Source organism: Glandiceps talaboti, chromosome 17 (assembly GCF_964340395.1).
Source record: "Glandiceps talaboti chromosome 17, keGlaTala1.1, whole genome shotgun sequence".
NCBI lineage: Eukaryota > Metazoa > Hemichordata > Enteropneusta > Spengelidae > Glandiceps > Glandiceps talaboti.
The window spans coordinates 21,190,140-21,334,318 of NC_135565.1; the positions used below are offsets into that span (position 1 = coordinate 21,190,140).

The window sequence follows — 144,179 nt, forward strand, 5'->3', positions numbered from 1 at the left end:
AGCAAACATAATATTAGTCTTGCTGCTAGACCCCTTTGACTATTGTGCTAATTTTGAAGGCAACCAAAGGTCGCTAATGAGGGCGATAGTTCCACCCTCATATCTATCAGAAGAAAGCCTGAGGTCTAGCATCTAGACTAACATAACATGAAACCTGCATACAACCAGATGTGTGTATGCTTACATATCGTGAGTGATAATGTAAACCACAGACAATGTAAACTGTGTGTATGAAATAATCAGTTTCAGATACTTTGGTATATCAATACTTTACAAGTTTACATATAAGTCAAGTTGCATAGTTTTGGTGATTATGTGGTCTAATTATGATCCCAGTTTATCATGAAGTGTGTCACATGCAGGGATGTCTGTGGAGGGGGGGGGGCACCTCCAGTATTCATAGTTCTAGTTAACAGGAACAGTGAAATGTATCAAACTTAAAAATTACAAGAGGAGTTTGTATCCTTGTTAACCTGTTCTTGGAGAAAACCTTGATTCTTTGATTGTGTAGTAATGCAAGAGTTTAAAACTGATTTTATAAATGTGTTTTTGTTTTACTGTATTTGCAGAAAACAGCAACTGCAGTAGCACATTGTAAGAGAGGAAATGGTTTGCTTAAAGTGAATGGACGTCTTCTTGACACAATTGAACCATCATCATTGAGATACAAGGTAAGTCAAACTGAGAAGAGAATGTAAATGATATGTATAGCTACCTTATTTAACTAAGGGATAATTGCACAATGTCACAAGCTCAATAAGCAAACCTTGTTCGTTTAGGGGGAAGGAGGGCTGGTGTCAATGTGATATGCTGAACTTCATTTTTGCACTTCTAATCAATTTCGAAAACTTTCACACCTTCAATGATAAAAGCTTCTGTATTTACTAAGTGAGATGTTGATAAGTTAATAAAAATTTACTTCTAAATCTAATGTGATATACAGTGCTGGATTTACGGTAGTATTTCGATATTTAGTATATACCATCATCTCAGTAAGCAGGTTCATAAGGTTGGAACTTCATGTTTGCCATCATGTTTTTACATTGCATCGATTGTAGTGGTGTGACTGCTACAGTTGTCGTCATAGTTTACATCATTTATAAACATGTGATGTAACACTTGTGAATGTTCGTTTAGGGGAGGGGGTTTTGTCCTAAACAAACAATGTTAGTTTATTGAGCTTGTGTGATATTCGATCGTCCCTAAAGTATACATTTATGGATATTAAAGATGTAGACTTAACATTTTGTATATTGCCTAAAAATGTCTTATTTATTGTCTCTTTGTAGCTTCAAGAACCAATACTTTTATTAGGAAAAGAAAGATTTTCTGGTGTTGACATCAGAGTTAGAGTGAAGGGTGGTGGACGAGTTGCACAGATTTATGGTAAGTGATAATCTCATGTAGTTCTATTAATCTGATGTTTATTAGCACTCATTATATTATAAAATATCTTTATTCAGGGTAAAACTCAATAAGCGTTACAAACAACGCAGAGCATTGCAGTGTCGGCTTCTTTCCATCGAGGCCCTCATACATCAAATCAACAATCACGCAAAAGTCCACTTTCAGATTCTAAAACACATTAGGACATAAAATATTGTGACATATAATTGTACAAGTCGAAGGGGACTATTGCATTGGGTTCTGTACATGTGTCAGTCCATGTGTGCATTGATCTGGTATCTGTTGTATGCATCAACTGATTTCAAACAAACCTAGTACAAAGGTCACATGTTACAATGTATGTGAGATATTGTGTTTTAGTCTATATAATTGCTCGAAACATTAATGTTAATTTGCAATATGAAAGACGAGTGTAATTCCTAAGAAAAGTCGAGAGGGTGTTTCTTTGAGTGACAGATTGGCATGGCAATGGTTACTATGGATGAACAATCTAAAACTTTGGCCCTCAGTAAATATTGTTTTCAATATGTATGCAGACGCAACATAATGGTGATAAATATCTAATATCCAACTATACTACAAGACTGGGTTGATATAATATCTGTGAATGATGTCACTAAAGAGATAAACAGAGCGTATAGTAGTTGCAATCTGAAACTGTAATGTTGAATTTTTGGATTGTCGGTGGCCAAGTGGTTAAACCACTTGCCTTTTACCACTGTGGTCGGGGTTAGAACCCCATTCAGAGTTCGATTAAATTTACCACACTGTTAGTAAGAAGAGTGTTGTTCAGTTTGACTTTACCAAACAACGCAGGTTTTCCCCGGGTACTCCGGTTTCCTCCTGCATTAACACTGAACCCATGAGGGATTGCCCTCACTGGACATCTTGGGAGACAAGTGTTTATATACTTGAAGAACTATCCAGTATAAATAAAGATTATTATTATTTTTCAAAAGGTTTACTCTCATTATTTAGAAAGAAAAAGTGAAAAAATGAGATTTATTTCCTGTAGTACTAATCAGTATAAAGTACATCTATGTAGAATTTCCAATCAATGAAACACTTCTAAAGCTTCACATTAACCCAAATTTTCCCAGTCAACAAACAACACTTTGTCTGAAATTCACGATTGTATTTCTGTGTTGAGTGTTGGTATGGAGTATAGCTTGAATGAGGAACAACCAAAGGGTTACACCTGGTCAAAGCAAGCAGTAGTTGTGAGAAGTTACTTTGGAAAACAGTATACATGTACACCTCATCTTGTATTACAGAAAATTGTCTGCTTAGAATGATATTAAAGTTTGTTTGTTTTCTCTCGGCAGCTATCCGTCAAGCCGTTTCAAAGTCATTGGTTGCCTACTATCAGAAATGTAAGTATGATAACATGTAGTTTTGTTCAGTGTGTGAAATTACAATGTATGTCATGTACAATGTAGTATGGCCTAAAAAAATAATTGTTTGTTTGTTTCCAGTTACCCAACCCCAGCTAGTTTTTCACTGCTGACCCTAAACTTTTTTCTTTTTTTTTACATCTTTGAGGGGAAAAAATCACAAAAATTGTGGTCTCACAAGAAATAGTAGATGCAGAAACTGACATCAACTTAAAAAGACAAAATAAAACTGTTCTTCCCCTCTGTAATAGCTGTACATTGATAGGAAGAAATAAACAACACAGAGACCATATGGTAAAAAGTGGTAAACCTGAACTAGACATTCACATGAAAAAAAAATATAAGAAAATAAAAAATAAAATCAGAACCACATAATTTTTTTAATTTGGCCTAAGTATTGTTTAATCACTGTTGTATCTGGTGTAGTGACCATAGAGTCATGAATAGTGAATTTGAACAAAAACACATGATTCTAGAATTCTGGTAAATTTATCTACATACCAGCCTAACTAATATAATTGCTAACATTTGATTGATTTATTGTCAATGTACACCAGGGCTTGAAATTAACAGTAGTCCCATGCCCACAGACTACCAATTCTGGTCATGGGGCTACCATAATTTGTAGCTGGTAGTCCACTCAGGCTACCACTGATTATGTGACAAGGATGGAAGATTTATGGACATGAAAGTATTTTAATAATACACATATTTCGAATAGAGGAAATCTGTTTTCAGTTCAGGAATATAGGACTACAGGTCACAATCCTTGGCCTACCAATTTCTGAAACTGTTAGCCCACTAGGACTACCATAGAAAAAAGGACAATTTCAAGCCCTGTACCAGTCTAACTAATATCATTGCTAAAATTTGATTGATTTATTTTCAGATGTTGATGAGGCTTCCAAGAAGGAAATTAAGGATATCCTAATCCAATACGACAGAACATTGTTGGTAGCAGATCCCAGAAGATGTGAACCTAAGAAGTTTGGTGGTCCAGGTCCCCGTGCTCGTTACCAGAAATCTTACCGTTAACTTCTTATGTTTCTATTGTATTTGTTTTTACAATGATGGAAAAAAGGAGCAAATAAAGTCAAACTGATTTCTGGACAATTTTGAGTTGGTACAGTACTGAATATATGATTTGTAGGGGGTTGATGATGAATGATTGTCATGTTGGCTGAGTTTCTGTAGTGCTACAGCAATGTCTGTGTGTGTGTGTGTGTGTGTGTGAATGAAAACTGGACTGATCACCAAAAAAATTTTTTTTTCCAAAACTACTGGGCAGATTGGGCTGAAATTTACTATGGATGCATTTGGGAATGTGTAGATGAAGTATTTACATGATGATCAGTGATGTGCAATTTATTAGGTCTAAGAATGTCAATTTTTGGTTTTAAAAAACTTATCTCAGAAACTACCCATTGAATGGGGCTGAAATTTTGTGGGGATGTTTCCGAAGGTGGTATTCTGCAGAAATTTTTTTTCAAAATAGTTGGGCACAATTGGCCCAAGCAACCTTGACCATTCCCTTAGTCGAATGGTGCATATTGCAAAACTAATGCGGATGGATAGGTATGTGGATAAACATTCAAAAAATGTATGCAGATATGCCTAGCAACAGCCAGATGATAGCAAAGGTAATGGATAGGTAGGCAAGTGAGTAATGATTCAAAAATGTATGGAAATATGCCTAGCAACAAGACCATGCCCATAGCAACAACCAAATGATGGTGTATATTACAAAGATAATAAGGATTAATGGACATTCCAAAAATGGACATGTATATACCTAACAACAAGTCCATGCCCATAACAACAGCCAAATGATGTATATTGCAAAGGGATTGATAAACATCGAAACAATGAATGCACATATGCCTAGCAACAAGACCATGCCCATAGCAACAATGAAATGGTGATGTATGTTGCAAAAATAACAACATGGATGGTTAGACAAGTGGATAAATTGTTATATTGACCAAGTAGTGACGATACTGCTCATACCAACAGTAAAATTATGGTATATATAAACATTTAAAAAATACCACAAATTATTCCACTGTGCTGCAATGCCATTGGCGATATTTTTAAAATCCATTTTAATGTCTGTTTATAGAGGGATGTAGTGACTATATTGGTAACAGAATCTTGTTTAAGTTTAGACAGGGGTCATTTATGACATGGTGAATCTGAGAACGAGGTGAATTTACTCAAAGTAAACATCTAGAAGTTTCAACCAGGCTACCTTCATACTACTCAGATCTAACAAATAATGGACATGGAAACGTAAGCTTAAGCATTTAAGTTGAATATACAACAATAAAATCAGCAAACGTTTCAAATAAATGACTTTTTTATGGCTAAACCAAGACATGCTATGGCCCTCCCTATTCTGTGTGTTGTAGTGAGTCTATGTCCTGTGTCTTTGGTCTTTGGTCTGTCTCAGATGAATGTCAGATCGGTCGTATTTTTTTCATATTTATTTTCGCATATTTATTGATTTCACCAGGAAATTAAAAAAAAACCCCATACATAACAAATAAATTAACAAAATATATAAATATTCAATCAAATACATCAATAATTACATGGACCTGGTGGGGGTTGTAGAAATAGTTCTACAGAAATAGTTCTATATTGCATACACAAAACTGTACTTCCATTGTGTACTGACATTTGAACTGCCACTAACTATACTGACATAATATTAGACTAACAACTATGTCAATTATTAAGTGTTGCAGGTAGAACGATTACTGTTGTAATTGCATGACAAAGTATTCTAGCCATGCGGGGGCGTCATACGTAAATGCATGTCAATCAGGTTGGTTTCGTCATGGCCTCGTCAACTTCAAGATAACATGTTTGTGTGCATGTATGATTGACACATAGACACATTTTCGTGTTAATATCCTTGGGTTCGTGTTGCATGCAGGATAAACAAATTACTGTGTATTATACCTCTTCACAGTCACTGGCTAGGAGGTAGAGTGGTTTTGACAATTAATGTAATCAACAGTTGTATCAGCTTGAGTGGCGCGGTGTAACTTAGAATGGAACTAAAGTGTTCGTCCCTGTAGAATAGTGTAACACTGCATGGTTGAATAGTTGTGGTATTAAGAATAAATTGCATAGCTTTGAAACTTTGATATATGTATGCTGCATGGTGGTATTGAGAACTAATCGTATAGTTTGAAACCTTGACACAAGTATTGCACTCATGTACACGAAATGCTGAGTTCACAAGACGTCATTTGAATAAATTAACCTAAAAAGCGATTTATGCAGTGGTAGAAAAAATATCAGGTAACGTGTTATATCAAATGACACATTATCGCAAATAATAGGCATTTAAGAAAAACAAGTTTCCTAGTATATCTGTTGACGTCACTCAAGAATTAAATCACAATGAAACCAGGGTGGCCGTGTTGTGATGTTATACACAATGTATTTTGAATAGCTTATATTTACTGAAACTGCAAAATTTATTCCAATATCATAATGTCTTGATTTGATATTCCTAGTAATATTGATACCGTGGGTGTTACAGATTGATTTTGTTAAACAAATGATGATATCGATCTTACGTTTAATGGACTAACGATCTGTAACGTCACGTGACGTGACGACTAAAATGTATCTTTTGCTTTATAGTATAATACATTCATCCGGGGTGTTTATTGTAAAAGTTAAATATTAAAACATGTGGAAACATTCCCAGGGTTTGGACATGTTATCTGTGTCTTATGGGTGGTAGCATTGTTTGTCTGTTGTTCAACCTAATGACCCTTTCACGAACCGCCATTTTTCTTGTTACAAAATACGAATCTATACATAGTATAATACATTGAAAACGAATCGTTATGGCATCTATGAATATCAACACATGGTCATATATTATTTTTGTTTTTTGTGTTGTTGGGTCGAAAGTACAGTCAGGCTTTTATTCCGGAACCTGTAAACTCATTTATGATAGACCTGTAAACGGGGTTTATACGATAAACCTGTAAATAACACATTTATACGATAAACCTTTAAACACGTTTATATGATAAACCTTTAAACACGTTTATATGATAAACCTTTAAACACGTTTATATGATAAACCTTTAAACACGTTTATATGATAAACCTTTAAACACGTTTATATGATAAACCTTTAAACACGTTTATATGATAAACCTTTAAACACGTTTATATGATAAACCTGCTAGTCAGTGCTGGTACTTCGTACACTTGCTTGATGTCCGTGTGTAAATAATAGTGAAAGCGGTACGGCCCATACACAGCATTGGTCATTTTGTAGACAGTAACACTTGGTTGACATTTTAATTGAATGTATTTTTGTTATCATGGTTCGTATTATTTTTAAAGTGAATTTAACAATTTTGTTGTTGTTGTTGTTGTTGTTGTTGTTGTTGTTGTTGTTGTTGTTGTTGTTGTAAATATATTGAATGTTAATCATGAGAATTTGATCACGTGGTAATCGTACAATCTTCAGCAAATACAGTGGTATATATAAGAAAACCAATCTAATCTAAAATGAAAACAATTCCAGTTACTGCAACTAGGGTTGTAGCTCTCTTAAAACTTGGAAGTCGTACAACAGTTCTGTCATTATCGATATAACTACTTGTCAAATTATCAATATCACATTATGTGATAAATAATGTCAGATTGTACAATAGCTATTAGCAACACAATATCATAGTTGTGCTCTTTCATCAATATCCATGGATATGCCACGTTACCATGGTGTTTGTTCCTTTACAAGTACTCCACCCACTCCAGGCATATGTCTTTTATTAGAAACAACTTAATTGATATATGTAGAATTATTATAATAACATTGTGTCGATTTCGAAGAGAATGCGTCATTTTGTGGCTTTTCCCCAATCAATCAGACCTTTAGAATAAGTGTAGTATGAGTATCACATTTTGTGACATATGGTGACTTTAAATTCTATGTAATAAATCCATGTTACCTTGCAACTAACATTAGTCGAATATGGTACAAATAATATATAATAAATTAACGGCATAAATTTAAAATCATTGTATCCACAATTGGTCGAGTATGGTACTCTCAAATTAAAAACAAATGGCCTTTACGCGAAATATTAATTAAAATTAATCGATCTCGTGCTAGACTTTCGACGTATAACTTTATTTTACTTCTCCTTGTTCCCCCAAAAACTAATTTGACACATGTACTTCCCACTAGCCATTTTACGCAAGACTAACTCATGCTCGTGAAGTGGTGACATCTTTACGGCAATATTAACTCATCGTCGTAACGTAATGGCCACTTTATGGCAACGCTAATTCATCGTCGTAAAGTAATGATTCATTTACGGCAACACTAATTCAACATAATACCGTATTCCAACACAAGGATATACAAAATCTATAATACTCTCTAAAATGTCAGTTTCATACTTTAGGTGCCCTATGAACTCTGTAAGTGTGTTACACTCATTTAGATCCGACCCCAATTTACGTGTATATACAGAGTACGTAAAGACACTCTTCAATCCTCTGGAGACACTGCACAGTTATTGACAAGTTAATGATTTATTCCAGATAATGATATTTTATGACGGATCTGTTATTAGCAATAACGACTCATGTATTCCTTGTGAGTGTAATATCAAGTTTTCTGTTTTTCTAATATTGAGTCTGGACTGGTACGTGATAATAGCAATATATATTGTATCTGAAACACATGTAAATTGTACAATTTCACTAATTAATATCAACCACGACACAAACACACGACCAATATTGATATATGTTTATTTGTACAGGAGTGTCGGTAACCAATCCCTGTCAATCCAAGTGAAAACTAAATATATCAATTTCCTCCGAAATTGAATTAAACGATCGTGTTGTAGCCATGTCAAATGAATTTCTTTAGAGTGTCTCTGATATTACCACGTCTAGAACTCAGTGGATCGTAAAGTGTTCAAACTCAAGATACTAGATAGTTTTCCTGGTAACACAAGAACAGATAACGGTGTTTTCATGTACCGTAGTAATGCAGTGTATTCTGGGAAGTATCTGATTACAAAACCAGTGCGGCCTCTCCCGGCTGAAACCATTTTTCAAATAGTCGTTTGATCTCTCCAGTAACGTCTGATATACATTACCGTTTGTACGAACTGAAGTTGGTTATTTAAAGCGTGATATCATTCAAGACCCTTTTCTGGAAACCAATAGCAGTGTGTGTATTTTTTGTTAAACGAATTGAATTTCTGATTACTCTCTAGGTCAAAATCACGTTCAATCTTCCCAATTTCCGAGCTGTCCAGCTGAGAGACATGTAACATGCTTTGCCGAACGTTGTTACCGATGTGGATTGTCTGGAGTGTTCCAATTTTGTTCACTATTGATGTCTGTGCAGGTGAGTAGGCTATCTGAGTATGTACTAGTTGTCATACTTTTTGGTTAGTAAGTGTTTGGATTTGGCGGGCTTAATCTTTTCAAAATAAAGCTTTTCCCTGCAAAACAATCTGAACGAATTGTTAAATACTAAAGGTGTATATTTGTTTCCAGTAAATTTTCACATCATTCTAATTTGATTTTAGATTTGGATCAAAGAATCAATTCATATCAATATAATTCAACCAAAATTTAAATCTCATTGACAAATAATGGAGCGTAAATTTCTTTGTTAGTAATGTTTCATGTTATGAAGGAGTTCATGAACTTTAGGTGAGATCCGTTAACCTGTGAAAAATAAACCTAACTAGACAATAGTTTTATTCAATTTCCTTTCAAGCAAATATAGTGACAGCTTAAGTATATTGATGTGTAAATAAATACATGTATCAGACACACAAAAACCCTTTACATTTACAAATTACATCTGGTAATTCAAAAACAAATTTTAGCAAATTTTGAAAATCCTGATTTGTATATGTATAAACCATGATGTATATATCACATACAGAATGAAAAACGACAAAAGCAAAACAATCTAGAACTTACAAATTTTATTTCAAATGGTTTTGATTTTGCACATTTGGTAATCAAGATTATTATAGTCTTGTAATATTTGTATATTTCTATCTTAGCCTTGATAACCTTCTCATTGTGATTAATGACGTCATCAGGACGTCAGTATAACCCCATAAAAATTGATATATTAAAATAAAGATAGATATATTATTACAAAGAACAGCTTGAACACACTCTGGTTTAATGTTGCCATATTATGAGGATTGGGTATTGTAACTAAAACATGGAAGGATCGCCGAACGACTGTGCCTATCATACACATTTTATGTTCCCCTAGAACAATTTAGTTAGATAAGAAACAGGCTTCCCGGATCCCACATACCAATTATTACAAATATAAACAACGCCATACTCCTGCCGACAAGCAGGCACTGTATGTGTACATACATATCACTTGTAACTTTGAATCAATGCACTTGTATGTGTCAAAATCTGAGCCTGCAATGCAATGACTTTCAATAGCTTGTTTGTTCCAAGGACGACGTGTGTACGTGTCTGTGTCTGTGTCTGTGTCTGTGTCTCAGTAGAGGTAGGATGATGTTGTTTATATTTGTAGTGAGTGGTCTGTGGGAAGCCTGTTTCTTACACGTATCTATCTAAATTGTTCTTAGGGAACATAAAATGTGTATGATACGCACAGTCGTTCGGAGATCCCTCGATATTTTGGATTGTTAATTTATATCATGACTTCCCACTTGTAAATTCAATGTGAAACAACATATACCAAGTCCTTGTTTGTAACTTAATAAATTGCAAAAGATTAATCAATATGTAAACGCTTTGTTATTGTACGTACAATAACAAACTTTTACACATTTTAAAAAAGCTATTTGTAATGTATTGAGTTACAAAGAAGGACTTGGCATATGTTGTTTCACATTGATATTTCAAGTAGGAAGCCATAATAAAATTATTTTATGAATTAAAAACCCAAATAAAATAAATAGAATACCCTTATTGTCATCCATATGACCACTTTAAACATTTACTGGCTATCAGTCTTATTACTACCGATGAAATTAGTTGTTGTAAGCATTGGAGAGACTAATCAGAATTTTAGGATTTAATACTTCTAAATCACTTTAGATTTATGTGGACATTAAAGTGGGCATATGGATGAGAATTGGATATTTATTTTGGATTTTTAATTTATAAAACACTTTTATCATGGCTTCCAGCTCGCACTTTAACAGATTCTACCAACTTTCATTGGCTGATGGCCATGGATTTTGTTTGAACTTCAAGAGATTATACCTTATGTATGCATGCTGCTACTGTTTATATCATTAACTAAATACAAAGCCCTACCTTTTTGGTGTCTATCTCAACATGAAACCTTGTGATCAGACTCACTGATCTTGATAGTTCATTTATTAGTTTTGACTCGGTTTGGGCAAAGCACTGTAATTGTATGATAGCCGTTGCTACACCGTCTATGACTGTATTCAACTACGTGAAGTCTTTGCAGACAATGACAAACACTCCATCGATAGTGCTTGGAAAAATTACAGTGGAGAGACTGTATATTTGTATTGAAGCTAGGGAGTTATATATCATTATTATTATCAAACACAAAGAAATGGTTGAAATCATACAATTCAAAGTCACATATACACAGGAATACACTGACTAAAAGACTACAGACATTAAGACTAAAATGTTTAAGAATGATTCCTAATGAAAGGTTACAAAGCTTAAGAAAGGTAAGACATAAAAATATACTGATTACTGTTAAAAAGGTCTATACAAGCTCGAAAACATTCCGTCAAGCCATCATTAGTAATTGTACAAAGCGTATGGTATGAAACAGTTTTTGATAAATGGGATAGGGATAGACTCCCTAGTATAAAGCTGATTTGTATCAACAGCAACTGATGACCACCGTTATGTATCCTGCCCCCCCCCCCTCATACTAATCATCGCAATAACGCTAAGCGTCTAATTGTATGATAGACATTGCTACAACGTCTATGCTTGTATTCAATTACGTCAAGTCTTTGCAGACAATGACAAACACTCCATCGATAGTGCAAAATTACAAAGACCCAGTTCCAATCTTCAGTAATTGAAAATGTCTTTTGGGAAGACAAATATGCACATTTGAATAAAGTGGTAATCAAAGTGAAGTCGTTTTAGAATTAATAGTATATTACTACTATTGCCTTGACTTAAAGCAATCTTTTATTGGAAATTCAATACTAGTTGTGTGGCATTGTTCAGTTTATTATGCAAGCTATTTAATATCAAAGGGTGGTACGTGAGAGCAATACTTTATTATGTTCTACATAATGAAAGTTTAAAATATGATTATGAAAACACACGGTTATGAATATCATTATATGGATTAATTTCACCTCAATTATCATTATGTTTATATTATTGGAGTAACATTTCTTTGAAAGGAAATTCAATTGAACGACATTAAAACTAATCTCTGTTGCATTAGTTTGAATAAATTAGCTGAAAATGATGTTTTGTGTAAGAGTTTGGTAAATAACTCAGATGTTCTTGATCGTTGTAATAATCACTATGTATGACTTAGAAGTCTAACTTGCAATTGGGGTATCATTTTCAATCCTAGCAATACTTGTAAACTACTATGGAAATCAAGACGCTATAGACAAACGAAGATAGACACCAACTAAAACTATTGTTGATATACTACTATGGAAATCAGGCTATAGGCAAACTAAGATAGACACAAAGAACTATTGTTGATATACTACTATGGAAATCAAGACGCTATAGACAAACTAAGATAGAAGCAAACTAAAACTATTGTTGATATACTACTATGGAAATCAAGACGCTATAGACAAACTAAGATAGACACAAACTAAAACTATTGTTGATATACTACTATGGAAATCAGGCTATAGGCAAACTAAGATAGACACAAAGAACTATTGTTGATATACTACTATGGAAATCAAGACGCTATAGACAAACTAAGATAGAAGCAAACTAAAACTATTGTTGATATACTACTATGGAAATCAAGACGCTATAGACAAACTAAGATAGACACAAACTAAAACTATTGTTGATATACTACTATGGAAATCAGGCTTAGACAAACTAAGATAGACACTAACTAAAACTGTTGTTGATATACTACTATGGAAATCAGGCTATAGGCAAACTAAGAGAGACAAGCTAAAAATAGAATGGAAATATTGCAACAATATTTTTATTTTGTATCTGAGCTTAGTTTGAATTGTCTATAGCTTGATTTCCCCAATAGCATTTCACATTGACATTTATGAGTACACCCATACATGATGTCACGTGATCGAAAAGTTAATTTAGTTTCTTTAATACAATATCATAGTTCTCCACCAGGTTCTAATAATAATTCAAAGTGTAAAAACAACAACATAAATAAACAAAAACATTTAAATCCTGGACTTTTTGTCGAAATTATGATGATGTGAATTGTAAAATTATAAGTCCATTTTTGTATGTTTGGAAAATAGCAAGTGTTGTGGATATTACCTGGGAAATAGAATACTTCCTGAAATGAGTAGGTTTTCAAAATACGTTAAATTCTGCTTTATTGGTGAAAAATCCCACAATACCCGTTTATGCACAACACAGCGTTCTTATTCTGTATGTATTACGTAGAATACTGCATAGCCATTAACAAAATGAAATTCTTACAGTCGATCATTCAAATTCTAAGTGGGTCATGATTTCCCTACAAAGACGACACCAGTATTACGGAAATGAGGTGCTGTATTGAAGGTAGGAAAGTGTAGGCGACACTGGACGACGTTTGTGTGTCGTATTCTCTGTCGATATAACATATTTGATGAATTGTATCCGTTGGCAATATAAATGAACTAACATAAAGCTGTAATTCAGTCTGAAATAACTGTACCATACTGTTGAAGTGAAAGCCTACCCTACTTCGTTAAATAATTCTCAATCAAAACATTAAGAAGTGGAAATGATACATCGATTAACAATTTTTATGTGAATGAATATTTGAACACTCAGAAAACCGAAACTTTTGAAATCATTGCGTTGATTATGACTAATTAATTAATTAATTGATTCTAACTAAGGAATGAAAGTGAGACTTGAAATCCTTGTGTTTGTTTGTGTGTTTGTGTGTTTGTTGGTTTGTGTCAGTGTGTCTGTCTGTCTGTCTGTCTGTCTGTCTGTCTGTGTGTGTATGTGTGTGTGTGTGTGTGTGTGTGTGTGTGTGTGTGTGTGTGTGTGTGTGTGTGTGTGTGAGTGAATGTGCATGCGCGCGTTTTAAAATTTTAATGGGAATTTTATCCATGAAATTTGGGATAGAAGACAATAAGCTATGTCGGGTATAACAAAACATAAATTGACCTCACTAGTTAGGTTGGTGAGAACTAGCAGGCGATCGTCCGATAGAACGAGTGCATAATTCTCAAATGATAAATATCTTTAGTTCCCTTCAAATTATTTAGATTAAATTTGTCAACTACCATGACAATATTAATGTGATACATCAGAGGAGAGTCACAGTGTTCAATTTTATGAGTGATCTCTATAATTTCAATACCAGCATATGGCAAGGAATTCAAAACAAGGTGTTCTATACTTGGTTACTGAAAGGTATTAAAATTAACAGATACCTAAATATGAAAAGTATTATATTAGTAGGAATTTGTGCGTTTTTCATTAAATACGACTTAAAATTCATTGTTATATAATTTAATTGATTTCATTATGAGTTGCAAAGGATAATACCATCTATTCATAGGCTGTAAAAGTACCCAATCTGATATGATTAAAATCTTATACAGGAATCGACTACATTTAACTGTCTTGTTTATCTCTAGTTCCTTCTTATACCGTGGTTTGTTGTGATGCTGATGTCCTCAGTAAAGCATCTTAGAATCATAATTACATGCATGCCTCCATGCTCAGTTTGCAATTGCTGAACGCAAAGGTCTGGTCATGAGCAACCCAGCAAGGCTGCGGTTTCAACAAGACATGCTGATCAAGAAATTCAACCTTAAAATCTACAATCCATGACTCCCCAAAACACTGCCCAACCTTCTGTAAAGACGTCATTCCGGTGATGACGTCACAGTGGGAATATCACAACATGTACAAAATGACAATCAATACATTAGAAACACTACGCTACTAATTTCAATTTTAGTATCGGTTCTTTAATTTGTATAAATTACAAAATCATCGACGTTTTATTGAATCAACTGAATGACTCATATAGCGGTCGATATTCTAGGACGAGACGCTAGGTCTGGAGTCGATCCAAACGATGTTACTTGTTGGTGCCTCACAGTCGAACAAACTTATATTAATTATTTCTGATGTTTACAAAATCCCACATGCTCCATTAGAGAACATGAAGTAGATGAAAAGTATAATATCTGGTATAATGCCATGGTAGTCACTAGGGGCTGGTCAAAGATCATGGGATCCAACTAGCGTCGAATGATTCCTTTTATCTGCATTTCGTAATGGCTGAATCAATCTATTAGTACATTCTTTATTTTGACATTATAAATTATTCATCCACTGTGAATACTGTATACTTTCAATACCAAAGTCGTAATGTTTTCATAGTTTCATCATCATGTATATGTGTCGAACATTGTAAACTTGATTGTCTGTGTCTGAAATCTATTTTGAATAAGAATAAATTGTGAACGAACACTATGACTGAATAAGTGTTGAACAAACACTTTGACTGAGAATAAATGGTGAACGAACACTTTGACTCAGAATAAGTGGTGAACGAAGACTTTGACTGACAATAAATGGTGAACGAACACTTTGACAATAAATGGTGAACGAACACTATGACTGAATAAGTGGTAAACGAACACTTTGACTGACAATAAATGGTGAACGAACATTTTGACTGAGAATAAATGGTTAGCGAACACACTGACTGAGAATAAATGGTGAACGAACACTTTGACTGAGAATAAATAGTGAGCGAACACTCTGACTGAGAATAAATAGTGAGCGAACACAATGACTAAGAATAAATGGTGAACGAACACTTTGACTGAGAATAAATGGTAAACGATCACTGTGACTGTGAATAAATGGTAAACGAACACTAAGACTGATTAAAAGGTGAGCGAACACTCTGACTGAGAATAAATGGAGAATGATCACTATGACTGAGAATAAATAGTAAACGAACACTATGAACGAGAATAAATGGTAAACGAACACTGTGACTGTGAATAAATGGTAAACGAACACTATGACTGAGAATAAATGGTGAACGAACACTGTGACTGTGAATAAATGGTAAACGAACACTATGACTGTGAAGAACGATCCCACTACTTCCTTTTCCACAAATCAATGAATACATTTCGTGAAAGTATATAATGTATCTTTAAAGCACAGTGACTGCCTTAATAGAAATGGTGGCTGTAAGAGACTGTGATTGAATTTTGACTAAGAAACCCACAGTTTATCTCCTACATTGTGTGTGATAAATTACCAAAGTCATTCACGATTGTGAATACTGCTTACCAACTTGCAATCGTGATAACAAGGTTACAATCAGACCGTCAATACATGGATTATGAAAGTAAATCCTAAAGGGACGACCTAATTATATTTATAATTGAGGTAGACACAGATTATGAAGTTATGTTTATATTGGGAGTATGTTTCATATATAGTTTAGTAAGCTTAAGCTAGCTACTAAAATAGCCTTAATCGATATGACAACACACAAATAATTTAAAGTGGTTGATCGGTTGATATACAAAACCAACCAAATGAATCCCTAGAAATGTCTAAGAACAAAACTTACAGCAAACAGTAAGGGACAGTAAGATTGTGGCATTACTATTGCAGATATAGTAAAGTCACTGGTATGTTAGAGAATATTAGGCGCCCATACCGTAGCTATGCATAGTACAAACTGGAATCTGATGAGATGTGGTGATTTGTAGTGTCGATAACATGTAGTGTCCAAAATAGAAAGCACACAATGCGTATTAATCCCTGCATTCCGAAAAGCAGAACAATTTAGATTAACTTCTTTAAATGTATGAACTCTATCTATACCATTACGGAACTTTCAACTTGTGCCCCAAGTGCAGTAATGTGTGAAGCATATTGACCATTGATTGTGAAATACCCAAGTATTTACAGACATGTTCTGTAACTAGTGTGGTAAGTAATACATTGTATATGCATGGAAGTAGAACCCCGTGGTATTTATGTGAAGTTATGTTTGAGCGTCACGTCTCTCCGGCTCCAGGTGAAGTAATGAAATGGGAACAAGGAAAGAATCCACAGTTCACACGATTTAATGGTTGAAATCTAAACCATGTACTTCAACATAGTAAGCCTTGGTCTGCTGATTTAACATACTTTTTATTTCCTGCAATTATATTGTCAGTGAATGCACTTTGCTGTACATTTAAATGCTATGCTCTAGCATCTAGTTTAACGAAATTTACGAGAACGAATGTATTAGCTCTATTCGTAGATAAAGTATGCTAGTGTATCAGAGTGTATGCCTCTGTATGTATGTATGTATGTATGTATGTATGTATGTATGTATGTATGTATGTATGTATGTATGTATGTACGTACGTATGTCTGGCTGCCTGTCCGTCCATCTGTCTGCCTATCCGCCCATCTGTCTGTCTGTCTGTCTGTCTGTCTGTCTGTCTGTCTGTCTGTCTGTCTGTCTGTCCGTCTGTCCGTCCGTCCGTCCGTCCGTCCGTCCGTCCATCTGTCTGTCTGTCTGTCTGTCTCTGCCTGCCTACCTACCTACTACCCGTCTATCTGGCTAAGGAAGTATCTCCTACAATAGAAATCAGTAACTGCGACTGTTTTAAACGTTTATCGACGATTTGATGATTGAAATCTTAACAATGTAATTCAGTATAGTAAGCCTTGGTCTGCAGATTTAACATACTTTTTTATTTCCTAGAGTCCTCGACTATTTACAATCATTATATTGTCATTTAATGTTCTTTGCTGGAAACTTTAATAGTGCCTACGTGATATTATTTTATTTTACAAAGATAACAAAATTTGCGAGAAAGAATGTAGTAGCTCTATTTTGAGAAACAGTATGCTAATATGTCATGCCTGAGTCTGTCTGTCTGTCTGTCTGTCTGTCTGTCTGTCTGTCTGTCTGTCTGTCTGTCTGTCTGTCTGTCTGTCTGTCTGTCTGTCTGTCTGCCTGCCTACCCGTCTATCTGGATGTAATTAGTCAATAAATTCTGGTGAACGAGTTGTGCGATTGAATGAAATTAGAGTATTAGAAGTTCATGATTTAATTTGAAAGATTGCGAAAGGAATCACTACCTACATGTCGTGAAATAAGATCGTATGCCTTCTTCTATTCCCATGGAACGCTTGGTGGGTAAACGAAGGTCAACGCTTTTAGATTTATACACACGATATCATATGTGATTCGAAGCAATTATACTGATTGAAAGTACAGGAATTTATGATAAATCTGAGTTTCACATCTCTGTAGAAAATTACTTTTTATGTTTGTAATTTTCGTCTTTAAACCCATTTGTCATCAATCAAGCTATAATACATATAACACGAAAAGAAGCTTAAACTAAGTCGATAACATCGACCAGCAAAAGATTACGAGCGGCTAAGTGGTTCGAAACGTAGCAGTCAACAGAAAACCCACATACTGTACATGGTTGTATCAAACAGAAAAGCTGAATAGTGTTGTAAAAGTCACTGCATAATACAAAACGTACACCAAAAGGATTGTGGCAGGTTGCCGTGTTTAATATTCTTCAAAATGAACTCACATCATTATATATTCAAGATTTGCCATCTGATATACATTGTGCTTGAGGGTACAATCCATGAATTGTTCACGCCTTGTTTATTGTAAGGTTACGATTGCTATACTCTGTATTCATTACAACATAGCCGACATATTTCACTGTCAACATAACATTTAGATTTCGTGTCTTGCTTAGTACAACAACGTTACTGCGTTACCTCTTTCTTTTGTCTCCATCTTGTCATCATAGCTGTGTCTAATAATCTTGAATTGATTATTGCTATTCTCTTCAACGTGTTTTTCCTCATAACGACGAGAAAGTAAGGTGCTTGAATTCTCCTTAGCAACAAAAAGCGACGATAAAGACAGTTAAAATAGTATGGGCAACTTTAGTATTTCCATCAAACCTATAACAAAGATGATAACACATGCGTTTAATGTCTTAATTATCTTTATTTTTCCAGAGTACAGGCCATTTTGTTTCACAATATATGATATATGCAACTTTTGGTAGAAATCTGAAATATGTATGCTCTCACATGAGTTTACAAGGTGTGTAGTCTGGAGGCTAACTGTGGTCTAACCACAGTCTGGTCAAAGTCCCCTCGATCAGCACAGAAAGTTGTTCATCTAATCAGTGAACCCCAACTGTTATAGTGATGTAAACAGTGTATAAATAGCATCCTCAGCTGACAAATATACCATATTTGGACATTACATAACTGCCCCAATAAACACTAACTTTATGAGGGACTGTGTTAGTGGTTAGAATTCTGTGAATTGGTTAACAACAACATGGTGTTAATGACTCTGTGGGTGAATTTTAAATCGCATTTCAGGACTTCTAGAGCAACAGCTTTGACTATACTGTGAGTGAAGGTATAAACCGTAACGATACTGTATAGGAACTAGACTGTGAGTGGAGGTGTAAATGGTAACGACACTGTATAGGAATAGACTGCAAGGTGTATTGCCATCAACTAATGTTAAACACACTGTTACTTTCTAATGTCACAAATTTTGATAGATACATAGCCTTATTCATACAAAACCCTGACTATATATAGAAGTACTAGGCATTAACACTAAACATGAAACGTTTGCCTATATCTAGAGATAAGGCCGATGCCAGTTTCCAATACCTATATTTCAAAGCTTCAACATTTAGCTTACAAGTTACAAACACATTGTACACCATCACACTCCAAATCTCCCTGGACAACAATTTAAAGGTCAATGTACCATTTTCATTTTATCTCTGATTGACATCGGAAATATCTTTCATTTAAAGCACGTCTTAACTTTAATGTCTGTTGTTATATAAATTATTTATTTTCATTTAATTTCGTTACATAGATAACCTTATGTAAGCCTATTTTTCATTTTATGTGGGCGAAATCTCTAGGGTATATTTCACAAGTTTTCGATAAGGTAAAATAAAACGACGTACCCTCCTAGATAACGTTGTTCGACACATTTATGGCGTTTCCGTTAATGTCGGGTTTCAATACAAACGTTTGAGCCATCAACAATTTATTGCAAGACGCCAATCACAACCTTTCCAATTAATAAATGCAAGAACCCCAGGAGATGGTATGCTCTATTTTAACCTACGTCATGGGATGAATGGTCTTCAACTATGCTCTGTAAAAGCTTTTATAGAACCCAAATATCAACTAATCTAGATTGTCACCGTTATCATATATAGTAGCCAACTTTCACATAAACTTTCCTTGAACACTATCAATCTTTTATTACTTTGGACAATTCAACTTAACCCAAAATTGATAATAAAATTAATCTTCGAGTACTTTTGATAATTTAAGCCGAACTCGATGACAGAACTGTGTAACTAGTCCCATACAAACTGTGAAACAAACTGGGGTAAAACCAATTCTTGTTTCAAGTAATTTCCTCACTCACTTTTATTTTTCATGGTGTTTTCCTGATATAGGAACCCAATAAATGTATAAATAGATTCATTTGAGTTATTATAATGATATATTTATTAAAAAGAAGAAGAGGAAATGACAAATATCCGACAATGTTTATCACAAACATTATCGAATAATGAAAAACGTAAACTGAGAGTTAAAGGAATTAATCACGATCCGACAAGTAGCCAGAGTTTATTAATATTTTGATGGTTATGGTCGTAATTTTTTTTTGTACAGACGTGCTCTTTCATGTTAACAAAAGTTAATTTCATCATATTATCGAAATTTTCATAACACTAGTAATCAAAACATAATATTATTTTGATTTTAATAAAAATGGAACTGAAGGTGGATAATAATGAAAACTACTGCACGAACACGTGACCTGCAAGCGTTCATATCATTGGTGTATGGAGGATTACACAGCTATAGCTAAACCAATATTACAGAAGGAACAACGCTGAGCAGTTCTCATTTATTACATGTGTACATGTATCGATTCTGCAAAACACAGAATATGGACGCCCTCTAGGGTTGTCAACTTGGATTTCCTGGCATCAAGGAAAGCTGGGATCCCCATCAATTGGCCTCTGTCTCATAAGCTAGACATATTTCTATAAAGTTTCATAGAAATCCATCAATAATTGTTTTCAGATATCCTAACAATAACAAAAACAGACAGGCAGCCATTCAGCCAGCCATCCAGCAAGACAGGCAGACAGACAGGCAAACAAACAAACAAACAAACAAACAAACAAACAAACAAACAAACAAACAAAAATAAACAGACAGACAGACAGACAGACAGACAGACAGACAGGGATGAGAACATAAACTTCGTCCAACTCTGGGGGTTACAAATATCTAACAATTACATTTCAGGTTGGTTTTCATGTTCAAGAATAACATTTCTACTTTTTCAACGATGGCGATTCTTACTGTATATCATTATTTTTCAGATAGTAACTGTATACGATCACAAATATTTCCAAGAGTTCAAGTGAAAAAAGTTGGATACCGTTTAAATGGTCACGTGACAAAGGTAGCAAGTGTTGGTACCCTTCTAAGCTGTGGTCACCGTTGCTATAGGAACCCAACATGTCACTCTGTCAATTACATCAAATCAATGGGTCTTTGCGAACTCAATGACAGTAACAATATTGAAGAATTACACATTGATACTACATCTATATATTTGGAGATTACAATAAAATTTGACGAGGTAAGTGTGAAGTTTATCCAGACAATGTATGTTTTATGTTACAATGACAATTAAACTATGATGAATTAGGCTAATAGTAATGTTCAAACCATGTGCTGTGTCTTATTTTAATTTGTTACTATTTTACAATGACATCAATCATATTTTATTTTCATTTGGATTCCAGACACAATTATAGCAATACTTTGATACAAGGTCCGTTTTGCCATGGTGTTAAAATGCTACACAACACACACAATCAATATAGTTATTGTGTTTGATATTGTGTGACTCTGGTCCACTCTTGAACAACATAAAACGTCACAAGATTTCTGCTGTGCTGCCCTTCAGGGTCGAGATAATAAACTGAGTTAGGGTTGTCCACGGAGTCTAAGATAGTAAACTGAGTTATATTAGGATTTCCTACAGGAGTCTGAACAGTAAACTGAGTTAGGGTTGCCTACAGGAGTCTAAGATAGTAAATTGAGTTAGGGTTGCCTACAGGAGTCTAAGATAGTAAACTGAGTTAGGGTTGCCTAAAGGGGTCTACATCTATAGTTATTTACGACGAGTTACTGGTAAGGCCTAACAAAAATATGTGGGATAGGTAGGTTTTTTTATTTTGATAATTTTTTTCATATGTGTGTGTCTAGTTCAGGTAGTTATGTTTTCCTTTATTTTCCATATGGTCTTTGAGTTATTGGTTTCTTCTCATCAGATGTACAACCATTACAGATTGGAAGAACAGTTTTATATTGTCTCTTTGAGTTGGTTGGTGTCAGTTGGTGCTATTTCTTGCGAGACTGGACAATTTTCGAGATTTTATTATTTTTTCTCGAATTCGTAAAATAACTTTAGGGTTGGCAGTGAAAAACTAAGTGGGGTCGGGTAACAGGAACCCAATTTATTTTTAGGCCTAACTAACGAGATAACAAAGTAACCTACTTCTTGTCTTTATTCCATTGGTAGATTCATCAGCATCTGTACAGCTGCAGTTTGGAATATTGATTAAATTTGTAACAAACATATTCGTAAATTGCCATAAAAGATATTCCCCATCTTTAATTTGTAATAAAATATCACTAATGCAATCTTTGTGAAAGGTTTTCAATAATTTGAAAGAAGTAAAGGTAATCATAATATGATGCTGATGTATTCCAAATTTCCAACCTCATTTCAGTCTATGAGACTGTATATGGGCAGCATTATTCTATATCCCCATATATATATATATATATATATATATATATATATATATATATATATATATATATATATATATATATATATATATATATATATATATATATATATATATATATATATATATATATATATATATATATATATAGTGGCTCTGCCACTGCGGTATGGAGCACTGTCTTAGCAGATTGATACTCACCGAGTTATATATATATATATATATATATATATATATATATATATATATATATATATATATATATATATATATAATATATATATATATATATATATATATATATATATATATATATATATATATATATATATATTTATATATATGGGCTTAGTTATTCTATACTACCATACATTGGCATCGTTATTCTATACCCCCATATATGGGCATTGTTATTCTATACCAACATATATGGACATCGTTATTCTATATCACCATATATGGACATCGTTATTCTATATCACCATATATGGACATTGTTAATATATATCACCATATATGGGCATCATTGCCACAGACGTGACATCGACAGCATACACAAATACCAGTCAATGTACGTCATTGCATGGTTGCATTCTCCTAACTGCCATGCTTAACCTCTCCTGCCTACCTGTTATGGTTGACCTCTCCTACCTGTTATACTTGACCTCTCTATCTGTTATACTTGATCTCCTCATTATTATGGTTGACCTCTCCTACCTGTTATACTTAACCTTTCCTACTTGTCGTGATTGACCTCTCAAACACTAGAAATGCGCACTTAACTTACAGTTTGTAAATGAAATATCAATAGTTATGAAGTAATTTGCATAGATTTAGACATTTTCGACGTTGACTTTGATTTTTCCAGGAAGAGTGTGAAGATAACCACTGTCTGAATGGAGGAAAATGTACAAAATCATGTGGTACAATATGTACTGGATTCCTACCCTATCAGTGTCAGTGTCCGGATAATTTCAAGGGTCTCCATTGTGATGACGGTAAGTAGATGAATATAAAGGTTACATCAATACATACAACACACAGTCAAGTCAAAAGTGTGCAACTAGACAAGTTTTGAAACTGTTATGGTAAAAATGACTGAAACATAATTGAAATGCTTCTCAATATTGTACACTATGAGATTAATTGAAACATCTAGAGGCAATTATTGTGTAGCTGTACACATAACACTGTAACAATACGTAATAAGCTGAAATTCGTATTTTATGTTACGAACCCTAAAATCAGAGTTCTTCCATTTACCAGAACACGTTGAATTTACACAAAAAAACACGTTATTTTGCACGGTGAAATGATGCATGGCGATCGCTGAAATTACAAAGAGTGTGACCTAGCGTACATTGAGTCTCGATATTTCAATATTTAATGAGCACTAACATATATAGGTATTGAGGCAAGGCAAATCACACTAATATGGCGCTGGTTTTGAAATGAAGGTTTCGATCTGGCTTTAAACCTGTCTACACTACGTAAGTATAAAAGGTCCCACTAATAGGTACAATCATAATGTCTAAATTGCAGCCTGTGCAGGTGTAAGTTATCTAAAAAGTACAATTTCTTAGTATGGATGGAAATTAATCGAGGTCTATTCTAACACCGACGGACGGCACTATGGTTATCGATCATTGTGTTCAGAAAATTCAAAGAAAAATGTTATAATCACTCAGCATATACCTGTTTTATACTCTGACATCAAAACATTTTTTTTTTATAATTTAACATAATATAGATTCTTTTCAAATCTTAAAAACGGTCAATTTACCATTAACATTATTATTGAATCTTGTTATAGAAGTCTATCCAATTCTTGAAGTTGCCAGGGGAAAACAAACCTACCAATTGTCAATTTTCGAGCACGGTGGCGATTCAAGTTTAGCTGTTGATGGTAGTTTTGTAACTACATTCCAGGCAATAGAGACTGGTACCTCTTGTGCCCATACAGCTCTAGGGTACGAGCCATGGTGGGCAGTTGATTTACAACAAAGCTATTCTATAAAACACGTGGTTTATACAAATAGAGGCGATTGTTGCTGTAAGTTCATATTGTTTCCTTCTATATGCCATGCTATCAAAACCTACATTATGTATTTTATTCAGTCGACTATAGTAATTTATTTAAAGCCCGGTAGTTGTACCCAAATTTTTATTTTTCATACTTTCAATTCTTATCCCTGACTCGACTTCTTTATGTTGCTGTACTCATTGACGAATGGGGCGATGACTTAGTGAATAAACATACAAATACCAGTCTACTATTTGGTGACAAACAAATATTTGGGATCTACACCGACCATTGACAATGGACAGAGTACTACCACGGCCAATATAATCTCGATGCCAGACTCGTGACTATCGTTTCTTAACATTTGTAAGGCGCATGAAGTGAAGGACTTAGTCCTCTTTTCTCGCGGCTAACAGCCGCTGGACATCCCGTTCGGCATACATGCAACGATTAGGGACGATAGACGAGAGTCTGGCAGTGAGACTATGGTCAATAGAGACATAGTATAGGTCTCTCAGAAGGGCTGAACTGTTCATAGAGTAGGTCTATCAGAAGAGCTGAACTGTTCATAGTGTAGGTCTATCAGAAGGGCTGAACTGTTCATAGTATAGGTCTATCAGAAGGGTTGAACTGTTCATAGTATAGGTCTATCAGAAGGGTTGAACTGTTCATAGAGTAGGTCTATCAGAAGAGCTGAACTGTTCATAGTATAGGTCTATCAGAAGGGCTGAACTGTTCATAGTATATGTCTATCAGAAGGGCTGAACTGTTCATAGTATAGGTCTATCAGAAGGGCTGAACTGTTCATAGAGTAGGTCTATCAGAAGGGTTGAACTGTTCATAGTATATGTCTATCAGAAGGGCTGAACTGTTCATAGTATAGGTCTATCAGAAGGGTTGAACTGTTCATAGTATAGGTCTATCAGAAGGGCAGAACTGTTCTTAGTATAGGTCTATCAGAAGGGCTGAATCGCTCCTCACAACCAAAACAGAGTGGTGTATATATATAACTAGAGACTGATTAACCCTACATTATCCTATCTCTAGCTGAACGCCTCATTGGCGGTGAGACAAGAATCGGTCATTCAACTAGCTTATCAGATAATATGGTATGTGGTCACCATATCAACAATGATGACGTCACTAACGGTTTGAATATCACCATCCAATGTGACAGTCATACATTTGGTCGTTATGTTAGCATAGAAATCATAGGAAGAACGGATCACCTGACTCTATGCGAAGTTCAGGTATTTGCAGATGTATCGGGTAAGTAAATAACAGGTATGCAACATATATGTCAATATCTTTATTATATATGTATGTATGTATGTATGTATGTATGTATGTATGTATGTATGTATGTATGTATGCATGCATGTATGCATGTATGCATGTATGCATGTATGTATGTATGTATGTATGTATGTATGTATGTATGTATGTATGTATGTATGTCTGTGTGCGTGCGTGCGTGCGTGCGTGTGTGTGTATGTATGTATGTATGTATGTATGTATGTATGTATGTATGTATGTATGTATGTATATGTACGTGTATGTGTACTTGTATGTGTATGTGTATGTGTCTCAGTCTGTCTGTGTCTGGTAAATCTACAAGAATATACTTCTAAATATTTAGAAAGTATACAATTCACGGTGTCATGATTATAAAAATTTCGCCATCCTGGGGTGACGGGATGGGTGGGTGGGAAGAAAGGGGTTATTGAAGCCATTGATAGGGTTGTGCAACATTCTGTTCACAATTTGTCTCACCTTTTGCTAGCATGTCATGCTCAGACAACACTAAAGAATGCTTGCACTGATTTCGATGTTCTGTGCCATGGCCCGTTTTTAGCTCTAGCCAAAAATGGAAACAAGTACTAAATACAAACTTTATAACACATAGCTGTGCCCAGTGTCTGTCAGAAGTGTCTTTGCACAGTTCCTCTATCATAGAGGGACTGTGGTGTATACGTCTTCCTTTTCACCGACAGAATGGCAAGTATTACTCAAAGGAGTAAGTAGAAGTGGAGTGAGTGTGTACAATATGTGGGTAAATAACATGGCAATTGGATGTGATGATGACAAAAATATCAACAGTGTTGAAAACTATAGAAGTAGCCGTGTCCACCAATGGGAGAATCTCAGCATAACACATGTAAGTATTTGAATATATGCATAACGCATGTATGTATTTGAATATGTATGAACACTCGTAACAAGTGTACAGATGGTTGATTCCATTAAATATGTAGGGATTCCATTATACCTGAAAGGGATTTCATGTTACCTGTAAGTTAAACCACTTTACATGTTTGCGAATCTTTAACATTTAGAATGTAAAACTGAATCAATTTGTAGATGAAGGTGAACTTATCGCATTTATATGTAAAGGTGAACACACTTTTATCTGCGCAAACATGTAACATGTATAAGTGAAACGTACGTGAACCAATAAGGTATGTAAATGAACCCATAACACGTGTAAGTGAAGTCAATATGTAAATGAAGAAACAAGTGAAAAAATGAAGTGAATGAACACATATCAACAGTACTTTAGTGTTCCCATAACACGTGTAAGTGAATATTAGAAACGTGCGAGTGTCTTTAATTTCAAAATTGACAGAAAGAAGAATGAATTGAATATCTGCGATTAGAATCCTAATTTAGCTTATATGTCAAACTCATGAATCCCCCCTCCCAAACATTTGGAGATTTCAACCTGGTTGTTTTTGTTTATATCAATCTAGGTTAAATTATCAGCATATAAACAAGGTCGTGAAGTTGTGACTGTTATCTTTGATGGTACTGGATCTACAATGACCAATTGGTTTAATCTGGACAGGGTATTAGAGTCAACCTGGCCGAATGACTTAAAATCTACTTCACCAAATGTCTTCTCAATTTATGGTCAAGCTGGGTAAGGAGTGTTTAAGGGAACGAACAGAATTTATGGCGGGGGGGGGGGCAGAGTAGAAAATATTTCGAGCAATTTTTTCACAGACCTTTCGCGCTCTAAAAATAACCCCCTCCCCTAAATTGAATCCAAGAAGCTAAATGCTATAGATAATTATTCCAATATTATATTGTAACCCTTAACCCTACACCAGTGGTGTACAATTGTAGGATATACTAGTAGACTACATTGAAAATCGACGTTTAGAGCTGCAGCTAGTCCTTAAGAGATTTTTTTATACAAATACAAATGAACTTTGCAAGAAATCTCACATTGAGTTCTTACCTATACTTGGAGATACTCAGCTAGTAAAGCTTTTCCCTTCGAATTCCATCTGTGGCAGGAGAAACGGCTTTACCATGATGGCTGCTGGTGGGGAGAGTGTGGTAGGATGTCCCTTTGTCACATGGTGAACGCCTTTTTGAAATAAGACCATGGAGGAGGCCATCTAGAGGCAATAAAGATCAATGAATATAAAACCGTACACATAATTTAAATCAATTACCCGATATACATCCATCGACACAGTTCTTTGTTGAGCTGTCTACCCATATTAACTACCTGTCCAACTTTCGTATTAATAGCAAGTATACACCTATACTATGATGTAACTTATACTATATATAGCAATTATACACCCATACTATGATATAACAATTATACACCCATACTATGATATTAGCAAGTAGACACCCACACTAATGATGTAACTTTTTTTCAGATCTAATTTTGAAAGACGGTTCTTCATGAGTCATTCTGATAATGGTTGCTATGGCGACAGTGGGTGGTTCGTCGTGTTAGAGAAAGGCAGTCCAACGCAATGTAGCTGGGAAGATCCGTCTGGACAGGTTCCTGTATTCCTATACAGTCAAACACTGTCATCGTCTGATTGGGACACTGGCAGTAAGAACGGATACATGTTGTATTCTATTTTACCTATTTTGTATATAATGGTCTCTTTATTTCGTAGTTCAAGGCCATCGGCCCAAATAACGTAACATTCAATATATACATAACAAAAACAGGAAAACATACATGCAGTCATAAGGACAATAATTACAGGATTATTCACTCTCATAAACTTCTTTGCGCAATGTCATAGCATGGAAAACATAAGCTGCTAACCTTTGAATGGTATCAGTGTTATCTGATAAAAGTAAATTAAGAAAGTATGCCTCACTTTTACCTATTTTATTACATTACATTGCATTATACCTGGTCTGTACATCAATTACACAAAAAGGGTAAACCTTTCGTTACAGAGGCCATATTAATAAGGAATGTGTATTTATTTTTCGATTTTTCATAAGGAAACATTTTACAGTGAGTGTTTTTCTACTCTAAAAAAATGAAAACTACATGTCATTGGACATTTGTAACATAATTATTGCAATGTGTAAAAAGTTTCTATATCACTTCCACTAGTACGTACAATAACAAAATGTACACATACGTGTAGTTCTTTGCAATTGATGACTTACAAACACAGGCTTGGACGCAGTTGTTTCACATTCAGACAAGGAGAGAGTCGTCGTAAAGTTGTGTTTTCCTTGAAATTACTATTTACAAATTCAAAAATAGATACCGATTTCTCAACAAGTCCAAATAAGAAAACTTGTGTGTAGTTGGTGTCATAAGTCGATTGAAGAAGACTTGATGTAAAGTCGCCATCTTGAATGATGCATTGTGGGAAATGTCGTAAACTTTGTTGTAAATATATCTGTTGTTGATCTATATCGTCGATTTTGTAAACTCAGGTGATCTAGTAAACCTAGCCTGATCTTTAAAGGATGGTCCCACTTTCCATCACACCAGAACTCTGATATAAATAACCAAAAAACATACATGTAATCTATATATCTGAGTTTGTGTGTTTGTTTTTTCTATTTCAGTTGTTGGAGAGGCTGAGGTATTGACCATATCTGTGATAGCAAACAAATAGACTTCATGACTATGCAGACTGTGCACATTATAGTGTTCATTAGTTGAGATAAATGGACTCGAATCGATTCAACTTTGAACCTGGAATCAATATATCTTTGTGTATGAATCTCGATTCAGGCATCATTATACCGGTCACTTGTGGTACCATGGTGATGTGATCAGTAATCTAATAGTCTGCTGACGAAAATCCCGGTTGCTATGTGTTCAGATTTTGAACAGTTTTGTAGCCTATAATGGCCGATAGACAGACAATGAGAGATGTTGTGTACAACAAGTATGTCCCCATTCTCACGACCCGGTGTAATTTGTATACATTCACAGAAGTGTGTTCCATCGTAGCCGCAAAGGGGCCTTGTGTTTTTTTACGAAAATACAACATCCTTGTAGCCATGGTTACAGTCAGCAGTAAGCGAAGTAATAAGTACAGTGTCATACAGGTTAGGCCGTTAAAACTTGCAATTGCCAGTTGTTGGCAATACACAAAGTTTAAACCACCACCTCTTCGTTATCTAGAAATTAAATTAAAGTTGACATTGATATAATTATGACAAGTGGTGCCACTGAGCTCTAACCATGATGTTTGACTATAAAAGCAATATATTTTCACCAATAACTACAAAAAAAAATCGAACAAGCCGACTTTCAGCCTACATTATTCGATGGCGCCACTATAAGAATCTATCAAAGAAGTTTCATTGAATATTGATTCTTTCTCGGGTCGAGATTGAAATTTGATAATTTTTGCTCATTGCTTAGTATCATGTTCATATTTTTTAAACAAATAAACTAGTTCATTCTATACTATCCGATATTTACTATGTAATTACTAGTATATTCAGCATTTCCGTTTTTAAAATAAAAGTTGATTGTGTTATACAACAAAATCTCTGTCTCTGTCTCGTTCTCCAGCTCTACGTCACTTCTATGTCGCTGTCTGTCTGTCTGTCTGTCTGTCTGTCTGTCTGTCTGTCTCTGTCTGTCTCTGTCTCTGTCTCTGTCTCTGTCTCTCTCTCTCTCTCTCTCTCTCTCTCTCTCTCTCTATCTCTCCCTCTTTCTCTTTCTCTCTCCCAAAAGTGTACACTTCATTTACCTACCATACATTTAATTATGAGGCAGTCAATAGCCAAGCGAATGTGTACGTGTCTGCCAAAACATATCTGAATAAGTTAAAGTTAGGAAATATAGCCATACAATTGTATAATAATGTGTTGACTCAAGTAAAATTTGGTAGTGTGTAATACCGGTACCGTACATCTCTGAAGTGGAGAGGGGAGGGGGTATTGTATAATTACACATTAAAATATGTGTAGCGGGGGAGGGGGGGGGGGCTACGAAAATTCTTGGGTTCCGTTCGTGGATTGGGGGGGGGGGACATGATATTTTTTAAGAGCGCGGAGGGGCTGCAAAAAATCTTTTGACTAAATAATTTCTCCCCAGGACCCCCCTGCCGTGAATTCTGACCCCCAGCTTTAAAAATTCCAAAGGCAATATTATTTCCCACTACTACCACGAGAGTTTTCACTGTGTGTAACTTCTTTTTACAGTATATATGCCTTTACACTCTTTGTATTTAAATGTTCAGTTGGAGGAATTGTGCCGTCCTATGATATCTTTCCCTTACGAGCGGACAAAAACATCAATATCACATGTATGGATAATTTATTATATTCTCAAGCATAACTCAAGTGTATGTGCCACAGTCCCGTCTCCGCGGTTTTTTGATAGCAGGGACCATAGGGGCGTGTAATATTTCATAGATTGCTGCTTTCCATGTTTACAGACTAAATATAACAACCATTTGACTATATATTCCTACCTGTAAGGTATTTCTACTAGTATAGAAATTGATACATTTGTAGCAGCAGGATTCGTACGATATCTTGGTAAGAAAACGGCAATCTAAGCAATAACACGTGCCCCTGTGGCAGGACCCCTATTTGAACTGTTGTGTTGCGTGTGATATTGTTATACGTGAACTTCCGCTTTTCCCGTCATGCTGTGCAAAGGTCGTCGTGTCGCCACACTGAGATTTGGTGCTTCAACAACTATTCATATCTGAACTAATAATACTTCGCATAAAAATACAAGCAAAATGTCCGAAGAGCTTATATGGGCAGTGAAAAATGGCGACCTTGAAGCTATCAAAGCTAAATTGTCGGTACCGGTAAGTAACTAGCATAGGCAGTGCACAGTGAACGTTCCCGTTATATTCTGTGAACAAGTCAGTAGAACTGACGAGTGCTAGATAGATGATAGATCGCTTACATGACGCATGATGATTCAAACCAAAAAGAATGCGGGAGGAAAGATTTTACTGTCATAAAACATACCTTAGAAAATCCACCTTTTAATGGCCTACTTGCACACTGTAACATTGCACATTCCTTGGTCATGTCATGCATGTTCCGTATTCGTCCGCCGTAGCGCTAGAGTGTCATGGGGCAATTTATTCCGGTCAACCACTGCACCAGGAAGTGAAGTGTACACTACACGTACTTCTTTTAAATGTAATATTTTAGTGGCGTTTTCATCATTATGACATTAATATTAATGTAAATTATCAAAGTTGAACCCTTGTGACTATTCTTACGGTTTCGTGTGACTTTAAGTAGCTAATTTGGGCAAGTCTTCGAGCAACACAATTTGTACACGAACATAGGCGTATTGTAATTTGTAGTAGGCGTGGTCGTCTTGTTACTCTCTACACTCGGAATGGAGAACGTAGTTTAGCTGAGTGAGATATTGATCAAGTACAGGCTATAGCTATATCTACATTCAACCTTACAAAACCATATCTTGTGCATTAGTTTTATGGGTGTATTACCTAGTCCCGTTGCAATGTGAACTGTGAATATATTGCACTATAAACTAGTATCAGACTCATTACTTCATCTGTGGGAGGTACGTATCACATGTTACGAGGAACAAGTTCAGTAGAGTTTCGCTTCCAATTCCAGAAGCTCCTCATTATAAAATTTACATCAAGACTTGTTTCCTCTTACGTGAACTTTAGAATCATTGTTCATAGTATAGTATAGTGTGGTGTGTTGTGTTGTAGTGTGGTGTGGTGTGGTGTGGTGTGGTGTAGTGTAGTGTAGTGTAGTGTAGTGTAGTGTAATGTAGTGTAGTGTAGTGTAGTGTAGTGTAGTGTAATGTAGTGTAGTGTAGTGTTGCATACTGTAGTTTAGTTTAGTGTATTCATTGTGGTGTGGTGTGTAATGTGTAGTATAGTTTAATGTAGTGTTTATAGTGTGTACTGTGGTGTAGAGTTGAATAGTTTAGAGTAGTGAAGAGTAGTGTAGTGTGGGGTATAGTGTAGTATTTAGTGTATTGTTAGTGTATTGTATGGTAGTGTGGTATATACATTTGTAGTGTAGTGTAGTCTATAGTATGGGAGTGTGGAGTAGTGTAGTGTATAGTCTAGTGTAATGTGATATAGTGTAGTGTAGTGTATACATGTAGTATGGAAGTATGTTATGTAGTGTAGTGTAGCATATATAGTATAGTGTAGTGTAGTGTAGTGTATTGTATTGTATTGTATTGTATTGTAGTGTAGTGTAGTGTAGTGTAGTGTAGTGTAGTGTAGTGTAGTGTAGTGTAGTGTAGTGTATGGTATACAAAAAAAAGTCAAGATGACTGTTGACTATCTTTGTAACACTAACAGTTGCTATAGTGCAATCATTTGGTTCATTACATATGTAACCCACAATCAACTACAAGATCAGTGTTTCACAGTGTGACTAAAACTCCCACAACCAATCAGGATTAGCTAAATTCAAGAGACAATGAATTGCTGCATAAATAAACTATCTATGGCTAGTTGACTATGACAGAACCCCATGACACGTGAGTACAAGTGTGGAATACTCGGGGTATCGGCATGAGTGCTTACAGTTTTCTTTGTGCCCATATGCTCATGAAAGTTCAGCAGAAAACACAAACGTGTGCAAATACACTGGAACTCACATGGCATGGGGTTCTGTTACTATTACATGTTTATCTGAAATGGCAAATTTCCATAAAAATCATACAGCGATCATGCGGTTTCATGTGTAGCAAAGGATCATATCCTCATTTGCATATCATTTGTATGCAGATATGCAACAATGTTTTCAGTATTGCACTACAGTGAAAATACCACTAGTATGCACACACACACCAGTGTAAGTAATCTCTGGTACATATGTAATAATATCACTAGTATGCACACACACACCAGTGTAAGTAATCTCTGGTACATATGTAATAATACCACTAGTATGCACACACACCAGTGTAAGTAATCTCTGGTACATATGTAATAATACCACTAGTATGCACACACACCAGTGTAAGTAATCTCTGGTACATATGTAATAATATCACTAGTATGCACACACACACCAGTGCACGTAATCTCTGGTACATATGTAATATTACCACTAGTATGCACACACACACACACACACACACACACACACACACAGTGTAAGTAATCTCTGGTACATATGTAATAATACCACTAGTATGCACACACACACACACACCAGTGCACGTAATCTCTGGTACATATGTAACTTAAACAATACCACTAGTATGCACACACACCCCAGTGCAAGTAATCTCTGGTACATATGTAATAATACCACTAGTATGCACACACACCCCAGTACAAATAATCTCTGGTATATATATAATACCACTAGTATGCATACACATCAGTGCAAGTAATCTCTGGTACATATGTAATAATACGCACACACACCCCAGTACAAATAATCTTTGGTACATATGTAATAATACCACTAGTATGCACACACACACCAGTACAAATAATCTCTGGTACATATGTAACAATACCACTAGTATGCACACACACCCCAGTGCAAATAATCTCTGGTACATATATAATAATTGTTAATATTGACTGTTGTTTTATGAATAATTACAGGGTGTTGATGTAAATAAAGAAATTCTTAACGGTCGTGCTGCACTTCATCACGCTGCGGATTATGGCCAGTCAGAAGCAATAGAGTACTTATTATCTAAAGGGGCTGATATTAATGTAAGTTGTTATCAATTTCACCGGAGATTTATCTCTTACATATAAACAATGTTTGCTCAGTTCAACTGAAGACAATATATTTTACAGAAACCTATAATACAATTAGATGTTATTCCCCAATAGTTTTCTTTGTTCTGCCAAGGAAAATACAAGTGATCTAAAGGACCTTTGTCACTATGAGTAGCTAGATGAGTAGTGAGAGATATATATATATGTGTGTGTAATATATATGTAATATATGTAATATACATATATGTAATATACATGTAAAAAAAATTTGGGGAAAGTAGTGGCAATTTTGAGTGTCTTGACTCGTAATTTCGAACACAGCAGAACCAATGACGTAGACATGTGTCGTTGTGACATAGGCACGCATTGTCATGACATAGTCGACCAGAGTATTTTATTATTATTATTACTATTCTTTATTTCAGGCCAGCGGCCCATACAAATAAAAAGAAAGAAAGAGAAAACACTAAAATGCAACACTGAAGTGAAAACCTCCCATAAATTAAAGTCTAAAAAGTACAAAGAGCACTAGTAAAGAATCGACGTAAAGTGTTTCCAAAAGTTAGAATGGAAATAGGAATCAGAAAGTACACAACTGTAAATAACAGTATTCTTGCCGTCCGTTAAACGTTTACAAAATGTAAATAACAACTTACGTTGCAATGAAGTATATATTCCATATTTTTTGTTTAACTTGACCCATGCATAGTATAATAACATTAATCAGTTTGGTTTTATTTTGTAACTGTCGCTTGGTTTTTCTTTATGTATTTATAGAGACTGGATAAACATGGGATTACTGCACTCTTGGCAGCAATATATGAAAATCATACAGAATGTGTTAAATTGTTACTTGACAAGGTGAGATCTCTCCTCATACTTATAAACTATTATAACTGATACCTCATTTCTAACTCCTTAAATTAGGCCTCAGACCCCCACCTCCACCTCAACCCCCTTCTAACTTAATTGACCAAAATTGATAATTATTTCAGACAGTACAATTAATTTCATGTCAATATGTAGTACTATAAATACTAGGCATGTATATAGTGAGAGCAAGACTCTTATTGAAACTTGAATTGGTGTCAATAGTTGACAACAACGAAAGTATAAACAGTACAAAGTATTTGAACAACATGTGGTTATACAGCTATGATGATGTTGACTATGACCATCATTGATGTCAGTCAAACAACCACCACAACAACCACCACCACCACAGCAACAGCAACAGCAGCAGCAACAACAACAACAACAACAACAACAACAACAACAACACCAACACCACCAACACCAACAATCGTTTTCAGAAATGATGTGGTAAAAGGTTCATTGTTGAATAAAAATCTAAGGTCTAACATCAGGAGGCATCTATGGATCTATAATTAATCTATGGATCTATAATTAATCTATGGATCTATAATTAATCTATGGATCTATGATACTTACAAACAATTTGTTGTATTTTCCAGGGAGCATCAAAAGACCTGAAAGCACCTGATGGAAGTTCATATTTAGAGTGTGCTGAAAGTGATGACATCAAGTGTCTGTTAAAGTGAACAGTTTTTACATTTTCCCTTTTCTCTATTATTACATTGCTTTTACTCGGACATTGAAGGGCAAAGTATGTTTACACAGCAAGGATTCAGATGTGTGTTTTCTGACTAGATACAAAATCCTGTACAGCAAGTATAAAATACTGTCACATGCCACAAATGTAGTCTGTAAGGTACGCCGTGACGGGGCGCCCTCAACCATCGGCCAACCCCTAACAGAGGAGGCCGGTGAGGGAGAAACGTCACGACGTATCTTACAGACTAGCCACAAATGATGATCATTTGGTAATCTTAGGTATACACTCTTTAAAAAACAAAGGATACATTTAAATAAATATGTACGTACCCACACACACACACACACACACCCACACACACACACACACACACACACACACAGAGTTTTTGCAGGTAATTTTACATTTAGTAGTGTTAAAACAGGGATTCTGTCAACTACATGTAGTTTAAACTCTCCTGTCTATAAAATCAGTGGGATTTATGCTACAAAATGAAACGTAGAGCAACATAAAGCCATTACAAGGTTCCCTGTGATTGGATTGGAAAGTATAGGTAACTATTTTCCACCAATCAGAGTGAACCTGATACTTATGCAGCTCTGCAGAATGTTGAAAGGCACACTGTCCAACACACATGACCAAGACTATGTATATTAAATGTGAAATGAGTTTGTCAACTGTTTTGGACCACCAGAACATGTATATCATTGACAAAAAAACCTGAGCAAGATAAATGAAAGATATGCTATCCTTCAATGTTGGAGTAAAGTCATTGTAACCGAGTGAGCTGCAAGCCAGTACATATATACAGTATGTACAATACGTAGACACTCTCCTGGTGTTGAGAATAGTGCAATTTTAGGCAAAGATAGATGTGAAATGATACAAGGGGACAGGAAGCAGTCTTTGTACAAGGGATCATTTTATGTATCACTCAAGTTTGCTTTTGCATAAAAATTTCAATATTTTTCACAACTTTCTATAACTTTATGAGTACATGTGTATATACATTGTTAACGTTCAGTGTGTCTCAGAAGAAAAGCTTAGACGTCTTAAGTTTCAAAGTACTTGAATACTTCGCACAACAAATGTGTACAGAGTTGGATTCACTAAGAAACAGTTTTACTTGGGTGTCTGTATTTTGTCAAGTAATGGTTGGCTTTCTATTCTAAAAAAATTGTGAAAAATTGAATTTTTTTAGTGCAGACTTTGATCATGGAAACCATTGTTATTTTTGGGGTTTGCTGTCAAATAATTTATTTGAAATTTAGACACTTTTCAAAGCACTTAAAGAAAGGAACTTTGAGTTTATTACAGACAAGTCAGGCATTTTAGTGAATTGTAAAGGGACAGTAGCAATTACCATTGCTTTCAACATGTCGTAGGCCGTTATCAGAAAGACAAAAGATTGTATAAATTGACCACTGGGGGCGCTATGTAGGCCACGGATAATACGTGGACTAGACTAGTGTACGTGTAAAATTATAAATTGATCTGTATTTGTTGCTAAGTCATAACATTGATTTGTATTTGTTGCTAAGTGATATCTCTGACTACACCCTGCATCGTTTTAAATAGATAAGTTGTGTGAACATTTGCATTAAGTCTTTCATAGTCACCATACTTGGGTTCATGTATGGATACACAAATTTCATGTGACTAGAGATAACGGAGTGATAACAGGACACTAATATGCAACATTCTTGTCAATTTCCTTTTTATCATATGTAAGTCCCTTATTTGTTATTCAGTAGTCTAATCTTTCCAGTGTACACCTCTCTGTATGGGTAATTATCAAATGAAATCATGCTAGAAAATATCACTATATAATGAGGCAAGTGAATGAACAGTATTTTTTGTAGGCACAGATTGGCACACAAATAACTTTTTCATTTTTGAAAGGAAAATTATGGCTAGTGATGACTAAAGTGGTCACAATAAATAGAACATTAATTGTTCTGATGGAAAATAAAATCTTATGCACATATTGATGTTGTTTAGTAATTCTTTAACCCCTCCCAGTACCACACATCACATGGCAACAGGATTTTATAAAATAAATCAAAAAGTTAAAGTGGCCATTTGGATGAGGATTGGATGTTTATTTCGGATTTTTAATTTACAAAACAGTTTTATCGTGGCTTTCTATTTGAGAAATCAATGTCAAATAACATAGACATAAGTCTGTGTTTGTAACTCAAATCAGTGCAAAAAGCTCTAAAAGTGTACGTATAATAAGACATTTTACATATTTATCAATCTTCTGCAATTTATTGAGTTACAACCAAATATGTTGGTTCATATTGATTTCTTAAGTACGAAGCCATGATAAAATTGTTTTATAAATTCACAAATCCAAAATAAATACCCCAATTCTCATCCATATGACCACTTTAAAGTCCTCACATATCCAATGAATTATAATACGCCCTCCCAGGCTCTCACTTTCTGTGTTGTCAGTGTACACAAGGGTGCACTTTCAGTTTACATCTTGTTTATAATGCAATTAATTACATCCACCCACCCACTCAATAAAGCAGACAAGGAAATTTGACAATATTTAATTTGCAACATGCATTGTATTGTCGTTTAATACATTACAATGTTTCTAGTAAAGTACACATCAATGTTTCTAAAACTCAAAATTATCAGCTAAAATGACTTATGACAGACTAACTCTCAACTACACCTTAATTCTTCTAGATTCTCAAAGTTTTATAACTTGCACACATTTGATTGTTCCCATTTTACAACCTGTCAATCATGATATTAGCTGTCAATCTATTACCTGTCAATCATGATATTAGCTGTCAATCTACTACCTGTCAATCATGATATTAGCTGTCAATCTACTACCTGTCAATCATGATATTAGCTGTCAATCTACTACCTTTCAATCATGATATTAGCTGTCAATCTACAACCTGTCAATCATGGTATTAGCTGTCAATCTACTACCAGCCAATCATGATATTAGCTGTCAAGCTTCTACCTGTCAATCATGATATTAGCTGTCAATCTACTACCTGTCAATCTACTACCTTTCAATCATATTAGCTGTCAATCTACAACCTGTCAATCATGATATTAGCTATCAATCTACAACCTGCCAATAATGATATTAACTGTCAAGCTTCTACCTGTCAATCATGATATTAGCTGTCAATCATGATATTAGCTGTCAATCTACGACCTGCCAATCATGATATTAGCTGTCAATCTATTACCTGTCAATCATGATATTAGCTGGCAATCTACTACCTGTCAATCATATTAGCTGTCAATCTACAACCTGCCAATCATGATATTAGCTGTCAATCTACTACCTGTCAATCATATTAGCTGTCAATTTACTACCTGCCAATCATGATATTAGCTGTCAAGCTTCTACCTTTCAATCATGATATTAGCTGTCAATCTACTACCTGTCAATCATGATATTAGCTGTCAATCTACTACCTGTCAATCATGATATTAGCTGTCAATCTACTACCTGTCAATCATGATATTAGCTGTCAATCTGCTACCTGCCAATCATTTAACTTAGCTAACTATTGCTTTTGTCACAATGTGGTCATTCAGCAGAACTTTGTATGTGAATAGTCTCCATAACTTGTACACTTTACTGTTGATTTTACTATACATGTAATTAATGTGGCTATCTTTAAATGTGTGTGTGATCATCAAACACTAAGAAATAAGGAATCTTGTTGCAGATCTCACAAGATATGCAAATATGCCTAGCAACAACGGTTGTCAAATTTGATTGCGATCAAGCTTTCACCTTGCCATGTGTGATGACATTGAGAACAATAGTGTTGCTAAGTGTTTGACACTCTCTGCTTGACCATCCTCACGTGGTTGCTATGGTTGCACTCTCATGAGATCTACTGTGAGACGAAAAAAGGCTTACTGAAGGCAATGCTCTAACTGTGTTTTACATAACATTGATGGTAATGCTGTAACCACAGACAAGGAAGACTATAGCATTTTACACCCAGACATCAGCATATAAAATCAAATGTCAAGTACCAATATTGGCACTATACGTTCATTCACCTATGAACTTCAAAACAACAAAATTTTACCAGATTAATCTACTGAACTACACAGCATGCAAGTACACTTAAATTAACTATGTAATTGTTGTTTGATGAGATTTATTTTCAGTTCTCAGAGTTGTTAGTCTGGTTACTATGGTAACAGGCTACTACAGGAAAGATCCAGCATACATGACACTCAGTTCTTCACCATGTGGGAATGATTCTGGCTTCCAGTAATGTGTGTGATAAAACACTGTTGGTAGAAAACAAACTCAACTTAGAAATGTTGGCAAGACAGCAGTTTAATTTGTCTATTTCTTTGAATTCATTCGTAAATGTATAAGGATGACCCTACTCACTTACTTAAACTACTTACTGAAGCTACTTACTTACCTACATACTTACTTACTGGAGCTACTCACTTACTTACTTACTTACTTACTTACTTACTTACTTACTTATTTACTTACTTACATACTTACCCACCCATCTACTTACTTACTTACCTACTTACTTACTGAAGCTACTTACTTACTTAGCTACATACTTACCTACGTACTTACCTGGATACTTAGCTACTTACCAACTTACTTACCTACTCACTTACTTAGCTACTTACATATATCCATTGGTTGTAATATAATACTAAGTACTTACACATATCCATTGGTTGTAATATAATACTAAGTACTTACATATATCCATTGGTTGTAATATAATACTTAGTACTTACATATATCCATTGGTTGTAATATAATACTTAGTACTTACATATATCCATTGGTTGTAATATAATACTTAGTACTTACATATATCCATTGGTTGTAATATAATACTAAGTACTTACATATATCCATTGGTTGTAATATAATACTAAGTACTTACATATATCCATTGGTTGTAATATAATACTAAGTACTTACATATATCCATTGGTTGTAATATAATACTTAGTACTTACATATATCCATTGGTTGTAATATAATACTTAGTACTTACATATATCCATTGGTTATAATATAATATTTAGTACTTACATATATCCATTGGTTGTAATATAATACTAAGTACTTACATATATCCATTGGTTATAATATAATACTTAGTACTTACATATATCCATTGGTTGTAATATAATACTAAGTACTTACATATATCCATTGGTTGTAATATAATACTTAGTACTTACATATATCCATTGGTTGTAATATAATACTTAGTACTTACATATATCCATTGGTTATAATATAATATTTAGTACTTACATATATCCATTGGTTGTAATATAATACTTAGTACTTACATATATCCATTGGTTGTAATATAATACTAAGTACTTACATATATCCATTGGTTGTAATATAATATTTAGTACTTACATATATCCATTGGTTGTAATATAATACTAAGTACTTACATATATCCATTGGTTGTAATATAATATTTAGTACTTACATATATCCATTGGTTGTAATATAATACTAAGTACTTACATATATCCATTGGTTGTAATATAATACTTAGCTACTTACATATATCCATTGGTTGTAATATAATACTTTGTACTTACATATATCCATTGGTTGTAATATAATATTTAGTACTTACATATATCCATTGGTTGTAATATAATACTAAGTACTTACATATATCCATTGGTTGTAATATAATACTTTGTACTTACATATATCCATTGGTTGTAATATAATATTTAGTACTTACATATATCCATTGGTTGTAATATAATACTTAGTACTTACATATATCCATTGGTTGTAATATAATACTTAGTACTTACATATATCCATTGGTTGTAATAAAATACTAAGTACTTACATATATCCATTGGTTGTAATATAATACTTAGTACTTACATATATCCATTGGTTGTAATATAATACTTAGTACTTACATATATCCATTGGTTGTAATATAATACTATGTACTTACATATATCCATTGGTTGTAATATAATACTAAGTACTTACATATATGATCCATTGGTTGTAATATAATACTTAGTACTTACATATATCCATTGGTTGTAATATAATACTTAGTACTTACATATATCCATTGGTTGTAATAAAATACTAAGTACTTACATATATCCATTGGTTGTAATATAATATTGACATCTGAACAGTTATGACGACAGGTATCACTTGGTAGTAATATTATTTCTCTCTGACCTGATCCCTGGACTAGCCAACCATTAGCTGCTTGCAATGCTGGCTGTAAAACAAACAATTGTTGGCAAGTAACAAACAAGTAAATACACATAATATCCAACCCTATGTGCACTTAGGAAGTTTCTAGTCTTACCAGAGAAGGAAGGTAAGTAAGTATGCATGAATGTATGAATGTATGTATGTATGTATGTATGTATGTATGTATGTATGTATGTATGTATGTATGTATGTATGTATATATATACGTACGTACGTACGTACGTACGTACGTACGTATGTATGTACGTACGTACGTACGTACGTATGTATGTATGTATGTATGTATGTATGTATGTATGTATGTATGTATGTATGTATGTATGTATGTATGTGTGTATGAATGTATGTATGTATGTATGTATGTATGTATGTATGTATGTATGTATGTATGTATGTATGTATGTATTTATGTATGTATGTATGTATGTATGTATGTATGTATGTATGTATGTATGTATGTGTATGTGTGTATGAATGTATGTATGTATGTATGTATGTATGTATGTATGTATGTATGTATGTATGTATGTATGTATGTATGTATGTATGTATGTATGTATGTATGTATGTATGTATGTATGTATGTGTGTATGAATGTATGTATGTATGTATGTATGTATGTATGTATGTATGTATGTATGTATGTATGTATGTATGTGTGTATGAATGTATGTATGTATGTATGTATGTATGTATGTATGTATGTATGTATGTATGTATGTATGTATGTATGTATGTATTTATGTATGTATGTATGTATGTATGTATGTATGTATGTATGTATGTATGTATGTGTGTATGTGTGTATGAATGTATGTATGTATGTATGTATGTATGTATGTATGTATGTATGTATGTATGTATGTATGTATGTATGTATGTATGTATGTATGTATGTATGTATGTATGTATGTATGTATGTATGTGTGTATGAATGTATGTATGTATGTATGTATGTATGTATGTATGTATGTATGTATGTATGTATGTATGTATGTATGTATGTATGTATGTATGTATGTATGTATGTATGTATGTATGTATGTGTGTGTGTGTGTGTGTGTGTGTGTGTGTGTGTGTGTATGTATGTATGTATGTATGTATGTATGTATGTATGTATGTATGTATGTATGTATGTATGTATGTATGTATGTATGTCTGTATGTATGTATGTATGTATGTATGCCTTGATATCCTATGAGAAAGAATATTGATTCGAAACGCACGCACGCACACACATACACATACATACATACGTACATACATACATACGTACATACATACATACATACATACATACATACAGAGACAGACAGACAGACAGACAGACAGACAGACAGATGAAGACAGACAGACAATTCATTATTTTCCCTATTTTTTCTTAAATGTGTGCAGATATTTTCCAACATATTTCACCTTTACTTAAATGGAAAATGCTTATGACATAATGGTTTGGTCACTACGTCGAGTAGAAAACTCATAATGACATTTAAGCTTCGTATCATTACCTGTATTTATGTCAGGTGAACAAATGACAAATAGTAGAGAGAATAATATCTAATTGTAATTACTAGTTAATGGATGTACTGGACACATATACTACAATTGGATATTATCCCCAATATCTGTCTTCAGTCAGCCAAGGAAAACATGAGTGACCCAAGAGGCCTTGTCACTACTACAAGTCGTCAGCTGAGTTGAGACAAACCCTTAGGTCATGAGTATTTTCCGGCTGAATGAAGACAAAACATGACGGATTCTTTGCATTAGCAGTTCAAGTGCAACTTTCCCGACTTGGTGAGCCAGCAAGTCCGGTGTCATAAAAATTGTTTGCATCTATAAAGCTATTTGCAATTTCACTGATAATGGGTCAGTAAAACTGATAACAACTGATATGACATTAGGGGCTTCACACTTAGATATTGAGCTTAGCTTTGCCTGATGTGTTATGTAATAGTGCTTTATCACATTTGTAAATATTGCCAACAAACATTATTCAGTGATAAGAAAGATAAGAAACCCCACTTCCTAGCTAATGGCTTGATTCTGTAATGTATTGGGGAAAATAATGGTGATTTGGAATAATTGACTCATACTTCGAGGACCGCACAACCAGCTACAGTGATGTAGACATGTATTGTCATGATGTAGAATGACCAGGGTAGATCTATATTTTCTGTTCAAAGGCAATACATGGCTTGTGTATGGCGTAATGCTCAAAGCAATTACTCACAATCTGAAATGGTTCAGCCTTTGGAGTGTCTACAAAAATGTATTTTTCCAAAGTGACTTCAGCTTTATCAGGTACAAAGTATGGTCTGGGAAACAAATCTCTAAGTAGACGCACACCGGCTACACGTTGTATACGCCTGGAAATAAAGTCAAACACACTTTAGTCAAACACCAGCTACACGTTGTATACGCCTGGAAATAAAGTCAAAAGTACAACCAGCTAACAATGTATCTCAACAGTGCAGTAAACAGGAGAATGTGAGGGCTAGGAGGTACAACCAGCTAGTGATGCATCTCGACAGTGCAGTAAACAGGAGAATATGAGGGCTAGGAGGTACAACCAGCTAACAATGTATCTCAACAGTGCAGTAAACAGGAGAATGTGAGGGCTAGGAGGTACAACCAGCTAGTGATGCATCGTGACAGTGCAGTAAACAGACTATTCATCACATGATTCCACCATAACATGTTGACAACTTTACTCACCACATGATTCCAGCATCAGTTTTCAGTAACTCCTCAGAAGACTTGATAGAGGTGAACAGCTCCCTCATACTGTCTAGAGTAGTGGCTGTACTAACGAATGCATCAACTGAACCCTCTATGTCTTCTGTATGACTCCAGTATAAATCATGTAGGAGTTCATAAGTCACTACCATGGCCTCAGCATCCTGTTAATAACAATACAAATTTGGGTTGATAATGGGTATTTATGGCTTACAATACAATTTGGGTTGATAATGGGTATACGGCTTACAATACAATATGGGTTGATAATGGGTATATGGCTTACAATACAAATTTGGGTTGATAATGGGTATATGGCTTACAATACAATTTGGGTTGATAATGGGTATATGGCTTACAATACAAATTTGGGTTGATAATGGGTATATGGCTTACAATGCAATTTGGGTTGATAATGGGTATATGGCTTACAATACAATATGGGTTGATAATGGGTATATGGCTTACAATGCAATTTGGGTTGATAATCGGCATATGCCATGGCTCACAATACTACAATGTGCTACATGTTTATTCTCATTTGAGTGACCCTATTCATATTTATTTTCTTGGGTCAATCAGGTAGAAAAGAAAATAGAAAAACCAAAGAAAGAAAGAAAGAAAGAAAGAAAGAAAGAAAGAAAGAAAGAAAGAAAGAAAGAAAGAAACACACAAGCAGTGGGTATGATTGCTTCTTACCGTGACAACAAATGGTATTCCATTATGATAGTAGTACTCAGTAAAGTTATCAAAGCCAGTAAAGTCTTGAATATGGTCTACCATCTCACATGGCCAACAGTCCACAGGTTCATCTGAATAGAAGGGATTATCAACTATGCACTCCATCTCATGGAACACTGCAAAACCAAATCAAGAAAAATGTTTATATCATTGTTGGATCCTTTAGAAAGGTAAGCAATGCATAATGTAAGTAAGGCCCAGTCAACCCCCTACTCCATCCACACATAATATCAGTATTAAAGTAATATGAAACTCAGACAATCAACACAAGTGTATAGTATCTACCTAATGTGAGTTATAATAGTTGGCTAAAAAGCACACTTCAGACGATTCAATGAATAAAGTCTTTTGCTGAAAACATTTGTTTTAACTTACTTCAGGGCCTCTTTGTACTCTGATCATTACTTCCTATATATTATTATAAAATATTCCTTAGTTATAAGAATGGAACATTTGAATGTCACTCACCAATATTGTTCTTAATTCAGCCAAGGAAAATAAGAGTGACCTAAGGGGCCTTTGTCACTTTGAGTCTAGTGACTTGTAGTGACAACCCCTTAGGTCACGATATTTTCCGACTGAATGAAGGAAAATATTGGAGAATAACATAACTATATCACAGCCAGTAATATCAAAGAAAAATATGGGAAAGTAATGGCAATTTTGAAAGTTTTGACTCATATTTTGAACACAGTAGAACCAGTGACATTGACACGCAGTCATGACATACACACATGTTGTTGTGGCGTAGAATGGCCAGAGTATATATGTTACATATTTTACAAAATGAATTTCATATAATTATGTTATAATTCTGTAATAATGTTATTATCAAAACTAATAATAAATAATATGTAATTCATCAAAATTAATTTGAATGCTTTTATTTTTTATTTTTGAAAATGAGAAGTGGATTGTTTGACACATAACAAAGTATTAAACAAGTAGACGAGGCCTGGTCGATGAATTGCAAACATTTCATTTTTTCTTTATTTTATTTGTCTTTGCTTTGAAAGGCTGATTTAAAAACAAACAAACAAAAAAGCAAGAAAAAAATAAAACAAATAGAATATGTACCAGCTATAAACTGACAATATGGTGATAAAAGATAGTGTTATATTTAAAATTGCACAACATCCACAAGCAAACTTTCAAATTTTTCTGTTCATTTAATTACAAAATATTCCATGAAATACAATATTGTTTTTTTTTTTCACACCTGTTAAGAATTTACGATTCTATCAGTTGATATAATATTCAAGACCAACAATTCAGCGTGGATTAAAATACGAAACCAACAGCTGTTGAGTTACTGCAGATTCTACTCCACGGCTCTGAGGTTAATTTATGATGATTGGTGTGAAGACGATATATCGATATGGCGAAGTATAAGACGATATGTCACATTTGTTTCGTCTGTTTTGATTTAAATCATGCTCTATAATATAAAATAAATTTGACACCGATGTTACTACTTACTGTCCAGGTTGTATTTCTGTGTGATTGGTAAAGTAAGCAGTCGTACAAATCGCATGACTGGATACTGCCATGACTGGGTTTGTTTGGATAAGAACTGTTGAGATGGTCGATGAAAACTCAGAAACACGTAGCAAGCCAGAATAAAGCTGATCACCAAAACACTCAGACGGAGACCATACACGATTTTAGCGGTGACAGTTGATGGTTTGCGTCCTTGGTCGATCTGCAGGGCTTGGCAAATACACTTATTGATGTCATGGTCGTCCATTCCCCAACTTTTACCAAGATTCTGAAGTTTTTCCACATTTTGACTGAGCTTGTCATACAAACATTGCTGATCGTCGGTCGCCATTTTGATACCGTACGTCATTACACATATGTCATCCGTGTTCCGGGTTCATGTATTCAATACATTACATTTGAAAGCAGGGTGGGCGTGGCAATAAACTCAAACAACCATACGCATGCAGTGACGTACGTCACTCAAACGGCGCACCTCCATAGGACATATGTTAAATCACACACAACTTACAAGTGACTATTATTAAAAGATGAAAATGATTTTATTGAACTACCAAACACAACTGTAAACATAACTAGAATTACCTTTCTATGAAGTACTCTTTATATGTCAAACCTTTACTTCATAGTACATGTACATACTATTTATGGCTAATGTAATCTTTTACTCAACTCTAATCTATTGACTTATATGATTGATTTATTTAACATTTTAAAAACATTTAAAATAAATTTCCTTAAAAAAAAAGAGTTTGTAAAACAATACAAAAAAAATGCATGAATGAATGAATGAATAAATACATAACTAAATAAATAAGAAAAATAATGAGGTTATGTTTGTGTTATAAACTGGGAGGTCCCGACAAGCACAAGATGCATTTTCATATTTCTGTATATGACAAAGTATTTGCACAAAGTGAGTCATCACAATAATAAGAGATAGAAGTTTTGTTCATAGATTAATGTCTTCTTTGTCCTTCAATTATAGCACACAGGTAATACAAGTCAAACTATATTTATATTTAATCAATTTCCACTTGAACATTTATACCAAAAACTATAGTTTATTGTGATTGAATAACGTAAACACTACAACACAAACCTCAGACCACTATTTTTAGTGGTCTGAGCACAAACACATGCTAAAAAAGACTACAACATCAGCACACACTACATGCTCAGCAAGGAATCTCCAGATAATAGGAATGCAGTATCATAAACGATTTACAAACAAACAAACAAACAAACAAACAAACAAAACATCCTAGGCTGTCATGAAATGTAATAGACACCAAATACTACTAGTAATATATCAATAAGTACATGTATTGGTACTCACAAAATAGTCCACGGAGAAATTTGATAATATTTACATCCTTTAAACTATAATATGTACATTTTTTTTATAATTTACAATACATTTGAATATAATTCACATCTCTTTTCAATAAAATCTACTCTCTTTTTTATAAATAGATCAATATAATTTACTCCATATATACATCTTGAATTTTTTTACAATAAATCTTAAGATTTCAAACTCTTTAAAATACATCTCAATAAATTATCAAGATAATAAATAGAATTCAGAATTATTTTGATGAAAAATGCACCTAGCTTTTGAATGTTTCATCATCACTGTGCACAATCTCACGGACTGTCAATCTCTTCATCTAGAATAGCTGATCTCATGAATTTTGACACAAATTCCTGAAAGGTAGAAAAGTTAACAATTAACATACATGTAGTATTTACCATCATGCCTACTTTACTGAATGTGATCATAGACCTTCCTCCACCTCTGGTGGAGGGTCTATGATGTAATCACTGTATCTGAATGCCAGGCTTGGGTCAAAGAGTACTTACAACTACATTGTAAACCACAAACTGATGTCTATACTTCAATACTTGTATTGAAAAGAAGACAGTTTTCTTTGGAAATACTAGACAATGATTAGCGACACCCACCATATCAATTAACATTTACATTCAACAACTATCAATGATCCTAAGAAGAAATTAGTAAACTCACCCTGTTTACTCTCTCTTTCATTTTAGGTGACACCTTAGTCTGCATGTAGGCCACATAATTCACTGTTTGTTCAAATACACTAGCTTTGTCAGTTTTCAAGTTACAACCAGGAATCAACTCTTTGAGTATGTCTGCACTTTTCTTAATTCTGGCCCTGAAATATAGAGTAAAGAATGAATTAATCCGTCACACCTGGTAACTTTTAGATTTTGGCAATCAAGATACTCATAACATATCCTTGACAGAAGTGAGCTGAAAAATCAAATTATAAATGTATTGATGAATAATACTTGAAATTAGGCTAACAGTAGCATTAGTCTAGTTCCTATACATTATCGTTACCATTAAACATCTACTACTGCTGCTAAAATAGTCATTTTTCTTCCATAGAAACCTATGAAATGTTGTTCTCACCTCAGCCTAATATTTCAGAGCTAGATGAAAATATTTTAGGAAAACAAAAATACTTTGTATGTATATTTTTATTTTTGTCCTGTGTGTGTGTGTGTGTGTGTGTGTGTGTGTGTGTGTGTGTGTGTGTGTGTGTGTGTGTGCATGCATATGTGTGTGTGTGTGTGGGGGGGGGGGGGTGTGATAACAAAGTGAAAAAGAGCTGTCAAATGAAACCATACCTCCTGACTCTTTCCTTGGCATTGTGTTCATCATTTTTCATTGGGTTTCTGGCTTTCTTATTGACAAGGATATCATCACTGTAAGTGTCATCTATACCACAATCCTGAGAACTAGTACTGTATAGAGTATCTTGACTCTCAATATTTTCATCATGATATTTTATCTGTTGTTCACTATCTGGGCTAGAATTGAACAGTTTCCTACAGTTTCTGAAAAGAAAAGTGACAAAGGTGTTATTGTTCAGTCACTGTACACCTCTGCCAGGTCTGGATCGAATTCAAGATGTGTAGCCTTTCTTCAAGTGTATACTTTGTAGATCAAGGTCATCTATACAGGTTTATATGTCATTTATACAATTCAAGGTCAAATGAATTACCATCAAAACACCTCCCATCTCATCCCTCGCCATCATTTAATATTAAATCTATGCAAATAACACATTTTTTTCACATGATTTGTACAATAATTGAATGTCAGTTGAAGTTATTTCAGTAAGCCATGGAAGAATTGTTGACCACTACCACTGTTGTTAACCACTGTAAAGTTGGTAAACAGAAATGTGCTAAATACCTTGAAGATCTTCTCTTTGGCCTGTGCGTGTTGTCTCTGCAATCCATGGGAAATGGGTGAGTAGTGTTTACGGGAGTGACATCTGATGGAATTTCACCATTTGGGACATCCGTATTCGAAGGTGATGATAGAACTTTTTCTTTGTTGTCAGTGATTGGGTGAAAACCATCCCCTAGGACAGGATCTAGATGGTACTGATCATCTTTCTGGATGCCTTGATAATGGCCAAGAATATTACCAACGGTAGAGGACAGCTCTGGACCAACATCATTCACAGTTGAAGCATAGAATGCATTATCAGTCTGCTGAGCTGGAATGGCTTGGGCATCAACTGTAGCATCAGTCATTTGGTGAAAATATCTTATTGCTTGACTAGGAGACACATAAGAACCACTACTTGGATATGAGGGATATATTGCTTCTGTTTGATCATACGTGTTGCTGTCATTACATTGGTTTACCATTTCATTCGGGCACTCTCTGGAAAAGAAATAAATTCATGTGGATGTATTTTTTCTGTTTTTCTGTTTTGCCTGTACAATATACAAGTCCCACAAATTCAAGCTCAATAAGTAGAATTTGACAATTTTTTCACTAGATCTAGATGTACAGTTCCGAATTCACCGTTAACTTTATACCCAGTAAAATGTTGTAAAGGTGAAATACAATGATCAAGAATTTCTTAATATAAAACCTCAATCTCAAAGATGACTCGAATTAGTTATCTTTTTACGAAAACTTTTTACGAATATTGTTTTATAGTTAGTACATACCACCATATACATTATGTTTTTGACCAAACAACTGAGCTTTGACTTTACAGGCTTCAGATCGAGGGCAACATTACAATAGCTTTCATAAATTATGATTTTGACCAAAACTAACAGTAAAGTTACTGAAAAAATGCCTAAAAAGAATGTTTATTGTGAAATGAGGCCCAGTAACTATTCTTTTAATAGAAGAAACTCACCTTTCTTTCAGTAATCCGCTAACAAAATCGGCAAGTTCATCCTTCACCAAATTACTAGTCAGACTAATCCCATGATGCTCCATCACACTATCTGAATTTACACTGATAGGTTCTTGAATGCAGGCTGCGTGTTCCAACAACACATTTGAGTCATCATACTTAGCCATCTTTGGCTTGGTCAAGAAAATAACCCCAGGAAATTCATTGTTGTTGTTGTTATTTTCAGTACAGATGTCATCTTTGCTTTCCTCTTTCTCATGAATGAACGAAATCTCTTCAGATTTGATTTCAAACACTTGTTTACGTTTATTGGAGCGAAGGCTTCCAGGTGAAGACGGAGTTGCCATTTCGGTTGCCACAATAAAAACTATCGAAATTAATAATGGAAAAATGTAATATAGCTGCAAGACAAATGATAACAGTGTCAGAACAAACCCAGATTTGCAGAACCTGTACCAATGTAATAAATCATAAACGCAGTTCCACGATCGCAATCATTTAACAACTTCGCATATTGTTAATTTAGTGCTAGAATATAACAAATTAAGTCAACGCCAAAAACTTTCATATTCTTTTACCGTCATTTCTCGTCCAAATGCATTCAACTTTCAAGTCTTCAAATGTAGCGACAATGCCAAATCATTGACATTGATTTATTGGTCAGTGAGTGCTTGTGTACATTTAACTGTAATGGCAAACATAGTACACAGAAAAGAGAATGGCCTGTTGATACTTACCTGTAAAACCGGAAACACATACAAAAATGTCAAAATAAGCAACATAAATAATATTTACGCCGAGGTTGGACAACAGTACTTTCGAGTGCCACTATGGAAAATGAAAAGCAGACGACAGCCTTATAGCACATATCATTTATTTTAGGGGGTTTGGAGGGGCGATTGTTGTAACGTATGCATTCGAAATATCCCCAGTTCTTAAATAATTACATTATTTAAATTCGAAAGAAAGATGAATACTATTTCATGTAATGTTTTATTTTGATATTGTAAGCTTTGCTTTCTGTACTACTCGATTTAATGTTATGAATTGTAATTTAACCTCCCTATGAAAAATGATGGAACAGAACTAAGCGTTCCGATTTTGCTACTCTTTTGAAGTTCAAAAAGTGTTGCTACGGGTAACGCGCGCATATGTGCAACAATGTTACGAATGTAGTATGCACGTGCAGAATGTACTGTGAAGTTATGATAATATACAAGATAAAGGTACTATATGGAGTTGCTATATGACTGTTAATATGTATGTATTTATACAAACTTTTCAAACCCCAGTTTTATCATTGAGAATTACTTGAGTCGCATTTACGTAGAGTTTATGGAGTTTATCAAAATTAAGTGGTCATAATTTAGATACGGAAATGGATAGGAAACGCAAAACAAGCTTGACGGTATCATTGATGCATGATGCAATGTAGGCCACACAGTCACTAGTGAGTTAATATAATAATATTCAAGGACGGAAAAAATACCGTCACCGGTGTGTTTTTTTTTTTAAAGAGCATTATTATATCAGGAATGTAATACTTATTCCTCTCTTCTGTCACAAAAATATAAAAGTAAAAGAGATATATAAGTGGGGTATTACTAACATCATCTAAAGCAAGTTAATAATATAAGTATTTATTGAGAAAGACTGCATTTACAGTTATGTTTTATTTGTTCTGTACGCTGCCGTTCCATATGCCATGCACTCTCGATCTCTGATAGTGTAGAGCATAAGGTCGTAATAGTAGAGATGTAACAGTTGTGATAATGGCAGAAGTAAATTTAAAACGTTTATATACCCCCCCCCCCCAACAAAAATAAAACAGCTAACTCTTCCCCATTTTTTTAAACAGCAAGTTATTATCGCAAAGTAAGAATGATGTAATTATTCGATTGGGGAATATAATCCAGAACATAATCTCTGCGTGATGAAGCTTAAGCTTGGTCTAGGTCTGGAAGGAAAGCAGGGTATTTCAAGTATTATGAACTATAAATACGTACATAGTGATATTGTCTTGTTAGACACTTAAGGTAAGAAAAACATATTGTAAAAAGTTTGATTTCATAAAGAATTACAGTTGTGCACGAGATATGTATCACTTTACACGTATTTATCACGTGAGCGACGACGCAACATACAAATGACAGACGTCGTTGCATGGTGCACTGCCAGTAGCGCGTGCGTCCCCGTCTGCTCGCGAACGATCACGAGATGCGAGAATCACCTCTGACCATTTGACACCCACACTTCGTACATACAAATTATCGCTGGTTACACATAAAATTTGTCGTATTCTCACATGAACTTTCGATAAAGAGGTGAGTGTTTTTGTCTTTATTCTTAAATGTCGCATGCAGTACATTTTAGTGTCGACTTGGCGCGCGCGCGTGTACAAACGGAACGAGACAAACCAGGGAGACTACAGTTCACGATAAACTGTAAACCTGAACTCTAATCAATGCCCCCTTTCTCGCAGAACGTTTATACGTCTCCATTCTCTTTGTACGACAAAACTTTTCATTTAATTTTAAGGCCATGACACCCATTAACTGCGATTGTTACATGTTTTCATTGAGGACGACATATGGGTTTGGCCTAATGGCAGTTATCGTGTTTGGTCGATCAAGCGGGGCGTAAAAATAAGAGCATTGTGTCCACGCTTCATGATCGACTGACCATAGTCTGTATACAATGTTATCTAAAGTTATTAGACCACAGACCACCAAGACTAAGGGCAAGCTTTGAACCACACCTGTACCTTGCGTAACAAGCTAAATATAATTGAGAACCTTGTAAATTGTAGGGTGAGAATCACTGAGATATGTGATGGTTTCAACATGGTGTGTATACTCATGTAGCATTAATTTGAATCTTCAGGGCAGTGCTCTGACCAAAACAACAACAACAACAACAACAACAACAACAACAAAAAAAAAACAACAAAAAACAAACAACAATAATAATAATAACAATAATTAATTGTGCTGTGTTTTGAGCACAATTTCACCATTAATAATTCACTATGATTATATGTATTTACAATATACATACTATATGTTTTCCATATAGCATGTAAAATAGCATGTATTAGTAATATTTTTACTCTTCCAAAATAGAATGCCAGTAAAGAAAGTATTGTTGGTAGGCCAGGATGAGTTCTGTGGTATCCTGAAGGACTTACTGGTACAATGTGGATGTACTGTCACCTTGGTATCGGACACTACCACTGCTAAAACAGAGATAGCAAGATCATCTTTCTTTCTCATATTCCTGATGACCGATGTAGTTACCAGTATCAGTGGATGTAGACTTGCTGTAGTACAGAGTTTAAGGTTAGAAGTAAACTAATATATACTAAAAACTATACTGTATTTGTTTTGAATAAGCCAGATGCAAAATATATTGTTACCATAACCTTACACCATAGTCAGTGGTCTATGTTCGTCTATGACCTAATACAAGCCAAAATAGAAGTACTTTGACAATTAATTATATGAAGGAATTAATAAGGCCTGTCTCATGAAGGTTTTCCTCCATTAGCCGTTCAAGTGCTACAAACCCGACTTGGTGAGCCAGCAAGTAGGGTATAATAAACATTGTCTATTGTGAAACCCCATTTGCTTGGTCAATGGCTTCATCCCTAATGTTGCTTGTTGCATTCTTTCCCTACCTATTTGCATTGGGAAATTAAGTCACGTGTTCTAATCTTTCCTGTAGAAATGGCTTGAATACCTTCACACCATTAGTACTATTAATTGAATATCAGTTAACAGATAAAGGTAGGACAACTTTCATTATTATTTTGAGTTCATAGTATTTGGTATTGAATGTTTTCAATTGTCTACATGTACATACACCTAGTAGAAAATTCATCACTTATTTCTAGTTTCTGAATCAATCAATTGATTCATCTCTAGAGCCATTACACTGTACACATATACATCATTATACCCATCATCCATCCATCCAGTATTCATTCATTATCACCCAATTCTTCTGTTACTGATAACATACAAATGTCAATGTGGCCAAATGTATGCACACAAGATTAAATCCTTCACATAGTAACCTCTATCCTACCAGGTCCCAAATCTTACAGATGGGTTGACTCGGGAACACATAGATAAGGTCCTTCACATAGCAACCTCTATCCTACCAGGTCCCAAATCTTACAGATGGGTTGACTCGGGAACACACAGATAAGGTCCTTCACATAGCAACCTCTATCCTACCAGGTCCCAAAACTTACAGATGGGTTGACTCGGGAACACACAGATAAGGTCCTTCACATAGCAACCTCTATCCTACCAGGTCCCAAATCTTACAGATGGGTTGATGCGGGAACACACAGATAAGGTCCTTCACATAGCAACCTCTATCCTACCAGGTCCCAAATCTTACAGATGGGTTGACGCGGGAACACATAGATAAGGTCCTTCACATAGCAACCTCTATCCTACCAGGTCCCAAATCTTACAGATGGGTTGACTCGGGAACACATAGATAAGGTCCTTCACATAGCAACCTCTATCCTACCAGGTCCCAAATCTTACAGATGGGTTGACTCGGGAACACATAGATAAGGTCCTTCACATAGCAACCTCTATCCTACCAGGTCCCAAATCTTACAGATGGGTTGACTGGACAGCAATAGTGATGTTGTCCAGTGACTAAAGCATATGACAGTGGTTGGGTTTTTAGCCAACAGTTTACAGAATATGAGTTACCCACTTCAACCATTCCACCAACTTGTATGTTTTCAACTTATTTTACAACAGATTCCGAACTTCAATCGCTGCGCAATTCTCATTACATCAGTGGACTTTTGGTGGCAACAAAATTGAACAAATTGGTCTTACAAGCAGTTATCAGACACTGTCGTCAGAATTATCACCATCAATTACAGCGGCTAGGAATACCTATAGATGATGGCTATGATGGTCAGCTAACCCAATCTTTTGGTAAGTCAAAAACCAAATAAAAGTGTGAAGGGTTCCTACTCATGCATTTTAAGAGAAGGGTGGTCAGCTGGAGATTTTTGTGGGCGATTACAAAACTAAAGATTCAGTTTGGCTACAGGCATTGTAAAGTCTGAGATAACAGTTGTTTGGTAATTGAGATTGTGACGTTTCTTGGATTTCTTAAACCCACTTTGGTATGTGATGTCTGCTTTGATGGAGACTTATCAATTCTAAATGTTGCATTGTGGGAAGTTCACATGTATGGCTACTATTCTATATGATAAGTGTCATTTCTGTCTATCTTTTCAAATCTATATATAGACTAATTTTACTATAATAGAAAATGTGATCATTTTCAAAATCATATTTTGATTTCAATGTACATGTATACAGATTTTTTCTTTGATTCTGGTCAAAATTTTTTTTTGAAAATGCAAAAAAATACACCTTACACTTAAAATATTAGTCTAATTTTTTTTAGTGAAAAACTGGTACTGCAGATTTTCAAAATTTGTGCCGTCAGTATAAAGTGTTTACTTCAATGTCTTGTTATTGACTGCATAGGTAAGAATGTAGAGCATAACATTGGTGTTGATGAAAGAAACACATGTTTGCAAGATGAAAGAATTACAGATCATGACAATAAGAGTTTTGAAAGACCACAGAAACGGTTGAAGACCGAGCCACTCACACTCTTTACAGAAGAGGTACGTGATGTTGGAGTTGAAACACTGCAACAGTCAGGAAGTAGTGGTATACAAGAAAAGTATCAACAGATACAACAACCTGAAGATGAACAACGTTTTGAATACAGACAAAGGCAAATGAAAGAAGAGAAACAACTAGAACACCAACAACAGCAACACTTGGAACAGGACCAGACACTGCAGCAAGTGGAAAACAAGCAAGAGGTACAACACCAGCAGCAGCAGCAAGAACTGCAAGAGTTACAAGAGGAAGAGACACTGCAGCCGATGAAATCTCATGAAGAGGTGAAGAAGAAACAGCAACAGTTACAAGAGGAACAGATACTACACCCAGTGAAACATCAGGGAGAAGTGCAACAGCAACAAAAACTGCAACCATTAGAACAGGAAAAGACACTGCAGCAGATGGAGTCTCATGAAGAGGTGCAACAGAAACAGCAACAGTTACCAGAGGAACAGACACTACAGTCAGTGGAACATCAGGGAGAGGTGCAACAGCAACAGCAACAACAGCAACCATTGGAACAGGAAAAGATACTGCAGCAGATGGAGTCTCATGAAGAGGTGCAACAGAAACAGCAACAGTTACAAGAGGAACAGACACTACAGTCAGTGGAACATCAGGGAGCGATGCAGCAGCACCAACATGATCATTTGATGCTGCAAAAAATAGAATCCCAGGAAAACAAGCAACAAGACAATCAGCAACTGTCGCAACAACAAGTGGAGAATGGTCACCAGGTAGAGGTGCAGCAGAAACAAAAGCAGTTGCTGCAAAAACAAGTGGAGAACCAGGAAGTGATCCAACAACAACTAGAACAGCAAGTACGACAAGAACAAATCCAACAGCAACAACAAGACAAACACAAGAATGTGCTGCATCATCAGCAGCACCAACAATCACAAGAGAAACAAACATGTGATGTATCTGTAGATGAGATAAACAGGAAGATCTTTGTATTACAAAGGAATACAGCAACCACATTGCAACAAAACAAGTTGTGTAAGATTGACTCATCAACTCAACTTGCTATGAACCAATTCTATGAAAATGGACAAAGAAAGGCTTGGCAGAAAGACATGCATAATAAGAATGAACGTGTTCGTAGGTAAGTGATGTCAAATTAACATCCAGAAGTATACATTATGTGAGTTTTATGTAGCTTCCCTTTAAAGTTACCGTACTTCATTATTTGTGGATATTTGAAATCAGGTAATACCCATTGTAGCTTGTTGATCACTAAATGCTATGTGTAGTGGTGGTAAAATTGAGGGGACACACTTTGAAATATGGACTGTAAAGTGTTTTTAATTATATGCAAATAAAAGTATTAAGTTATAGTTTCAGGTATTACACTTTGATGCATTAAGAAATAGTACAGCTTCAGGTGTAAACCGACATAGCTACAAATTATGAATGTTTCAATTGCAGTCTTTCTAGCAATTCTACATTTATATCTGTATAGAGCCAAGATATCCGAATGCTGTGAATCACTGGGTAAAATGATTCCAACCTGTAATGTGTGTCCCAATAAATGTGACAAAGTGAGAGTATTGGAGAATACACTGGCTTATGTACAGTTCTGTCAAAAATGGATGACAGATGCATCTATCTTGGAGGAATTCAACAAGGCAAGAATTGATACTTATGACAATCTGAAATATGAAAATTAAGTTGATATATCACATGGCCAATTTCATATTCTGAAAATTTCTCGAGCATTTGTCTTTTTCTTATTTATTTTCTTTTTCCCATTATTACAGTAAAGGTGGATGCAATTTGTTTTTCTGTGATATGTGTGCCTTTTACCTATAGTGTTGGCAGTAAGACCTTTGCTCTGTACATATACATATTTCAACTACAGTCTGGTGAAATGGTAGTTTACTTTGAACAAGTAATAATTCCCCAGATGAATTATTAAAAGTTACAAAATGACATATAAAAGTATACATAGAGAGAAAGATTAAAAGCAAACAAAAAATAACAAACAAACAAACAACACCAATCATGATTACAAAAAATAAAATTAATAACAATTACAATGATAGAGTTATGTATCTATAAATTACTCATGTAGATATAAACATTACTTTTACTGCCAGCACTATATGAGCTGAAATTTGTCTACATTTACATAGCAATGACTACACTTTTATGCCAGCACTGTATGTAGAGTTGAAATGTGTACATCTACAGAGCAAAAACTACACTTTTATGCCAGCACTGTATGTAGAGTTGAAATGTGTCTACATCTACAGAGCAAACACTACACTTTTATGCTAGCACTGTATGTAGAGTTGAAATGTGTACATCTACTGAGCAAACACTACACTTTTATGCCAGCACTGCATGTAGAGTTGAAATGTCTACATCAATAGCAAACACTACACTTTTATGCCAGCACTGCATGTAGAGTTGAAATGTCTACATCAATAGCAAACACTACACTTTTATGCCAGCACTGCATGTAGAGTTGAAATGTCTACATCAATAGCAAACACTACACTTTTATGCCAGCACTGCATGTAGAGTTGAAATGTCTACATCAATAGCAAACACTACACTTTTATGCCAGCACTGTATGTAGAGTTGAAATGTCTACATCAATAGCAAACACTACATTTCTATTGCTGGTGTTGTATTTATAGAAATGACAAAGTCAGGGGTGCATACTTCTCCTACAATCATGTTGATCACTGGCACAGCACGCTCTCCATTTCTCAATTTGCTGAACATTTCACAAATATTGCAGGTATAACAGGTGAGAATTTGTGTTTTAAGAAAGACCCAGGTGGTACAATAGTATCTAATATGACTAATATAATATCAATTTTTTTCTTTCAGGAATTTATTAAGTTAATGGAGTGAGTCCAATATTGGTTTAGGATGCTGGAATCAATTTAGCAAAGAGAGCTACCTTTAGTGAATATTTAAAAATGTTCAACCGTAATATTTGAATACATCTTGTTGAATAAAGCCAATAAATGTCCGAATTAACAGGTGTGTTTTATTGAAAGGAAGCCAGTGTCCTAGATTTGACAGTTACCATAGCAATATCACATGGTTTTATTGAAATTAATACAATTATAGTAAGATTATAGAAAAGACAAGACATTGAACAAAAGTAGATTGTCAGTGTTCAAAATGACAAATCTGCCAATCAATTGTGTTTATTGATTGTACTGCACTTGAAGTGAAATAGAAAAAAAAAATAATTAGCTGGTCAAGTTATTTCATTTCATATTTTGTTGTGATTTGCAACACACGACTATGTTTGGTTAGACCATCTGTCTGTGTAATAATACATTACTATATTTCTGAGTGTTTTGAAGGTAAATAAGTCTGGTTCATTTTAGTTCTTCACTTCTTGACTATTCAGAAATTCCTTGTACAGTTTCTCTTGTTGTTCATAAGCCTTGGTAAGTTTCTTGATTTGTTTGTTACTGAGTGGTTCACCCTTTGCACCATGGGAAGGTATACCCTGCAAAACAAGGAGAATGAAAGTGTAGTCATGGCGATACAAAGTTGAAAACTGATTGACAGGTCAAATCCACCTATACCTCAACCCCTTGTATATAAGTAGGTTCCCTACTGTACCAATGTGTTTATTAGAGGTAGTAAAGCAGGTAAAATGTACCTGAGCTCCTCACATGTATATCAGGAATCCCAACCTAAATTATGGAACATTTTATACAGAAATTAATGACAGGTAATGAAGGTATAAATTGTTGTTCATAAGCCTTGATAAGATATTTCCCTTTAGTTACTGAGGTTTCAAAAAGAAAGTATACTAAATATGGCATTGAAATACATATCAATTCTTAGAATTCTAAGGATTACTATGATATTCCTGACCAAGGACATTTACTCTTATACCCAAAGGATCATGGGAAGCCAATCTAGGTTACAAACAGTATGAATGCTATTCTAACAGTACTACAACAACAACTACAGATGTAGTACTGCAACAACCACTACCACAAACACTAGGGTACCAAACTATTAATGCTTCAGCACTGCAAGAGACACTACAGAATGATGCAGTACTGCAACAAACACTACAGATGCAGTCTTACTACTACTGATGCAGTACTTCAACAAATACCAAAGTACAACACTATAAATGCTGAATTCTAGAATGTAACAGTAATACAGGTCAAATTCAAACTAACCTTTGGATCAAATGCTGAATATTTATCAGTTTCTTTAAGAAATAATTCAGCTGGTGGTATACGTTTCTGTGCTTCCTTAGCTGCCTGTCGTTCTCTCTCCTTCTGTTTGGCTTCCTCTTTTTTCCTTTGTTTTTCCTCAGCGAGCTGTGACAGAAATACAATGATATATACTTGAAAACCCAACACATTTGTGTAATGTAGATCTTTCTAGTTGACTTTTTTTACAGATGCCATTCAGTGGAACACTGTCAACTGACTTTTACAGATGCCATTCAGTGGAATACTGTCAACCAACTTTTTTACAGATGCCATTCAGTGGAACACTGTCGGCTGACTTTTTCACAGATGCCATTCAGTGGAATACTGTCAACTGACTTTTTTTATAGATGCCATTCAGTGGAATACTGTCGGCTGACTTTTACAGATGCCATTCAGTGGAACACTGTCGGCTGACTTTTTTACAGATGCCATTCAGTGGAACACTGTCGGTTGACTTTTTTACAGATGCCATTCAGTGGAATACTGTCAACTGACTTTTTTACAGATGCCATTCAGTGGAATACTGTCAACTGACACTTTTACAGATGCCATTCAGTGGACCACTGTCAACTGACTTTTTTACAGATGCCATTCAGTGGAACACTGTCAACTGACTTTTTTACAGATGCCATTCAGTGGAACACTGTCGGCTGACTTTTACAGATGCCATTCAGTGGAACACTGTCAACTGACTTTTTTACAGATGCCATTCAGTGGAACACTGTCAACTGACTTTTTTACAGATACCATTCAGTGGAATACAGTCAACTGACTTTTTTACAGATGCCATTCAGTGGAATACTGTCAACTGACTTTTTTACAGATACCATTCAGTGGAACACTGTCAACTGACTTTTTTACAGATGCCATTCAGTGGAATACTGTCGGCTGACTTTTACAGATGCCATTCAGTGGAACACTGTCAACTGACTTTTTTACAGATGCCATTCAGTGGAACACTGTCAACTGACTTTTTTACAGATACCATTCAGTGGAATACAGTCAACTGACTTTTTTACAGATGCCATTCAGTGGAATACTGTCAACTGACTTTTTTACAGATACCATTCAGTGGAACACTGTCAACTGACTTTTTTACAGATACCATTCAGTGGAATACTGTCAACTGACTTTTTTACAGATGCCATTCAGTGGAATACTGTCAACTGACTTTTTTACAGATGCCATTCAGTGGAACACTGTCAACTAACTCTTTTACAGATGCCATTCAGTGGAATACTGTCAACTGACTTTTTTACAGATACCTTTCATTGTAGTGCTGTCAACTGGTACTGTCTTCATATCTATATCAGGTGGAATGTCTTTTCTTTTACTTTGACTTTTTTAATGAGTTTTTTTTTAAAATTGATATGGGGGATTATTTTATACAGACATATACAAACAAACATTGCATGAATCTACAAATTTCCTGTCAAGTTTGGGACTGCATGACAGGGCTAATCTATCCTGGACCCAACAACATATAACACCTGTGGGCTTTATGTCAGTAATCATCCCTGACTGCTAGAGTAATGGTGTATGTTTGTTCACTTACCTTTTGCATCTGTTCTCGCTCTTTGAGTAGAATTTCCTTGTCAACTAGTTTAACAACAGTTCGTTGACCTTCATGGTCTTCCAGACGTACTCCTAGTTCTGGTAAGACATCATCTCTGACTTGGTCACATAACTTTAAGACTTCAACAACTTTGCCATGAAATAAATAAATAGAATCTGTTAGTAATACATAGTAATTTATTATAGTTCCACATACTGGGTGTCTGTATTTAAAATAGACAATGGACTTGTTTACATACATAGGCCTCCACCAGGTAAAGTGGGTAAACACATGAAAAATGCTGACTTGAAGTTACAACACAGCCTCTTACTAAGAATGTACATGACTATATGTATGTGTGTGTGTGTGTGTGTGTGTGTGTGTGTGTGTGTGTGTGTGTGCGTGCGTGCGTATGTACGTGTGTGTGTGTGTGGACTATGTCATGGATAATGGTGACTTGAACTTACATCCCTGCTTTGAAGTACAACCATTCAGAATTCAAAAGATGTCAAAATTGAAATCGTAATTACCTTTCTTTTCTCTAGCTACTTGTCTTACACTGTCTCTGAATTCAGCAAATGCTTCTACATATGGCATGACAGTTTCTTCCAACTGTTAAAAAAAAAGAGACCAACCAAAAAATGAAAGTCTGTTGATGTAACTTGCTTTCATAACATTGTGTATTCAAAGAAAGTTAGATTTCACATGTGCTTTATACTTGCCTACATTACCATTATTTTCTCCACTATAAATAGAAAACCATCTGACATATGAGAGCCAATCACATACTTTTACTTAAATTAGTATTATTTCTCCACCTGACATAGAGCCAATCAAATGTACTTTTACTTACATTAGCATTATTTTCTCCACAAGACATAGGAAAGCCAATCAAATGTACTTTTACTTACATTAGCATTATTTTCTCCACTAGACATAGGAAAGCCAATCAAATGTACTTTTACTTACATTAGCATTATTTTCTCCACTAGACATAGGAAAGCCAATCAAATGTACTTTTACTTACATTAGCATTATTTTCTCCACTAGACATAGGAAAGCCAATCAAATGTACTTTTACTTACATTAGCATTATTTTCTCCACTAGACATAGGAAAGCCAATCAAATGTACTTTTACTTACATTAGCATTATTTTCTCCACTAGACATAGGAAAGCCAATCAAATCATCACCATCTATTGCACCAAACACCTGGAATTATATCAAACAAAAATGATGGATTCTTGATTAGTGTTAAGTTTTATTTTGTTTCCATTATTCCTTTGTCTTCACAAGCCCTCATACTATATTAATAGTACATTGTGTTGGCATAGCAACAGGGTCAGTGGTACACTGTGTTGGCATAGTAACATGGTCAATAGTTCACCGGGTTGCCATAGTTCAGTTCAGTTCAGTTCAGTTCAGTGCAGTTCAGTTCAAAAATCTAGGAACACATCAGTACAATGCCTTACCTTCAATATATCTGTAATGTATCTGTAAATCTAGGAACAAAGCTGTACAATCTCTTACCTTCAATATATCTGTAAGATAGACTGCAATACTACGTAATAATATACTATTTGGTATTTGTTTACTGGACTTGATGTCTCTTACATAGATATTACTTTGACTGACTAAATCTCTCATGGCATCCATGGCTGATTTAGTATCTATAGAATCACACAGTGCTTGGTCTATATCCGACTTGATTTGCTGAAATCTGTAGACAACAAAAAGAAGAGTTGATGTAATATTGAAAATTGTCAAGAATCATTCTTTTTAAATCAATATTAAAAAAAAAAATTCTCAAAGTTACTGTAATAATGGCTGTTAGTAGTAATGTACTATACATTTGTATGCAAGTCACATTAACTTAACTCCCTGGGGCATATAATCTATTACAGTCTCCGTAAATGCATAGAATTAAATCATTCACATTGTCACCTCTATCCTACCAGGTTCCCAATTATACAGTTGGGTACAATGGTGGTATAGATCTTGCTCATGAACTAGCCCCTCAGAAACAGACTGCATCAAAAAAGCTTGAACAGACAACTTGCAGAATCAAACCTGGTGTTTCTAACCATTCGACCATCATGAAATTTCAGCATGAATTTCTAATTTCTAAATGAACTAAAAGATCTATGACAATAAAACACTTACTGTTCAGACAGTTTTTTCTCAGCTTCATTCCATTTCAGGAACTTTTCTGGACCAACAGCAGCATTTCGTAAGATGTCTTTCACATTGAGGAAGAATTCCTAAACATCAAAATTGAAAATAAATACCATTTTAATGATTAAATTCAATCAAAATATTCTTTTTATTTTTTTTTTTGGAGGGGGTTAAATGTTTTGCTTTGCATGTACTATTCTTCTTATAAAGCATACTAGACATTCACTAGTTTGTATGATACGACATTACATGACATGCAATCAGCCTTCAAATGATAACTATCACGTCTTCATTTCATGTGATAAATGACAGCATGGCACAACATGTTCTTACAGACAAAACTTTCACTTTCACTTTGTATACTTCCAACCTGCTATGGTACTCAATGACATAATTTAATACACATACACTAAGACACTATTATATCAACTGTGTTAGCAATACCAGAAGACAATTTAAACGTCAACAAAATTATGACCAATTGGGTTTGTATTTGCAAATTAAGTTGTCAGTTGACTGGTTCTGAGAAGACATGACTCAAGTATTCTGTATTAGTCATACTCTATTGTTATCATTCACAAAGTACAATGTACAATGTCGGGGGTCAGGCTAGACTAGCTGTAAGCTATTTCTTGACTCTCTATTCACCCCCTCTCTCTCTCTCATCACCCCCCCCCCCCTCCCACCTCAATATTTTGTAATCATTTATACGTTTGGGTAAATAAACCACTTATTATTATATATAAATTAATCTTGTAAAATTGACCTCAAATTCATGTGCACATACTTACATTCATAAATTTTTCATACTGTATGGCATTTTCCATAGTATTATCCGAATAATCTAATGTATCTTTCCATGAATGCAGTAAAAACATAAGTCGTAGTTGTCGTGATGTGTGTTTGGCCAATGCATCTTTGATGGTGATGAAGTTTTTCAATGATTTAGACATTTTACAACCAGCTATTGTCAGGTGACCAGAATGTAGAAAGTATCTCACCCAGTGGTCATTACCATAGTGTGCCTGAAAAAACAAACAAATAATACATGATTTACGACCAGGCAGTGCAAGGTGTAAAATGTATGAATAATAAATAGGCTCATAACTTACTATCATTAATTTGAATATCAGTATACTTATATAGAAATAATTAGCATAAATGAATACTAATTAGTCACATATCTCATATTACTATACATCCCAAGGTGCAAGACTAGCTCTGATAACAACACATTCACATAAATTTGAATACTTGTTGTCATTGATATAATTAGCATAAATGAATACTAATTACTCACACCTAGTATTGGCTATACAGTGCAAGATGTGTGATGTGAGGTTATGAATATTCAGCTCTGGTATCTCATTAACATAAATTTGAACACATGAATATGCATTGCTATAATTAGCATAAATGAATACTAATTACTCACATATCTTGTATTGCTGTACATTCCAAGGTGCAAGACTAGTTCTGATAACAACACATTCACATAAATTTGAATACATGAATAAACATTGCTATAATTAGCATAAGTGAATACTTATGATCAATACATCTTGTAAGTTATAAAGATGTTTACCTCAGCTTGGGCAAGTTCATTGTCATGGTGAGGAAATCTGAGATCATAGCCACCTGTATGGATATCAAGTGATTCCCCTAGAATACAGCTAGCCATGACTGAACACTCTATGTGCCAACCTGGACGACCCTATAAAAAGAGTAAGAAAACATTTCAAATTATACATGCATGTTTCCATGGCAATAATATAGAATATTAATGATGATACAAGTTTTTATACAGCACTTTCCAACGGTGTGCCTACAGACTTCTGGCATGGATATGTATCTACACAACAGGATGTATCTACACAACAGGCTCTTCATTAACTCCCTAGGGAGTGTACACACTGGATTTGAACAATTCTATCTTACTACATGTAGTGTGAGTGGCAAAATCTCAAATCACTACTCTCTATGTCTAATGGTTTTGGCCACTAGAGGGAGCTCTTTAATAAATTGCTAAATACATAATACCCAACTCACTAACCTTTCCCCAAGGTGAATCCCATGCTGGTTCTCCTGGCTTTGATGCTTTCCATACTGCAAAGTCATTTTGTGATTTCTTCTCATCTAGTCTGTCCTGTGTTATACTGAGATCACCTTCTCCTTCCTGTAGTGCCTTGTTGTCACCTACAGCTTCAGGTACTAACTTAGCATAGCTATGGTCACTGGCATTATCAAAGGTAGCCACAGAGAAATAGACAGAGCCGTTGGACTCATACCTAGAAATGAAGTAATAAATGATGATTGTCAGACATTGTTCTTTATGCAAGTATGATATATGTGTATGTTCAATATTCTGTATGACTCTGAACATCAACATAGTCACATGACAGTCACATGACAATCACATGATAAACATAATTTAGATAGAACTTTCCAGCATGACAGACCTACAAAGGATACATCTGTCATAGAATGACTTGAATATGAATGAATTGACTATGCTAGTCACATGATGATCACATGGCTAAATGCAAGTAAAGGTGCACATTTATAAAGTGTCATTCATAATGTATGTAATGATCACAGCACTTTACAATTACTACCTCTTGCATAGACCTATAGTGACACAATGGCCCAGTATGCTTCCTCAACTCCCTGGGGAGCATAAATTCCATTGCAGCCTCTGTAAGTGCATCAGTGTAATTCTTCATATTGCAACCTCTATCCTATCAAGTCCCCAATTATACAGCTGGGTTGACTAAAGCACAACCATAGTTCAAATCTTGCCCAAGGATTTAGTCACTCAGAAACAAATAGTAGTGGTAAGGCTCAAACTTGCAACATGTGAATTCAAGACCAAAGCTATGCTAACCATTCCATCATCACGACTCTACTCCAGTACTGTTGACAGCACTTAATACATGTACTAACATGACACGCCAACAACAATTGCATAACTTATCAATGGCACCAACTTATGACTTGAATAGAAGGATAGTCACATGATGATCATGTGATAACTGCTAAGTATCTGTACATTACTTACGCATAACCATTATCTATGATTTTCTTGACATAGTCTATGACTTCAGGGATATATTCACTGACCCTGGTTAGGACATCAGCTGGAAGAACCTGTAAATTGTTGAATTATAATGTTAAATAAAATATCAGGAAGGGAATGTGATATTATGATTGACACTGCCAAAAACAATATCAGCCATCATTTATGTCATATCTGTGTGATATTGAAATGTCAAGTCAATAGCTAACGTGTGATATTGAAATGTTCACTTGATAACTTACATTAAGTGATGTCATATCTGTGTGATATTGAAATGTTCAGTTGATAACTTATATTAAGTGATGTCATATCTGTGTGATATTGAAATGTTCAGTTGATAACTTACATTAAGTGATGTCATATCTGTGTGATACTCTTCTTCCCAATACTTAGGAAGGGATGAAAAGATTGAGTTGTCTGTTATAGTGTGGCCTGACTTTCTGTCCAATTCATCGGCTAAAACATCACGACACTCTTCAACTATTCTCTGTTGAAGTAAGAAAAACACAAATATAATTAAAACACAGATGGACTATTACTAACAAAACAATGTAGCTTTGGCTACCAAAAACTGGAAGTATAATACAATTATCTATACGCACTCACATTATGATATTGCCCATGGGCACTATCATCTGTAGTTGCCTGGCAACCATCCTGGATGTGCCAATCTGAAGCAATGGTCGCACAATGTCACACAAGCTCAATAAATGAACTTTGTTTATTCAGGCCAAAACCCCCTCCCCTCCCCTCCCCCTCTGTATGAACGTTCATAAGACATCAACACAGTTATATATAGTGTATAACCATGGTGAACATTGTAGTGGTCAAACTACTACGATTGATACAATTTCAAAACATGGTAAAACACATTAAAATACTAACCAGAAACCCAGCCCTGTATATCACATTAGCAGTAAATTTCAATCAACATCACAGTAGTAAATACAGAACCTTTTATCACTGAAGGCGTGAAAGATTTCAAAACCTGGTTAGAAGTGCAAAAATGAAGTTCAGCAATAGCATTGATGCCAGACCCCCCCCCCCCCAAACAAAATGAAAGAAAAACAAAACACAAATACACTTTATTTATTGAGATTGTGTGACATTTTTGCAATTGTCCCTAAGATAGCACAGGTGAGGCTAGTCTTGCTGCTAGACTTTTGGGCTTTCTTCCGAATGATAAGTGAACAAAGTTCGCTGTGCACGAAGTTCTTATTGAGGGCTTTGCCCGAACCCTCAATGGCTATGGTCACATATTATCATATTGTTTCGGAAGAACACCCGAGTTCTAGCAGCTAGACTAAAGTGAGGCAGGTATAATAAAGATATATGTATACAAACCTGCATAGCTGCCTTACACTCTGTACTTTCTGTCTTATTATTTACTAAAGTCTGTAGTTCTGTTAAAGCTGTCTCCACTTTCCTCAAAATTCTCTCCAACATATTTTTCTTATCCGGGTCTGTTTCCTTTTCCATTTTGTCCTGACATTTCTGAAAACCAGAATATCAAAATATCTCATAAGGGTTTGACAATACTCAGCTTTAACTCACAGTGACAAGACCCCTTAAGTCACTCTCAAAATATCCCCATAAGGGTTTGCCAACACTCAGCTTTAACTCATAGTGGCAAGGTCCCCCATGTCACTATCAAAATGTCTCAAGAGTTTGGTACTGTATATCTTCAACTCATGACAAGGTCTCGCTATGTCACTATGAAAGTGTCTCAAGGGTTTATCGCTGCTCGTCTATAAGTATAACTTGTAATGACAAGGCCCCCTATGTCACTGACACATATTTTCTTTACCTCAACAAACAAAATTATTGAGTACTAATATAATAGTGTAACAGGCTCAGATCTAATGACAGATAAATAAAAGTTTGTCTCGTGATACTTACTGCTTTGCCTTGTTTGATATCCTCTAAAACAATCTCTGTACTCTCTATTCCTTTTTTGTACTCTTCAAAAAGATGATTTTGACGAGCTCTTTTAATGATTTTATCATCAATATCAGTTATGTTCATACAATAAAGGACATCATAGTTGAAGTACTGACTTAAAACACGCCGTAAGATATCAAATGATATATAGGACCTGTAACATGAATAGATATCATAGTTGAAGTACTGACTTAAAACACGCCGTAAGATATCAAATGATATATAGGACCTGTAACATGAATAGACATCATAGTTGAAGTACTGACTTAAAACACGTCGTAAGATATCAAATGATATATAGGACCTGTAACATGAATAGACATCATAGTTGAAGTACTGACTTAAAACACGTCGTAAAATATCAAATGATATATAGGACCTGTAACATGAATAGATATCATAGTTGAAGTAATGACTTAAAACACGCCGTAAAATATCAAATGATATATAGGACCTGTAACATGAATTGATATCATAGTTGAAGTACTGACTTAAAACACGCCGTAAAATACCAAATGATATATAGGACCTGTAACATGAATATATATCATAGTTGAAGTTCTGACTTCAAACACGCCGTAAGATATCAAATGATATATAGGACCTGTAACATGAATAGATATCATAGTTGAATTACTGACTTAAAACACGCTGTAAAATATCAAATGATATATAGGACCGTAACATGAATAGATATCATAGTTGAACTACTGACTTAAAACATGCCGTAAGATATCAAATGATATATAGGACCTGTAACCTGAATAGAAAGCAGAGTTGAAATTCTGATGTAAAACATATGATTTTTAATCATCACTAAGTTAGGGGGTTTGGTGTTCTAGTTATTTTGCTCACCAAACATATACATGTAGACATAGTTATAGGTTGCCACTGCAAAGGTCACAGGAAAGGTCATAGGTAAGAAGTGTAGGTGGTAGGAATGCAACCAATGACTGTTGTTATTGCCTAGCAACAAAGTAATGAAAGTGAAAGAGACTTACCTAGCGTGACCCATGTGTGAGGCATCATATACCGTTGGACCACAACTGTACCATAGTACTTGCTTGCCATTCTGTGGAACAAACAACTCCTTTTTTCTGGTTAAACTGTTATACAAGTGTAACTCAGACTTCTTACTTCCTGCTGGTGGTTGCCATGGTGGCTGGCATCTCTTCTTGTTTCCTAGATACAAATGAGAAAGAGAATTGTGAAATACACATCAGCTGTTATAAACACAACTAAATTTAAGAATCCTCATTAAGAGCCCTTTTTAATATGGTACAAACTGAATTTATAAGCTTATTTAATTCTTAGGTGAAAAGACATCAAAATGATTATAACAACAAGTAATGTAGTTCCTGGACAGCAAGAATACTGTTATTTACAGTTGTGTACATTCCGATTCCTATTTCCATTCTAGTTTTTGAAACACTCTAGGTCGATAGGAAAAGTCTATCACTTCTGGGTGAATCTAATGAGAATGGTTCAACCATTTCATATAGGGTGATTATGCAGAGTGACCATATTGTAATTCTCAGAATTACTCTGTCATACATGTCTGTTAGTGGTGATGTTTGTTTGTTTTCGTTTTTGTCATAAACACTACTAGCTAAGCTTGGGCTCCCTTAGTTAAAATCTCAGGATCTAATATTTAGTGTTGTAATATGGTATTTGTTATGATTGGAGCTGTAATTCTTTTGTTCTGGGCCCATTTTTTCTATAGCTTTGCCAAACAACCATTTTATCACACCTAGATTTTAATCCTAATCCACACTAGACATTTAACATAAATCACATACATTAGTTGATAAATGAATAAATCAATTAATTATGTTTTAATGAATTACAATCAATCACTACGGCAACATGCCATAGCAAGCTTAGCATTGGTAAAGCATACAAAAATAACACAGACATTTTCCATCATGAAGTTTATCATCTGAGGTCAAGATACGCAAAATTTACTTTTGTCATTTAAGGAATGAAAATTTGAATTATTTAATGACATATATTTATATGAATGAATATCCAAAATGAACTAAACGAGCAATTTAGTGCGTGAACGAATTTTAGGACCCAAGTTCCTTTTCTAAAGTTATTACCATGAGTGGATGAATTTAGGAATCTGACTTCCTTTTCAAATTCCGAACTTTCTACCATCATATACACCTGTATCATAATTAATTCCTCATAGTCGTATACATAAACACGTGTGTAAATCAGTTTGCTGGTTGGTTGACACTGCACGTTGTTACCTTGTGTCCTTGATGTTGACTCTCAATGTATTGACGGCCCATGTATGCGACTGAAAATCGACACCCTGTTAACGAAGTTAGTCCCTACTGCTGTGATGTAAAATGGTCATAAACCAACGATCACTGTAGTAGGCATGTCGTGTACCATACGGACGCCACGTCCAACAAACAGTCGTTTAGCAAAAGTCATTGATTTACAAACTACTCCCTATCTACAAAAGATCCATTTCTACGAGTAACTCTAGAACGTTAGAACAAACAAGGCAAGACAGTATTGGCAAAGGAAAGGGGGGTAACACCCTTAGGGGATCATGATATATTTGTTATTTAGGCGACGAGATGTCAAAAAACATTACTTACCGGCGTCTGCCATGATAGCTGATGAAATACCGGAAGTGCGAATTGAGGGCGCTAGACATAACTGCAATCATCGGCTCGAATAATCACGTACGTACATCATATCCATACCCTCTGACGTACATATCGTCCCTCTCTCTCTCTCTCTCTCTCTCTCTCTCTCTCTCTCTCTCTCTCTCTCTCTCTCTCTCTCTCTCTCCAGTCATGAAGTCAAGACATCGACAGATTTGTCTCCCCAAAACGTACGCCATCAACCCCCCACCACCACCACCATCATCATCATCATCATCATCATCATCATCATCATCATCATAATCATCATCATCATCATCATCATCATCATCATCATCATCATCATCATCATCATCATCATCATCATCATCCGATGATCATCATCATCCGATGATCATCATCATTATTATTTTATTTCTTGTAAGAAAACGCGCTACACGTACGTACGTGCGTCTCAGGGCGTTGTACAGACTGAAGTTTAACATTGCAATAAAGTAAAGAAATTAACATCACATATTGTATGGAAATTGTATCACTATATACGGAAATTATGAATTGATACAAATCCTTGATTACATTAGCATTTTCGTCTGTCGATCAAAAGTACTGCCTTCTTGTAGGGTAAATGTCGACTTTGCAGGAACGATCGCATAATGTCACACAGGCTAAACAAAAACTTCGTTCGTTTTGGGGGTGGGGGTGGTGTTGGTCTGACGTCAATGCGATTGCTGAAGTTCATTTTCGCAATTCTAACCAAATTTCGACGGAAACGTCCCCCCCCCCCTCAATGATAACAGCTTTAAATTCGTATTTACTAGTACTAGATGTTGATGAATAAGTTGATAAAAATGTACTTCTAATGTGAGATATGGTGCTGGGTTTCTGGGGTCAATTTTAATCTGTGTTGATATATTATTTATTTATTTATTTATTTATTTATTTATTTATTTTTTTAAAGAATAGAATTTGAATTTTTATAACCATTGGAACTTTTTAGGGTTGATTTATTGAAAACTAAGTCTTATGAATAATTTTATATTTATTTTATTTTGCAGCTTTCTTTTTATCTTTTTATTTTTAAATTTCACACTTCGTTCTGTTTGTCTTTTGTTGTAGAACAATCCTGGGTCGTTTTTGCTTTATTTCATTTGAATGAATGAATGAATGAATGAATGAATGAATGAATGAATGAATGAATGAATGAATGAACAATAACAGTTTGGATTTTGACAATATAAGCCGCTACAATTTTTTAATTTTTTTTATCGCAATATCTAATTCATCTTTATAAATGTATAATGAATTATTATATTAGTTTTGCTATTATTCATATTGTGTTATTCATAAATACAATTTTTCAGAGTTGATTTTCCTGATCAGTTACTCGCATGTTTGTTTGTTCATTGTAGGTATAGCAATTAAATTAAATATAGCGCCTGAGTTCCTCGAATACCAGTAATTCCCTGGCTTGTAGCGAGGCGATGTCGCGTGTCGGTCCATGATGTCGGTCGCGCGTACGCGGTCAGGGATGTCGGTTGACACCCCATCGTTGGCGCGCCCTCTGTCGGTTGCTTTTACACTAGATCTTTCACGGTCATGTTGACTTTTAAACATGTTAATTTCATCCATGGAGGTGAATAAGGAAGATACGTCCATGATTCATCAAAACCGGTTATTTTTGTGGAAGCTCTGAGTAGAAATCAAAATAACCAGAGAATTAGAATCGTGTTATGAAAGTGTGATGACCTTTCCTCGCTTTTGTTTTGCCTTTCTCACGTGACGATGTGTAGTGGTGTGTCCCGTTAAGCCAATCAACAAGCGGTACTTAAGTCATGTGACAATGACGTTCGTTGTAAACATTACTGATTCCAGTAACAGGATCAAGGATTGCTACAAGTACAAGATTGTAATCGTAACGTGACCATACAAAAATGTGCGAAGTCCACATTTATCAGAACATGCATCTCTAGACGAGAGTGTCACAGTCAAGACACACGACAGATCGCGTAGTGGTGGTGTTTATATTTTTTGTTAAATATGAATTTATCGTTTTCCGGCTGCGGTTTTCTAGGTATTTATCATGTCGGCGTGGCAAGTTGTTTCAGGGAACATGCCCCCGATCTGGTCGGTAAAGTAGCCGGTGCTTCTGCGGGAGGTTTGGCGGGCTGTGTCTTAGTCAGTGAAGACGTCGATTTAGGTAAGCGTATTACAATATTGTCTTTTATCGCCAGATTTTATGGCCAATAAGTTCAATTCCACCTTTTATAAATTCAACTAATAATAACGATATCAACATACGACTTTATTTTTTCGTTTTGTCGTAAATCATAAATTTACGCTTTGATATTTATGACATGTGAATGATCGACGTAGGCATATGGACTGCGAGTACCGATTCAGCGAATAGAAAATAAACTAAGAGTCGGAGTTTCATTTTAAATATATTTCTTGTCATGTTTAACACATAGATATATGGTAGTTTTCGCCTTGACATCCTCGTCATGGCCTCATCATGTACGTACACACTGTGGTTGGCAGAATGCCAACGACCTTTGTTGCTGGACAAGTAGTGCGATTGTTTCAGCAATTTGATTGGTCGCCGTGTGGGGCAAATGTAAGGTGTGGCTTTCCTGAGCCAATCGGTTGTTCATGTTGTTGCTGTGTCTCAGTTACTGGAGAGGTCGCCAAACTCTTTGAAGAGCATCGCGACTCGCAAGTAGATAAATGTGAGAAACTATTGTCACACATGCATTGTTAAGTCTCCAGTGATTGCAAAGAGGACAATGGGCAGATTGCACCACAGACAACTAAGAAGTACTGTTACAGTATATACTTGTCTGTGATTGCACTAATGTTATAAATGTTGATATAGCTTGGAACTCGTCTCGTCCAGACTAGACAAAATGTCTTCCATGTCGCATATTACAAGAGCCTTGGGAAAACGTGGTGGGCACTGAGGTTCAATGACATGAAGATATTTGTGTTGTGTGAGTGTGTGTGTGTGTGTGGGTGGGTGGGGGGGGGTGCTAACAGTGTGTGAACTAAGGGAAAATGACTACTGGTCATAAGGACCGACATGTAGCAAAAGCTGCTGGTCCTTACAGAAAACTGCTGTTCCATACTCAATGCAGTTCACATTCACGACCTGTATCTACATCAATTCCCCATCCCATACAGATCAGATGATTTGGAACTTTAATATGATACAACATATCTTTTGATACACTAAAATAAAAGATAGTACAACAAATTGTTTAATATCCACTCTTTATTTTATTATTTATAATATCTAATAATACAAAAAATAATTTGGAAGCAAGTTTGGGATTCGACAAATGGACCCTTAGAATTAAAAAATAAAGATAAAGTTGTACTTTATGATACCAGTACCACAGTAAAAAAAGCACAAACACAGAAGATAAAAACTTCAAAATCACAACAAACGCTACAATTATTGCAGCTACTTGGCAGACATAATTTACCCCGATGTTAAACTGGAAGCAAATGCTACAATCCCATTAAGTTAATGCAAACAGATGACAGCAAAGCAGATCTGAATCACTAACTGGATTTTCCAGTTAAATTACGCCTTACCTGAATAAAAATCGGACATTTTCCAACTCTGACCTTAATTATGGAGCCTTCAAGACCCAAGAAATGTTCAGAGGTATTTTGAAATGGGTAGGACACTGACATCTCACTCACGTTTTCAGCGTGATCTCATCTATTTGCGTTTGCCTATCAGTAATTGTAGTGTTTCATTACAATTCTGCCGATGCTAAAAGTAACACCTTTTAGCACCTTCTTACACCTGTACCCATATGGTGAATAACGCCACCAGCCTATGCTTTGGGGCTATGTGTAAATAAAACTTGTTTGTCTAAACTAAGCATCTTGCTGGAACTCGTTGACACCTCTCAATCCGATAATGGTCAGTAGTTGTACCTCACATCACAGACAAGAAACTGTGTTCCTTGTCTGTGCTCAGATGTTGTACCATGGCTCACAGTCCTGCTTGCAGACGGTGCACGCGTTTCGCTCAACACCGTCCTACGAAAAGTAACCGTCCTATAGCGAGTGCGAAAACAAAATACTTTCGCACCAATAACAAAATAATTACATATAATTTTTTTTATAAAGCTATCAAATATTAGCAATCGATCGAATATGTACTCATTTTACATCTTTTTGACGATAGTAGTCGCTGGTACGATCACAAAAGGTGTCGAAATCGGAACTTTTCCAGTTCCGACTGATTTCAAAGTCCCGCCTTACAAACTCCGCCACATTTGATCGGACGTCCGCTTGGGCATAAATTTTACGATTGAACTTGTGATTTCGGGATTTCTGGTCCTCCGGACTGGGACTAGTACTTTTGTAGCCAAGGCGAGGTAAAATTACTAAATAGTCGATTTATTGCTGATATTTGAACACAGATGCGTTAAATCTTTAGTTACTACTATACTAGCATTTCAGGTAAGCCCAGGTTTCACAACTGTCTCTTTGTAGGCGACTTACTCCGTATGCAAGCAGTGCGACATGGACCCTCAGACCACTAGTGGTCAACCGGTCTGAGATGGATCATAGACCCTACGAAATGGATGTAGCCTAGTAGAAATGTCTGTATTTGTGAACAGTAAGGAATGTCTCTCAGATAGACTGTGTCCATGACTGTACAATGTTGTGTCAATCAAGGCCTCTTCGCAGGTTTGTGAAAATGATGCTGGGGACTAATCTCCATTTCAAAAAGGGAAGTTTTTCTAACTGAAAAAGGTGTTTGTCCTGAATGTTCGATAACTTGCATTTCCGTCATTTTCTCGTCTCTGTTAATTTTAGCGACGAAGGGATATGATATTCCATAGAACGCCTTTTGTTTTATCAATTACAAACAATAGCATGTGAAGGGCGATATAATGTTGCCTTGTCCGAGAAACGGGAAGTACACTAGCTGTTTTCACTTCACTGCTCACACTTACATTGAAGAGCTATGTAGTCAGTAATCTTGGCTAGTCTATTCTATTGTCAAACAGAATTTTCCCTCAAATTCAACATCACTGTCAGAATATATTCGAGAAAGGTTTACAACGTTTAAACTTTATTCATCCTGGATCCAATAGCAAGTGTACATTCTTTGATCACGGATTTGCGAGTGCAAAACATTATAAAACTTAAAAGCACGGGACTGCAATTTTGTGTTCCTTGTCTGTGTAACCTCAGATCACTGAAAATATTCATTAGTGGTCTGAGTCTGAGTTGGAACACATCTCCGTTTATAGTGCTAGTTGTGTGTATTCACTAAGCCGTTTCAATATATTAATCATATGGATGTTTTATTTTCAACATCACGCAAACCATTGGCCTCTTTTCATGGTAGCGATTAGTCTATCTGCTAGACCTCGGATGTTCTTCCGATACAATACGACACACGACCGAACATCGCTATCGAGGATGGAACATCCAAGGCAAGCCCTCACTGCGAACTGCGTTCGCTTATAGTAATTAGTATCGAAAGAAAGCACGAACATCTAGCAGCAAGATTAGGTAGCGATTTGACAGACGCCAACAAAATCGAATTTTAGACTCTAATATTACTCTTCGCACGTACAGAGTACTTTTTATAGGATAATATCATAAAAAGTGAATCAGAGCAAGCATCTAACCTAGAGTCTAAAATCAGATTTTATCCGATAATGGATATTTGTGTAATGTCGCGTCTTCATGGGGTCAGGTGTAAAAAAGACGGGTCAAAGTTTGGAAATGTGCACTCAGAGAACTGCGACACAACTGCTGACAGAGAGTTCTCAAATCATATTTCAGAGCTAAGGTGGCTATTGTCCTGCGTGTTCATTATAAAGCGGCCAAGTTCGCGTCACAATTTGTAAAATAACGCTACGACATTATACTAAACAATAAAGAATAAATAAGCCTTTGAAGTTTCTGTGCTCCTACTATAAATACTTCCTATGAATCTGGCCACAGCTACTCATGTCCTAGTCTAGCTGCTAGACCTCAGGTGTTATTCCGAATTTACAATACGACAAGGATGGGCGTTCGCCGTCACAGCGAACTTCGTCGGGAGAAGCCCGAACGTCTAGCAGCAAGACAACCTCTTTCTATAGTGGTCTGAGCGCACCATGCATACAATGAAAAGATGGACAAGAAGATTATGCAAATACCCGACACTTCTTTATTTCTGTTGATATAGATGATGAGGCCAATTAACACATTTCTAACAGCTTAGCATATTAACTAACCTCGGATTTTCGAGGTTGGGAAGTTCTCAATTGGTCATACTTTAGCATCGGAGATAATTATAATGTTGCTTCCAGTTAAAATTGGAATGAAAAAAAGCACAGAAGAAAAAGTCCTTAAAATTACAACAAACACTACCTTTATTGCAGCTATCTGTCAAGCAGCTTGAAACAATCATCTTCTGTTCCTACTGGATTCTTTCTGCTGTTGGCATCTTTCTTAAGCTTGCTTTCTCTCTGTTTTGTCTTCTTCTTCGGAGGCTCATTGCCGCCTTCTAAGTATCGATCGCCACATACTTACAAATACAACATGGAACTATCTCAAATACATTAAAGGTTTTGTATACTTCTAACTGTAAACTTTACAGTGATTGTGGTGAAAAGATGCATGCGATGCGTAAAATGAGTCTGAATGTCTAAGACGTTCTGATTAGTCAAGACACATTAATAATTAGAGAAATTCAACCAATCATGTGATTTGTAACATAAATATACGCTGTATGCTTCACCATATGTAGAATTGATATCAACATTGACGACAACACTAGTGAGCTAGCTCTGATGCTTGACAGGTTAATTTCATGTAGGTAAAATTGGATATATTATTGAATAAATGTTATTATTTACTCCAGATTCCAATTGGTCATAAGGACCGACAAGTTTTTGTAATTCTGAAAAACTGTTGGTACGAACAGAACTCTGTCGGTCTCTCGGACCAATGGACCAGCGTTAATTTTGCACACTGGTTGCTAATAATGACAGTCTTCTTATTACATTATATTATCTTTTTCAGCAATAATAGAATATTTATTAATAAATTTTAATACAATCAAATAAATCAAACATTAGCGAAATTTAATGTAATTGGAATATTTCTGTTCAACATTTTTCAAAAATTTCTGGTGAGTTCGGTTTGGATACATCTAATCAATGCTTTTATTAGAAAGATAAATTTGTTGTTATCCAATGCAGAAATAAAGCAGGCCAGTTATCTGGACTGTCCTTCATTTTATGTGAACACACCGAATATGCATGTAGTTACTGTATGATTACAAGTTTAGTCATCTGATGGTTACATGACCAATTGCTATTTCTTGTCTGAGAACTACTGTTTAGTTCATTGGCAGTGTATCATTAGATCACATGACCCCATGGCATTCATATACACATTGTATGATAATAAGTCACATGACAAATGCGATCTATCGGTAGATTTGTTTTTACATCAAAATATAGAATTCTATATCTATTTGATAAACCAAGATGACTAAAAGACAAAACAAAATTAGTGAATACTTACTGTCATAGAATGAACCATTGCAAAATTATTGATATAGTTGTTTCTGTGCATGACAGCTGTTGTTAGTGAAGGGTTAGTTTTATAAAGCCATTAATGTCAACATTTTTATGTGTCTTACACTAGAATATGACGCATACAGGTCACATGACTTGTCTAATCCAATGTCAAGTCAAACAGGGTATCACATGACTTAATTTTGTTTGCAAACATAGATTCTTTTCTATTTATAATTCTGTTATAAACCTAAATTTGTACAAAGGTCAAGTTCAGACAATATTTTGTAACTTTTAAACGTAGATTGAGGGTAGTATCATGGATATTTCCTTCAGTGGTGCAGGATTTCTCATTGCATATCACGTTGGTGTTGCCATTTGTTTGAAGGAGCTAGCACCCAAAGTAGTTGGGAGAGTGGCAGGTGCATCTGCTGGCAGTATTGTTGGATGTATATTGCTTTGCGATGTCAATTTAGGTGAGTTACGTGCAGTAAGCATGAAGCGTACTGACCTAGCCGCTACTAACAAGTTTTCGGCCATCTTGGATATCAAGATACTTCTAACTGATTTGAATGCTGTCAGTTTGAGCGATAAAGGATGGTTATTTGTTACATTTAAGGTTATTGTTGTCATTGGTATAAGTTTGATTAATTTTTACTGAAATTGTGAATTTGACCGTTTTTCAAATCTGACCTCAGTCAATGCTAAGCTTTGTTTGAAGTGCGTAACTATTATATGACAACGCAACAGTCTCATGATAGTGCTGTTTGGCCGGTCTGCTCTTTATTATTATTTGCCAATCACAAAAACCTTGGAATTGATAGTATTCATGTTGATACATAAATAATTAACATAGATACTAAAGTATTGACGATGGAGCAAGGAAAAAAACAAAGACTAAAAGCCTGATGCTACAGATTAAAAATATTCCCGAATTTGAGAGTGGCCCCAGTTTTTGTGTATGATGAGTAGGGACTGCAATTTATAGTTATAGTGTTTTCAATCAATGCAGAATTCTAGTAATCATATCACAATGGCGCAGCTAAGGTCTTATCCACATGGTTTTCATACAACTTTGTCATCATAGGTGCGTATCACCACGGCCTTTGTTAGATCTCGCTATAGATACTACGTGTTTATGATGGCATTGCGTAGTTCATGATGTGTAGTGATTGGTAGGGGTGACCTTGTCATGAATATTAATATTGGATATTAACTATTATACCATGCACAAGCCAAGTTGAACAAAAAATATGGAATATATACTCTGGTTGATCTAAGTCACGACAACATGTGTCTACGTCACTGGTTCTACTGTGTTACGAATACCATTGGTATAATTATGTTATTCTTCAATATTTTTATATTTGATTTTTTTCAATATTTTCTTTATTCAGCCGGAAAATACTTGCGACCTGAGGTATGTCACTACACGTCTCTAGACTCATAGTGACAAGGCCCCTTAAGTCACTCATATTTTCCTTGGCTGAACAAAGAAAAATATTGGGGAATAACATCTAATTGCCGGGCATGCTGTGGGTATGTTGTTATTTTAGATATCGCAATTATTGGTTTCACATTGTTTAGAGATTTGATTAGACTGTAAGATACGTCATGGTAGCGGTTGGCCGATGTGTGAGGGTGCCCTGTCATGGCGTACCTTACAGACTAAGACTTGATATGGCAATGAAATGACAGATTTGCATCGGCAGTGACGAAGATAATCAGACCTTGTTATAGATATTAATGTTTAGTGGTTGTGTCATTAATCGTGTTTCTGTTATGATAGTTATGATAACATTGATTTGATAGAGAGCAAAACAAATGTGGCCTTGTTATTGATATTAATGTTAAGGCTTTATGGATGTTATTATGGAATTATCAGTTATTAGTCATGTTATTGATATGATGGAATGACATTGGTTTGTCTTGATAATTGCATAACTGTTTAACACCCGTTGTTCGATTGTTGTGATGTCATTACTCATGAATGATTAATACCCATATCCCTTATGCCACATCCATAGGTTTTTCATCGCACCAGCAGAAAAATGTGCTCTCACTTGCAAAAATGGTGCAGTGTTCTTGCCAGGCTGGGAAATTGTGGTATTCTTGCTTATTTTCAAATTATGGCGTGGTTTGTTTATGTTCGCGCAAATATTGTTGCATTAGAATTTGTGTATTACAACCCATAACACCAAAGTAAAGTGTTTCTGTATGTACCACAATTGTTTATAGCAGCAATATCAAGTGTAAAAGTATACTGTGTTTCATTTGCCAGGTCACCACATCAGAAAGGCCACATGCTAGGCTTGTAAATAAACCAATTGAAACAGTATACTTTTACACTTGATGTGAATGTTATAAACAAGTGTAGCACATAGAGAAAGTGCTTTACTTCAATATTACTAATTGTAACCTGAATGTTGTAAATAAGTGTAGCTCAGAGAAAGTGCTTTACTTCAATGTTACTAGTTGTAAATGTAAACCCATCATTGTATCGTTAGCACCAGTTGTGAGTTTAGTGACATGCAAACATATTTCATTAATTCACAAGATGAAACCTTAAAAATAAGGCATTGATGATTACATTTTTTTTCATTCACATGACATTAGCAAATAATGATTATGATAATTATGATTAATAATGAGGTTTATTGTCAGAAATGATAAACCTACAACATATTATTATCTTATTTACATAAAATTACAATTGTACTATAATGTAACAAATTTTACAAATTAATGTCAGAAGTAGATAATGAAACAATGGAACTCTGGGACAAAGATTTTCTGGAATAGAAGTCACAAAATTGTTAAATCATCTAGTCAAATGTCTAAAGCTCAATGTGTACATGTATCCATGTGAAGATAGCAATTTTATCCGAGTCTCATGACTGCAAATTTGATTGGTTTATCTGAGTCTGATAACAAATTTGATTAGTTAATCTGTGTCTGCTTATAAATTCCAATGTCATGGAAAATCACAAGGCTGAACATGTGGAATACTGTATCTTTTGTAGTTGCTATCATGGTTGTTGCTATGGTATGGTAGTTGCTATGGTATGTCTATTTTGGTAATCGCAGTTGGAGATAATGAAGACAAACAAAATAATTGTACAGGGCAATGTACAGCTGTCAGCCTTCGAAATAATATATTGTGGTTGGAGTTGGTTGACTCTGTAAACATATTGTGCTGCTGTACCTATATTGGCAACTGTAATCTAGAACATTTGACCAACACACACACACACTCACGCACACACGCACGCATGCACGCACGCATGCACACACACACACACACACACACACACACACACACACACACACACACACACACACACACACACACACACACACACACCTGCCATGTAACAGTCATGTTGTTACCATGTGCAGTAGTATACCATATATTGTATTAACTACGTACATGTACATTTTGAGGTATACAACATGAAATATTCTGTCTTGTACCAGAAACCTCAATGACTACATATCGATGGAAGAATAAGAAACATGTACTATTTAGTTTGGGGCATTGCATGTATAGAAGTTATACAAAACACACATTGATTTTCCTCCTTTGTACAATATTGATGACATATGACAGTAATGATTCCTAGCAAGTGAACTCAACCAACATTAAGAAGGTCGCTTCAACATGAATTTGATTTTATTAAAAGACAGGAATGTAGTTCAAAGTGAGAAAAAAGTGTAAAAATAATTAGAACGTAACCAACAAAATGAGAACATAACGATTCCGATGAACTGAGACTACAGAAATAGTTCACTGGTAATATAATCAGGTTATGTTAATTTATTATGCTAATTAGTTTCATCAGGCAATTAATTTCATTAATTTAAGTGGTATAAAAAGTGATATACTCTTGATCAATAAAGAAAATATTTGGGAAAATATCAATCAACAATCAATCAATAATTGTTCTCTATATATATCTAAACTCAATCAAGAAAATTCTTTTACTTATAAAGTTATAATTTATATACTAATAACATTAGCCTATTTAATTGTAGTCTTCTGTAATATCATTTATTACACTTCAAATAAAATTGTCAATTTTCTATACAGTTGTAATAAAATTATATCCAATCTAATCTAATGTAATCTAATCTAATCTAATCTAATCTAAAAAAAAATTACCTACACAAGCTAAAATTTATGGTAAATTCTATAAAAATACTATCAGTTGTGAATATTTTTATTCCAATGAACCAATTATACCAATACAAGTTGTGAAGGGGGAACAGCTGGAAATATAGCCTGTATCTCTTAATTAGTTATAATTGTTTTCATTTTCTTTGTTCTGGAACAATATTTGATCAGTGTAATATTTTTGTATTTTCTTTTCATCACAGGTGAATGTACAGAAGATGTTTTGGAAATTGTCATTAGAGCTCGTTCCCGTGCTTTAGGACCACTTCATCCAAGTTTTAATGTTTCTAAAATTCTACAAGATGGTTTACGTAAAGTTTTACCAAAAGATGCACATCTTAAAGCCAGTGGACGTTTATTTATATCGTTAACAAGATTGTCTGATGGCGCTAATGTTATGATGTCTGAGTTTGAAACCAGGGAAGATTTAATTCAGGTAAGTCAATTAATTTCTGTTGTTATTCAGGGTTTTTTCTAAGGTTGGGGAATCCTGATAACAGAAAGGGGAAATCTGGTAAAGCTGGCCAATACATTGTACCATAATTTTGGTAAGGAACCCCGGTAAAATGACAGGGGAACTCGGGTAGATTTTACCTACTTACCACCCTTAACAAAAGCACTGGTGGGGAACCCCGGTAAAATGACAGGGGAACTCGGGTAGATTTTACCTACTTACCACCCTTAGCAAAAACACTGGTAGGGAACCCCGGTAAAATGACTTGGGAACTGTGGTAGATTTTACCTACTTACCACCCTTAGCAAAAACACTGGTAGGGAACCCCGGTAAAATGACTTGGGAACTGTGGTAGATTTTACCTACTTACCGCCCTTAGCAAAAACACTGGAAGGAACCCCAGTGAAATGACTTGGGAACTCAGGTAGATTTTACCTACTTACCACCCTTAACAAAAACACTGGTAGGGAACCCTGGTGAAATGACTAGGGAATTCACTCAGGTAGATTTTATCTGCTTACTGCCCTTAGTTTAGTTTAGTTTAGTTTAGTTTAGTTTATTTCAATAAAACAACAGACTTACAGTACAGATATACATTGTCAAATAAAAACTGGTACAAATTGTTGAATTACTTGGGTAACCCACAAAGTCAAAGACTTCACAACAACTCTGTTATTAGAAACATTGCAGAACGTCTCTGGCATTGCTTGTAACTACACAACATTGACTCTTAACTACAAAACCATTTACCAGTGGTAAGGCTTTGAAATACACTACAATGTGTCTTTGACAGACAGTTTGTATCAGTTGAAGAAAGGTAATCAGTTGTATTATATAATGGTGATACATTGTACCACTTTATTCCATGTGGACTGACATGACATTTGAAGACAATGATAAGTGTTTATAGCTGATTGTAAATGATAAACAGATTTTCTAGTGAGTCACTACTTAGTATAAAGGAATAAAGAAACACCAAATTATAGTGTACATGTCTCAAGAAGTGTGGAGCTGTGTGTCAGTAGCATAGCAATATTAATATGGCTTAGATGGTCTGTGTGTACAGACAATGCTCCAAGTGTATCAAAAACAATGTTGAAATATTCAAGTGTATGCCATTTAGTTGAAGTGTTATCAAGAAGATTAAAAGCTAGATAAGTTCTGCAATGTAATCATTTCGGAAGAATTGGAATATGTAAATTACATGTGAGCTTTTAGATTTCTATACACAATGGTGTATTTTAATTGTTAATTTTCATTCATCATACACATATAGTCTAGTCCCTGTATGGTATCATGACCACGTTGTCATCCACATGATCCAAACTATACATGTGTGTAGTCTGGTCCCTGTATGGTATTGTTACGACCACGTTGCCATCCTACCCGGTACATGTGTTGTACTTTTGATATTATTCATGTACATTTGGCAAAATGTGGTAAGACTTGTGAATTGATTTAAGGATTTTAATACATTTCTATAGTGCAGTTTAGGGTGTTACTTTTCATATTTGTTGGAGTAACTATATTAAATGTTTTCTTCAAGTAGTCATTCTCATCTTTTCTGTAGCATAGTTTCATTTTACTTGTACAACTAATCATACCAAGGAACCCATCCAGTTCAAGATGCTAATAGATCATTCTCTTTGATATCAAGCTAGACAAATGTAGTAAATTATAATTACTTTGATAAAATAATGAGATAATATTGTAGCCCAGAGACTTGTCTTGGTGTTACTGTCGCAAGACGTTCTCTACACCCATAGACTTGTCTTGGTGTTGCTATCTCAAGAACACACCAAGCCATGGCAGATCTTGCACAGAAATCTGTTGTACATTTGAAATTATCACCAACATCTTTGCTTAAATAAAGACCAAGAGCTGTGCAGAAATTACCACCAAGAGCTGTGCTAAAATTACTACCAACATCTTTGCTAAAATTATCATGAACATCTTTGCTAAATTACTACCAACAGCTGTGCTAAAATTACTACCAACAATTGTACTGAAATTACCACCAACCGCTTTGCTATAATTACTACCAAAAACTCCTGTGCCAAAATTACCAACAGCTTTGCCAAGAGCTGTGCTGAAATTACCACCAAGAGTTGTGTTGAAATATTACCACCAACACTTTGCTAAAATTACTACCAGCAGCTGTGCTGAAATATTACCCCTGCTAAAATCAAAGTGTGGTGTGGTGTGGTGTGGTGTGGTGTGGTGTAAGTGTCTAGTCTGGGCTAATGATAGTCATGTTAGTGGTACAGTGTTTATCTGACCTCTTACCTACATTTTGTGTTCAGTATAACAATGTATGTACTTCGAAGTTTGATATTGATTGGCAAAGTTAGTTTAGTGAATACCAATTAGCATATAACTGTCTCAAGTCTTATGTAAGAATCACTGACATGGACAATACACACAGTACAGTGCTGATATCTAAAGGCTATTGCAAAATCAAATGTAATGCCACATGCAGTAACATGTGACTGACCAATTCACCCCTACCACATTGGATCCCCCCCTCCCCACGTACACTGCTGCACACAGACTGCTATGGCTTCTGAATTGTCAGTTTTAATAATTAATGTTTCCTTTGTTTCCAAGGACCCACATTCCAAGGGTCCTTAATGACCATGTATTGACTTCAGAACGATCCTAAACTTAATCATTTTGGCATTTTCCTCCCCTCCCCCTCTTTTTTCCTGCCAAATCCCCTTTGTTATACCCCCTCTGTATTCCAAAGCCTAGAAACCTCAGTGAAACATAAACTGATAGTACATGTGTTCAATTTGGTTTCTTCAGGTTTTGTTTAGGTGGAAAAAAAATAATTGTGTATGTCCGACAACATGACCTCAAAAAATAGGGTAGTTAGGTCAGGATTTTATTTTATTTCATTTTACTTTATCTTCTTATTTGCTTTTATTTTTGAAAAATATTGCTTCAACTCAAAATCAAACGAAATGTCGGTCAGAATACCCCTTCTGTGATAGTTTGATGAAATATGTACAGACATCACTGGGGAAAAGAAAACAGACGTGCATGAAGGTCAAGAAGACAAAGAATTTCTTATCTTTTAAAAAAATGTTATGGGTTGGCGGCTTAAACTAGGGGCGGTCTGGTTATCAGAAACCCATTTAAAAAAATATTTTTAGTGGTATACATTTTGTGAAATTTTCAGTTAATTTCTTGGGAGGACATTGTCATCATCAAACATACTAGCTATAGTTCTCAGATCAGTTTGTTTAGAAACAGTGCAATCTATCATAGAGTGAACAAGACTAACAATTTACAGTTGAAAGCTGTCAGTTTAGGCCTAATAAAAAAAATTGTGTGGGTCTGGTTACACTCAATTTTATTTATTTATTTATTTTTTCATGTGTAAGTGACTAGTTCAGGTTTTCCATTGTTTTCCACATGTTCTCTGTGTTGTTATTTCTTCCTATCAGATGCACAGCCATTACAGATTGGAAGAACAGTTTTAGAGTGTCTTTTTAACTTGATGTCAGTTTCTGCATCCACTATTTCTAGTGACACTTCACAATTTTTTGTGATTTTATTTTTTTCTCAAATGCGTAAAAAAAAAGTTTAGGGGCGGCAGTGAAAAGCTAGGTGGGGTCAGGTAACCAGAACCAAACAGTTATTTTATTTTTGGCCTTATCAAACTACTATGTGTATTGGTTAAAGTTTAGTACTCAGTGTTTTCAGAACTATTCATTTATTAAATGTATGCATGTAAATTGATATATCTGTGTTTTTTCTCTCCTAGGTATTATTATGCAGTGCATTTGTACCTTTCTATTCAGGGTTGATACCACCATCATACAAAGGAGTGGTAAGTCTATATTGATATTTACACTATCAATGAATGGCCTAAAGTTTAACCTTGAACTTCAACTTTCATCTGGCCTCCTTCAAATCAAGGAATTTGTTTGTTTTAATGAACATGACCTTTTTTCGTATGTTCATTTATTTGTCTACATTAGGAGTAAGGTTACATTTAGTTTTAAAGACATGCTATGAATAGTATATGTGTCAGGGTTATATACCGGTAGTGTTATACCTACCCTTACCTCCCCTCCCTTACCCTACTCTTCACTAACCTACCCTCCTTCCTTGATCATTTTAACCAGATTGTAACAGACTGCCGACTCACATTCACATACACATACACGTACACATACGCATACATATATGTACATACATACACACACACACACATACACATACACATACACACATCATATATACATTGTAGATACATACAATACACATACAGAATGAATAAACACAGAATATAAATTCTCCAAAAACACTTGTTTACATCCCTACATTGTAGTCTATTTGCTGTCTTATTCAGCATTAATTTCATGATATGTTTTGTTCTATTCTACAGCGTTATGTAGATGGAGGTCTAAGTGATAATCTACCAGCATTCAGTGGTAACGACCCAACAATTACAGTATCTCCATTCTCTGGAGAGAGTGATATCTGTCCCCCATCAGATGATACTAGTAACTATCTACACATGTCACTAGCTAACACTAGTATACAGCTAACACCAACCAATCTGTACAGACTGTCTAGGGCTCTCTTTCCTCCAGAACCTGAAATTATGACAAAGATGTGCCGACAAGGGTTTGAGGATGCACTCAAGTTTTTAAAACAGAGAGGTTGGTAATTGTTTGTTAATATCAGTGTTTTGAATTTAAGTACAAATAGTTGCGACATTTGGCTTTCTAAATAAAGATGTGATTCACGTGAGAATACTTTTGGATGTCATTCATGGAAAATCACATGACACATTTTCTGACTTCAAATCAGGCGTTTACATCTCAGTATAAGCTGGAACAAACGCGTTAGTTTGAAATTATGACTGAGTGAAGTCGATTTGACCTCTGATCCATCATTACTATGTCATGTGATCAAACGCAGCCAATCCTATCTCTTGTATTTTCTTTTTGGTTTTTTTACTTTAGCTGTAACCAACAAATTAGTGTGAGACCACTGAGTGAACTCAATTTGACCTCCTACCATGTCATGTGATCAAAAGCAACCAATCCCATTATCCAATAAGATCCAAAGCACCAATCCCATGATTCCTTCTGTTTTCTTTTAGGTCTTGTAAGTTGTAACAGACATATTAGTTTGAGGTCACTGAGTGAGGTCAATTTGACCTCTGACCCAGCAGTGTCAGATGATGAGGATGATGAAGACTATCTTTTAGAAGAAATGCAACAATGTACGGATTGTAAGGAAAGGAAGGAAGAAGTTGCGTTGATTGATAATCTACCTCAACCAGTATTAGAAGGTAAGACTTGAATACTTGGGACGGATTTTATGTTTTCACCCTTGTTTGTTGGTCTGTCTCTCAATGTCTCTGTAAACCTGTCTGTGTCTCTGTAAACCTGTCTCTCAATCTGTAAGTTTATCTCTGTATCTATGCCTATGTCTCTGTAAGTCTGTCTGTGTCTCTAAGTCTGTCTGTCTGTTTGTCTGTCTGTGTCTGTCTGTCTGTCTGTTTATTTCTAAATCTGTAAGTCTGTTTGCCTGTCTGAATCTGCAAGTCTGTCTGTCTGTCTGTCTGTCTAAGTCTGTCTCTGTCTGTCTGTCTGTCTGTCTGTCTGTCTGTCTGTCTGTGTCTGTTTTTTTCTAAATCTGTCTGTCTGTCTGTCTGTCTGTCTGTCTGAATCTGCAAGTCTAAGTCTGTCTCTGTCTGTCTGTCTGTCTGTTTTTTTCTAAATCTGTAAGCCTGTCTGTCTGTCTGTCTGAATCTGCAAGTCTAAGTCTGTCTCTGTCTGTCTGTCTGTCTGTCTGTCTGTCTGTTTTTTTCTAAATCTGTAAGTCTGTCTGTCTGAATTTGCAAGTCTAAGTCTGTCTCTGTCTGTCTGTCTGTCTGACTGACTCTGTCTGTGTTTGTTTATTCATGAACAGGATATGTCAACAAGTTATGTATGGATTTAGACGAAACTTTATGGAAAGATTATCAATCAGACATGGATAAATTGACTAGAATTGGATTAAGATCAGATTATGGATTTTATGAAGATCTAAGTGAAGTTAATAAAACTTTCTAATAAAAGATCCTAATGTTGACATGTTGTTATTTTGACAGCTCTTCATGCTGCCAGTAAGTCAGGCAATAACAGTACACTATCATGGATGATATCCTATGCTACACTGCCGTATACTCTGCCATTACAAGTTGCATACAACTTTTTAGCAAGGTAAGACATATAGATATATTCATAAGTCAACCTTTCTGTTCTATTTTGACCACCTAGCTTGAGATAAATACTATTACAGGTACAGAGAATAAGTCAACCTTTCTCTTCTATTTTGACCACCAAGCTTGAGATAAATACTATTACAGGTACAGAGAATAAGTCAACCTTCTTGTTCTATTTTGACCACCTAGCTTGAGATAAATACTATTACAGGTACAGAGAATAAGTCAACCTTCTTGTTCTATTTTGACTACCTAGCTTGAGATAAAATACTATTGCAGGTACTGAGAATAAGTCAACCTTCTTGTTCTATTTTGACCCTCTAACATGAGGTAAAATACTATTACAGGTACTTAGAATAAGTCAACCTTCTTGTTCTATTTTGACCCTCTAGCATGAGGTAAAATACTATTACAGGTACTTAGAATAAGTCAACCTTCTTGTTCTATTTTGACCACCTAGCTTGAGATAAATGCTATCACAGGAACTGAGAATAAGTCAACCTTCTTGTTCTATTTTGACCACCTAGCTTGAGATAAAATACTATTACTGGTACTGAGAATAAGTCAACCTTCTTGTTCTATTTTGACCCACCTAGCTTGAGATAAAATGCTATTACAGGTACTGAAAATAAGTCAACCTTCTTGTTCTATTTTTTAACCACCTAGCCTGAGATAATATGCTATTACAGGTACTTAGAATAAGTCAAAATTTGTGTTCTATTTTGGCCACCTAGCTTGAGATAAAATGCTATCACAGGTACTGAGACTAAGTCAACCTTCTTGTTCTATTTTGACCACCTAACTTGAGATAAATACCGATATGATATAATATGGTGCAATGTGATACAGTATGATAAGATAGGATACAATATGGTACAATACAATATAATATGGTATTGTGACAATATAACACAATGCAATACAATACAATACGACACAGTATGATACATCATTTTATTTTAATCATAAATTTGGTTTCTGTTTCTAATGCACTATTTCTTATTATCATAACAGGTTTATTGATTGGTTGCCATATTTACCAGAAGACTTTCAAGCCTTTGTTTACTTTGTATGGAATGTTGCCAAGTACATTGTTCATCATATTGAGAGTGGAAGACATGACTATAGTGCAAGGTAAGAAGGCTTTCTTTGATTAAAGGGACACAGTCTGTAACTTGATTAGTTTTGAATAATGGGGCCACAGTCTGTAACTTGATGGATTTTAATTAAAGGGACATAGTCTTTAAGCACATGCAAATACCCGAGTATCCACATTGGAACCCATTAATCATGGAGTTAGACAATTTTGCAAAATATTATTCAGAATCTGTGATTTCATGTGTATGTGAATTGATTGTGTGATAATTTGATACATTATTTTCGGTATTGCATTACAGTGCAAATATCACTGTTGTGCTGACACATTTTGCCCTTGGGAAACAGTCTGTGTTGGGGTGACTTACAGAATAAACATGTGCAGATAATTATGTAATAATGAAAGCATTGATTGAGATATTTTCTCTGTCCTTCTTTGTAGGTTTAGCTGTCAGCTAGCAATCACAGAAAGTCAAATCATGGAAGACCAACGCTATGCTGACATCACTGTGGAAGAGAGAGATAACCGTTTACATTTACAGTTTGCAATGGGAATTAAGAATGACCAGAGGAAACCAAGGAGAGTCCAATGGCAAATAGGAGGTGTTGATTTTAACTCATCTGAAGAAGAAGTGTGTGATTTAAGTGATGAAAATGACAATGGTTTACTTATGTCAAACATTGATTTGAAAAGACGTGTTAGTCAGGAACTAGACGTCAAAGCAAATTACGAAATGGAGAATATCCGAAGATCACATCATTTACATCAGACCACTATTGATTCCCATTGATATCAGATGCCGTGGTAGATGTAGGATAATCTGCAGTAGATGTAATGATGATATCAGGAACTATAGGCTAGCATAGTCATGTAAAGATAACCTATGTGATAGATTTTAAACTGTCATTCAATTACCTTTGAGTTTCTTTATGGTACATGTACATCAATTTGCTGACTGTGTTACTTTATAAGAACATAATACATAGATTTGTAAACATGAATGCCTTGTCAAAAGTCACAATATGTTCATAAGTAAAAGTGGAAAAAAGAAAACATCAAGTCATGAACATGTACTTAGTAATAGTTAATACATTGTACAAATAACGCAGTGTACCAGTCTCAATACTACATAACATTTAGACACTGACAAACTAGTTGAACTCGGGAAAATATTCAAGTATTGGATAAATTATAATTTACAAGTCGTCCATCTCAGGATACTGCCTTTTATATAATAACTAATTTTATTGTTGAAAATTACTTTATATCCTGAATTCTGAATATAAAACGATACTTGCCTACAATATATTTTAGGAAGTAAAGTACGTTACTATGTACCTAGTATTACTTCTATTGTAATCCAATGGAGATCACACGCACATCAAACCGTGCAATAATTTTCTGTATCACACACTGGCATACTTTGCCCTAGTCTGTAAGGTACGTCATGATAGGGCGCCCTCACACATCGGCCAACCTTCCCACATCTGTATCGAATTGCACTCTTCCAATCACAGGCACGTACACAATATAAGGCGTTCAAATGAACATGACGTCAGATTTGAGAGGAGGCCAGTGAGGGCGGAATGTCACGACGTATCTTACAGTCTAACTCTGCCCAAATATGGCAAGTGATGCACTCATTGATATCTGTTGCCATAGTGATTTGGCCTGTATTTTCTCTCTGTCACTGTACAATTTTATGCAAAATAATGTTTCACTGTCAATTTATATGGTTTTGTGATTCAAATGATGTTTCCACGTCAGTAGGCATGGTAACCGTATATGATAAAACCTTTACAGCCAAGATAAAGGTTTTTGTTGCTGACCTCGATAGTACAGATTACTGGCCCTCCTAAGTCAGGCTCTGTCATCGTACAATCTTGGGGTACAAAGCCAAGTTGATGAAGATTAAAATTTGCATACTGATTTGCATATTGAAGAGTATTTTAAAAACAGTGATCCATTTTTAGAGAGAATGATGTAAAGTTACAATTATCAGGGTTTTAAAAGCTTTGATCTTTATTACTATACCAACTTAATGGTAGATTTTTACAAAATATATGAACTTAGTATTCATCTGTATGCCTTCAACACCAAGAACAAAAATAAATTCTTGTCTGTTGAGAAAATTTCTTAAAATCTACATATAAATACTTTCATTCAGGAAATATTGTCAAATTATGACTTTTTTGTTTTTTAAGAAATTTAAAATTTATAATATAATTTACATTTTTGAAAAGAGAAATTTAATTTATTATTTGTGTTATAGATATGCTGTGATATGGTATTATACATATGATGTGGATATCATGAATCTGATATGATAATTATGTGATATATGATATGGTATGAGATAAAATATATTATATGGTGCCGTTGATATGATATGAAACAATATATATGATATGGTATGATATATGATATGATACGATACAATATATGCTACAACATAATACATGATACGATATATGATATGGTATGATATGATATGATCAAATATATGATATACATGATATATGATATGGTATGGTATGATACGATACAATACGATATATGATATATAATATATATGGTATGATATGATGCAATATATTATATACAATATTATGACACTATATGATATACAATATGATATTATATGATACAATATATGATATGGTATGATATATGATATGATATGATATATATGATATGATATATGATCTAATATATGACATACATGATATATGATATGGTTTGGTATGATACGATACAATACAGTATATATGATATATAATATACATGATATGATATGATGCAATATATTATGTACAATATTATGACACACTATATGATATACAATATATGATGAACATTGAATTGTCAATCAAACTTCCTATCATCTGTAATGCCAATTTTGCCAACACTTAATCTCCTCTTTTGACAAAAACAGTTGAAACAAATTAAATTCTTGGTACCTGAAATAGAACATTACTGCCTAGGAACCTCATCAAATAATGGACATTTGATTTCTTGGTCGACACCATAACTTCAGCTCCACACATTTCACATGCATTCTTATATGTGTGTGTACGTGAGAATAAGTCAACCTTCTTGATCTATTTGGACTCTCTAGCATGAGGTAAAATGCTATTGCAGGTACTGAGAATTGGAATGAATGTATATGAAAGGACGGTCATAGGTCAAAATGTGTGTCTTAGGTTGACGCATTCAATTCTGTCATTTACCGTATTTGAACTAGAAGGCAGTGTTTTGTCAATTTTAATCCACTCAGATTTACCTGTAAATAAAATATGGAACAGTTTGTCTAAGTGTTAAAATGACTGGTTGATTAGTAAATGGAGTGTGAAGTGATTGGTTGATGAGAAAATGGAGTGAATTGATTGGTTGATGAGAACATGAAGTGTGAAATGATTGGTTGATGAGAAAATGGAGTGACATGATTGGTTGATGAGCACATGGAGTGTGAAATGATTGGTTGATGAGAACATGGAAAGTGAAATGATTGGTTGATGAGAACATGGAGTGTGAAATGATTAGTTGAGAAAATGGAGTGACATGATTGGTTGATGAGAACATGAAGTGAAATCGTTGGGTGATGAGAACATGAAGTGTGAAATGATTGGGTGGGAAAATGGGGAGCGAAATGATTGGTAACTACACACTTAAAAACAGTGTACAAGAAGATACCGGTGGGGATTGGTGACAGAAAATGACTAAAAAAAAGCTGAAGTTGAATGTCTTGCTTATAAAGGGGTTAAAAAATGAGGAATCTGGTGTCATTGTTACTCAATGTACAAAACACTACTACACACACATCAATGTACAAAACACTACTACATACAGATATAAGCTTTATATTATTTTATTGGATCTTTTCATTTCCATGGAAATGTCATGATATGTTTTACACACAATACCAGTGACATCATTCATGGCAGAGTTTCAGAGTTTAAAACTTTTAAAGAAAGTTGTTACAAATTGGTTTCCAAGACAACAGCTGCTGTATTTGCAGATTTATATGATTGACACTTTTCTAAAAATAATTGACTAATCCACACAGCTGATAATCAAAGTTTTATTGGAATTTCTTCACATACAGACTTAGTGTTCATTTATTTTGATTCACTGTCTAACTTTGTAACCAGCACTTGAGTTCCTTTAGTATTAATTTTTCTCAGATCTTCTAAAGATGGTGACAGGATTTCCACAAGTTGTGATTTAACCTCCACAGGACTATTTTCAACAAGACTGAAAGAAATAAAGAATGGCAGATATTATAAGTTGAACAAAAAATATGGACTATATACTCTGGTCGCTCTATGCCACAACAGAGCATGTCTATGTCATGACCACGTGTGTCTACATCACTGGTTCTGCTGTGTTTGAAATATGAGTCAAAATGTTCAAATTTGCCATTATTTTCCCCAATCATGACCGAGGGGTTTTCACTACTCACTTAGCGACTAAAAGTGACAAAGGCCCCTTAGGTCACTCATATTTTCCTTGGCTGAACGAAGAAAAATATTGGGGAATAACATCTAATTACATCCATAACATGAGTCATGTCAGATATCATATACAAATGATCACCTTTCATACTCTGAATGCTTCAACTATGTTTCCTTTTTTCAAAATCTGTGGTTGACTTTCTTTGTAAGGGTGTTTAGTCTATTACCAAATATACTGTAGGCAGCCACATGTCCAAATCATACTTTGGTCCCTATAGAGTTTATTACATAATGTATGCATGGGTAAAAGGTCTGCTGATCACACTACCCCCCCCCCCCCCCCCCCCCCATCATCTTACTTGGAGAAACGAGTGTCACTTAGCTCGAGTATGACCATAGAGGGCGCTGTTCCAACTTTGGATTAGTACACTACAATTATGCTACTGCTATGTTCTCTAACCTTACTTTGGTCTAACTGCTAGATCATTGGGCAATTCAAAGTCACATGACATAGATGCTGTCAAGGTCTTGTCCTAGCTAGGCACCAAAGGTATGTCATCCTTGGTTTTAGTATGACAACTTTCCTAGCACAAATCCAAAGTCTTACTACAAAACTAACCTTTTCTAGAATGTTGATCATACTTTATCAATGACTATATCATAATATCATAACTCGACAAAGCCCATAAAGCTTGCGCATTTGTGACCAGCTGCCTGGGCTGCCTAATGATGATATTGTAGATAATACCCTTCGTGTGGAGGATGCGCATAGTATATGCACATGTGTAACCATTGCGTCACAATGTATGCTTGGGTAAAACCACCCTAAAAAAATCGCACAGTATTTAGGACACGCATACGTACTAGCCATTGAGCTGCTATAGAATATAACTTACCTGCATAAGACAAATGCTGACCTATTGACCTTAGCCCAGGTGATCAAATATTCACTATTTACTGTATTCAGTAACACACTGGAAAATAACTCTACAGACAGAAAATAATAAATTTAATAATCTTAATGTGTTCTGATATTGCTTGAACTAATTAGTACAGTCTATGTACATGTCATGTGTGTAGGACCTATTACAGACTATGTACATGTCATGTGTATAGGGCCTAGTACAGACTATGTACATGTGGTTCATCTGTCGCCACTTCTACCATTCCCTTTACGGAATTCTTATTGTTTTCTATGTTCACATATGTGACTAGCGCCCTCATGAGTTCTGTTCCACTTCAAGCCCTAACCAATCAGGAAGATGCTTTTAGCAGAGCTACAGCATTGCAGACATCAAAATTGCTGACAAATCAAATGTCAAATTCAATGAAATCAGAGTGTTTTTGTAATTGTGAGCTGATATTGTTACAAAAATCTAGTCTGTCAGGCAGTTGCATGGCTACTTTATCAAAACCCGACAAACTAATTATATATGTAGCTGAAAGCACATACTGCAAGGGGAGTGACAGAGATTTATATTAGAAGATTTGAGATGATGTCAAATTAGATAATATTTTATATATTTTTAACTGACCTTGTTCACTTGATTTTCTGTCTTTATCTTGTTGTAGTAACCTTTTCAAAAGTAGATGACCTGCTGGGTGTTCTACTATGTGCATCTGAAAAAAACAATAAATTCATTTTGTTACCATGGTAATTGTCATGATGTAGAGTTCAAGCCAGTTTCCATAGGAACAGCCATCCCTGTACTACTACCATACATGTATGTGGTGACATCATTTTGCTACATTACTGACATATTGATGCAAGCTAGCTAATTCTGTGTAGGTTACTGTATCAACTGTCATTTCAACTTTTGAAACCCAACACAATATTCAATGAAATGGTTTTCATCCACATTAAATTTTGATTGCACTAAATAAAAATTTAAAATGTCTATGATGGTAATTTTAATTGGATTTTGCTATCCTGAGACTACCTTAGTTTATAGCCAGTATTCCATGGAATACTCCAGTATGAGGTGAATTCCAGTAAATCTTACCTTCTCTAAGTTCTCAGCTGAGTCATGTAATTGTGGAATGAACTCTTCAGCTGCCAGTGTGGCAATGGCGTCCATGGCAGGGCTTTTGTCACCTATATAGTAAACAGACAGCAAAGAGAGTGAGTAATCTATTGTTTGGAATCATTGTTAGGCGAAACAGTCTTTAGAATTATAGAATTGGAACACTGTCATCCAAGTACCAGGTCATCTCAAGTGTCTTGGCATATACACACCAAGTACCAGGTCATCTCAAGTGTCTTGGCACATAAATATAGCATAACTAAGTCACAACATTGACATTTTTGAGAAAGTCAAAATTCTGGGGGTCAAGCCACAATGGTTTGAGAAAGGGCTGATGGAGGCTATACATATACACATGTACGTGTAACTAAGCCAAGGTCAGAGGTCACTACAATCTGTCATCTTCTGAACCCATGTACTCTACAGTAATGTGAGAGGGCCATGACAGCAATGATCATATAAAGATATCCTTACGTCACATCGGAGATCATGTGATCAGGGACTCAGTTGAGTCAGAAAGGTTTGAATAAGTACATAATTTTTGTCCAGTTATCACATTCAAACTTTATTACTAATAATAGTTTGTGAATGTTCAAAATTCCAAATTAAAAAGTTCATAACTTGCGTGCCCTATTCAAATATTTTCAATTCTGTAACACAATTTCTTTCTTACTTACCATGTGCATGTTGTACAACCGCTAATACCAGCTGACTATACGATTTATCATATGCCATTGTTTTGGTTTCCTTGACAACCAAATCCAGGAGTCCAGGCGATATAAACTGTACCAGTTCTTTGTGACGAATGTCACCTGATTTCTTACTGTAAAAGAAAACAAACAAGTGTTGTTATAATGTAGAATTTCACTGTAGCGGTTCCATTTATGCCAGACGGTGAAATAAAAGTTAAAAGTAATATAACCATGGTGACAGTAACTAAGAATTGACTAACCTTGTAGGGTTGTTGTCATGGTGACAGTAACTAAAAATTAACTAACCTTGTAGGGTTGTTGTCACCTTGTTGTAAAATCTTGACTACATCAGGGTGACAGTAACTCGGATCACGTCCACACAATAAATACAGAAGTACTTTGCGTCCATATGGACTCTTAGCTAGTGTGGATAAGTGAAGTAACATCTCCTGTTAAGTATAACATATGAAAAGAATCAGTTAACATGGATAAACTTAGAATGACCTTTGACACAAGTTTGGTATCAAATACTGAGTAAGGGCCTGTACTTACATTTAGAATGACCTTTGACACAAGTTTGGTACCAAATACTGAGTAAGGGCCTGTACTTACATTTAAAATGACCTTTGACACAAGTTTGGTATCAAATACTGAGTAAGGGCCTGTATATACATTTAGAATGACCTTTGACACAAATTTGGCATCAAATACTGAGTAAGGGCCTGTACTTACAGTTAGAATGACCTTTGACGCAAGTTTGGTATCAAATACTGAGTAAGGGCCTGTACTTACATTTAGAATGACCTTTGACGCAAGTTTGGTATCAAATACTGAGTAAGGGCCTGTACTTACATTTAGAATGACCTTTGACACAAGTTTGGTACCAAATACTGAGTAAGGGCCTGTACTTACATTTAAAATGACCTTTGACACAAGTTTGGTATCAAATACTGAGTAAGGGCCTGTATATACATTTAGAATGACCTTTGACACAAATTTGGCATCAAATACTGAGTAAGGGCCTGTACTTACAGTTAGAATGACCTTTGACGCAAGTTTGGTATCAAATACTGAGTAAGGGCCTGTACTTACATTTAGAATGACCTTTGACGCAAGTTTGGTATCAAATACTGAGTAAGGGCCTGTATATACATTTAGAATGACCTTTGACACAAGTTTGGTATCAAATACTGAGTAAGGGCCTGTATATACATTTAGAAAGACCTTTGACACAAATTTGGCATCAAATACTGAGTAAGGGCCTGTACTTAGTTAGAATGACCTTTGACGCAAGTTTGGTATCAAATACTGAGTAAGGGCCTGTACTTACATTTAGAATGACCTTTGACGCAAGTTTGGTATCAAATACTGAGTAAGGGCCTGTACTTACATTTAGAATGACCTTTGACACAAGTTTGGTATCAAATACTGAGTAAGGGCCTGTACTTACATTTAGAATGACCTTTGACGCAAGTTTGGTATCAAATACTGAGTAAGGGCCTGTACTTACATTTAGAATGACCTTTGACACAAGTTTGGTATCATCAACACAATCTAATATTGCTACTAACGCTAGATGTCCATACTCCTCCTGACATATCTTCACAATAAATGTCTTGAAGGATTTGATGATTGCCTTCCGATCCTGAAAACAAATTAAAAAAAAAAAACATGCTTATTTTCTCAACTCTTAATTTTTGTATACTTCAAACTTTGGACTATTCTGATAAAAGTAAAATCAGCTGATATCATGTGTGTGTCATATCTGTACAACTATCTCTGATATACTTACCTTAGCTGTACCATTGCATATACACTGCATAGCTACACGACTACCGTCTTGTGTGTGTAATATCTGTACAACTATCTCTGATATACTTACCTTAGCTGTACCATTCCATATACACTGCATAGCTACACGACTACCGTCGTGTGTGTGTAATATCTGTACAACTATCTCTGATATAGTTACCTTAGCTGTACCATTCCATATACACTGCATAGCTACACGACTACCGTCGTGTGTGTGTAATATCTGTACAACTATCTCTGATATACTTACCTTAGCTGTACCATTCCATATACACTGCATAGCTACACGACTACCGTCCTGTGTGTGTAATATCTGTACAACTATCTCTGATATACTTACCTTAGCTGTACCATTCCATATACACTGCATAGCTACACGACTACCGTCGTGTGTGTGTAATATCTGTACAACTATTTCTCTCATTCCCTCTATCATGTCCTACAAACCAAAGTGAAAATAAGTTTATTTAAATACCAAAATGAGTAGCAAGGTTCAAGCACTTTAAAGTCACATAGATTTCAGTTTCCAGAAGTTTTTGACTCATTTTTTGTAAGTTTGTCAGCTAACCAATGTCACTTTTTAGGAGTAATTTATAAAATCTGTTGACAACAGACTGTTATGTGACAATACATTTAGATATACAAGTTGGTACCAGAAATGTTTTAATATTTATAACTAATAACTTCAAAATTACCATTTGCCTGGAGTTTCAAGAATAAAGAACACTTTTCTAGAACTTCCCTGAATTAGTTTGTAGTTCCAGGACTTCCCTAGATTAGTTTGTAGTTCCAGGACTTCCCTGAATTAGTTTGTAATGCCAGGACTTTATATGATATATGTACATGTTATATACTCACAGCTTTTTCTTTTTGGTCAGCATAAGTGAAATAATCTCTGAGTGCTTTATGTACAATACTGTGTTTGATAGCAGACCTGTGAAGTGACATAAATTATCATAGATTATCATAAATTATCATAAATTAAACCCTTACAAGATACAGATTTGATGAGGCCTATGCTAATTTGATATCAACTCAAACTATGCACAAGATACTTTGCCCAAATATGGCTTGTGGCAGCTTGTTGATATCGTTTACTCTGATTCAGTTTTGATTTTTTTACATCTTTACATTTATGAACATAAAATAATGTTTCACGATCAATTTATGTGGTTATGTGACTTGAAAGATGTTTCCATACCACTACATAGGCTACATGTATATGATTATAATAACACTTTTACATCCCACATATGGGTTTTACAGACCTCGGAAGTACTGCTTACAGGCCCACCTAAAGTCAGGCCCTTCCATCGTACAACCTTGGTCTGCAAAACATATATCCAGAACATAGACTTTATCAATAACTGCATCTACATGATTACCATACCAAAACACAAATATATACATTACTAGATTTAATACATAAAGTCAATTGGAATTGAAATAAGTTACTCAGACACTTGCCTATCTGCTTTGATAATGTCGTTTGCAAACATGTCGAGTCAGATAGCTAAGTCTTAGGGTTACAAACAGACGAATCCAACAGACTTCAACCATATAACTTACTTATCTAGTACAGGTTGCAGTACTTCTTTCATATATCCATATAACTTACTTATCTAGTACAGGTTGCAGTGCTTCTTTCATATAACCTAATATTGACCATTTCTTCTCTGGATGGCTAGCCAATAATTCACCTAGTGAACTTTCATTGCCAGTCTGCAGAAAACAAAATGGAAGTGAAATCACCGTAAAGCTGAATTGACAGTGTTTGACTAAGCATGTACAATAGTAGTACTTAGGATAACATTACCTATATGGACAGGTTATGGTGTAAAATCCATTGTACATCACAAACTGACGTGGATTGAGACTTCATATGTACATAGAGACAACTAGTCATAGTAATATCACAATAAACAAAATACAAAAACCCAAGAAGCATGGTTATATGGACCTAGGTAAACGATATCTTGCTGACTTTAACAAAACAAAGTTAGATTTATAAATCATATGATGTCTTTTGTCCCATTACTTACCTTAAATACAGCAAACTTAGCGCCGTAGAATTCTTCTAACAAGGCAGTCCTCTGTTTAGCGTTGGCATGGTTATTGTATGCAGACTCCAAAACCTCTCCAGCTTCTGTATGGCGCACTAACTTAGCGACGTTACCATAGAAACTTTTGATGATCTGATCCCGTTGATCTTTAGTTCCATATTTAAGCATCTTTATCACATAAAATTTACTGTATTTGTTTTTACTTAGTACCTTGATTTCATCTAAGTGGAGAGAGAGAATTCATATTTTAAATCTTATCTCAGCAGACCTCTTTCAACAAAATTCATTTTGATAAGACATACAGACTTTATCATACAATTTACAAACACACATTTATGGATGGTTGCACAATAAGAACTTCATCTATAAACTTACATACCGTGTAGCCTAGAGACTTGGCTCTCTGACTCTATAACTTACATCCTGGCTCTTTCAGGTGAATGACAGCCAAGTCTCTGGGCTACAGTTCATCTGATTGACAATCATCATAACAATTCTTACCTTTTAGTTCTTCAAATAACACTGTCCTTTGTTCTGGACTGCCAAACTGTACACAACATTGTATAACTCTCACTGTATCATGTGCAAATATTAACTACAACAAAAACAGAAAACATACGAGTAACAACTTGTCAGCTCTGCAATATTCATAGATAGAAAACATTAGCCAAACAAGACACATTGCAAATTTACACCAAGATATTACATATATGCCCATTTCACACACATTAATTTGTCTACACCACATTGTAAATTTACACCAAGATATTATGCCCATTTCACACACACATTAATTTGCCTACACCACATTGTAAATTTAGACCAAGATATTATGCCCATTTCACACACACATTAATTTGTCCAGACCACACTTAGTACTATGAATACAAACTATAATAATCTTTATTTATACTGGATAGTTCTTTAAGCATATAAACACTTGTCTCCCAAGAAGTCCAGTGAGGACCATTCCTCATGGGTTCAGTGTTAATGCAGGAGGAAACCGGAGTACCTGGGGAAAACCTGCATTGTTTGGTAGAGTCAAACTGAACAACACTCTTCTTACAGCGTGGTAAATTTAATCAAACCCTGAATGGGTTCAAACCCCAACCACAGTGGTAAGAAGCAAGTGGTTTAACCACTCGGCCACCGACAACCCTAACTACAGGGTACGAAAGCATTTAACAGTCAGCATATTGTGAGAATGGTCATGGACTGTGGGTTCATACTTAGTAATGAAAATAGCCCTTGTAGTAAACCCATGACAATAGCCCATTGTAGTAAACCCCTGACGATAGCCCATTGTAGTAAACCCATGACAATAGCCCATTGTAGTAAACCCCTGACGATAGCCCATTGTAGTAAACCCATGACAATAGCCCATTGTAGTAAACCCCTGATGATAGCCCATTGTAGTAAACCCCTGAAGATAGCCCATTGTAGTAAACCCCTGACAATAGCCCATTGTAGTAAACCCATGACAATAGCCCATTGTAGTAAACCCCTGAAGATAGCCCATTGTAGTAAACCCCTGAAGATAGCCCATTGTAGTAAACCCCTGATAATAGCCCATTGTAGTAAACCCCTGAAGATAGCCCATTGTAGTAAACCCCTGATAATAGCCCATTGTAGTAAACCCCTGAAGATAGCCCATTGTAGTAAACCCCTGATAATAGCCCATTGTAGTAAACCCCTGACAATAGCCCATTGTAGTAAACCCCTGACAATAGCCCATTGTAGTAAACCCCTGACAATAACCCATTGTAGTAAACCCCTGACAATGCTGACAAGACGTCAATGAAAATTTGGGATTCAATTTCAAGAAATGTTTTGACTCTGTGAGTAGAAATTTTTATTACCAAGTCATGACATTGTTGTCGATATTTCACATTTTAAATTATTAGTTTCATTGATGAATACACATCAAATAATAGATCTATTCAAATCTCTTACTTTTAGTTTGAGTTAGGAGACTTTTTTCATGTCGATATAAACAAGACTATTAATATCTTGTAATTCAATATTGTGACAACTGTTACTATCCGGTTGTCTTGTTTCTTCCTGAGTTGAAGTCACATGTTCCTTACCTCTTTAGCTTTCCCCTCGACTAGGCTGTACAATTCTGTTAACAATTTCCTGCGTTTCTCCAGACTGCAATCATGCCTACAGATTAATGAATGCAACATGTACATCATCGATTATGTTCACATTACTGGGGTCACAACATCATCGATTACGTTCACATTACTGGGGTCACATGTACATCATCCATTAAGTTCACATTACTGGGGTCACATGTACATCATCCATTAAGTTCACATTACTGGGGTCACATGTACATCATCCATTAAGTTCACATTACTGGGGTCACATGTACATCATCGATTACATTCACATTACTGGGGTCACATGTATATCTTCGATTATGTTCACATTACTGGGGTGACATGTACATCATCAATTACGTTCACATTACTGGGGTCAGAGTTGATACTAGACCAAGTTGATACTAGTCATAAAAATGACAAGTTGGTTTTTTAATGTGTTACCAGTCTAAGATCCTACTGAAATCATGCAATGGAAAGGTGATTGCTAAGAATTTTAAGGGTCTTAACGGTATACTTGTTTTTGTAGCATTCACCTTATTTATGTTTTTGTATTTTATGTGCAGCGCTTTTGAATATTTTAAATAGAAAAGGTGCTTTAGAAAATAAATAAACATAAACTTAAACTTAATTACTTCATCAACTGGGAATTGGGTTGGTCTAAATGCATTCACACTGAAAAGTTAAGTCAGATTAAAATTAAGTCTCAACGTAATACTGAGACTAACCTAGCCCAATCTCTATTGTATAAACATTGGCGCTGAAGAGTCTGAGTGTATACATTACCTTCTCACAGTCTCCCAAATAATTTTGGCTCTTGCAGCAAGTTCATAATTATTCTTCACTTTCCGTCTGACTTGTTTTCTTTCTTTTGTTGTCATTTCTTTTAGTTTTTTATCATCTGGAAAATATATTATAAGTACATACAAATTGAATTAATTAGTCGTCTTAGAAGTTGCCTGATTGATGACTTCGGAGTGGATGACGAATCATAATATTTATTAGGTTCCGTCAACATTTGCAAAGCTAGGGAAAACCTGTAGACTTCAAACTTTGGACTATTCTGATAAAAGTAAAATCAGCTGATATCATGTGTGTGTAATATCTGTACAAACTATCTCTGATATAGTTACCTTAGCTGTACCATTCCATATACACTGCATAGCTACACGACTACCGTCCTGTGTGTGTAATATCTGTACAAACTATCTCTGATATACTTACCTTAGCTGTACCATTCCATATACACTGCATAGCTACACGACTACCGTCCTGTGTGTGTAATATCTGTACAAACTATCTCTGATATACTTACCTTAGCTGTACCATTCCATATACACTGCATAGCTACACGACTACCGTCCTGTGTGTGTAATATCTGTACAAACTATCTCTGATATAGTTACCTTAGCTGTACCATTCCATATACACTGCATAGCTACACGACTACCGTCCTGTGTGTGTAACATCTGTACAAACTATCTCTGATATACTTACCTTAGCTGTACCATTCCATATACACTGCATAGCTACACAACTACCGTCCTGTGTGTGTAACATCTGTACGAACTATCTCTGATATACTTACCTTACCTTAGCTGTACCATTGCATATACACTGCATAGCTACACGACTACCGTCCTGTGTGTGTAATATCTGTACAAACTATCTCTGATATAGTTACCTTAGCTGTACCATTGCATATACACTGCATAGCTACATGACTACCGCCATGTGTGTGTAACATCTGTACAAACTATCTCTGATATAGTTACCTTAGCTGTACCATTCCATATACACTGCATAGCTACACGACTACCGTCCTGTGTGTGTAATATCTGTACAAACTATCTCTGATATAGTTACCTTAGCTGTACCATTGCATATACACTGCATAGCTACACAACTACCGCCATGTGTGTGTAACATCTGTACAAACTATCTCTGATATACTTACCTTAGCTGTACCATTCCATATACACTGCATAGCTACACAACTACCGCCATGTGTGTGTAACATCTGTACAAACACTTTGGTAAGTATTTACAGAGTGAAAGTAGAAAGTCAGTTTTACAACAGTGTGTACATACCTGTGTCATCTTTGTCTTTACTTTGTTTTGTCTTTTTGGTCTTTGTGCTAAATGTCTTGCTCTGTTTCTTACTAACTTTGGGATATCCTTGTTTTTTCTTCTCCAAATCACTTGTATTTTTCTTTTCGTTTTTCTTTTTCATCTGTCCTTTTTTGTTTTGTGATTTGTCAACCTTTCCGTCAGTTTTCTTGACTTTCTTTTTTACCACATCACCATGACTACTTTCATCTCTCTTCCTTTTCATCTTTTTCTTGTCTAACTTTCCACTATCAGCCATGATGAAATACTCTGGTACCAACGAAAGAATAACATATCTTAAATTACATATGCTGTTATTAGTTACATGTAGTCAATATGTTCAAACCAAATGCCATGTACAGAAAAAGGTGACTGGGAATGAACCAAGTTTTCTATATTTCTTTAATTGTTTGATAGTGTATGTTATGTTAGTGGTTAACAAGGCAGGCAAGACATCAACAGTAAAACATTTCACATTAAACTGATACATACCGTTACATGTCAAATTACAAGGGTAACTCATAATGATTTGTCACAGTGTTTGTTTATGGCTCAGATCAACAAGCAATTATTTGTGGTCAGAGTTTATGGTAAACAAAAATATATGGTTTAGTCTGGTCTCCTGTTGTATAAATCTCATACAAGCTTCAAACTATAATACCACAGGTACTCGAATCAATGTGTAGAAAAAAAATGTATTGTATATAAATAGATACATATTTTTTTTTTAAATCATACACATTGATTCGAGTACCTGTGTATAATACCGCCTGAGAATTGTCATTGTATCTACTAGTAGATATCCATCACTCATGTCATGAACATACAGAGTTTGTAACTTCTCCGTGGTGTAAAACTAACTAGACTCATAGTAATGTGGGTAACTTATAGTCACCACACAATCTTAAATGCCCACCATTTGTACACATGTATTACCACACCATGCTCGACATACACCACGTACCCAAAATGGCCAAGCTCATAGGGTTTCACATTTATGATTTTTACATCAGAATTGTTGATGTTTACAAGTACATACCTGATTAGATGAATGTAATGCGAATATCTACCGATCGTCGATGGATCTTATACGTGTATTCGCTTTATATGTATAATGTTGCGAAAACTTACCACATGGACCCAGTGACCAAGGCGCTCAGTGCGCATGGCAGATGACATAGCATTTAGCGCCCTCATCGACATAACACACAAAGAGTTATCATTCGTTTTCATGATCACAACCGGCTGACTGCAGTGAACCATGTCAGCATGGTCACATTGGATAGTTATTGACTGACAACGAGAAATAATATGTTGTTTGCTAATACATTTAAATACATATTTAAGACAAATTATTATACCAGGTTTGTAGTCGATATTCTGTATAGGTGATTTTATTAAAATATTCAATGTATATTCACACAGCTTGGTTGAACCGTGATTCTTAATAACATACACAAAATAACAATTTAACTTCATAAGCCCAACATTGTTTGCTGTTTTCAGTTTCACCGAACTGAACCAAATCATAGTTTTACTTCAAACATTGTGCTGGTAAAGAGAAGGAATCAAATTTGTACTTGACTATAACAAAAAGTACAAAAAAAACAAAATCTCCAAGTTCCTCACGACTATAAGTTTTGGGAAATACAACATAGGCACGAAAAAAGTGAAAACATTTGTTTGAACAATTTTAATTTGATAATAATAATAATGAAATATTAATAATAATAATAATAATAATAATAATAATAATAATAATAATAATAATAATAATAATAATAATAATAATAATATAATAATAATATTAATAATAATGTTGGGTTTTTATATAGTGCTTTCCCACTCCGTGCTCAAAGCGCTATACAATTATTATCCCTGGCTCGGATCAGAACGGCACAACGGCCCTTTAGTCTTCCTCAACTCTCCGGGGAGCATACAATCCATTGCAGCCATTTAAAGCACATAGGATTAAAGCTTTCACATTGCAAACTACATCCTACCAGGTCCCCAATTATACAACTGGGTTAATTGAGGCACATTCGAGGTTCAAATCTTGCCCAAGGACTTTAGCCACTCAGAAACAAACAGCACGCAGGAACAGGGCTCGAACCTGCAACCTGATGCCCAAGCTGATACCCCTAATATTTACTACCATCAATTAATATTTTAAGAATTCTAGAGTAAAAGAGATTGAAGGGCTAACACATCAATGGTACTAAACTTTGATATAATTTTTCTTAACTCAGTAAAACGTGTGCACTGTATTAACTTTGGCATCTAGATTTAAATCTAACTTTCATAGTTAACCGTCGACTTTTATTGTTCTTTCACTATCGTTTTCTTTGGATTTTGATATCTGTGTGATCTCTACAGATCTTTTGTCTGTAGATTTTCTCCCGCCATCGTTGGTTTCTTTTGACTGAATGCCATGAAGAACGCTTGTCAGCAGTATAGCTCCGTACAAATATGTCTGAAAAGAAAAGGTTTGATGAAAGTTTTCTAAATTCAGAATGAATCTGTCAGTAATGGAGAATGATAATGACTTCAAGCCAGATTTACAGAAAATATGTTTATTTCATCGACGTACAATACTGTTAATCTTAGCCACTGGAAGTACACATTTACTTAATACTAGGTTTTTTGTTGTTACCATATGGAAGATGTGTATTAAGTTTCATTAGAATTCATGCGCTACAGTCAAACACATAGACAGACAGACAGACAGACAGACAGACAGACAGACAGACAGACAGACAGACAGACAGACAGACAGACAGACAGACAGACAGACAGACAGACAGAAGTATAACAATACACTCCCTTACAGGAGGTAAGCTAGGGTCACCCTAAGATTGAAGTTGAAAACAATTACTCACATCAGACGTGTCGATCATTACATGGTACAAATCAATCTCTCCATGGTAGAATTTATACTTATGGAGTGTACCAACTGCTGAGTGTAAATCGTCTAGAATTTTATCATTGTCTTGTCTCAAGGCTTCCCATTCTGAAAATTCGGTTAGTTTTATCAGTTTGACTTCATTCATATTTGTATATATCGGTGTCCAACCATGTCTTGATTTCTTTATCATTTTCAGCTGTTCCCGTTTAAAATCCTGTGGAAAATCTATAGAGATGGACACAAGGTAACAGTGCTTAATAGTTATAGAGGTGTTACAACATAATGTGTAAACCGTCCACCTGACTAACCCAACAAAATTATCCTTGACTAGCTAGGTTATTAATAGCAGGGCATTCGTGTCAATACATATCCTTTACATTACGGTCTTTTGGTTTCTTGGCGTGGATTTGAAATGTTTACAACAAGTGGGAAAATCATACCTCCTTCAATCTTCTTTCTAGCAAAACGTTGAACCAGCTTTATCACTCTTCTTATGTCAATAAATGTATGATCGGGTGTCAAGAATGAGTAAAGCATAGGGTTGATCAGTGAATTTAGTGGTAACACTACAACAGCAATCCATGAATAGACGACACCAGACATTTGAATACCAGCGACACCAATAAAACTGGTAATTATGATTGGTAACCAGTTGATTAAATCAGAACCTATGATTAACATCACCATGATAAGCATTTTATCTTTGTTACGAGATCTTCGGTTTCCAGAGGCAGCTTTCCCAGATTTATTCTTAGCCTTCATAATGATGATATAACATGCAATGATAATGATAATGCATACAATGTCTGTGATGGTGAATATTGCAATAGAGTACTCCCAACCAGGAGGTCTATCATGACGCAGATGAAGTGGTAAGCAAACTGTGTTGTCTCCGTAGAAGTGTTCTCCAAAGTAGCTGATCTGGCTAACAGGTAACACTGCCAACAACAGATATACCGCTGCCCCTATACCAATAGCGGTACTGGCAACCTTTCTACTAATACGTATTTGTTTCATGGTATTACTAAGAACTACACAGCGTATGACGGACATGACAGTTAGTATATAGAGTGACATTTGACTCGACACTGTAGCCAGAATTCCGAGGAATTTACACAAGGTACTTCTGCGCCACCATATGTCATGTATTATATATTCATTTGAGTAGTACCTGTCAATGCTAGCCAGGGCTAACAAATACACACCCATGAGAGCATCTGTGACTGATATGATGAATACAATGAAATTGTCAGTAGATTTCAAACTAGGACGATTTTTAGCTTTCAGTCGCCAATATATGCAGTACAAATTTAAAGAAAACGATGCCACGCCAATTATCCAAGCACACACACGTACGCCATGGTTGGGTAGTAAGTCATTGCAGGATCGGAATACACTAGCTCTAGGTAGACACTCTGTGATTTCACCTCTTTTTATGCCAGCTACACAACAGAGGGCGTACTCATCAGAATATCTTGAGCAAAAAGATAATAATAACGACAAAACTAATAAGAGGAGTATTAAACAAAGAACATTTGGCGATAATTTTGAAAGTGTGGTCATTGATAGAACTTGAATACAATTATGACTATATAATATTACTTGATGATAAAGTTGGTATACCTGAGCGTGTTTTTTTAAGATAAAAAATAAAGTCGGAAAAAAAGAATATTCGCACAGAAAGTTAAAAAGAAAATTTTCGGAAATGGAACGAAATTGAAAACAAAAATAAATTCGTGATATGCATCAAAGTTGATGCTTGCACTTTAATGTAAATAAGAAATAGGTAGATTAATTCTTAATGAATAATTTCAAGTTATAATTTATGCGAAACTCTTTTTCAAAAGGAAAATTCAACATGCTCTAAAGTTGCACTGACTTACAATTCTCTATAACTTCACTAAAAATAATCGTTAAATATGAATATAGATTGAGAAGCACACAATTACAATAATCATATTGTTACTGTTCAGTTGTACATCGCTGTTGCTAAAACCTTAAACCACTCTTACACACGTGACTTACAAAGTTTGAAGAGCCACTAAATCAGCAAAGACATCCATACCAAAATACATTATCTGGTTGTTCCGAAGATCACTGCAATACAAATATAAAGATATTGTATCAAGTTTACTTTTTTCAACTTTATCATGCTTTCAAATGATGTGTTCAGAGAATGATGATACATTCAAATAAGTATCACCTTTATGGTCTATCTGGCATGTCACCAGGTTTTCTTTTTGATAATAGGCGTTCAAAGGTCAAATTTAAAGATGCACATCGAGGGCTTTTACGACCGAGATAGTTATCCTCGGCTTTTGTTCGGCAACCCTCCGAGGGCAGATCCGAGGTCTTGTTACAAGACTACACCTTTAACTGATTCAACACAAGTTATATTTAAATTTCATTGACGTCATCTTTTCTACTCGCTATGTGTTTTAGTTTGTACTTTGAACGTGGTGTTTATCGTTTTCAACGCAATATAATTGCAGGGTTTCTTGTGAATTCATAGGACCCCAACGCCTGAAAGACAAAGACAATGCACCCATTATATCCACCGTATATTATGCAAATGAGTATACTCACAGAAATACTAATCTCCCTAGGCTACTGAAGAAATGTCGAGACAGTGTCACCAGTCTGTTATTCAATAATATCCTGTAAACAATAACACACAATTTTGACTCGTGAAAAGAACGAAACGTTTTTGCAGTAGAGCACAAATTATCGAAAACATTACAAAAAATTCAATAAGTATCATGATCCAAAATTTGTTCTTACAGATATAGAAGGTTTTTGAGATCACTGAACGTATCTTCTGGCAAAGTTACTTGTCCATTACTTGAAAAATTACTGAAAACAATTAAAACAAGAACATGTCACCCATAAATAACATTGACACGGTCAGATACTTTCATCCAACATAGAGATAACTGATGTGAGTAAGTCTAAGTGACGAAGTCTAAGGACATATTAAGCAGACATAATGTCACACAGATATATATAGATATATAGATGTATAAGTGTGCGTGCGTGAGTGTATTTAACACTACAAATGGTCATCGAAAAATATTCCCTACTCTCTCATAGTCCTCCAGACATGAATTTACGTTTTAAATTGTTTATAGAAGCAGTTCATAAGGTACATTGACTTGAATAACAAAAACTTACAGGTATCCAAGGTGATGAAGGCCTTTGAATACTGGGTTTGTACTATTTCCATCGAATAGAAGATTTGTGGCAGTTCTGTCAATAATTGAATATGATGTAAATGGACTAAATATAAACCTTGATTACCGGGAAATGACATTATTTCGATTTCTTATTTGGGTTGTCGAATCTCGTTTGATGACTCTAACCATCTAAAATGATCTAGCAGATATTACTTGAAAAATAATATACCAACGAAATCGGCATGACTCTGTATTTACACAAAAAGTCTTTTGGGTCTATATGCCAGTACAAAATACCCAAGTGTTGCTGTTATCATTTACAGACTGAGTAGATTATTGAAATAACGTAAATGGTACTAAATAAATATTTCACTGAGGCATATTAAGGGAACACCCAATTGGCTGATCAGAGAGTTAACCTGCATATAACTTACAGACTCCTTATTTCAGCGTGTAATTCATCCAAGAAAGTTGTCGACGTATTTTTGCAAATGACTTGAAAATCGACGCATGAACATCCTTGTGGGCATATGAAGTCTGGAATTTAACATACAAATTGGTCTAATATTTACACGTATTATGATTATATTTATTTATTTATTTATTTATTTATTTATTTACTTATATATTTATATTTGTAAGTTGTATGATCATCAGAAATGCATATGAATGATGGCATGTCATTGCTGTTAATATCTGGAATAAATCAAAGTAATTTTTTGCATGGAACAGAATTTTGTCTCAATGTTTTGTTATTTGTAATAATATATTCACTACGGCAATACTGATGAACAGGCATGATTCCTTAAATGTAACAACAACAACAACAACAACAACAACAACAACAACAACAACAATACAGAAATCACAAAATATATGTACAACTGCAGTTGTGTACAAACATCTCCATCCACACACGCACACACGCATACACTCATACATACATACATACATATATACATACGCACGCACGCACGCACGCATACACACCCATACATACATACACGTAACATACATACATACATACATACATACATACATACATACATACATACATACACACAAACATACACGTAACATACATACATACATACATACATACATACATACATACATACATACATACATATACATACATACATACATACATACATACATACATACATACATACATACATACATACATACATACATACATACACACACACAACTTTTAGTGTAAATTGTTCACTTACCACAGTATAGTTCATCATCACCGTGAATACACTGTGGATTACCATCACAAATGTAGAACTGACTGACACAAATATTACTATCTCTACATTTATATGATCCAGCAGGGCATTTATATTCCACTGTCAAATGATAAGGCAGGATATAAATATTGACTCAGTATAAAGTTCTCTATATATATGGGTAATATAATTATAGATTTAACATCTACTCTGTACTGGTAGACTATATAAGAATATCACTGTTTTTGCAAAAGATGACTGTTTTATTTATTTCTTATAAATATTACCTACCACAAATATCCATGGTTTCATCCTCATTATTGAGACAGTCATCAACTCCATCACATAACCTATGAAGAGGAATGCAGTAGCTTCCAGGACACTTGTACGTATATGGTATACATTCAGTATCACCTTTCAATGGGAAATAAATGCAATTGTTAAAACTTTCATTCATTCATTCATTCATTCATTCATTCATTCATTCATTCATTCATTCATTCATTCATTCATTCATTCATTCATTCATTTGTTCGTTTGTGTGTTCGTTCTTTCATTTCATTTTGTTCATTCATTCATCCATCCATCCATCCATCCATCCATCCATCCATCAATCCATGCACATGCGCAAGCATGCACACACACATTTACATACATACATACATACATACATACATACATACATACATACATACATACACACACATTTACATACATACATACATACATACATACATACATACATACATACATACATACATACATACATACACACATACTGTCATACATACATACATACATACATACATACATACATACATACATACATACATACATATATATTTTTCTTAACTTTGTACAATAGGCACTTCATTTACATTCCAATAGTTCAAACGTACATGTTGTACATACCACAATCATTTAAATGTGATATATCACGGCATCCAATGAGATAGTCGTACACATCATAATCTTGGAGACACCAGTGTACTGCATCTATACACATGCCATTATTACAACGGTTCTGATTTTCAGAACAGTTACTATGTGTTCCTGTAAATGAAGTATCATGGTGGAATCGTGTTATTGGATAGATAAACGATACCATCAGATATGATAATGTTGTGTAGTAGAATAGAGTGTAGTCCATGCAATGGTGTACACATAATGGATCCCAACATCAAATATTGTGACATTTAATAGTCAAAAGTGAATGAACCACAGATTTAATGAAACTAAATTTGTGTAATATTGTATCTCACGTTTGAACAAGTTACTGAAATCATCGACTGTTGTGTGACAATTGCCGAGATCAGCAACACTTTACTATTGCAATAAGTTAGTTCCTGAACTTTCATGGATACGATAAATATGGCAGCCTTTTGTTCAAATTTGACAACGTCGCAAAGGCATCATAAATGTCCACTACGGTATGCAATCTCTGTTGTACTTATTTGAATAAATAAGGTTTGTGGATGATAGCTAAAGGTGTGACGGGGGGGGGGGGGGCGGGCGCAACTCCCATCCGATAGCACTACTTTCTCTTTAAGGACCAAGAAATTGTCACCTACCACAACCAGTTTCGTCCTCTGAATATCCATCCGCACAGTATACACAGTCTGTTATTACGTCACAGCGAAGAGACGGGGCTAAACATGTACCATCCAGACACTCTATGGCGTTACACATTTCTAAAGATGTACATGTACACGTATGGACAATGTGGAATGTGATTAAAATCCAATATTGTGTACACGTCGCAATTTCATTTTGGCTGTTACGTTTACTATCGTTTATTCTTTTGTGAGCGCTCGTATGTAACATCGGATTTTAATCAGACTGAGACAATGTGAAGACAACACGTGAAGCCAATGTGGAGGAGGTGTATGTAGAATAAATATTGGTATGTGAATGATAGAAATTGCTACTTTAACGCCTCGAAGCATTGTGGTAATTCTTTATGGTTTCAATTCTTATAGATTGAGCATCATTTATAACTGAAATGAGTGACATTTTATCAAATTCTTATTAGGCATCGTAAATAAATGAAAAGAAAGATGAAATACTAAGGAACATGTACCAATCAACGTGCGCTGTCAAAATTGTAACATAGCAAAATATTCATTTGCACACACAATGTCGCAAAAGTTCTATTTCCGGTTACGGTAGATGTTAGATAGAGAACTATTTGGTCAGTTATGCGTCAGCCAATCGTAAGCTATTTTTGTCCTTCATGCTTACAACGTACGTTTCTTTACAGCTATCGTGTATATTATATTCTAAATGAATAGACTATAAACAAGTGACACCACCACCACCACCACCACCACCACCACCACCACCACCAACAACAACAACAACAACAACAACAACAATAACAACAACAACAACAACAACAACCTTTGAAATGATTAATATTATATCTGACCAATTTCTGTGCAGTTGTCTTCATCTGATCCATCTACACAGTCAGTTTTTATATCACATCTATTGGTTGCATCTATACACTGTCCATTCAAACATGGATATAGCGTGGTTATATTACAAACCACAGCTTCTGATGATCATAAAAGTAACAATGATTACATAAATGGAATGTGTGTCGCATTGGACAATTAATTTATCAGGGTAGAATAAACCTAACCTTAACAAAGTATAATGCAAGTCTGTCCAAAGTGTTATATTTGACAACAGAGTCATTGGGGAATATTGCTATGATAATGATGAGAATATCGCTATGGAATATTGCCATGGGAATGACGAGAATATCGCTATGGAATATTGCCATGGGAATGATGAGAATATTGATATGGGAATGTTGGAAATATTGCTTGTTAATATTGGTTAGGATTCGCTGTGATACAACGCCCTAGTTTAGTCTAGATTTTATCAAACGAGTCAATTCTAAACAATGTCTATGATGTACAAATTCGATAAATTGAGCTTTCAGTGAAATAGTTGGAGAATACTAACCACATTGATCCTCGTCAGATCCGTCATTGCAATCATCATAAAAGTCACAGTATTTAGAATACGATACACGCTGTCCATCATTACAATGAAACCATTGAGATGACGAATTGTCTCAAAAGAAAAAACCATATTGTAGGTAATAAATATGTAAAGGCTATTCGACAAGAAAACTCAGTGAAAAGAAATGAATTAGTTGGGATGCAAAGTTATACCAACTATTTCAAATAGCAAACTCACAACCTGACAAAGATACAAACTCACTCGCTCTTTCATCCACCCACCCACCCACCCACGCACGCACGCACGCACGCACGCACGCACGCACCCACAATGCAATGGAGTATCTATTTGGTGTTTCTTGTCAATCGTGTGAAAATTACATGATGTGAATTCATGCAATGCAACAGCTCTCCATACCAAAACCTCAGGAAAATACATCTATTTCCCACAGTGGCGTTCACTTTTAATCACTCAATAAATCAACAAATCGAAAATCATAGCTCTAAACATGTTCATGGCAGCTACGTGCAGAGAAACGATCCTTGAGTTTGATGTTCATACTAACTTACCACATAAGAATGTGTCCATACTATAACAGCTGGCAGTACCATCACATAAATAACTTGGATGTATACATTCTCCACTAATACATTGGTACATATTAACAGGACAAGAATCGTTTTGTACTACGGAGATAGAACAATTATAGTCAGGTAGGACTGTGAATTATCTATGTAACATTTTTCACTTTGCGACTTTATAAAGATATTCATATTTTTTTCGCTATTGGTATTATGTAAATCTATTTATTTTCAACTATTTATTTTTACAAAATCAATACTTACAATGTTTACTCTTTTCAAATGAGTGGATCACCTTGGCAGGAGTATCTAGTGATATAACATGAGACAATATATATCATGTATATTCATCACAGATATATTCAGTTGTTAAACTTTTACTCTCTTAGTGTATAAGTGAAAAGATCCGATGTTTTGTATTGGACTGGCTTAGTGTATAGGTGATGGCAACCGTTGTTTTCTCTTAATAAATCTAAACATGCTGAAGATCCATTTAACTATTGTATGATCAAATGATGACAATTAATAATGGTAGAAACAGATTGACAATATTAGAATTAAAGAATAACGGGACACAAGCATAAGATACTTTGTAAGAAGAACGAAATCTTTTAAGATTTTGCAGCTTATTCTCAAGTTATCTTTTGCATCTGCAACTGGTAAATTGATAGCGTTTTATATGATGAAATTGGTATGCATGTTATTCATAAATGTATGATAAATCCATACTATATTGATGTATATGGTATGTTGTACTCACGAACGTTGATTGCACCAGTTGCCTTTTGTTTACAAAGAAACAAATTTGATAACTTTGCGTCGCATCGTATATCATACCAATGATTATGAGAATGGAAATTATTCAGATACAAAGCCACACAATCCTGATAGACGCTGCCATCTGGCTGTGATCTAGACAAAGGTAAAATTTATATTTTTCTTTACATCGCAATCAATTAAATGACCCAAATACAACGCCACGCAATCCTGATATTTCCTGAAGTTTTCTTTGAATATTAGAATCACTGAATTTGGACAATATAACTTTCAGAGATATTGCTTTTGAAACACCAGCTTTATATAGATGACATTAATAAGAATTTGTTGTTGTTGTTGTTGTTGTTGTTGTTGTTGTTGTTGTTGTGTGTGTTTGAGTGTCTGTCTGTCTGTCTGTCTGTCTGTCTGTCTGTCTGTCTGTCTGTCTGTCTGTCTGTCTGTCTGTCTGTCTGTCTGTCTGTCTGTCTGTCTGTTTGTCTGTCTGTCTGTCTGTCTGTCTGTCTGTCTGTCTGTCTGTCTGTTTGACTCATTCTAAAATAAAATGTGTTACATGTACACTTGTATACCTGTTCCTATCTATCAAAAGAATTTATCTAAGCAGCATTACATTATATTTATTCAGCACTTAACAACACAGAAACTCTCTCTTTTTTTCTGATGGAGAAACAAACATGTAATCGAATGACAATGTTTCTTAAGAATGTTTATATGACACCTTTACAAAGATGTGGTTTTTTTTACCAGACACACAGCCATACAAATAGTCAATGTGACGTCTTACCCCGTTGTGCTCCAATCAGAATACATGAAACGTGATCCATCAGACCAAGAATACTGTCCTTCAACATACAGGTCCGACAAACCTTCCGGGTATGATATAAATATAAACATACACCAGTATTATATAAATTCATAAGTCATACAAAGCTGTTAAAAGCTGTATAGTTATTGTTACTAAATATATAATACCAGATGCCTGTACCTATAATAAGATGAGGCTTGTACCTTGAATGTTAGCTAATTTTTATCCAAGTTTATCCCTTACAGTACGTGTACTCCCTTACAGTAGGTGTACTAATAGATTTTTTAATGTTAGCTAATTTTTAACTGTGTAAGTTTATCCCTTACAGTACGTGTACAAATAGATTTTTTAATATTAGCTAATTGTTAGCTAAGTTTATCCCTTACAACTTACGTGTACTAATCTACTGTAGCCGTCAAATTTGTGACAACATTAATCATCCCCAATAGTCCCCCGTGTCGTATCTGACCTCTCCTCTTCTCGCCAGCCAATCCCGCTGACCCTAATGGTGTGGACATTACAGGCAAATTGTAATTTAAAAAAACTACTTTAACTGTTTTTGTAATATGTCCAAAATTGTATGTATAATTGAAAATAGTTTATAGTTTTACAAAGGCTGTTTCAAAAGAGAATATAGACCAGTGTTACTCTTACTCACCAATGTAAATCCAGGACTTTCGGTGGTCAACAGATAGAAAATGAATAAACTCTGCTTCGGTTGCTGAATTAATACTTGTCAGAGATGCATTATTTTCTTTGCAAACCTGTTCACTGTCTAGCCACGTTAAAGCTGAAGAATTTTCGAACAAGTGATAACAATGGCTATTGTGTAACTTCCAGTCTTTGGAACATTTAAATCCTTTAGAAATAAGAAGGAACGGATTATAGGCATGTAAATTTGTTAGTTACATGTTTACTGATACCGATTATTACATATATGTCACAGTCGTGTGCAATAAAAGTACATTTAATTAAATTACTTGTGTCTGTCTCATTTATAGTGTGTGTATGTCCCTTCTGTATTTCATTTTGTGAGTTACCGTGACGTAATCCTTTGTTGTTGTGTTCATAAATATTCATTTCTCATCCAAATACTTCACACCTTTCTATCACATTCAGGTTAGTGTTCATAAATATTCATTTCTAATTATAATCACCTGTTAACATCTCCTCATCCAATTACTTCCTACCTTTCTATCAGATGACTTTTCTGATATATTATAAGTAAGCGCGACTGGTTAGTGTTACAGAAATGCAGACGTGGCCAGTATGGCTATACTAGTACCTTTCTGTATACTTTAAGGTTAGTTCTAACTTTATCTTTCAGTTATTGTGTCATTTGTATCTTTACTTTTACTATATTTATATATTACTATATTTATATTTGTGTAACAGAAATGCAGACGTGGCCAGTACGGCTATACTAGTATATTTCTGTATACTTTCAGACATATGTGAGAATAAAGCAACGTTGACCATAATTACGAGTCCAGAAACCAAAGTTATTGGCAAACAACCGTGACATATATAACTCACCTTACTTAATCAATATTGAACAGCGCAAAGTGATACAATTGTAAGACTTTTATTTTAAAAATTGAAGCTGAAAGTCAAGTGTCTATAATTTATATTTCATTTGGTTAAGCCCTTAGATTAATACCTTTCTAAGACCTAATCTACTTGAAAGGCTTAATAAAAGTATAAACTTCATTATGGCAATAATTTCCTGGTTTAATCACCTTCTAACATAAAATATGAATTGATTGATAAACACTATTTCCAAGGTCCTCGTTTAAAAGTAATCAAGATGTGTTTTTCTTCCTTATCTTAAAAGTAACACACTAAATTAAAAGAAACGGTTTTTTTTATTTATCATTTAGTTTTCGCGATAAAATGCAAGTCTTGAAGATCTTAACTCATTTGTCAGTGAAAGTAACATTTTTCATTAAAATGAAACAACACCACTTACTATTATATTTGTCAGAATGTAAAATTGTTTCCTCAATTCGATGAAATTGATAAATCGATAGAAATCCCATACTATTGTCATCAACGTTATCTGATGTGAACATAATGACCATTTCACTGAAATCTGATAGTATTGTATCTAGTGGTGGATTCTTATTACAAAATCGTCGACGGTGTTTAATATCCTCAATATTTCCACTAGAAATCTCAATCTTATCAGCATAACAATTCACAGCTGATCTGCCAATATCAAACTCATGGAAATTAACACTGATATAGGATCGTCTGTCTGCACGTAGCTGCCATGAACATCTCATCATTGTTGGATAAGGTACTGGATAGTCTCTGGTTGATAGTACACCAGATGTATAATTTGTACATAACAAATTACTCACACATATTCTCGAAATATTTTGACAATTGGTTACATCTGGCAAAAGGAAAATATTATTATTATCATCATCATCATCATCATCATCATCATCATCATCATCATCATCATCATCATCATCATCATCATCATCATCATCATCATCATCACCACCACCACCACCACCACCACCATCACCACCATCATCATCATCATCATCATCATCATCATCATCATCATCATCATCATCATCACAGTTTGTACGAAACGCCGCATCGCGGACTCCTGGCTATCAAGAGGGGTTAGGCAGAATAACTTGGCATATCCTTCATACTGTATTTGTTTATACTTAATGTATTAACTTCAATCTATCTTAATTTACAGATAACTGACTGTCTCAGCGATATTTCCACAATTCACAACATATTCTCGTTTTGATAAATTATGTTTATTTTTTAGACCTAATTTTTCATCATTTGGTCAAAGAAACAAAACTCGAATTACCCTCGGTTAGACGAATATAGTACTGCCATGTGGCTGAACCCTTCAGTGAGAATGGTTTGTCAGTCAAATAAGGAACCTTGTACAATAGTATACACATGGCGGTCTGTGTGTTATAGTTTACCGTACTACACGTTCTGTCTGGCCAGGTTATACATAAATGTAAACAGTCCTCTGGACCAAATACATCTGTTGTCATGTAATATGAAGGCTTCTCCAGGAATCGATATGTTAGGTAGAATTGTGACAGTAAATATTCTGTACAAAAATATAATGAAATGATATTAAGAAGCAATTAAATATGAAATGATATTATAATAAAATACATTAATGATAACACACTTATCTTTTAAATGGATACAGGAAAACAATCAAGCTCTTTACCAAACACATAACCCCGCCAGCTATTTTATTTAGTAAATACTTCATTTACATAAACGTTATTTCGTATTATTCTAGTTACCTTGATATGTGTTGTGAAAATAGTTAAAAATGCCCACACAAGCTTTGTATGTTTCTGTATGTGCCTTTCTCTACAACCATAATGTCACTGGTTATGTTTGTGTGTATCCAGAGATTATGCTAATATAGTATTATCCATTTGGTTTATATACCACAAGCATAATAGATAATAGTAAACATGTTTCAGTAAATATAATCATGCGTGATTTTTCAGGAAAAATGAAAATGATACAGGAAAAACAATCCTGTCTATTTGTGTTGAAATCTAGAAATTATTTATGTTAATTAACTCACATTATTTATTTATGTATTGTTAATTATTAATTACTGATGTTATTAATTTCTAATTATGTAATTTACCTTTATTTATTTGTTGTGCTTCAAGCACTGCGATGTAAACATAAAATAAACCGGTTAGAGGTCCTATTACTACCTCCCCTTCATAATGTATATAGTTCGCTAATACTGGTGGTGAAATGTCCTGCACACCCCATGCACCAATTCTATTCAACACCTGAAACATTTTGAAAGTATTAATTAACATTCATTTGAATTAAGTAAGAAAACATCTTTCTTTTCTATCGTTCCTCAACTCTTAAAGTGGCCATATGGATGAGAATTGGGTATTTATTTTGGACATTTCATCCTTACTTGTAACTCAATAAATTGCAAAAACATTTTTAAAAAGGGGGGATAAGGTTGTTATTATATGTACACTAACAAACCTTTCATAGTAACAAAACTTTTACTCTTTTTGCATCTTTCTGTAATTTATTGTGTTACAAACAAGGACTTGGAATATGTTATTTCACATTGTTCTTACAAGTAAACATAATAAAGTTGTTTTATTAATTAATATTTCAAAATAAATCCATATGGCCACATTTCATAGAATCATAATATTTTAAGGAATTTAAAATTCCTTCAAGTGTGTTATAGTTAAGTGCTCCTCCTAAATTAACCCTTCAATAATATATTGAAATATATAATTACCATGCGAACTGTTTGAGGCAAAACTTGAGATATAGTAAAAGCAATATTAGTGGAGATTTGTGTTTTGTTATCACATATTTTGAGAAGCGGACCAAGAAGTTACAGAGAAGATTGTTACCATGCTCTTCAGGAACGCCGGTATTTCTGATAGCTCCACAAGCGATATTAATTCAGGCAATGTGGTTATAATGACATATTACCTTTATTCCTGCAAGTTATTTTTTAACTATATTAATACATTATTGAAATGTAAAGATAATGGTATACCTATTTACCTTATACGGTACACTAGTGTCCTTCCCATACTTCCAACTGCGCCCATCATCACTAAACAAAGCCTTCAGTATAAGAACAAATGGACTTGAAACTCTTATGAAAAGCTTTGCCACGGGAACTTTGTTAGGAAGTTTCAACAGGAGTAACTGATATGTTTTGCTTGCATCCATGCTCAGAAAGCCCCCTAGATTGCTGTACAGTATTGGATAACGTTCAACAACAGTATCAATGGTTTCAAAATAATCATTTGGCAGATAACCTTCGTAAGTCCAATACACAGTCGCAATTATGAAGGCAGACCGGTGAGGACGTTCCACTTTTAACTCTGTATTAAGATAGATGGAAGGATACGTGCTTGACAAGTCTATGTATATTTGAAGATATTCTTAATAGTAATGCGTCGTCTATTGATGTCTCAAATAGGTCACACGATTAATTTCTAAACTATGCAAGTTAGGCCTAATAAAAAAAGTTCTTTAATTCCGACCCCTCCTAGTTTTTCACGCCGACCTTACAAAATAATAAATCGCGAAAATTGTGAAATCTCGAAAGTAATAGTGGATGCGGAAACTGTCATCAACTTAAAAAGACAATATAAAACTATTCTTCAAATCTGTAATGGCTGCACATCTGATAAGAAGAAACCAATAACACAGATATCATACGGAAAACAACGGAAAATATAACTACCTGAACTATACACTCACATATGAAAAACAAAAATTAAAAAAATCTTCCTACCCCACCTATATACAATTGAATGTAATCGGAACCACACAATGTTTTTTACTCCTTATTCATATTGTGCAAGCTAATCTGTGTAGGTTACTGTCTCAATGAGCAACGAGTCATGTGACCAACCCATCACGTGACATCAGACATGTATGGACAAAAGCTTCAGCTTTGCTTTCACTAGCTTTCAATTGTGTTTAGTATCTCAAAAGTAAAACTATATAAGTTCATAACATCATACAGAACAATGCCTATTCGTATCTTGAAATCAACAGACACAAAACACTGATATGAATGAACATTGGTCTGTTGTATTACCTTGGATAGGTGAACAAAATACCCCAACGGGTTTCTTTGTATATGTATTAAAATCACCCAAAGATCGTATATATATATCCTTAAAGACATAGCTGGTTAAATGATGGTAATCACATATCAACCCGATCATCACTAGATCGTCAGCTGTCCAGTACCACTTAAGTCCAACTGTGACGATATCAGGTGAAACATACGTTTCATGCAGAGATGATATTGTGGCATTTTTCTCAATGCATGCATCTGTAGCTTCAACGGTAGTGTCAAATCGTCCTTCTATTAGGAATACATTTACTGTAAAAGAGACAAGATGGTAATAGAATCATTAACATCTGAGTGTTAGTGAGGCATACTTCAAGTCTTAGGTATGCTTGTGGTCTTCTTTGCAATTGTGATTGTGGTTTTCTGTACGACTGTGATTTCTCTTGTTGAGGTGTAATAATAATTCTACAATCAAGATAACATATATTTATCAAGTTTCAATAGCAGGTTTTTACGAAGGCATAGACAGACAAATGTATGTAGATGAAAACCCATTCTTATGTAAATATAGACTAAGCAGAATAGTCACTATGCAGTTATTGGCTGAAATCTCTCCATTTTAATTTCTTAATTCAACGTCAACGAATTTGGGTGTAATGCAAATTTTCTTCTTCAAGTAATTTGCATTTTGTTAGCGTACTTATTTCATACGTCTCCCCATACACATGCTGCCAGATGTTATAGGAATGAAAAGATTGGATGAACTTGCATTGCAAACTTTGTACCAAAGGCTTACCACAGTTAGAGTTATGTAAATTAATTTGTACCGGTTTCACATTTTGTTCCAGAATAACCAATAGCACAAGTGCATATAGGTGAGTTCAACACTGCTATACACGTTCCACCATTACGACACATGTAAGTTCTACAAAGGTCTCTCATTGGGTAACCTGTATGAAAGATATTTCATTTCATGTAGATGTATGAGCGCCCTCTTTGTACGTGTACGTGTAGGCCTATATCTTAGAATATCATGAACAGGCTCTGCTCTTGACTCCCTCAATTTTACGGTCTTTAAAAATGTCAAGGTCGTTTCAAATATGATCAAGAGTCTTATCAGTAATATGAGATGATATATCTAGTAGGAGAACATAGTAATGTCCTTTTTAAAAGTAAGTCGATTTTAAGGGACACAAGTTGAGTTGATATATTTCTCGGTGTAATATTTACTTCATGTTTAAAGTTAGTCAATAGTTTGCTTACTAAAATGTTCTTAACTATCACTTGCAATTGCAATTGGCTGCAAATGACTGAACTCACATCTGGTATTGTTAACGATCACTTGTAATTGGTTGCAAGTGACTGAACTCACACCAGGTATTCTTAACGATCACTTGTAATTGGCTGCAAGTGACGGAACTCACACCCGGTATTCTTAACGATCACTTGTAATTGGCTGCAAGTGACTGAACTCACTCCAGGTATGCTTAACGACCACTTGTAATTGGTTGCAGGTGACTAAACTCACACCTGGTATTCTTAACGATCACTTGTAATTGGTTGCAGGTGACTGAACTCACACCTGGTATTAGGATATAACTTATAAATGATCCGATGACATAAGTTATTATCACGTATACAAAATGTCGTGGAAATGTCGTCAACTGCTCTAAGAAAGTTAATATGATTGTAGTGTTATGAAAGACATGCGTTGACGTCATTAGAGAGGTTTAGATGCGTGTATTTACGTGTGTTTTATGCGTGTAGCATCATAGTCACGTGATTCGAAGAAACTTAGGCGTTCTGTATCAAACGACGTTACGTCAAAATGGCGGTCTACACGTAACTGTAAATACGTGTTAAGTTTTTGTCATTTTCTTCTTAGACTATCAAATGTCGCATTTTTTATATCAAAGTTCGGAAGCATAACTTTAAACTAATTGTTTGGTTTTTGGTTTGGGTAGTTGCAGGAAAAATAACAAAAATATGGAAAATCAAAGGCATGTGTCTGGCCCTCAGGACAGAAGATGTCAACGCGCGCGTTCACATTCCACTGTTTTTCACGTTTGTGTTTAGAAGTTAGAACGCATAACTAAACACAATTTTGTACGCATCATTACTTGTGCGCCTGCACGATAACGCTCCCGTAGGTGTACGCGTTCTAATGTGTATCTAAACCTCTCTATTACCATTCAACTCAAACAGTTTATTAATCCAAAGTTTTATGTACGCATTTCCACTTGAGTGGAAAGCTTAGAGCCGAAGTCAATAGTTCAATGTAGGATAAAAAAGAACTACATTCTTTTACTTTGGGAGTGGGGGTGAGACATTTTAGTTCTCATCCTATAATTTTAGTATAAAGTCGATTTTACTTTTAATGGATGGCATGTTTTGAACCCGTAAATACAAATATTTCTTTAAAAAACATGTCTTATTGAGAAATGGAATAATTTTTGCTATAGTAAATGCATGGTACTAAAATATAATAAAGTGTCAACAAATGTCAACAAAAGAACTATTTAACTGGCTTTATATTCACAATAGCACTACATATTACTACATACTAATTTGAAATTGATTGTGCGGTTTGAAGCAATTTTCAATTTTAGCCAATTTAGTTAGAACTGGCGGGGATGGGGCTGAGGCTAAAGTATAAAAAAATGTTTTTTATCCTACACTGAACTATTGATCTTGCCCCCTATGAACTAAGCTTGTGTCATTTTAATATTTAAATAACATTGAGTACACTACCCCCAATTAACATATGCAGTTATCGGATTTAAGACACTAAAATGCTGCCAAAACAAAAATCTAATACTTACGACAATTGTGACCAACATCTCCAATATTACACGACATATATACTCCTAAGGTAGATTTGCATTGAGGTTCATCGAACTTTGGCAGAACCCGACAGAACTTGTTATCCAAATCATTTGCTCTTACAAAATTTCTAACAGCTTCTGTTGACGGGGATACGCCATAACGTGAAAAATCAATGGATCCAGACAGCCAATGAATACAGTGCATTCCATTTTTGGATACGCCCACTTTACCTCGATAATCGACAGCTTGTGGGTCCCAATAACACTCGTCCATACCGCCTACAAATATGAGATTCAACTAATAAACAACCTATGGTGACGTCATATCAAAAACATCGTGCTACAGGTTGTTTAGTATAACATCTCATATCGAAACTGTATATTATATGCCCACAGTGTCTCATCATTCCTAAAAATGACTAAGTGACAATTTGGACTAAAGTCACTGCAGGACTATTTTCATATCCATTATACCATGCACATGGCAAGTTATTGTTTCTGAACAAAAACTATGGTTATATACCTTGGTAGTTCTACGTCACGATATTAGTAATCCTTGGCCTACGTCATTGGCTCATCGCAGTCAAAATGTGCCAAATCGCCATTATTTTCTAGATGTTTTATAAATAATACAGACTGAGTATATTATCTTGAACATAAAGCTACTGATACATAAAGTTATTTACCATACGATGTGTAGACCTCTACTTCTTTGATTATAGTTTCATCAAACACATACTTCGCAATCAGCTGAATGCGATTTGTCAGATGGTGTTGAAAACGAAAGCAATACCAATGTACCCATACTGTGGCGTCATTGTTGTATTCTATCGTTGTGTAGCCAAGTCTTGCATTTTGTACCATTTCGATATCAAGTATGTCACCACACACATACAATGCGTTGCCAAAATATAGTTCTGGTTTATCAATAAATGCACTGACTTCCATAGTGAACACTACATAAACATAACCATGCAAAAATTAGATTGTTCGGAAAAAAATGGTTGGAAGATTATTATTCATACAGTCAATCTAATTGCAGAGAAACTTGACAATGTTTGTAGAGGGAGTAATATCTGACCTGTTATGCTCATTTGTTTTCTAATCTACACAATGGCATCTGTTTAAACGTCAAATCTTTAGTTCAAAGTCTTTCAGACACAAGCGTATCGCGCCTACATCGGATGGTAAGAAGAAACCGTTGAGGGCGAGATATGACGTATCGTGACAATCTGTAATAAATAAGTACTTACAAGATTCTTCATCGATTAGCACTCGAATGCTTTGAATGATTATTGGCTTAATGAATACCATATCAAAGACTGAAAAGTAAGGCATATTGTCAGCACATCTGAAGAAATCTCTGAACGCTATCCAGGATTTATCTGTCGGATTGTCATTTCGTGTCATCATTTTGTCTGTTTTAGATGGAATACCAATGAAAGGAAAAGCACCACTTTCAAAAATTCCGTTTTCTATGTCACCGCGTCCATCAATCATGGCTTCAAGTTGCTTCAGATCTGACTTTATCATCGAATCAAACGCTACGTTGTAGATATCTGAAATTGGGATAACATGTCATCGCATTGATATTTGGTTATATGCCTGTGATTCAAGCTAAGATAAACACGACGGTGTACTGATGACAGTGATGTATCCTTCCACCAAAGCTATAACCAAACATCCAGGCTGTAATATTTTTGTATTTGTCTCCATGGATGCTTTTGTCATGCATGGGATTTCAATTCAGGAAAATTGAAAGAGATAAAAGTGGATTTTGCAAACTATGATTCTCCTTGATGTTACATTGGTCGGTGAAAATAATACCCGAGGAGTATATGTTATAATTATGATGAATGCGAACACAATGTGCAAAAAAAGATATTTACTTGTAAGAATTTACAATAGGCTCATCTCCCCTGACAAATTTAGATATGAAAATATTTGATGTTGACGTCAGTAACTGCATTAATGTGATTGAAAACAAAAGTTGATGAAAAGCCGTATATGTACACACCAAAGACACGATCGCGATGACTATGTACATGTTACATATATTTGAATGAGATGACAACTCATCTAACGTTCATGTACATACAATATCAAGATTAGAGTGCCTGGACTAGCGGCATCATCTGCAGTCATGGAGATGACGACGACACTTGTTCACGAACAGACCAATGCTTTCAGGATGGAAGTTATCCAAGGGGGGGGGGGGGGGCTGCGAACATGCCAATTTTGTAAAGAAGCTGAGAAAGGGCTTGTTGCCTGGAATCCATTAAAAAAGATAAAGAGGAGGAAAACGAGAGGCAGAGATACATTAAGAAGGTGGTTATATATATTTTTCCTTTTTTTTAAATCGATCGACAAACCCATAATTGCCACGAAAACGTACTGAGAAACAAAAACAAATCAAAGTCTCCCTTATTTGAAAACATATCACTAAGTTGCCATACTTAAATGTAATTGACTAACCTCACTAAGAATGAATATTCGCTAGATAAAAATTAAGAATTATTTTAATAAATTAACCAGTCTATTGATCTATACTTTGTAGGAATAGTCAGATGTCAAAGTGTCTACACTATATCTAATAGTCAGATGTCAGAGTGTCTACACTGAATCTAATGCCTGGGGCATAATCTTCAATTCTTTCAAGTCTCGCTTACAAGCTATACAAACAGAAGATAACAATATATAGACGAGGTATTCTGTCGACGATAGAATTCAGCTTAACTTTTATCAACCATGACCGTGAGTGAGTGTTTTTTTGTTAACAACATTGTTTCAAGCTTAATATCAAAAATAATTAAACCTATAGCCTGCGTTTTCTCTCTTCAAATGAAAGTTTATCTGTGTTGGTAATTCAATGCCTTGCATCTTTACTTTGTTAACATTTTCTGATATTGAAATATCTTCCCATTACTTTTTGTGTCTAAAATGAAATGACAATAATTGTCTTATTCATAAGATACACAGTGTTTGTACTTTTTACTTGTTTCAATGAAGCAGTTGGTGAAATGGATAGGAATGATCTTTTACTATCAGATGTACATTCTTTTGCCATATGTTGCCTATATCACAATAAACGTGGACACGTCGACGGTACCACAGGCAATTTTCGAAAATAAACACGCCTTCTATAGAGATCCGTTGACTGTTTTCAAAAACACCGACAGAACATGAAAGACACCGCGCCTTTAATCTATACTTACAAGTGCCAACAACTGTAATATCGATAGGTTCCTGTGTTTATTCATATCTGCGTGTGTTTGTGAATTAAACAACGTTTTAACATCGACTAGCTTATAATGACTGGTTTACATCCTTGTTAACAAGGTTATTGTATATCTCACCATTGAAAAAACAACAAAATAATATTAAAGCCTCAAAAAAAATTGAAGCCAGCTGAACGAGCTGTTTGGTGTCGTTATTGGAAATAGTATTTTACATTCATTACATTCAAAGATACCACGAAATTGTTGGTTTATTAATTGCACAGGGTTTAAATTTGCTCAACCATTGATTTTATGACAGCATTGACAACTCTTCAGTCAGGACATTACAGCTATTTACACAATTTTATAGATAGAGCGCACTTCGTGTGCTTGACAACAGATATGGCATGGATGTTCATCATGGTTTAAAATGAAATTATCGGTGAAGGTTTATATACAGTTTAAAGTGGCACAATCTGAGTTTATAAGTATTTTAAATCAAGTAAAAATACTTAAATAAAACCACATTCCAGTATAATGTTAATGTGAATGTATGTCTCCTATAAGGCTATAACCGTATGATTGTCTTCTCGCATTGTAAGAACAGTATAAGCTTATCGTACAGTAGGGAGTTTTCTGAACTTGTTTTGGTTTGTATCATAAATTACGTCATCGGATTATTTATGAGTTATTTCTTAATACTAAGTTTGAGTTCAGTTAATTACAAGTGCTGGTTAAGCGTGCTTCAGTAAGTACAATACTGCAAGCACCCTTTATTTAAATATGTAGTAAGAACTACGTGGACATAATTACATGCATATAAACCCAGCTTGTGCTCATTGAATTTGTGTAATGTGTGGTTAAAGAAATCTATAAAACACCCACAATGCAATCTAAATCTAATAGTAAATAACTAATTACTATACACCAACATAATGATTGTATAAATGATATTTCTTCGCTTCACTCGACTCATTCAACGTGATATTTTGATTTTGGTCAAACTACCATTTATTTTATAATATTACTTTCAGCATATTAATTAATTCCAGTTATTTTTTTAATCCAAATGGTAAACTCACGTATACTAGACTTCTGATAACAATTGTGTTTATGTTGATCCCAGCAGCAATTGTATTGTGTACAGGATTGTGGCCCAGGTATAAATGCGCTGTCCAATATAGTACATGGTATTCTAAGATCAGGTGCAGTCCAACATGGCGAACCTATATCGAGCGAGGCAAGATAAAGTGATTATCACAGAAACTCTATCGTCTCAAACTTGCTATGGAGAGTGTTTATTTCTATTCTATTCTATTCTATTCTATTCTATTCTATTCTATTCTATTCTATTCTATTCTATTCTATTCTATTCTATTCTATTCTATTCAATTCTATTCTATTCTATTCTATTCTATTCTATTCTAGTCGTTTTCAGCCTTGAATAAAAGAACAATTGAATTTTACATAATTTTGTAATAATATGATATAAGATATAAATTAAAAACAATTTAAAAAGTATGTGCTACTACTCACTGAAAATGAAATCAATAAATGAAACTAAAATTAAAAAAGAGTTGTTTTTTTATTTTATATTTAGATGACAAAACTAATTTGACTAAGTTTGAGTAATGTACGGACACGTGATATTAGATTAAGATCTTTATAAAAAAACCAACAAATACAACAACATATTAATAAATAAATAAATAAATAAACAGTCATCACCATCAACAACTATAAAAATACCATTAACGGTTCGTTCAATTGTTTGATATATAAATTTATAAACATGTACACGTACCTTCATTTGAAAGTCCAGTTATTTCAAAAGTGACAACAGATATCAGTATTAATGCTAAACTAAAGACAGTATGTGATATTTTATCCATTATACTGTCTTTAACATTTCGAACCTCGCTTTCTTGAGCTTCTGTCCGCTATAAATGATTTTGAAAAGTGATATGTTCTGCATTTAGTCTAACAGATGCTTGAAATGCACGACGTCACATCGTGTCAGGAAGTTGGCATGGTTACGGCAGAAGACAAAGGGCACATATCCGACAGAACATAAACTCATAAACTTTTCAGTTTTGAGGTCCTACTTGTTTAATTTCTTACGATGTCATCCGTGTCATTGAAACTTTCCGTAAATTCCGGATCTCTGATCTAACCATTACCAATGTCTCATAAGATTTTTTTTTTTTTCAAAGGCCTATCTTTCCACAAAAATTATTTAAATCCACCATTCATTGTTTAGGCCAGAAAATATGAAAAGGCTGTTTAACGGGCCTAACCTAGCCATAGTTTTGGCTCTGATACAAACACAGTAATTACAAATTCATGACAAGGTATTCACTCGAAGGAGGATAATACAAAGTGTTAGGATTGACATGAGCCCCCGGAGGGGTGGGGTGTGCAAGTCCCATAGACGGCAATACGCAGAGGGTTCGCCCTAACCGTTTTTTTAATGCTGGTTGGTATCAGAAAGGGTATACTTTTCATGAGGTGGTGGTATGAGAATGGGTCGGGTGAATCAAAACTGGCGTTAATTAACAGAGACTATGCAGTCAATCCTGGAAGCGTTTCAACCTGGTGTATCCACCTTCAAAACTTCCGTACTCTCGTCGCTCATGCTACACAATGTGTGAAGGGGGGGGGGGGGGAGATGGGGTTCCGAACTTGGACAAAGTTCATCCTGGTTGTACTGTAGTTGGGTTAGAGATAACCAGCCGTGTGGTTGTTACGTACAAGTTGGAACCCTTAAAATGTTGGGTTGGTTTGAGTAGGGAAACTATTGGCGATACATTCCCGGATGGGTAATAGTTGACCCTTCTTCTAGGTGAACGTTTCGAAACCAGCTATAGGGTTCTCTTCATCAGTCGCAGTTGTTGTGATAAATTCACCTTCCCATATTTGTTTGCCCAGAGTTTACTCGTATTGTTCATCAAGTAGAGATGCCAGTATTTCAACATTCCTATTATCTAGTTTTTTTCCTCTAGATTTTTAAATGCTTTTATTTAGTGTTGACTGATTTGTCCTGCTGGTTGGTATCAGAAAGGGTATACTTTTCATGAGTTTTTGTTTCGCTTTTGTGCTATGATTAGTCTTTTTTTTTTTTTTTTTTTTTTTTTTTTTTTTTTATAGATATAATTGATTTAATATCTCATTGTCTGCTATTAGTTATCGCATCTCGTACATGAGATATGTTAATGTAGGGATTGTATGCTGTTACATGTCAAATTATAAGGTTAACTCATAATGATTTGTCATAGTGTTTGTTTATGGCTAAGATCAACACGCAATTGTTTTGTGGGCAGAGTTTATGGTAAACAAGAATATATGGTTTAGTCGTTTAGTCTGGGTCCCCTGTTGTGTACATCTCACACAAACTTTAAACGAAAATACCGCCTGAGAATTGTCATTGTACCTACTAGTGAAACATTGTTGATCGGCTTACTGTGCAGTTTATCGATATTTAAAGGTGATTCAAAATGCTCAAAATCACTATTGCTATTTTGCTAGACGACATGTTTGTGAAACGTATTCTGGTTTTAAAACTTTAAAAAAGCGTCTGCAAACACCTTAAAATAACCCTTTTTCAGTCAGTTCCCTTCGGATTTACTTCAAGAGTTTTCGGGTATTTCCGGTCCCACCTAGACCATGGGATTTTATGACGTCATAGAGAGACATCGTTAGCACGTAGCTATATGACGAGTGTAGTCAACAGGTGAATACAACTCAACAGCATTGTGAAAAAATACATTGCCAGTGGTTGTAATAGACATCAGTAAACAAAAACTACAGCCTACATGTCTTATTAACATTTACTGATATTTACTCACACTTCCTGACTAATTGTCAGTGTCTGTGGGTATAAATGCTAAAATATTATGTCCCCATATTATGGCAAAATAAATCAAAATGGCTAGACTAGATATACATAAACACTTGTAATGTCGGGTGTTTCATATTCAATGACTTTTATTTATCTGATTTTTTATCATTTGCTTAGAAGAAGCATTACAATGCCGTCGTGACGCATCGACGGCCGGGGTCGACGGCATATTTTAGCCTACTATACTCGTACTCGTGTCGCCTTTTATTTCATCTCAAATCAATATACTAGGTATTCGAATACCCATGGGAAGCTTCAAGAAGGCGTATCAGGACATGCAGTACCACAATATATTTGTTGGTTCCATAATACACTAATTGTTGATTTGCTTCAAGCATATGGAATCACTCTCCGAGCCGTTGCATGTAAATGGAACTATGGCCGACCTAATTTTGTTGTCCATATATAAAATGAGAGTGACCTGTAAATGTTTCACAGTTTTCGTTGTGGTCTTGTATTGTCACATGTTTGGCCTGTGAACGCAAGTTTGCATCTATTATTTTCTGCCAGGGCTGTCTAGGGCGCGATACTCTAGTCCGAGTCTGAGACCCATGTAAAACATCAGAAACTCGCAGTCGGACTGAACAGAAGTAGGGCTCATCGACGTGTTGGGGACTCGAATTATTGTGTGTTTTTATCACGATGTACATATTAATATTATATATTTGATTATCAGTAGGTGAGTAGTGTTGTCAAGTTTTGTTTCGCGGGCAGTCACCGTGGTCGCAGCAGTATATATACGTATGAATAAGATAGTTCCGTGAGTTTCGCCGAACAAAGCTGAAGTAATGTAGGTACGTATTGGACTCGGAGAGCACATTCGGGTTGAATTTATCCACGTGTTGAAATAATCCATATTTATTAATTAGATATATTGCAAAAGTCGTACAGAAATAATGTCTCGAACTCAAACCAAACACTGAGAAATTGGACCGAAGCGAACGTGTCTAATATCTAGTTGCAGACTTTCTCTGATAACCATGTGCTGGGGTCACGACATTGATTGCCGACGTCAATATTGTCCAATCATATATACTATCATGAACACATCGCGATATTTGATTTCTTGGTTTTCTAAATTGTATACTTCGAATACCATGATTCATTACAAAATTCTTCTAATGAATATTAAATAGGCTTGTTGTATGAAGTGATATCGCAGCAAGGGAAACCATACAAGTTTTCTTCCAGACGAGTTGCAAAAGTCATATAAATGATAACACGAAACTCACGAAATTTCGTAATTCTTTACAATTTTTATTGCTGATAATATGAGTATACTAATAGCTAGTATATCTATTCGAGAGGAAATATGTTTACTTTCTTAATAAATGCGCCATTCAAAAGGCGACATCAGCGAGTACGAGCATAGTAGGCTAAACTATGCCGTCGATGTGTCATGTATGTTGATGGTATTGTGATGCTTCTTATCGGCAAATAATAAAAAAATAGATAAATGAAAGTCACTGAATGTGAAACACGTGACATTACAAGTGTTTATGTATATCTAGTCTATCCGTTTTCATTTATTTTGCCATAATATGGGGACATAATATTTTAGTATGTATACCCACAGACACTGACAATTAGTCAGGAAGTGTGAGTAAATATCAGTAAATGTTGGCTAATAAGACATGTAGACTGTAGTTTTTGTTTACTGATGTCTATTACAACCACCGGCAATGTATTTTTTCACAATGCTGTTGAGTTTTATTCACCTGTTGACTACGCTCGTCATAGGCTACGTGCTAACGATGTCTCTCTATGACGTCATAAAATCCCGTGGTCTAGGTGCGACCGGAAATACCCGAAAACTCTTGAAGTAAATCCGAAGGGAAATGACTGAAAAAAGTCATTTTAAGGTGTTTGCAGACGCTTTTTTAAAGTTTTAAAACCAGTATTCATTTCACAAACATGTCGTCTAGCAAAATAGCAATAGTGATTTTGAGCATTTTGAAGCACCTTTAATGTTCAAACGGGGAAGTACTCCCTCGCACTGCTGTTCCAATCGTCAGTCTGTTCCATTTAAGACTACAACATTGAATTAGCCGGCCAACTAGTTTCTTCTCAAACCATGTCTTCTACGAGGTACCGTACCGACTCGGACTGTGTAGAGTAGAACTCACAACGTAACATATGTATCTGATTCAACGAACGCCAAGCTAACCACTTGGTTGATTTTATTACATAACCAATCTCCGTCTTCGTCCCTTCTCAGATGGGCTAAAAACCCAACTTAAATACATTTCAAAGTTTACACTATTCTTAGAGTATGACGTATTCTTAAGTCTGATGAAAGGCATCATCTGAGATCTAACATCCAATCACCTTCTCTAAATTAGTAATACAAGTTCACATCTCAAAGACCATAAAATAGCTGTGTAATATAATAATTATACTTCCAAAAAAATGAAGTTATGTAATGAAGTTCTAAACTTAACACATCATGTCATATTAAAACTTGTTGACAGTTCAATCGTACCTGGTACCAACAATTCCGAAATAGCGATGTTGAGATGTCGAGGACCTATGTTGTTATGCAACAGAATGTCACTGTATTTACACAGTATAAATGCTTTTTGACTTCAATTTAGAGTGATGAAAATTTACCAAAATATCCGGAATGGATATAATTTAGATCTGTGACTCGTAACATAAGTATAATAGCCATCACTCATGTTATGAACATACAGAGTTTGTAACTTCTCCGTGGTGTAAAACCAACTAGACTCATAGTAATGTGAGTAACTTTTAGTCACCACACAATCTTAAATACCCACCATTTGTACACATGTATTACCACACCATGCTCGAGAAACACTGTACCCAAAATGGCCAAGCTCATAGGGTTTCACATTTATGATTTTTACATCAGAATTGTTGATGTTTACAAGTACATACCCGATTAGATGAATGTAATGTGAATATCCACCGATCGTCAATGGATCTTATACGTGTATTCGTCTTTATATATACTTGTACTGTTGCAAAAACTTACCACATGGACTCAGTGACCCAGGCGCTTAGTGCGCATGGCAGATGACATAGCATTTACCGCCCTCATCGACATAACACACAAAGAGTTATCATTCGTTTTCATGATCACAACCGACTGACTGCAGTGAACCATGTCAGCATGGTCACATTGGATAGTTATTGACTGACAACGAGAAATAATATGGACTTGAACACTGTTTGCTAATTACATTTAAATACCTATTTTAGACAAATTATTATGCCAGGTTTGTAGTAGATATTCTGGAGAGGTGATTTTATTAAAATATTCAATGTATATTCACACAGCTTGGTTGAACCGTGATTCTTAATACACAAAATAACAATTTAACTTCATAAGCCCAACATTGTTTGCTGTTTTCAGTTTCACCGAACTGAACCAAATGATAGTTTTGCTTCAAACATTGTGCTGGTAAAGAGAAGGAATCAAATTTGTACTTGACTATAACAAAAAGTCCAAAAAAACCAAAATCTCCAAGTTCCTCACGACTATAAGTTTTGGGAAATATAACATAGGCATGAAAAAAGTGAAAACATTTGATTTGAACAATTTCAATTTGATAATAATAATAATGAATTAATAATAATAATAATAATAATAATAATAATAATAATAATAATAATAATAATAATAATAATATTAATAATGTTGGGTTTTTATATAGTGCTTTCCCACTCCGTGCTCAAAGCACTTTACAATTATTATCCCTGGCTCGGATCAGAATGGCACAACGGCCCTTTATTCTTCCTCAACTCCCCGGGGAGCATACAATCCATTGCAGCCATTTAAAGCACATAGGATTAAAGCTTTCACATTGCAAACTACATCCTACCAGGTCCCCAATTATACAGCTGGGTTAACTGAGGCACATTCGTGGTTCAAATCTTGCCCAAGGACTTTAGCCACTCAGAAACAAACAGCACTCAGGAACAGGGCTCGAACCTGCAACCTGATGCCCAAGCTGATACCCCTAATGTTTACTGCCATGAATTAAGATTTTAGGAATTCTTCAGTAACAGAGATTGAAGGGCTAACACATCAATGGTTCTAAACTTTGATATAATTTTTCTTAACTCAGTAAAACTTGTGCACTGTATCAACTTTGGCACCTAGATTTAAATCTAACTTTCATAGTTAACCTTCGACTTTTATTGTTTTTTCACTATCGCTTTCTTTAGATTTTGATATCTGTGTGATCTCTACAGATCTTTTGTCTGTAGATTTTCTCCCGCCATCGTTGGTTTCTTTTGACTGAATGCCATGAAGAACGCTTGTCAGCAGGATAGCTCCGTACAAATATGTCTGAAAAGAAAAGGTTTGATGAAAGTTTTCTAAATTCAGAATGAATCTGTCAGTAATGGAGAATGATAATGACTTCAAGCCAGATTTACAGAAAATATGTTTATTTCATCGACGTACAATACTGTTAATCTTAGCCACTGGAAGTACAAATTTACTTTATACTAGGTTTTTTGTTGTTACCATATGGAAGATGTGTATTAAGTTTCATTAGAATTCATGCGCTACAGTCAAACACATAGACAGACAGACAGACAGACAGACAGACAGACATACAGACATACAGACAGACAGATAGATAGACAGACAGACAGACAGACAGACAGACAGACAGACAGACAGACAGACAGACAGACAGACAGAAGTATAACAATACACTCCCTTACAGGAGGTAAGCTAGGGTCACCCTAAGATTGAAGTTGAAAACAATTACTCACATCAGACGTGTCGATCATTACATGGTACAAATCAATCTCTCCATGGTAGAATTTATACTTATGGAGTGTACCAACTGCTGAGTGTAAATCGTCCAGAATTTTATCATTGTCTTGTCTCAAGGCTTCCCATTCTGAAAATTCGGTTAGTTTTATCAGTTTGACTTCATTCATATTTGTATATATCGGTGTCCAACCATGTCTTGATTTCTTTATCATTTTCAGCTGTTCCCGTTTAAAATCCTGTGGAAAATCTATAGAGATGGACACAAGGTAACAGTGCTTAATAGTTATAGAGGTGTTACAACATAATGTGTAAACCGTCCACCTGACTAACCCAACAAAATTATCCTTGACTAGCTAGGTTATTAATAGCAGGGCATTCGTGTCAATACATATCCTTTACATTACGGTCTTTTGGTTTCTTGGCGTGGATTTGAAATGTTTACAACAAGTGGGAAAATCATACCTCCTTCAATCTTCTTTCTAGCAAAACGTTGAACCAGCTTTATCACTCTTCTTATGTCAATAAATGTATGATCGGGTGTCAAGAATGAGTAAAGCATAGGGTTGATCAGTGAATTTAGTGGTAACACTACAACAGCAATCCATGAATAGACGACACCAGACATTTGAATACCAGCGACACCAATAAAACTGGTAATTATGATTGGTAACCAGTTGATTAAATCAGAACCTATGATTAACATCACCATGATAAGCATTTTATCTTTGTTACGAGATCTTCGGTTTCCAGAGGCAGCTTTCCCAGATTTATTCTTAGCCTTCATAATGATGATATAACATGCAATGATAATGATAATGCATACAATGTCTGTGATGGTGAATATTGCAATAGAGTACTCCCAACCAGGAGGTCTATCATGACGCAGATGAAGTGGTAAGCAAACTGTGTTGTCTCCGTAGAAGTGTTCTCCAAAGTAGCTGATCTGGCTAACAGGTAACACTGCCAACAACAGATATACCGCTGCCCCTATACCAATAGCGGTACTGGCAACCTTTCTACTAATACGTATTTGTTTCATGGTATTACTAAGAACTATACAGCGTATGACGGACATGACAGTTAGTATATAGAGTGACATTTGACTCGACACTGTAGCCAGAATTCCGAGGAATTTACACAAATTACTTCTGCGCCACCATATGTCATGTATTATATATTCATTTGAGTAGTACCTGTCAATGCTAGCCAGGGTTAACAAATACACACCCATGAGAGCATCTGTGACTGATATGATGAATACAATGAAATTGTCAGTAGATTTCAAACTGGGACGATTTTTAGCTTTCAGTCGCCAATATATGCAGTACAAATTTAAAGAAAACGATGCCACGCCAATTATCCAAGCACACACACGTACGCCATGGTTGGGTAGTAAGTCATTGCAGGATCGGAATACACTAGCTCTAGGTAGACACTCTGTGATTTCACCTCTTTTTATGCCAGCTACACAACAGAGGGCGTACTCATCAGAATATCTTGAGCAAAAAGATAATAATAACGACAAAACTAATAAGAGGAGTATTAAACAAAGAACATTTGGCGATAATTTTGAAAGTGTGGTCATTGATAGAACTTGAATACAATTATGACTATATGATATTACTTGATGATAAAGTTGGTATACCTGAGCGTGTTTTTTTAAGATAAAAAATAAAGTCGGAAAAAAAGAATATTCGCACAGAAAGTTAAAAAGAAAATTTTCGGAAATGGAACGAAATTGAAAACAAAAATAAATTCGTGATATGCATCAAAGTTGATGCTTGCACTTTAATGTAAATAAGAAATAGGTAGATTAATTCTTAATGAATAATTTCAAGTTATAATTTATGCGAAACTCTTTTTCAAAAAGGAAAATTCAACATGCTCTAAAGTTGCACTGACTTACAATTCTCTATAACTTCACTAAAAATAATCGTTAAATATGAATATAGATTGAGAAGCACACAATTACAATAATCATATTGTTACTGTTCAGTTGTACATCGCTGTTGCTAAAACCTTAAACCACTCTTACACACGTGACTTACAAAGTTTGAAGAGCCACTAAATCAGCAAAGACATCCATACCAAAATACATTATCTGGTTGTTCCGAAGATCACTGCAATACAAATATAAAGATATTGTATCAAGTTTACTTTTTTCAACTTTATCATGCTTTCAAATGATGTGTTCAGAGAATGATGATACATTCAAATAAGTATCACCTTTATGGTCTATCTTGCATGTCACCAGGTTTTCTTTTTGATAACAGGCGTTCAAAGGTCAAATTTAAAGATGCACATCGAGGGCTTTTACGACCGAGATAGTTATCCTCGGCTTTTGTTCGGCAACCCTCCGAGGGCAGATCCGAGGTCTTGTTACAAGACTACACCTTTAACTGATTCAACACAAGTTATATTTAAATTTCATTGACGTCATCTTTTCTACTCGCTATGTGTTTTAGTTTGTACTTTGAACGTGGTGTTTATCGTTTTCAACGCAATATAATTGCAGGGTTTCTTGTGAATTCATAGGACCCCAACGCCTGAAAGACAAAGACAATGCACCCATTATATCCACCGTATATTATGCAAATGAGTATACTCACAGAAATACTAATCTCCCTAGGCTACTGAAGAAATGTCGAGACAGTGTCACCAGTCTGTTATTCAATAATATCCTGTAAACAATAACACACAATTTTGACTCGTGAAAAGAACGAAACGTTTTTGCAGTAGAGCACAAATTATCGAAAACATTACAAAAAATTCAATAAGTATCATGATCCAAAATTTGTTCTTACAGATATAGAAGGTTTTTGAGATCACTGAACGTATCTTCTGGCAAAGTTACTTGTCCATTACTTGAAAAATTACTGAAAACAATTAAAACAAGAACATGTCACCCATAAATAACATTGACACGGTCAGATACTTTCATCCAACATAGAGATAACTGATGTGAGTAAGTCTAAGTGACGAAGTCTAAGGACATATCAAGCAGACATAATGTCACACAGATATATATAGATATATAGATGTATAAGTGTGCGTGCGTGAGTGTATTTAACACTACATGTACAAATGGTCATCGAAAAATATTCCCTACTCTCTCATAGTCCTCCAGACATGAATTTACGTTTTAAATTGTTTATAGAAGCAGTTCATAAGGTACATTGACTTGAATAACAAAAACTTACAGGTATCCAAGGTGATGAAGGCCTTTGAATACTGGGTTTGTACTATTTCCATCGAATAGAAGATTTGTGGCAGTTCTGTCAATAATTGAATATGATGTAAATGGACTAAATATAAACCTTGATTACCGGGAAATGACATTATTTCGATTTCTTATTTGGGTTGTCGAATCTCGTTTGATGACTCTAACCATCTAAAATGATCTAGCAGATATTACTTGAAAAATAATATACCAACGAAATCGGCATGACTCTGTATTTACACAAAAAGTCTTTTGGGTCTATATGCCAGTACAAAATA

The 144,179-nt window shown here is 35.0% G+C and overlaps 7 protein-coding genes across 8 annotated transcripts in view; 4 read left to right on the forward strand and 3 right to left on the reverse strand.

Annotated features, from left to right (window-relative positions):
- Positions 1 to 3,914, forward strand: part of LOC144448001 (small ribosomal subunit protein uS9) — a 4,932-nt gene extending 1,018 nt beyond the window's left edge. Inside the window, exons 3-6 of the mRNA XM_078138143.1 lie at positions 570 to 671; positions 1,290 to 1,386; positions 2,733 to 2,780; positions 3,691 to 3,914. Of these exons, the coding sequence (XP_077994269.1) occupies positions 570 to 671; positions 1,290 to 1,386; positions 2,733 to 2,780; positions 3,691 to 3,836 (393 nt within the window). The 3' untranslated portion in view covers positions 3,837 to 3,914. The remainder of the gene's footprint in view (positions 1 to 569; positions 672 to 1,289; positions 1,387 to 2,732; positions 2,781 to 3,690) is intronic.
- A 22,130-nt stretch (positions 3,915 to 26,044) lies between these two features.
- On the forward strand, positions 26,045 to 29,836 carry LOC144448190 (uncharacterized). The gene is made up of 5 exons (XM_078138343.1): positions 26,045 to 26,207; positions 26,933 to 27,096; positions 27,689 to 27,858; positions 28,616 to 28,797; positions 29,787 to 29,836. The coding sequence occupies exons 1-5, from the start codon at positions 26,045 to 26,047 to the stop codon at positions 29,834 to 29,836; spliced, it is 729 nt and encodes a 242-aa protein (XP_077994469.1).
- Positions 29,837 to 31,845: 2,009 nt separating this feature from the next.
- Positions 31,846 to 36,823, forward strand: LOC144448294 (myotrophin-like). The gene is made up of 4 exons (XM_078138484.1): positions 31,846 to 32,002; positions 34,769 to 34,882; positions 35,669 to 35,752; positions 36,367 to 36,823. The coding sequence occupies exons 1-4, from the start codon at positions 31,931 to 31,933 to the stop codon at positions 36,451 to 36,453; spliced, it is 357 nt and encodes a 118-aa protein (XP_077994610.1). The 5' UTR covers positions 31,846 to 31,930; the 3' UTR covers positions 36,454 to 36,823.
- A 2,235-nt stretch (positions 36,824 to 39,058) lies between these two features.
- Positions 39,059 to 48,052, reverse strand: LOC144448255 (bombesin receptor-activated protein C6orf89 homolog). Of its 2 annotated transcripts, XR_013482083.1 has the most exons (7): positions 47,701 to 48,052; positions 46,180 to 46,337; positions 45,460 to 45,644; positions 44,975 to 45,110; positions 42,616 to 42,745; positions 39,661 to 40,763; positions 39,059 to 39,459 (listed from the first exon to the last, which is right to left on the reverse strand). XR_013482083.1 is itself a non-coding variant. In XM_078138434.1 (6 exons), the coding sequence occupies exons 1-6, from the start codon at positions 48,050 to 48,052 to the stop codon at positions 40,678 to 40,680; spliced, it is 1,047 nt and encodes a 348-aa protein (XP_077994560.1). In that variant the 3' UTR covers positions 39,059 to 40,677. The 2 variants fall into 2 exon arrangements, 1 of the variants encoding a protein (XP_077994560.1); XM_078138434.1 differs by having other exon boundaries at positions 39,059 to 40,763.
- A 10,942-nt stretch (positions 48,053 to 58,994) lies between these two features.
- Positions 58,995 to 73,191, reverse strand: LOC144448680 (cysteine--tRNA ligase, cytoplasmic-like). The gene is made up of 16 exons (XM_078138966.1): positions 73,175 to 73,191; positions 71,561 to 71,741; positions 70,518 to 70,713; positions 69,963 to 70,112; positions 68,965 to 69,105; positions 68,601 to 68,689; positions 67,596 to 67,830; positions 67,128 to 67,256; positions 66,334 to 66,567; positions 65,531 to 65,628; positions 64,898 to 65,087; positions 64,511 to 64,579; positions 63,898 to 63,979; positions 63,368 to 63,516; positions 61,774 to 61,917; positions 58,995 to 61,082 (listed from the first exon to the last, which is right to left on the reverse strand). The coding sequence occupies exons 1-16, from the start codon at positions 73,185 to 73,187 to the stop codon at positions 60,954 to 60,956; spliced, it is 2,229 nt and encodes a 742-aa protein (XP_077995092.1). The 5' UTR covers positions 73,188 to 73,191; the 3' UTR covers positions 58,995 to 60,953.
- A 1,870-nt stretch (positions 73,192 to 75,061) lies between these two features.
- On the forward strand, positions 75,062 to 95,978 carry LOC144448377 (patatin-like phospholipase domain-containing protein 2). The gene is made up of 8 exons (XM_078138599.1): positions 75,062 to 75,380; positions 85,105 to 85,337; positions 89,125 to 89,190; positions 89,752 to 90,028; positions 90,475 to 90,666; positions 91,471 to 91,582; positions 92,599 to 92,718; positions 93,122 to 95,978. Exons 1-8 carry the CDS (start codon positions 75,221 to 75,223, stop codon positions 93,468 to 93,470), a joined length of 1,509 nt encoding a protein of 502 aa, XP_077994725.1. The 5' UTR covers positions 75,062 to 75,220; the 3' UTR covers positions 93,471 to 95,978.
- A 579-nt stretch (positions 95,979 to 96,557) lies between these two features.
- On the reverse strand, positions 96,558 to 109,091 carry LOC144448411 (pumilio homolog 3-like). Its single transcript, XM_078138646.1, has 16 exons — positions 108,979 to 109,091; positions 107,922 to 108,209; positions 106,617 to 106,731; positions 105,813 to 105,888; positions 104,227 to 104,320; positions 103,705 to 103,946; positions 103,281 to 103,384; positions 102,521 to 102,596; positions 102,003 to 102,101; positions 101,361 to 101,495; positions 100,157 to 100,299; positions 99,836 to 99,981; positions 99,138 to 99,229; positions 98,670 to 98,754; positions 98,031 to 98,121; positions 96,558 to 96,934 (listed from the first exon to the last, which is right to left on the reverse strand). Exons 2-16 carry the CDS (start codon positions 108,196 to 108,198, stop codon positions 96,799 to 96,801), a joined length of 1,911 nt encoding a protein of 636 aa, XP_077994772.1. The 5' UTR covers positions 108,199 to 108,209; positions 108,979 to 109,091; the 3' UTR covers positions 96,558 to 96,798.
- Between the last annotated feature and the right edge of the window lie 35,088 nt (positions 109,092 to 144,179).

Excerpts from the sequence above, each read along its gene's own strand:
- LOC144448411 (XM_078138646.1), bottom strand. The coding sequence starts at position 108,198 with ATGGCTGATAGTGGAAAGTTAGACAAGAAAAAGATGAAAAGGAAGAGA. Across the intron at positions 105,889-106,616 it reads ATTTGGGAGACTGTGAGAAG|GCATGATTGCAGTCTGGAGA; the intron begins GTAATGTATACA and ends ATTAATCTGTAG. Across the intron at positions 103,385-103,704 it reads CTAAGTTTGCTGTATTTAAG|ACTGGCAATGAAAGTTCACT; the intron begins GTAAGTAATGGG and ends TGTTTTCTGCAG.
- LOC144448294 (XM_078138484.1), top strand. The coding sequence starts at position 31,931 with ATGTCCGAAGAGCTTATATGGGCAGTGAAAAATGGCGACCTTGAAGCT. Across the intron at positions 32,003-34,768 it reads AAGCTAAATTGTCGGTACCG|GGTGTTGATGTAAATAAAGA; the intron begins GTAAGTAACTAG and ends GAATAATTACAG. Across the intron at positions 35,753-36,366 it reads TTAAATTGTTACTTGACAAG|GGAGCATCAAAAGACCTGAA; the intron begins GTGAGATCTCTC and ends TGTATTTTCCAG.
- LOC144448377 (XM_078138599.1), top strand. The coding sequence starts at position 75,221 with ATGAATTTATCGTTTTCCGGCTGCGGTTTTCTAGGTATTTATCATGTC. Across the intron at positions 89,191-89,751 it reads CACCATCATACAAAGGAGTG|CGTTATGTAGATGGAGGTCT; the intron begins GTAAGTCTATAT and ends TCTATTCTACAG. Across the intron at positions 91,583-92,598 it reads GCATACAACTTTTTAGCAAG|GTTTATTGATTGGTTGCCAT; the intron begins GTAAGACATATA and ends TTATCATAACAG.
- LOC144448255 (XM_078138434.1), bottom strand. The coding sequence starts at position 48,052 with ATGGCGACCGACGATCAGCAATGTTTGTATGACAAGCTCAGTCAAAAT. Across the intron at positions 45,645-46,179 it reads GAATACCATTTGTTGTCACG|GATGCTGAGGCCATGGTAGT; the intron begins GTAAGAAGCAAT and ends TGTTATTAACAG. Across the intron at positions 45,111-45,459 it reads ACTGATGCTGGAATCATGTG|GCGTATACAACGTGTAGCCG; the intron begins GTGAGTAAAGTT and ends CTTTATTTCCAG.
- LOC144448680 (XM_078138966.1), bottom strand. Across the intron at positions 70,714-71,560 it reads TCACACATGGGTCACGCTAG|GTCCTATATATCATTTGATA; the intron begins GTAAGTCTCTTT and ends TTCATGTTACAG. Across the intron at positions 65,088-65,530 it reads GAGAAAAAACTGTCTGAACA|ATTTCAGCAAATCAAGTCGG; the intron begins GTAAGTGTTTTA and ends TGTTGTCTACAG.
- LOC144448190 (XM_078138343.1), top strand. The coding sequence starts at position 26,045 with ATGGTATGTGGTCACCATATCAACAATGATGACGTCACTAACGGTTTG. Across the intron at positions 27,097-27,688 it reads AGAATCTCAGCATAACACAT|GTTAAATTATCAGCATATAA; the intron begins GTAAGTATTTGA and ends ATATCAATCTAG. Across the intron at positions 27,859-28,615 it reads TCAATTTATGGTCAAGCTGG|ATCTAATTTTGAAAGACGGT; the intron begins GTAAGGAGTGTT and ends ACTTTTTTTCAG.